A 117,505-nucleotide genomic window follows, 5' to 3' on the forward strand; every position below is an offset into this window, starting at 1 on the left:
CAGCTTCATACACCGCAACACAGACTCGATATATGCAAATTTAGAGAATAAAGCCTCACATCTGAGCGAGGGAATTTGAGTGACACAAAGACAGACTCTGTTCCCTGGTGTGTTGAGCTATAAGCCTACTACGCTAGCACTACCATAAGCAGCTCCGCTGTGCTTAGCACTCTTCAACATTCAGCATTTGTTGTTACTTAACATTTACTGGCTGGTCAAATGAAAACCTAGCTAGTTTATCTTCTGATTATTATTATTATAATGTTGCAGCAAAAACTTATTCATAGACACCCTATTCACCACTTGTAAAAGCCTAACATGGGTAGTGGAGGGAAGGGGTGGGGTTTGGAAACTGGGGGGTAGGGGGGCGTTTACAATTTGCATAGCTGTCTATATTCATAAATCTTTGCATTCATAATGAGTGTTAATATTTAGGGGTGTTTCTATGCCACTTTCAGTAGTTTCCTAATAATAAGGCATAACAACACCACATGAAAATACTTCATTTATTATTGAACATGGATTTTTTATGACTAACAATATGACTCCAACAGCACTTTAATGTAATAGCCAGTGTTGCATGTCATATCTGTCATATCCAAAAATAATAAATGCTATTTCCCTCAATGATGAATCAGTGAAGGTTGTCTTTTAAATCATGACCTTAAAGTGTAGAAATGAAGCGAAGGCACAAACAATAAGTTACAAAAGATGATTCAACAGGAAATGTAACCTGGAACGGTACTGCAGGCACACACACACATAAGCACACACCTAAACTCACACACATACACAAAGACACACATATGCACACAGCAGTTTTGGAAAGAAAGGAGCTGAGGATGAGAGAGAGAAAGAGAGAGAGAGAGAGAGCAACAGAGAAGGAGTGAGTGGAGAGAGGGAGAGAGTGAGGAAAAGGATGACTCACCCTTAGAGAGACCCTCCTGTAACTTCAGGCAAGCACGTCGGACGCATAAATAAATGATGATGCGGGGTCCTGATGTGGGTTTTTATAATGGCAGGATGAGGCATCTCTCTGCCTCTCTATCCCTCAGGGTCAGGGATACTTTTCCCTCCGTTGTGAGCGGCGCAACTGAAGCATCGATTCGCCACACATCATCTGTCTGGAATGAAGTATGATTTGTCTGCACTTTTGGGCTTTTGAACCTGCTAAGCTGCAGATAGAACACAAGTAGGAGTGTGCAGCCAGGCATGCAGGTGCTATATGCCTTCAGCTGATGGTGGAATCTTGCTTTTGTTAACTTACCTGTCATTAAGTAACTACATATCCATTCACCTTACTCATTATATACTGAGGTGCAGTGTATTAGGTACATGTACCTTGTATCTACAATCAGAAACACCCACCATATAGATGCACTTCGTAGGTATACAGTTAGACTGGCTTTACGCAGTGAAACTTTCATGCAACTAGGTGCATATTGTTTGTTGCATGCATCATAATTTCCATGCAACTTGACAGTTACATGAAGCAATTCAAAGTTGCATGCAACACATTTGATTACTTCACTGGTTAGCCAAATTAGCAGCTGGTATTTTTGATACATTTTATCATTGTTGCTATATATAATTAGGTGTTATTTACATATTTGCAGCATCTGTATACATTTTTTGTCTGTCATTGGCATCTCTGTCACCCTTCTGTAATAACTTTCATCTTTAGGATCTCAAAAGAATTTATGCTCTGTGTAAAATTAATGAGCATCAAGAAAAAACTAATATAGCTATATACACCGATCAGGCATAACATTATGATCCTTGTTTCTACGCTCATTGTCCATTTTATCCGCTCCACTTACTATATAGGTGCACTTTGTAGTTCTACAATTACAGACTGTAGTCCATCTGTTTCTCTGCATACTTTGTTACCTTTTACCCTGTTCTTCAGTGGTCACGACCCCCATGGACCCTCACAGAGCAGGTACTATTTGGGTGGTGGATTATTCTCAGCACTGCAGTAACAATGATGTGGTGGTGTGTTAGTGTGTGTTGTGCTGGTACGAGTTGATCAGACGCAGCAGTGCTGCCAACTGTCTATAGCTCATCTGTTGATGCATAGTATCAGCCACTCTGTTCTCCATCCATCAATGGAAAGAGACCACGATAGGACTACCACTGACCAGACATCATTTGAGTTTTGGTTAGAGAGGGCACCAATCAGGTATTGGTATTGATACTATGTATCGGTATAAGGCCAATATCAGCAGAAATGCTGGATTGGATATTGGAGGGTAAAAAAACAAATCTGATTACACCATGTAACAAATCTATCCTGACATAGTGCATACTCACACTGTGTGATGTTGTTAGCTTTGTATTTCTTCCTGTGGGTGGTAGAGTGTTGGAGTATGATAGCCTACGTTTATATCTTAAGTGGAGTACTGCAATTAAAAACAGCTCATTGTAAAGCTTTAAAGAAACAATGTTAGCTCAATATCAGCCGATAATGAAGACTTCAATATCGGTATTGGAAACGATCTTTAGTTGTGGACCATTCTCATCACAGTGGCACCAAGATGTTAGTGGCATGGTAGTGTGCATTGGGCTAGTGCAAGGGTAATCTTGTGGGACCAGATGTAATGTTGTAACAAGAATGCACGTCCAGGGAAAACTCGTTAAAGCTGCACTATGTAAGATTTTCAGGAGAGAAAAACATGGTGAAATATGGTGTGCATGCACTGCTTTGAGTCTCCTTGTTTTTATGTATTAATCAACACATTACTTAGTATTCTATGACGATGACAATAGTAGGTCATTCACTTGCATCCTCAAAAGACATGTCCTTCACCAAGTTTTGACTGAATTCTCTTTGAATGTTTCAACATGGGCGTAATTATCAGATTCATCTGCTTGCAGGGGTCCGAAACACAACCAGTATCACAAAGTGTTCCTCTGCATGTCGCATGCAATTACACAGTTCCACCAGAGAGGTCTCCAAATCCCTAAAATGCACATAGTATCTTTAAAGTAGCTTTAACTTTGGTACTGGAATGTGGCAAAATACACTGCAAACAAGCGTATTCTCCTTCTAAAACAAGCCCCTAAATTCTTGTAGTCTTTGCTCTTGTGGAACAATTGATAACACAAGCAAAACAAGCTAGCTAACAGTACTGTTTTTTTGGAGATTTACATCCACGGGCTAGCAACAGCCTTGCTGTCGGTTGGAGAATGTTGAGAAATGCACCATCACTTTGAGCTTCACCTTCATGAAGTGTTGGGTAGCTTTTTAAGTTTCACCTTATTTCCACCCATATTTAGCTCAAAATATCTAAAGGTTGTCCTCAGACGTTCTCGCTACGAGATCATGTCCGGCCTAATGAGACTAGTACGAGTGTATCACGTGCAGTGCTTCTGGAGTGTTAAAACAACTCAGTGTCACTGGGTTGAGAACTGTCCACTAAAAGCAAAGATATCCAGTCAACAGTGCCAGAAACTGACCACTAATAAAGGACAAGAGGATGACTAACACAAATCGTGCATGGAAAAAGATGAGCTTTATTGTCTATACCTGTACATCAACAAGGCGGGTGTTGCTAATAAAGTTCCCCCATTCCGTAAAGTGTTTTTATTGCTAAATACCAACTAATTTACTAATTTTCAAATAATTTTAAGGTAGCCAACAATGACAAAGCTTCCTTCACCAACTGCAAGCTCTACTGGACTTAAAAAGTGGTATTAGTACAAATGTAAAACATAATTATGCTAGTTGGAAAGTGTATAGTTGAGGACAGACAGCAGTAGAAATAGAAAAATCTGCATGTTCTCAGCGGATGGGCAGCCAAGCCTGATGTTTGTTTGGACAGCTTCCCTGTAATACCAACACACACACAAACTCCCTCACTCTCCCCCTGCCTCTCTGCCTCTCTCTCCCGCCTTCTTCCAGAATACTAATTCGTCTTATCCCACCCCCCCCCACCACAACCCCCCCACCACCACTGTTTCCCTCAGTGCAGTCTGAGACTAAAACAGTGATTCCTCCTCTAGCTTGAGGCAGTGGGCGCGTGCACATTGATGCGGTCAGATCCACACACACGCCTGGGTGCGTTCAAGGTTACGGAGCCGTGCGGACAGACTGGACACCACACACACACACACACACACACACACACACACACACACACACACACACACACACATGCACACAAGACATACAGATGCAGCCACACACACCCCTCACCACCACCTCCAGTGTGACGTGATTGTAATATAAGATAAGATGGAGAGAAAGAGACAGAAGAGAGACAGAAGGAAAAAAACAGAGACAGTTGTTTATATGTGCATGGTCTGCAGAATGTGTCCCGGAAAGCTAAAAGAAAGAAATATGGAAAGAGGGAGGGGCAAAAGGGGGAGGGGCGGGGAGATGATGTACTGCATTGTCAGAGAGAAATGGAGAGTCTTTTGGCTTCTACCATGACTGAGATAACTGTTGGCTCAGGACATCCACATATTCTAGACCAGGGGTTCCCAACGCAGACCGAGCTGCAACCCCGGTGGATATGAATCTGTATTTTTTGTTACCATATTTTCGATTGAATTCTGCTTTTGCTTCTTCTTCTTTTTTCAGCCCTAAGAAACAGTTTGCAAATGTCAGTTTGTTCATTGTTACATTAGACATCAAATGAAAGCAGCCAACAGCAACCTACAAGCACCTGCAAGGCCATACAGGGATGTGATGTTGGCAAACATTTTAATAGAAATACTTAGGCCCATATCACGGAAAACTGCATTTTCCTCATTTTTTTAAATAAACTAGTTTGCTGTGATACATAAACATTGTCACTCTCAAATCTATAAAGTCCATGTATGGAAACTAAGCGACAACCAATCTATTAACATATATCCACGTCTTCACCCTACAGCACTTTAGCCCTGCCCACTCACACTAAACCATAGAACACGGTCATTAACTGGGCTAGAGTGCAATCCTTACTGAGCTGTGGACAGTTCGAGCAAATGGTCATGCACTGACCCCACATGCTGATCACTCCTTACCTGTAGGCTTAGCTCAGGGGTCTCCAACCAAAATGTTAAGAAGAGCCATTTTGTCCTTTCAACAAAAGTGAAACCACCTTTGGAGCCACAACATTTTATGTCTGTTTTGCTGTAAATGGCTGTAAATATGTGTCGGTATGTGCTGATGTGCTAGTACAGGTTAAAAATATAATATGAACGCAAATGCAGACTTACTTTGCTCTGCTTTGTAGCCGCTTTTCTCACATCTCCAGCAGTAAACTTTTCCACGAAAGTAGAGTTTCTTGTAAAATGTCTCTCAACATTCAACTTTTTGCGAGGCTGAAGTCGCTTCTCATTCACTAGCTTCTCGTTCGAATTGTCCTGTTTCACCTTGCCTGAGGCGCCAGAATGTACTGCTGCACCATTTAAGGTGGAACGGGAAAATTCGAACGAGAAGCTGGCGAATGAGAAGCTGGTGAATGAGAAGCTGGTGAATGAGAAGCTGACTTCACGACTTAGTGTTTGACAGTTTCGTGTTGCAGATTAAAGGTATCAGGAAACAAGTCCATTCCTCTCCAAAATTATTTTTCTCTTAGCCATTTCCTTAGCTACGAGCTAGGCGAGACTGTCTGCACTGCTGTGTGATCACTTTTGGAGTTTGGCACGCAGGCTACTTCCCCCTCTGCTTACTGCTGCACTGTTGCATCCCAGTACTAAACAATCCACAATCCCATACCGTTTCACAGCCCAGTGGCTGGCAACCTCTGGCAAAGACTATATGCTATAGCGGCACACTAAATAAGAAAAAACTATCGCTAATCTTCTTTGGCTAATTGGCACTGTCATAGGATACCACCTTTGCCAAATGTTTTTGTAAAATATCTGCCCTGCTAGATCTGCCCGTCAACTGTGAGCACTATTATTGTGAAATAGAAGCATCTAGGAGCATCAATAGTGTAGCCACAAAATGGTTACCACTTGAAGTGCATTGCATGTAAAAATCACCTACCCCATTGCATCATTCACTACAGAGTTTCAAACAGCCTCTGGAAGCAACATCAGCACATGAACTGTGTGTTGGGAGCTCCATGAAATTGGTTTCCATGGTTGAGCAGCACACAAGCCTAAGATCGATAGGAGCAAAGCCAAGTGTCGGCTGTAGTGTGTAAAGCATGCTGCCACTGGACTCTGTAACAGAGGAAATGTGTTCTCTGGAGTGACAAATCACACTGTTATTTGACCATCTGATGGATGAATCTGGGTTTGATGGATGCCAGGACAATACTACCCTCTGGAAGGCATAGTGCCAACAATAAAGTTTGGTGGAGGATAATGGGCTGGGGCTGGCCCTTTCTTGTTCCAGCATGACTGTGCCCCTATGCACAAAGTGAACTCCATAAAGACATGGTTTGACATGGTTGGTGTGGAGGAACTCCAGTGGCCTGCACAGAGCCCTGACCTCAACCCCACTGAACACCTTTGGAATTAATTGGAACATCAATTGTGAGCCAGGCCTTCTTGTCCAACATCAGTGCCTGACCTCACAATGGTCACAAATTCCCACAGACACACTCTAAAATCTTGCGGAATATCAGAATAAGAGTGGAGGCCGTTATTGACACAAAACGGGGCCAACTCCATATTTACACCCATGGTTTGGAATGGAACGTCCAACAAACTCATATAGTTGAGATGGTGAGGAGTCCACACACTATTGGCCATACAATATATTTTATGCAGTGGCCAATCTGTATCAGAACACTTGTATTTCCACACAGTATTTATATGTGCATTTTGCAGTCTATGCTGAATTGGCATGTTATGCTACCTGCTATGATCATAATTGTTTGTCAGTGAAAGTTTATAGGCTTGATTATCTACATGACTGTTTTTTGCTTTGTGTATGAGCGCACACTTTACGTGAATGAACACTTAAACAAAAGGTTTTACAATGGTATTATACAGTTGTTGTTATTATTATTCAAATTATTTGGTGATACATTAAATATACAAACAGTATATGTGCCTGTTTTATAGATACTTTAATAGAAACTATTCTATTAAAAAGTTTTCATTTCTAATGTTATATTCAATGTATGCTGGACGTGAATGTGCAAAATCTATATATTCTAAACCAAAATAAAAACAGCATTGAGTAGGTATTCATGCATATCTGTCTTGTTTGACCCATACATTGGTAAAAAGAAACTAAATGCTATGGAATAGCTAATGTTTGGGTTGAGGATCATCACCTAAAAGGTTCGTTAAATAAAAGGAGGATCCAACCTCTAGTTTAAAAAGAGGCCAAAAACTCCAAGTTCTCAGAGTTTGTTTACAGCTGTCTGTCGTCACACCTAAATAAGATATATCATTTTACCGCCATAGCTGTAATTTTTAAAATGAAGAGTTAGAAAAGAAAATCATCTCAAAGCTCAAACCTACGGAAGTCCGGAGAGGCCATAAGGTAGTTATAATTTTCTAAATTGTTATCTTGAGATATTCCAAGATTGCAAAGTTGTTATCTTGAAATAACGAGTTAGTTATCTTGTTATCTCGAGATAACTAAAGATGTTATCTTGAAACAAGGAGTTAATTACCTTGTGATCTCAAGATAACAGTTGATATCTTGAGATAACAAATTAATTATCTTGTAATCTCAAGATAACAAAGTGATCTCAAGATAACAAAGTTGTTTTCTTGAGATAACAAGTTATTTATTTTGTGATCTCAAAATAACAAAATGATCTCAAGGTAACAAAGTTGTTTTCTTGAGATAACAAGTTAATTATCTTGTGATCTGGATTGTTATCTTCAGATAACAAGATAAGCAACTCGTTATTTCATTATAACAACTTTTGTTATCTCGAGATAACAAGATAATTAACTCATTATCTCAAAATAACAATCCAAAAAATTATAACTACCTCATGGCCTCTCTGGACTTCCGTACTCCGGACTTCCATACAAACCACCATTTTGAAACATAAATGAATGTAACATCATTATGCTAGAAGTTAACTATGCTGCCTGTCACTGCCTAAAAATGATAGAAACACACAGTGAAAACAGAAGTTAGAACACTACTGGGATGATTCCTACAGTATTTAGGAAATTTAGTCTAGTTAGGATACTTCTATAATACTATTTTTCTGGAGTTAGTATAAGATTATGAACTGTTATTCGCTAATAGCTACTGTCCTCACTGAAGCTGTCATGCTGACTAAACAGATAAGATTTCAGAGTTAAGAAGTGTCTTTAATACGGCTCCAGGTCTATAATGCACCCTCTCACATCAGAACACTGTGAAGGACTTGAGAACTGAATTATTTAGAAAGGTGAAAATCGATGGAATTCCCCTTTAATATTATGACGTCAAATTCCTTTAAAGTACAATGGCGTAAAAGACGCCAGTGTTATGGCGTACATGGAATTAGCTTGTGAAAAACGGCGGGAAAAGAAAGACAAGAAAACAAAAAAAAAAAAAGCAAACCTCTCAGACACACTGACTTACTGACTGACTGACTCAAATCTCACAGCATGCCACAGAGCGTGTGTGCTGCACGCGTGTGTGTGTGTGTGTGAGGGAGGGAGGAGAGGATGACGGGGAAGAGAGAGCGAGAGAGGGAGAGAGAGAGAGAGAGAGAGGCGCACACACTCGCAGCCTCGCTGAGAGAGGAGAGGCGAGAAAGAGAGTGAGACGCGAAGAAGAGGACGAAGAGGAGGAGGTGGAGGAGGGAGAGATAGAGAGAGTGAGAAGAAAAAGAGCAATGTCTGCTGAAAAGGCGCCTCTTCGTCTTCCTCGTGCACTGACCGGCCCTCGCTGAGACACCATGGGCTGTATCGGCTCCCGCACTATCAGTAAGAAAAAAAAACGTCTTTTATTTATTTATTTGACCTTATTCCGTCTTTTTTCTGCTAGGCTAAGGACTGGGGGATACTCAGAGACCCCTACCACCTCCCCTCCAGCCTCGCAGGGGAGTGTGTGCGTGTGTGTGTGTGTGTTTCTATGGAAACCCTTTGGGGTAAAAGGCCGTTTAGTCTTCACAGCTTTTAGCCCGTCATGTAGGATGGTGGCTGGCGGGCTGCTGAAGGAAGAAGGGAATGATGGGAGGAAAACGAGGGGATCTGAACTGCCGCAGACTGAGCGAACGGTTAGAGATAGCGGGGGGCTGGGAGGGGAGACACGGATGAAAGCAGAGAGATAGAGTGAAGGGCGGATGAAAGAGCGCTAGAGCTGAGGCGTGCGGTGATCTAGGGGATGGATGAAAGAAGCGAGTGAGAGAAAAGATATATAGGGAAAGAGGTAAAAAGCGCGGGAAAGCTGGGGAGGACGTGAGGAAACGCGCGTGTGGAGTCCCACCAGATGGATAAGTGACGCTAAGGTCAAGAAACGTGCTGTGTTGTGTTTTTTTGGTGAAAATACCAGCCGTTTCGGGATCTGCATTGTGGTGCGTGTGCGCGCGCGCGCCTGTCTGTGTGCGCGCACGTGTGCATGCGTCACAAAGATGCTCAGGCGTGCGCGCGGTGCATTTCAGGTTAAGTGGTAGAAAACGACTGCACGCGAAAAAAAACAGAACATACACACTGCCTCACACACCTGTGATGGGCAGCCCCGCATACACACACACACACACACTCACACGAGCTCAGGTGTGACATAGAGGCAGCCGGCGGATGTGGCTACAGTAGGTCAAATTGTGCTAAGTCAACAGAGCCCGTGGCCACATGAAGCATGACGGCGGTTCCGCCAACATGACACGCGCTCTCGCCAATTCAAACAGCAGCTGTAGTGAAAGCTCCCGCTGGCTGCGTCCAGAACCGCACACTAGCACCCTACATAGTACGCCAAAAATTAGGGATGCACGGAATTTCAAACCGGTGTTAATGTAGTTCAGAAAAAGCACAATGTTTAGGTGATGCTGGACCTAAACATTCTGTTTTTTATGTACACAAAGGCATTCAGGACTGCTGGACTACTTAAATGTCTGCATTTTATTTCTTGTACTGCATTAGGAGTCCTACTGAAATAAATGTTACATTTCTCTGTGATGCTGTTCCAAGTAGATTTCTACATTTCTTCAATTCTATACTATTAATATATCGGATCAAAAATCAAATAATCCTAAATCACATCCCTGTAGAAAACAATACAACCCTATTAGAAGTGCATTCATTAGTACATACTATACTACATACTATATACTATACTATACATAGTATAGTAGTATGCAGTTTTGGACACAGCCATTCATTCTGCTTCATGGAGTAGCAGTTTGCAATGAGAATAGCAATAAATAGAAAATGCAGTGTGTTTTGTGTACATCAGATATAACCTTTTAAAGGTACAAATGCAATACAGGCTACAAGTCTATGTTATAGTCTAATCTGATAGTCACTGCATCAAAACGTAGTTGTTGTGAAAGCTCCCATTGGCTGCGTCCAGAACTGCATACTAGCACACTAAACAGTACGCCAACAATTAGGCAAACTGATGTTGATGTGCTCCAGAAAAGCAGAATAGTAAGCCCACTCACATTAATGTGGGACTTTTTCCATAATCCAAGTAGATTTCTTCCTTTTTAAAAATGTTTATACATCAACATCAGTATGAAAAATATCAGATATTTCCATGTTGCATCCCTATTAAAAATACTTCAACTCTTATTAGAAATGCATATAGTAGTATAGTAGGCAGTTTTGGACACAGCCATTTATTCTGTGTCTAATGGAGTAGTGGTTTGCAATGAGAAGATCTAGTTCAAGGACAGAATGCAAAATGTAGTCCTTTGTGTTTGCATCATATGCAGTCTTTTAAAGGTACAAATGCAGTACAGGCTACAGATGTATGTAATTATCTAAGCTGTCTGTAACTGCATCATTTCTTTGCTTCTTTGGAGCACGTATAGAACAGAATTGTTCTGTGGGGGTATCTCAGTAAAGCAGCATTTGAGTATGTAAACCAGTGCTGATTCGTCAGGAAGGTTTCTGGACTACCACTGAAGCAGTGGGGAGCTACCCGTGAGTGCGGCAGCCTATCAAAACAAAACCCAGGCCGGGAATGAAATAAATAATTGGCGCCGAGTTTGACCTTTGATTGTCATTGAGCCTGCGTGAGAGGCTCAGACAGAGCCGGTGGAGAGAAAGTGGGGGTTTCTTTCTGAGGAGAAAAAAAACAGGACACGTTCAAAACCCTACAGCAGTGAAAGTGGTAAAGTGGGGCAGAAAATTGGGCAAATTAATTTAACGTCCCTTTTTTTTCTGCCCGACAAACCACACTGATTAAAAGTAATGCCTTGAATGTAGCTGAGTCAAACGTCAGCATCATTTTCATGGGAATAAAATATTACATCAATGGCAGTTATTGCCAAAAGTCAAAATTATGTTGATGTAATATGTTTCATTCTTTTGGAAATGAATGATTTTTTTCACTGTCAATTTGTGGGTCCCATTTCCTGTAAAGAAGTGCAGCACGACTGGACTGTGTGAGGGTAGAGGGTAGCTTCCTGTTTGGGTCTGGAATTTGTTTAGGAAATTGGTTTGCTGTAGGAGGAGCCTGGCTGTCATATTTAGCGCAGTTTGCTATAAATAGATTCTGGTTTACCGTGACCGTGGAGAAGAGAGGAGTGGAGATGTGTGCAATATGGGTCAAATTTTTCCCATACAACAGTCCAAACTGTCTCATATGTTGTGAGAGATATTTTTGTTTTTCCATGTAAAATAAAGCACAGTGAGGTCCCCTTAATACTGTATTGTTAATCAAGTTTCATCCACTTTCTTATTAAGCTGTTTATCTACTTCCAAGTAACTGTCTAGAGTTACAGGCCTTATTGTTGGTTGGTTATCTCGATACGTACCACTTTTAAACATGCTATGAGTCTTTTATTAAATAGAATTCAAATATGAAGTTATGAAATAACATGGGATGAGAAGGATAATTCACAAAATTCCCCCTCTACATTCTATGCCTTATAAATCCCCCCCTCTCCTTCAGTTTCCTATGACAAAAAACTTTGCAGATAAAACTGCCACAGTCATCCACATTGTTAATAAGCACACTCTAAATCCCTGACACCCGTTCCGTTTCTCTGCCATCTCACCTGGCATTCAGTTTAGCATCAGTTTGTAATCAGAGCCATACTTATTCCAGGATGTTCAGCTGCTTAGCTGAGACTCTACTGCTTGAAATTTAAGAAATCCAGAGCTTTGGCTTCCCAAGCACACCCAGCACCAGTTCCCCCTTTTAGAATGCAGCATTCTCTGCCTCCCGACAAGGACTCCTTGATCATGCCATCCAATTCATTTGGCGCTGGTCTTCCTAAGGATACTTCATATGCATCCACTCACTCAAGATCTCCAAGAAGCTCATGAGAAGCTGGCATCAGTTTAATCTGGAGTTCTTTTAGGGTCTGGCTTCCGCAATCTCAGCAAGCCGCCCGCCCCAGAACTCCTGCCGAAGCTTCTCAGAGTTCCTTCCTCTGTTCCCAGGTCAGTTTTGGGTACGGTCCAAATGCGCAGAATAAGGTTGAAATGTAAATATAAGGTATTTACATTGTTTCGTGAGACAGGCCCCAGCTCGTGTTTTTGTTGTTGTTGTTGTTTACACACTACTGTTAGAGTGTAGGGGGCCTCCAAAGACTCTTGTGACCTGGGGCTTCACAAGTCCATGATCTATCCCTGCCCTTGAACTTGAATTAAGTTATCCGGCTATTTTCAAAGCACTCCTTTGTGAACTACCCCCTGCTCCTCTTTTCTTTTGTTGTAATGCCACAAAACTGCTTTAGAAGATCTCCCTGCTGCAAATAATGACTCAGTTTCACTTCTATTAGTCATATGACAGATGGCAGTGGAGATGAGCATTGCCAGCCAAAGCCACCAAGTTACAAGAAAACCAGTGTGTACTGTGATATTATGTAACTCAAGCCACTTTCAAACTACTTGTAATTCAGCATCTACTTCATTATAAACACTTGGATTGTGCTTACACATAGGCTTCTAGGTCCACTATATAGGTGTGCAATCACAGACTGTAGCCCATCTGTTGTCATGCGCACTCTCTACCCTGTTCAGCATTGGTCTGACCACAAGATAGCTCTTGTTATTTGGGTGGTAGATCATTCTCAACACAGCAGTGATATTCACATGGTAGTGGCATGGTATTGACGCTGGTATGAATGTATCAGGCACAGCAGCGATGCCAAGGTTTTTTATACATATCTGCTAGGTTGAAAGTGGTCTGACACCCAACATTGTCCAGCTCTGTGGTCATAAACTGACCACTGGATTGATTTACATCGACATAGCTAACAGTTATACAAATACAGGCAATATATTACAATTTAAAAGTTCTGACTCTGTGTAAAAATTTGGAATCATTGTTTTCAATAATATTAATTTAATTTTGTTGCAAATAAAAGTACAAAAATATTCTGATATGTTCCTAGTGCTCTATAACAAAATGAATCATTTGTAGAAAGCTGTAAAAAATGTTTTAGACATTCTTGATGTTTGAAGAACGGTGAGTGGAGCTAGTGATTCTAACATGATTGAGAAAGATGTATAACTGTACAACATTAAGATCACCATTTTGAAATTACAGTAGATAATTACAAACAGCTCTTCATGGCATGGATTCAACAAGGTGCTGGAAACATTCCTGAGATATTTTTGTCCACGCTGACATGATTGCATTGCATAAATGCTGCAGATTTGTCAGCTACACTTTCATGCTGCAAATCTCCTGTTCTACCACATCCAAAAGGTGCTCTACTGGATTCAGATCTGGTAACTGGGGAGGCCATTGAACTCAATGTAATGTTCATAAAACCAGTTTGAGATTTCTTTTGTGACAAGGTGCATCATCATGCTGACAGTAGTTACTAGAATGTGGATAAATTGTAGCCGTCAACATGGTCAGCAGTAGCACTCATATAGGCATTCACACAATGCCCAGTTGGTATTAGAGGGCCCAGTGTGTGAGTACATTCTCCACATCATTATACCACCACCAGCAGCTTGGACTGTTGACACAAGGCAGGTTGTTTCCATGGATTTATGCTGTCTACGGCAAATTCTGACCCTACCGTTTATGTGAGATTGAGATTCAGCAGACTAGGTAACATTTTTTCCAGTCTTGAACTGTCCACTTTCAGTGTGTCTGTGCCCACTGTGGCCTTAGATTCCTGTTTTTGGCTGACAGGAGTGAAACCCAATGGAGTTTTCTGCTGTTGTAGCCCATCCACCACAAGGTTTATTGTGTTGTGTCTACAGAGATGTTTTTCTGCTCACGGCATTTGTAAAGAGTGGTTATTTGAGTTACTGTAACCTTCCTGTCAGCTCAGACAAGCCTGGACGTTCTCCTCTGGCCTTTCTCATCAACAAAGTGTTTCTATTCACAGAACTGCAGTGTAAACTCTAGAGACCGTTGTGCATGAAAATCCAAAGAAATAAGCAGTTTCTGAAATACTCAAACCACCCCACCTGGCACCAACAACCGTGCCGTGGTCAAAGTCACTTAGATCACATTTTTCCCCATTCTGACATTTGCTGAGAACATTAACTGAAGCTCTTGACCTGTATCGGCATGATTTTATGCATTGGGTTACTTTCATATGGCTAATTGGGTGGTTGGATGACTGAGCAGATGTACAGTTTCCTAATAGAGTGACCAGTGAGTCTATTTGCACTTGATTATGTTTCATAGGAGATACCAGTGCTGTGGTCTGGTGTAAAGTAGTGTACACTAGCCTAGCTAGCACAAACCAATATAACTTGACTGCTGAGCTGGCTACATAAGTACCTATCATCCATTGACAATTTGTCCATGGTTTAATGTAGTGTGTTTTCATTTAGCATGTCTCTAATTTTAAGTTTTGCTTGGTTTTCGATAAATATTAATGGGGCAAATTTGATACAACCCATGAGACAATTTAAAACAGCTTTTAAGGGCTAACATGGATATTAGCTCCATTCACATTAGGACCCGTGAGGGACCAACCAAGCTTGTGCACATGGCTGTGATTAGGTGGGGTTCTTTAGGTGTTCGTTGTAATGCCTTTTGACTCACGTTTGTTGTTTTCAGTTTGTTAGCCAGCTTGACAAAGAGTAACCTAGGTTTTATTGGTAAATTTAATATACAGACAGGTCACAAAGGAAACGAACAAAAACAACATAACCTATATTAGTAAAATGCTAGGTAATGTTGATGATTCTTTCCTCTAAGGGGACAAGTTGACCCAAACCATGCCAACAAAATACCTTCTGCTTTGTACCTTTCTCTTGGTGTATGCCAGACATGCACATTGTATCATACAGTACATCTGTCTGTACATCTGCACTCGTTCTGTGCTTTCACTTAATCCTTCACGCAGGCTTCTTCTTTAATTCATCACTTGTCGTCACATACAAAGCAAATACTGACCAAATATGTATCATTGACCATTTTAGAGTGAGTATGCAAGCCCTAGAGGTTTCCGCGTGGGTATAGGACGAATCATGTAGACTACACCTCTGCTTCATACTGTATGTGACTTTTGGTTGCTATGGCAGACATATCGCCCTGGACTGGACACTTGAATGATGACAACATTGACAAGCAAGTAGATCAATTATTTGAGACACATGCACGAATGATAACTGGGGTTACTGTTGGTAAGCACACATACAGCCAGTGGCATAACTACTGGCACATGGGGGGCAGTGGTAATCAGGCCCTGTGAAATATCTGTTGGGCCCCTCATATAGAAACTGTCATAATTGTATTTATAGAGGCCATAATTGTATGTTTGGGAGGGCTTCCATCTTGCTGACTGATATACTAAAAAATGAAAGGATAAGTAATATCATGACTACTACAGGCTATCTAAATTATATAAATTTACAACTGGCTATTTTGTGTGTTGCTGATGATTAGATGCTTGTTTGGGGTTCTAGTAAGTCACAGTTTGAATTACAGATGTACCTTCTCAGCATTCTGGATCCAGTGCTCTGTCTCATGACACGGTATTTCATGTTCTCCTGAGTAACTTTAAACTTATTTGGATCTAACTCTGGTGGCAGTGGCAACAGCATTGCCTTTTAAAATGCTTTGTATTCTTCATATTTAGGTAACATCATTTAGATTTGGATTTCTTTTTCCTTCTTTACCAACTTGTCCTCATATTTGGCTTGATTGGCTGTTTATCATATATGTCATACTTTCATTTGCACAGGCACGAGGATTAATCACAGCCTGAGTATCTAAACCTGGATTAACATGGAAAGTAATTAACCGCTGTTGTAAAATGAGTTTACCGCATCTGTGTTTTTTGAGTGTTGTGAAGCTGAAACTTCAGAATGTCTGTTTAAGCTGAACCTTTTTAAGTAGACAGATCCAGATCCACTGCTTCTACTTTTTTCTCCTCATCTTCTCTTTTTCTTCTTCATTTTTCAGCTTCAACTACATACATTTTTTTGAGACATGATTGATCTGGTGCTTTTTTCCCTCTCACTCGAGCATCATAGATAACATAATAGTACAGTAATAACCCAGAAAGTGTTAGAGATGCAGCTGCTGATGACACTGATTGGTTAGAGCTGGCACTGCTTAACAATATACCTCACCAGCTAACTTTTATCAACACTAACAGACTGCCCTGTAGATTATTTAACTCCCTTTCATAACGCATCTCATACATAGTAACCAATTTCAAACATTTCTTTCACAATCTGCAACACAATATATTCATTATTTATATGTTTTAAAATCTTAAAGCTACAACACAAATGATTTTGTGGTTAAACTTGAAAGAAGTAGCATTACTGAGTCAGGTATGTATGGTGTGCGTGCGCTTTTGTGAGTCACCCTGTAAATCCTGAAATATTAATTTTACAAGTTGGTGGCGGGTCAGTTTTGTGTCATATGTGTTTATGTATTATCTTCATTTGCACAAACTCAAAAAGAACATCCAGTTTGATGTGTAGGTCTCAAATGCAAAATTAACCTTATACTGACGAAGATGTGATGACAATTGTAGATAATTCACTTACATCGACCTGTCATTCACCAAGCTTTAACAGAGTTCTCTTTGAATACTCTTTCAATGCCATCATTAGTTTCACCTCCTCGGGGAGGGGGTCCCAAGGTCAGCCTATGTTTCAAAATGTTCTTCCTCACGTTGCGTTCAAGTGCTCATTTCCACCAGAGACGTCTCCAAATCTCCAAAACTTGCATATTGTAGCTTTAATAAGGTAATCTAATGTAAAGATTTAGGTTAACATTAGATGCTAGTGAGTGGGGTGTCATGTGTTAAGATCATTGACTTGTTTGAGACGTAACAACAGTGAGATAAAAGGCAAATTACATTGTCATTTTTTTATTTATGGAAGTAATTTTTTGTATGGGGGCTCATTAACTTTTTTTGCACTGGGGCCCACAAGATCCCAATTATGCCACTGCATACAGCATTAATTTCTTTTGGAACTGTACCAGGGGGCAGGATGTGTGCCATGATGCTAAAGGGTCGTATGTGTAACTGTGAAGGTGGCCATTTATTCAGTGAGCATGACTACCCTCATGGCATAAATAACAGGCAGTGTTTGGCTAATTGTAATTGCTAAATAACCATCTTTTTATGTATTTATTCATTTATTAAATAACAGGTGAAATACATGACTAATTTAATGTCTCAGAAGGGCTTCAAACTCTGTGCTGTGCAAACTGATGCTGAAAACACTTGCACACGTCATTAGTCAAAGAATGGGAATGAAATATTCTTCAGCTGACTTGTTTTAGTTGTGTTTTGCTCTCAATCAGTAGACGATGAAGACCCATCTTTAAAAGGAGGAGAGCAATATTAGTAAGTTCCATTATGACATGTATGTGGGTTTATGTACCAAAAACATAATTTAACGCATAATTGAACTTACATGATTGTGTTTTAATCTCTCTTACCTTTAAGACTGCGATATGTAAATGAGCTGTTTTGACCACCCTTATTTAAAAAACAGTCCAGGCTAAAACACTCCTTCTAACTTCAGTGGGAAAAGGCAGGGCTAAACTGCTGTAGGCTAAAACAGGTGGATAAACCCCAATGAAGCAAAACATTGTGACAGATGAGGTAAATATCTTTGATTATATTGTTACAAGGTCAAGGAGATAGGAGAAATGGGGAGGCGTGAAGACTACAGCGACTTTGACAAGGGCCAAATCGTCATGATCAGATGACTGGGTCAAATCATCTCTAAAATGGTAAGGCTCATGGGATGCTCCTGGTCAGCAGTGGTGAGTACCTTCTGACAGTGGTCTGACAGTGGCTCACCAATGCACTAAGGCTGTGTGTCCCATCTGTTCTGAAATTTTTAATGATGGTTATGAGGGGAATGTGTCAAAACATACAGCACATCGCGCTCTGCTGTGTGTGGGGCTGTGTAGCCACAGACCTGTCAGAGTGCCCATGCTAACCCCTGACCACTGTCGAAAGCACCTACTATGAGCACATGAGTGTCGGAAATGGACTTTAGAGCAATGGAAGAAGGTTGCCTGGTCTGATGAGTCCTGTTTTCTTTTACACCACACGGAAGGCCAGGTGTGTGTGCCCTGTTTACTTGGTGAAGTGATGTCACCAGGATGCATTGTGGGAAGACGACAAGCCGGTGGAGGGAATGAGATGCTCTGGGCAACTTTTCTGCTGGGAAACCCTGGATGAACGTCCATTTGACACGTGCCACCTATCATTGTCTATGTTTACATGCAAAGATTTTTGCCAATCCGATTGAATACATTCCGATTACAGATTAAAACTGAGGTGTTTATATGCTCACTCTATTCAACAATCTGATGGAAAATCTTCGTTTACATGTGCACTAAAAGTAATCCAATCCAAAATGATGCGCATGCGTGGAGAACCACTTAGAGTAAACAATACCATGACAGCGAACATCACGTGGGGTCCAGTCAGAGTGCAATGAGTTTTCAGTTGGCGCGCTTGTGTTTTTAATAGTTTTAAAATATGTCAGAAAAATGCACCTCACATGTACTTATTAAAGAAGCGGTGAGAGGAAGTTGTCAAGTTCTGAGCTGGACGCCCGTCTCACCGCCGTCTTTTAAAGTTCAAAGCGTAAACTTCGTCTCCTCCGCAGACCATTTTCTGCTCCCGCCATGTTGAACGTTATAAACTTTCGCTATGATGCAAACGCACATACGCAGAACATACTTACACGTTCTGATTGGAAATGTAATCGGATACAGGCATTTACATGGTTATTATTCTTCTATTTAACAGACTAGACTATTCCGATTGAAGTGTATACATGGACGTATTCTATTCCGATTAAGCTATTAGTCGGATTGTTAACGGATTATTAGGCTGCATGTAAACGTGGCTATTGTGGAAAAGGTAGACCCTATTATGGGAATGCTTTTTACAGATGGCAGTGGCAGACATATCTGCATAATAATATATTAATACACACTGCACACATGTTCATGAAAGGTTTGAGGAACATGAAGAAAAGTTCAAGTTGTTGCTCCAGCCTCCAAGTTTCCCAGATTTCAATCCAATCGAATATCTGTGGAATGTGATGGAACAAGGAATCCGATCTGCGTCAGCTCCACCTTGCGGCATAAAGGACTTTAAAGAGCTGCTGCTAACAATTTGGTGCCACAGGGCACCTTCAGAGGTCTTGCAGAGTCTATAACTCAATAGGTGGAACCTGTTTTCATGGCACATTGACAACTAACAGCATATTAGGCAGGTGGTCATAATGCTTTGGCTCATTGGTGTATGTAAATATGTTAGTTTTCGTGACATTGCAGAAACAGTGGGTTTACATTGGGCTGTTTTCCACATATGGGCTGGGGAGTGGATGGTAGGTACTGCAACCCGTGATTTACAATTAATTAGGTAGTTCTGTCTTGTATCTATGTTAATTGGGCGTTTCAGAAACATCTACAACATTGCTGCACTCTGTAGGTTTATAATTACTGACTGTAGCCTATCTGTAAACCGTACGATGTCCATGAGTAAAAAAGGGAGCACCATAGGACCATCACTGACCAGATGTTATTTGGGTGGTGGACCGTACAGTTTGAGGCAATAGCTCTTCTGTTGCTGCACAGTTTATATTAGTCACCCTCTAGTGCTTCATGGTCAGTTAATGGACACAGGATATTAGCTGGATATTTTTGGTTGGTGGAATATTCTCAGTCCAGCAGTAATACCTGTTTAGAAACTCCAGCAGCACTGCTGTACACACACACACACACACACTAACTTGTCAGTGTAACTGCCGTGATACACATATAATATCTGCTCTGAGGTGGTCTTGTAGGGGCCCTGATCATTGACGAATAGGTTAAAGTGGGGCTAGCAAGTTGTGTAAAGAAACAGATGGGACTACAGTCTGTAGTTGTATAACTACAAAGTGCTCCTGTTTGGTAAGTTGACTTATTACAGTGGACAGTAAGTGTAGATACAAGGTAGCTGACCATAATAAAGTGGCAAGTTTTACAAAACAAAGGTCAGACACCACCATTAGTTTATTTAATTTCCACAACCATTAAGAACAAGTTATTCATTTTTCTTCATCAGGAAAGAAGCAGAAAACTTACACGGAAGTCTCAAACAACTAAATATAGTATATTTTTTCAACAGTTTTATGTGTGTCCACTTTGCTTTTATTTCAGCTTCCATCATTGTGAGAAGACACAAAAAAACTGTTAGGATTATTTCCAAAAATTTTTCAAAGTTCATTCTTAGAAGTTGGTTTCATTTCCTGCTTCTCACTATCCAAATAATCCCAGACTTCTTCAGTGATGTTGAGGTCTGCGCTCTGGGGTGTCTTTTTTTGTCTATTTCAGTTTATCAGTAACGTCTTCTTGACAGCTACACATCCTTTCAGACTCATGGTGTTGAGTTGTCTTCTCACAGTGGAAGGATGGACAGAAACACATCTGGATTTTTTCAGGTCTGAAACAAGATTGGAGCCTGATTTTCTCCTCTCTCTCAAAGAAGAAAGCTTTAAGTACTGTTTATCTGATGGTGAGAGTTTTGCAGGTGTACCAGGTCTTGTACAATTATTAGGAGTCTAATTTTCTCTATGTCTTGTAATCATGTTTTGAGCAACAATTTTTTTTTCAATTATTTTTAGTAGAAATTGAATACACGAAGGGTGTTTTTGTACAGCGCTGTATCTATTTAAGAAAATAACGGGAAATTCAACCCGATTTTTCAAAAAAGGCCAGATTTTCTTCACAGTGGTGGTGATAGGAACCAGGGGTCATGATGTCTGTAATGCAAAAGTAGTCATTTTATTTATTATTCAGAACCAACAGTGAACCTAATGAGTTTTCACATGTAATGTTGATGATGGTGAACATAGTGGTAAATCGGAAAAAAAATTTTCTTTGGGGACTGTTTTCTTTGGGGACTGTTTTGCCTTACAACACCCTGCATGTATTCCTCCACCATGAATGGATTTTAAAAAAAGTCATTTTCGGCCAAAACTTTATTTCAGAAGTCCCGTAAACCAATGTCTCAGACACCAGAAAGCCAATTCATAACCATTTCATATAATAACACATTAAACTCTTGAGAGGTCTGGTTCCTGTCACAACCACTGTGAAGAAAATCTGGATTCTGTATGTTTCTGTACAATGAACTATTTTACACCAAACCACTCTGAATGGCTTTGTTTACAGCTCAGCAACTGTATTATGCAGACATTTAGGAAAATCAGTGGAATTCACCTTTAGAAATAAAAAAGGTTTAATGTTAGAGCTCTATATTTCAGAAAGTTCCATTACACATGTAGCCAGACGCTTTCAGTGGACTGAGTTGAACAGCAGTTGGCAGTCCTGCATCGATTAACATGTTGACTCTTGAAGATGATGTAAACAGTGTCCTTCTAGCTGTCTGGCAAATGTATTATCATATTTCCTGAATACAGTGCAAGTGCATGGACGTGTCGGAGCTGAATCTGAATCACTGCACTGCGTTTGTCGTCGTTTTTAGAGCTATTGTATTACACAGGTATGTCCCTCTATTGATCACATTAGACATGCTGATGGACAGACGAGCTGGCAAATATCTCTCTTGTACTTACTCTCTCTTGTTCTATCTCTCTCTCTCTCAGTGCGTGCACACACACATTACCCCTGCTTGTGTGTGTGTGTGTGTGAGGGGGTTGTGATTGTATGATCCAGCACACACTGTGACTGACACGGCCCAAGGTGACTGGTCGATACCATGATTGACGGGCATGCTTCTATTGAGTGCGTGATCCGAAACGAGGAGGGGTAAAAGAAGGCCGAGCAAGCCTGAGAGACAGCAAGAGAGAGAGGGGGGACCGCAAAGAATGAGTCAGAGGAGAGGAGGGAGAGTGGGAGGGATGGGGAGAGATAGAGAGCGATGCAGAAGCAGATAGAGGAAGACAGCATGTTAGAGGAGAGAAATGCATAAGGGAGGAGAGAAAGAATTAGTCGCAAGAAGTAATTCTGAATATTGAATATTGAAGCATAATTATGTAAGCAAGAAACAAGGTTCCATCCTATAAAATTAAAGGGAATTCCACTGATATGCGAAATATGCCATACTCAGAAAACAATGGCATATTTACATTCATATTCATATGCATACAGAGGTGGTGATGATAGACATCCAAAGTGTTAAATGGCTCTTATAGCTACCTCAAAGGAAACTACTACATGGAATGGTTGCGAATACCCTGCCTAATGCCTGAGACATTGTTTTATGATAGTTTTGAGATAAGCTTTTGGCCTAAATAATATTTTTTTAAAACACATTCATGGCGGAGAGATTCATGCAGGGTGCTGTAAAAAAAACCGTCCCCAAAGAAAACTTATTTTTTCAGATTTGCTGTCATTTTACCAACATTACATAAAAAATTTTATCAACATTACAAAATGTCATTTTATCAACATTACATAAAAAACTCAGAACACATGTAGGTTCACTGGTGGTAGGGATGCCAGACACACACGCACATTTTCTAAGCCGCTTGGGCGGAAGGCAGGATGCACCCTGGACAGGTTGCCAGTCCATCGCAGGGCAGGATGCCAGACAAAACCTGTTAATTAATAGTAAAAGTATGTTTTGTCAATGATGGTTAAAAATCTGTAGAATTAACAGTAATTTCTGAGAAATGCTGCATTTTGCTGTGAGTCAGCGGTTTCACTAGTTCAACTAGTTATTCTGACATACAGCATTTTACCATAATAATAACAACGATTAAAACAAACACAAATGTATTGACCATACAATTTTACAGTACCTTGACAGTTAAAAGATTTTTTACAGTGTAGTAAATAAACTGGCTTTGTTTGTATTGTACACGACCACTGGTTCATATCACTAACATTGTAAAGAAATCGAAAAGTTACGCCGCAAAGTTTCTCCAGAATGAACCCTTTTACATCAAACCACTGTGAATAACTTTATGACTTAAATCTCAAAGATTGAATTATACAGAAATGTTTAAAAATCAGTGGAATTACCTTTTAACTGTAATGCTTTGAAATTTAAAGGATATATATTTTTACGTTATAATAAGGTTGTTCACTGTTTGAGGAACACTTCTTACTTCTTACTAATACGTAAAGGGCTAAAACAAACTATTTAACATTTTTGATAATGTCAGCAATAAAAATCAGACAAATATTTGACGTCCAACCCACGTCCAAGTGGGTGAACACTTTAACCTGGAGAGAACTGCAGTTCACTATGTGAGCTTTTGTGAGCAGATAGTGAAAGAAAAAACAATTATGGCTGTTATAAAAGGAAAAGAGAGCATTTTCTTAAAATGAAGGATAAAGTAGTCAAATATGACACAAGCAAGTCTGACAGTGTTACTGTTGACCACCAGAAAAGGAAATGAGATAATGTTACCCTTACAAACATCACTAAAGCCCATCATTTATCAATACTAATGTTAGAACAATATGTTCTTGGCCAGAAGTTATTTGAAATCATCATACACGAAAGCCAAATGTGCGATAGAGTATAGCATTACTGATCATAAATAAACCAAACAACAACAATCCGAACAAAACGATATAAGCTGAATCATGCTAATGGGCAGAAATACCCTCTCATATGAGGTAAGTGCACAGCAAAGTTCTCTAGCAAATCAGCGCTCCAAATATAGATGCTTTGTAGCATAGTAAACTAAGAAAAATGCTATTATGAGGTTGCAAAGTGCACTGCTAGTTCAGCTGCTTGGCTAAATGCTACTACACAGCTACTGCAGCCACTCATGCTACCTGTGTCTTTCTTCGCTACACTGATTGTGCATGTACAGTTCAGTTTTAGCTTATGATGACAACAGAATATTGGTGTGGGAGAGAACACAGAGTCATTCTCAAAAATACACCAGAATAGGCTTTGCAACCACCAAGTTCACCACTCATTTATAACAGCGTAAACTTTTGAGAATAGCATTTACTAGTTATGTATCCTGCCATCTAGAAAAATAATGTATAAATATATTCAAATATTTGTTAAACAACCAAGGGGAAAATCCAAATTTCATTTCTGGTCCCAGTTAGCAGGCCAAGTAGTGTCATATTACAGTTATATTGTTTTGTACTGTGTCAAGTATTTTAATGTTACATTCGTGTTTTCTTTTGATTTGCTCTGTTCTGTGGTATTGTATTGTTTCACTGCATTTCCATCGCCTGTGGATTCCAACATTTTAGTTAATATTAGATCCAAGAGGAAAAATGGGTCACTGTACTTGAACTGTACATGAACTGACCCGTGCTGCCCTACTCAGCAGATGTAGAAACGATGGTTATTTCAAGGGACAAAATGAGAAATGGCATACAATATGAGGATTATATGTTTTACCTTATCTCAATCACATATTTTGACACACAGTGATGGGACTGAGCAGGGATGTTCTGTTCAGAGAGGTAATGCTCTATACAGCTGTTTCAGCTACAGTATATAGCTTATATAAGAAGTTATCGTGGCAGCATTCTCCATTCATCAGCGCTGTCTCAGTGTGCAGCTTACAGTATGAGGATATAGAATAGACAGCTGAATGTGGAAGCAGAGGTAAGACAAGGAAGATTATGGCTATATAACACTGTACTTACAGAGAAGTACACTAATAAATAAACTATCCATTTTTATTCACAATTTGTTGTGCTGCATCAGGCCTACATTTCAGTGAAAAGCCTTTAAACTGGGCTGTTAAGTACAATAGTTTTGCTCGTATTTTCAGTAGTCTCTTCACATTTCTGCGTTTTTTTTTTCTGCTGGACGTACTGATTGCAGGATTACGCTGCTTCTGGAGAACAACAACAATTATAATAATGGCTGAATCCAAGAATAAGAGATTGTAGGTTTTTTTTTTTTACAGTTTTTCTTTACAGATTTTTCAGTCCTGCTCCCACAAGATTTCATCCCCCTTCCACAGAAAATCAGTGCCATTTGTCCCACTTCCACCCACAACCTAAACATTTTATCCCACTCCCACCCACAGTCTCATATAGCTGCATATAGTCACGTATTAAAGTGACTTACTGTGGCTTTATTGTTGTGTATTCACCTTCGTTAAGAGCACCGTCCACGGCTGTGGCCGTCTGACTGTGTGAAGGCTCCGTTGTGTCTGTAGCTTACAAGGACAACACTTTATTTGGATGGTCCACTGTAGATACTTTGCAGTGTATCTTCAACTAAACATCTATTAAATGCAACTGAACCTGAAGATGCATGAAAAAGATTCTATTAAATCTATCCCATAAACCTAACCCTAACCTTAACCTTAGGGCAAACTCTACACCTAAACCTAACCCTAACTGAAAATTTGTTAATAATCAAAGTACCTGTAGATCATCTATAGGGGACCAACAAAATAAAGTGTGACCCAAGAATGCAACTTGCCTGTTCTTCACATGATTGGTTGCTTCTACTGTACAGCTTACTCAAGTGCTTGAGCTTGAAGCAAAAACAACCACAGTTTCATTGGCTTGACAGCTGCTGATGAGCAGAGAACAAATGGGTTTGTGCAATTAAGAGGGATGAAGGAACAAACTTTGCCACATGGAAAGTACCTCCAGCATTTCACCACTGCTGACTAACTTTACACTGACACTGAATTTAGTTCTCGCTTTAAAGTTGGTGCTGTTCCCAGCCATGATAAGTGGAACAGTTTTCATTTTTGAACAATAAATCATCAAATCAACACCTCTGTTTGCTGCTAAGTTTTTCTTTGTGCTGCTGAATTTTTAGCCTGTTAGCATCAGTGTTTGTTAAGAATAAGAACTAGGACGCAATAATACCAGCCTTCTTCATCCATGTGTCTAATCAATTATCTCTTCATTAACTTATGGATATTTGAATATCAAAATCAGTCAGAGTGTACATCCCTAACTTGAACATATGGTTCTTGAGGAAAAAACTCACGTTTACTTTTTTGGGGAGGTTCATTAAAGGGTTTTTTTTCCTAAGAAAGGTTCTTCACAGTCACATGGTTTAAGTAATGTAAGGAGACTATACTCCAGAGCTTGCTTTCTCCTTAAAGAGTAATATAGAGTGAACTAGAAGAAGGCCCTGTGGCAGCACAAAGCATATATTTATTAAATCATCTCAATATTTTAGGCACAAATTGTGCTGGATTAAATTGTACTAGAGACATAGCCTGGATAGACATATCAGTGATGTACAACAGGTGTCACCCTCAGTAATGACAACACGAAACATGGCTGTGTTTTTAGCAGATTTTGTTATTTCTTTACTCTGGGGTCAGTTTGAATGGGACTGCTTTTGCTGAGGGAGTGCCAAATTCAGCAAATTACAGATGGCAATTTTATTGTTTGTTTATTTATTATTTATTTATTTGTTTGTTTGTTTGCTTGTTTGTTCCATTTACAGTACTGTGCAGAAGTCATAGCCTACCCTTCATTTTTTTAACCTTCCAGTCAAAATTGCCATTAAGTAAAAATTACTGATTTTTCAGTGACAGAAAAAGCAGGAAAAATATTTAACAGAAAATTACACAGAAACCTCCAACAACTAAATGCAGTATAACATTGTTCAGTGTTTAATGTGTCCACCCTTTGCCTTTATTACAGCTTCCTTTTTTTAGGAGACTTGTTCAGTTTTTTAAAGAAATCTGCAGGGATATTTTTTACACACCTCCAAAGTTCAGTCTTAGAATTTTGCATTTTCTGCTTCTCATGATCCAAGTAATCCCAAACACATTGAGTCATGTTAAGGTCTGGACTCTGGGGTGGTGAGTCTATTGTTCTAAGAACACCAGCAGCTTCTTTGAGTGATTTGCAAATTTCCTTTTCTCAGTAACAGCTTCTTTACAGCTACACATCCTTTCAGACTCATAGCACTGAGTTGACTTCTGACACTGGAAGGATGGACAGAAACACCTGTGGTTGTTTTTCAGATCTAAAGCAAGAGTGGAGCTTGATTTTCTCCTCTCTCAAAGATGAAGGCTTTAAGTACTGTTTATCTGATGCTGATAGTTTTGGTGGCCTACCATGTCTTACATGGTTCTTAGGAGTCTCATTTTCTCTGTATCTTTTAACCTCTTAAAATCCCAGGCTTATACATACTAAGCCTTATTATTTAGTCCCTACAGGGTCTTCAATGCAAACTGGCTAAGCTATTCTTAGGTTACGGAAGTGTGTAATAAAGGTTTGGGCCCACCAGTGGGCCCTGGCCATTTAAGGAGTTTATCATTTTTTTAACCCCAGTTTTGAAAACTCCTGTTTTGTCACTTATTTTCCTCTCCCTTAAGCAAGTGGGTTATCTTATTTTTTTTTTCTCTTCACAAATATCTCCAAAAAATGAAGAACTTGTACTTGATGGCTGTTTTGACTGGAAAAGAAATAAATGAACGGTACATTTTTGTGTGTAGAAGAACAGAAGGGAGGAATAGTGTTATGTGAAGAGGAAGGTCTTCTGTTGCAATGTGAAAGATGCAATGGAGCAGCAGTCACATACAGACTATGGGGAAAGAGGAAAGCCTAGTATATGATTGTCTGATTTGGAAATTGTTTGCTACCACACGATCTGAGAGAGTGAAGAGGGCTGAAAAGAGGAGAAGCTCAGAATGATAAGTAGGTGAAGGTCCCCTCAGACTAAAAAAAATATGGACACTGCAGATTCATACTGGATTAAAATCACGACTCAGGTTGACAATCACTTAAATTTCAGTATCTGCTCAGGTAAAACTAATCCAGCTCAAATAGAGTTTTAGTTTTCCTGTCCATGTAATTGAGTACCAGATGTGCTGAACACCAGTTTGGCAATGCCCTCCATATCCAAAGGAGAAGGAAAACAATACCAGTGAGCTCAGAGATGGGCAAGGGCACAGCATAGGCTGTTTGAGCACAGTTTGCCTCTGTTAAATTGCTCAGCCCAGCAGGTAAATAACTGTGGTTGCCTCCTCCCACAAGAACCCCCACGGTGGCAAAAAGCAAAACTATCTCTCTTGGTAGAGGAGCTCTGTGAGTATTGGTCTGCAACCTAGTTTTCTGAGCTGGGGGGATAGTCTTTGAGCCCAAGGAAGGACATGAAAAAGTAGAGTCTCTGGATGCTGCTTCACCACTCATTAGACATCATTTGTCAAACAATTGTGGGCTTGAGTTTGGTATGTTTTATATTCAGGTTTTTCATAGCCTCTCTCCTGAGAGATTTTAGCTTACATTTACACCTGCTGTAGTTTTTCCCACTATTTCTATATTTAAGCAATTTTCTGGTAAACAGGAGTTCTGCCAAGGTCTACAAGACCAGCATGAAAACAATGAATTTATGTGAAGTTTATATAGACACCTTTTGGATGTTCTTCGACAGCAGTGATTCAAATAGAATTTAAACTTTTTGAGTAGTTCATAATTGGGCTATTCATTTCTTAAAGTTTCATTCATCTATGATCCGATGGCGGCTGTCATTGTCGCTACTCGGCATCTTGACAAGTGATATTAGGAACATGGAGTTCTTCAGCCTGTGGTTGCTGGTGGTCAGTTCAGACAGAGTTTTGTCAGGCTACAGTTACATTCGCATTTAAAAAATTGGTGCAGTAGATTGGTTGGTTTAGGTTTGTACAGAATGATCTCGAACTATATTGAGATTCGGATCAAAATTTCATACCCAATTAAAGCTCCAGGTAGCTTGCAGAACATAATACAATGTAGGGGTAGTCTTTCTGTGCCAGCCCTGGAACTACTGGAAGCCAAAACTGGTGGCTTTGACCAAGGCCTGGACTTGTTTTCTTGTGATTAGATTTGTAGTGGGGCATGCCTGTCTGAGCAAAGCTGCCAATGGCTCTTCAGCTCCATTTTGACTTTGGAATGGCAGACCACTGAGTTTCCAGGAAGACTGGAGTTTCTCTGAAGGTAAAGTACGTCAACCTTAACATGCTCTGAAATAGATAGCAATTATGCAGCACTCAACATACCCTCCACAAATCTGTCTGCCCAGCTGTCTGCCTAGTCACTTGATTAGAGAGAGCCTTCTTTTTACTTAGGAAGCAGCTTTTTTTCTCAGTTTTTGAGAAATTTTGCATTCAGTGCTTAACAGTTAGTGCTTTAACAGCTAGAGCAACAGATCTTTGTGACAGTCATTCTGTAAAGGGACAACAAGGACAAATTTATTTATTAACAGTAATTCTATAACTTGCATCAAGGACAGTTCCTCAATTTATAGGATTTGCTTTATGTAATATATAAAGGCATAATGGCCATAAAAAAGCTTTTTACCACTGGCAAATTTGTAGTACTGCCAGGTTTTTGTCAAGACCATTTGCTGGCGTTTTAGGTACTTGGACAATTTCACTGTTTTGCCAATTGCTACATGATTGAATGTGGCTTGTGGGATAATTACTGTTGCTTTTATTCTATCATAATTCTAGACAGACAAGGACTCATTGGCATTCGAATGATGAACGACACCTACCGAGGTGTTTTTGCTTCTCCTGTAGTGCCTTATGTTGACTGTGACAGATGGCTTGGTAATGTGTTTAGTGATTAAATGTCAGTGCAAACTGCAAGAATCCACACTAATAAATAATAGTTGTTAAGTGTAACTTGTTATTTGTAAAAGCCAAGGTGTAAAAACTGGTCACGGTGGCACTGAAAGCTATTCTCAAGCTTTCATATCATCTGTAAACAGAATGGCTGCACTTCTGTGAATCTCTATTAAACACTCTTAAAGGTTCCTGTGGTTCTTGGGCTTGGACCTACAGTTCTAGGTAAAACCTTTACATTGTGTGGAGGTTCTTTAAACTTTAAAAAGGCTCTTTATACTCACACAAATCATTTACAAAAGTAGTTCTTCTGTGACATTAAAATGGCATTCTGGCCTAAAACTAGCCATAAACATGTTATTTGTCATGTTATATAAAGAGTCAGTCTCTTTGGCTTAATTCAAGATTTAGTGTACTTTAGTATGTTTTCGTACCTCAGTGTTCTCTCACCACACTACCCAGCATGCATTACGCAAATACATCATAAATCCTTTGCAACCCCTCCCCCCACACCACCACCACCACAGTAATGAAGAAATTGACTGATTTAGAGGCTAATAAATACAGAGATGGTATCTTGCTTTCTTCTGCTTTAGCCTGCTAGCAGGGGAAAAACATCCATCGTGAGTCGACCCTAATATATCTGCACCAAAGCGTCATTTTTCACACGTTCCCGTCCACCTTCAAGATACATCATCAGAAGGGGGTTTTGCCATTCTTTAAACCAGAAAGCCTCGCTCGAGAGACTACCGTGGCATATGTCTGCCACGCTGTATGAGGCGAGTACGCATGTTTACAACGGATGTGTCAATGGTTACCTTTTTCAATTTGGGTGGAGAACCCTTTTAAAGACCACTTTAAAGAACAGTCAAGAAGCGTATTTATCATTGTCAGATGACAGTTGCTGTGACACTGCAACACAAACTACCATGTTGGTGCCACTGCTGTGCTGAGAATGGGACGCCATACTAATAATATCTGGTGGTCCTAATGCAGTCCCTTTCTATTAATCAACAGGTTAGATGGGGGGATGATAAACTGTGAAGTAACAGGTAAGTTGGAAGTAAGTAGGCATGAAAGTAAGTCTACTAAACACTTCTACTGCTAAAGCAACTTCACTTCCACATTTTGCAAAGCTTATTGGTTTGTGTGGGATATTTCTGTGAGTAGATGTCATGTTTTGGCTCCTTATTGACCTCATAATTCAGAAGGTCTGGTGACATTTGGAGAAAAGATGTTCCTATGAAAAAGGTATTAGCTTTAAACATTTACCTTTAACACAGGGAGCAACAGTAGCTCCATTCATTTTTGTCATAGGGAAAACCAATTTAGGCCTGCAGTTGCTAATAAGGTCATGACAGAATGAAGACACGACTTCCGAGGCCCTTTGTCAGCCTACAGAGTGCACCTTTATGTTTATGATAAAATACCAGTGAGTGTAGGTACAAGGTAGGTGCACCTCCTAAACTGGCAACTTCATTTGTATTTACTTGACTTCACCTGTGCAGTTTCTTTCTCATTCCTTCTTTCCTCACTCTTTTCTCTTGTATATCTCACCTCCACTTTAGCATGGTTACAACATTCCTTTTCGTTTGCCTCCGTGTTTGCTGGCTTGCTCTGTGCTGGAGGTGAGTCAGCCTCTTGGACTTCGCCCTTAATCAGAATCACTGTGAGCTCCAGTGTGTGACACACTCCTCCTGTGAGAGACATTCCTCTCTCTCCGTGCTCTGCCGCAGGGCCGCAGCACAAAGGTGGATGATGGCTCCTGTGCATTCTAGGCCACAAGATGTGTCAGGCCCGATTGTCATGTGGCCCATTTGTTCTTCCATGTGGTTCCTGGCAGAGGCACACAGCTATCCTCCATTCTGCTGTGGCATGCAGAGGCGCTGCACAAGCCTCGCAGTGTTACTTCTGTCCACTTTTCTGTTTTTGCCTTCTGTATATTTTTATCTTATTGTTTTTTCCATTCCCTTTGTCTCTCTTGTTCTATTTCTTATTTAGCATTCAGTTACAAATCTCAAAACTTGAGATTCACAGGAAGTCCATTAGGGATGGGCCCTGTAAGGCTATAAATCATACACGTTTTTCAGTGATGCTAAAATTGCTAACGCTAGGGAAGCTCTTGCTAAACACTGTCTAGTGGACTGATTACTTGTTGTCATCGTCCAGGCTTTACTGTTTTATCAACTCAAACTGTAGCATCACAAAGAGACAGTGAATATGGATGGACAGGAGTATAAATCCATATGTCTGTCAGTGATGCTAACGTTGCTAACACTACAGAACCTCTTGCTAACACAAGCTGAGTAACTTCTGCTGTCGTTGTTTGTTGATGTATTAGTTATAAACTCCAACCTCAGTATTATAAAGAGACAGTAAATATGGATGGACCATGTAAGATTATGTTAAACATTTTGTAATGCTAAAGTTGCTAATCCTTGCTAAACACCAAGGATCAGCTTGCATTGTATGCTGGTCTAAGCTGTGCTGGTTTAGCATACCAGCATCAAAATCACAACATATGCTGGTTTTGCTGGTGAGCAGCCATGCTAGTCTGTACTGTTTTTCTAGCAGAGTACTAGGAAACCTCTTGCTAACACAAGCTAGAGAACTAGCGGCTCTCGTTATCTAGGCTTCTGTTTTATTTACTCTAACTTTAGTATCATAAAAAAAGCGTAAATATGGACGGACAAGGTAAGACTATAAGTGTTTCAGTGATGCTAAAGCTGCTAAGGTTAGGGAATCTCTTGCTGGCATGAGTTAGTGAACTAGTTTGGTGTCATTGTCTAAGCTGTATTCTGTTGTGTGAGTTATAAACTCAGACTTTAGCATTATGAGGAGACCATGAATATCAGTATTGGTGGTAATAGGGAAGCACTTGCTAAATGAGCTAGTGAACTACTTGCTGTGATCACTGAGGCTTTATTCGGTTTTGGTTATAAACTCAGAAACGTTAGTATGATAAAGAGACAGTTAATATGGTTCAAGAATGTAAGAGTGTAAATCCATATGTCTTATAATACATATGGGATGCTAATTTTGGTAACCGCTTGCAAGCATGAGCTAGTGAACTACCGATCTGCTGTTATTGTCTAGAACTCATAGACTACTGTAGCAAAAGTAGACAGTAAATATGGATGGAGAATGTAAGAAAAAAAGCACAGATCTGCATGCATTCCGTGCAGGTCTAAACTAGTTTATGCTGGTCTGGTGCTGGTTTAGCTGGTCACCCGGCATGGTCTTGCTGGTTGACCAGTATACCAACACCCAAAACACAACATGTGCTGGTTTTGGTGGTAAGCATTGTAACTTTAATTGCTCCTGACCAGAAACACAATATATCATTGCTGTCCAAAGAAAAACAGTATTTGTTTTCGATTTGTACTAGTCTATATCGTTTGAGCATGGCAGCTGACCTTTACATTATGGGGAAATTTCATGATAAATAGACCAACAGAAATGCTCCAAAATTGTTTGGAATAAAACCTTTTCGCATTAAATTGCATTAAAAGTAAACAAAGTTTTTGCCCTCTCCTGTAAAATGACTATTTCAGAGATTTGTTCTTTTGACTGCGACGATATGCTGGTTTGCTAATGACCAGCCATGCTGCTTTAAGCTGGTCTTTTCTAGCATGGTGGCTAATGCTAGCTGAACTGGTCACTTGCTGTCATTCTCTAGGTTGCTTTCTGTTTGGAGTACTCTCTTTTTGAAATATGAGGCATTTTGACTGCTTTTATTCTAGCCTAATTCTTAATGCTGTATAGCGTTTTTGGTCATTTTAGAACCATCTACAGCCGTGGTCAATATTCTGTAAATACCATTTTTTTGTCTGTTTACTGCTTCCTTGTGTATTTGAAATGTATGAAGTTTCACAGGACTAACATATCTGAATAATTTTATAAATAGGGACAATGATATTGCAATCATATTGGTATTTGCAGATATTTACTTAAAAAAACAACAACACTGGACAGATATTTCAAACTCATAATTGATGAGCAGAATGTTTAGGTGACACTAAGTTACTGTGCTAAAAATATTTGCTTTTTATTCATTTTACAGCATTTTTAATCCTCTACAGATGAATGGTATGGTTTTCGATAATGCTAATGAAGCTGGATCTAGTCTTAATTTCAACATTTTATAAAGGTTTAAGTATTGCCATTGGCAGATTGGCCTACAGTGCCCATATCGGTGCATGCCTGTTTGTAAAATTCACAATTAAGTGCACAAATTAGGTTTATATTCTTGAAAACGTTGATTTCGAAGTTCCAAACTTCAGTATAAAGATGTGAGTCTTATGTAAATGTCAAGACTGTAAATATTCCACCAAGGTCAGGTATCTGACTATGTAATTAAACAGCTTCTAATCAACTACTTACAAACCTATCACAGTCTAAATCCCTATCTGACACTCTCCGGTTCATCCTTCACTTTCTTCTTCATTCCTCTTCTCCTGAGCTCTCCTGCTCTCTCTCCAGGGTGAGAGAAGCTGATTGAGGAAATGGCCCTGAGGCTCAGAGGCTCCACTGTACTTACAGAGAAAGAGCCCAGCAATTAACATACACGCAGACACACACACACACGCACACACACACACACACACACATATACATGCTCAGAGCAGCAATTAAGCATTCTGAGAGGTCCAAATTAGTCTGAGAGAAAGAGAAATTGAGAGGGAGAGATAGAATGAAGAGGATGCAGAGATATTTCCTGTTTTAGTGCACTTACATTCTTCATAACTTGGATTTCTTTCCCTTTTCATGTGAGAAGGTTGCAGTAATCGAGTGAAATGTGAGGGCACTATACTCAGAGGAACACTTTACTGCTCGAAATTGCTCAAATGTTCCTTTTATGGCTCAGGAAAAATGGTGATTCTCATAAAAGTCCTTTGGAGAAACAGCATTAGATGAAAAAGAGACATGAGTTACAGTAGAGATAAAGGAGAGATGAGAGTTTAGTTGAACATGAACATGAGCATTAGTGTCTTGGCAAGTTAGAGCACAATGTCTGACTTTATTGAGATTTCTACTGAAACTCAAGAGGAGACACTTCAGATTACTGAGGTCTTTTTTTCAGGAGAAACATCTGAGCAGCAGGAGACTCTAGCAAAAGTAGGAGAAAATACAGTGATGTTAAGGAGATGTCTTCTTTGATATTTCTTTCCTATGAGTATCAAAAATTTGCATTTAATTTGCATATAATTTCATTTCAAGTTTTAAACATTATTTATGATTGATAACTATACCAGATTATCCCTGATTGATACTCTATAACGGGTTCTTAACCTTTTTCACAGTGTGACCATTTTGGGTTCAAAATATTTCATGACCCCCTCTTTGCTAACCAAGACTCTTCCTTAGTAACAAGCTCACCCAATAGAAATTCGTAATTCACATTAGTCTGTTTTCCATGGCCTGTGTTTAATAAGGTATATGTCTTGTAGCACCACTTTCACAACCCCCTCTGGGACCACACAGCGATCCCCAAGGGGACCCAACCCCTTGGGCTTTAAACAAATATCACTGCTATATTATTTTCCATTATATGTCAGCTGTCCTTCGACTAAATACATGTCAAAGTTTTTACAAATGATTCAATTATGGTGTGACTTTGCAGTAAAACTCAGCACAGCTGTGTCAATATCCAAATAACAGCTTCAATAGAGCGACATAAGCGACGCCTTGTCATGTTTATGTAATGCCGCTAATGGCATGTGGCAGTTTTTTTCCTGTGTATTACTCATAAGTCCTGCTGCCCTCTTTGTCACAAGTCTGTCATTCAAACGTTTTGAATTATGCTGTGTTAATATGTTGCTGTTCGTTAGTCATTATTCAGAGCAACTAATAGTAATACAGTCTTAAAGCTTTACAGTCTGGAGAGGAATTTGTACCAAATTGAAAAGCAGTCACTACAGTGGACAAATGTGAAATGCAATGCACACAACAGTACTTTTTCATGCAGAATACAGGCCGAAATAAAAAGCAAAACCACAATTAGTCTTTACACATCGCCTGAACTCTTATTGTTGAAAAACAATACATGAGGATTTGCATTTAAAAAATGAAACACAGAATTTTGGTTAGAACTGAATACATTCATCTTGAAATGTAATGAAGGCACAGCTATACTGCTTTCCCTCATGCACTACTTCAAACAGATTTGCCTCATTGAAATGCAGTCATAACAGTGAAAACAGTGAAATACAATGCACACGACATTACTTTTCCATAGTAACATGTGGAATACATTCCAAAATGAAAAGCAAAACATCTACTACAATGTTTTCATGTTGCCTGAAATACTTCAAATGTATTTGCCTCACTAAATTGTGACCAAAACAGTGAAATGTCATGCACGTGAAAGATTGCATTTAAACAGCTACAAGCAGAAAACGTCCCAAAATGAAATTTAAAATTCATCACATTGAGTTAATGTTGTAACTGTAAGATAAAGAGGTCAAGCGACATGAAAACAACATAACAGAGGTTTTGCTTTTCATTTAGGCTCATATTCTGCATGCTGCCAAGAAACAGTAGCATCATGTATGCATTGCATTTCACATTTTCCACTGTAATGATTGCTTTTCATTTTGCTGCAGATTCTTCTCTGTATTACAGGGCGGTGAAGTTCTGTCCACTATTATCTTTTTTGATCTCAGAATCAATTTGCTAAGTTCTCACTCAACATCAGTTGGAAGTCTGTCTCCACAAAGCAGGATTTTTGCAAGTATGATTAATCATATAATCATGTCAGGCAGTCTAATTGCCTAATCTTTTCATCATTCCTAGCCTGGTGCGATATTTTACCATGATGTCAGAAACCTCGTTCCTCTCAGGGGACTGGCAGTTTGGCGAAGATAATTAACCTAATTTTAGCTCTTTGTGTGAATGTCAGCAAAAATTGCAGCGAGAGGCTGTCAGCTCAACTTAGCTTGAGTCAGAGAGGTTATGTAAGCTTGTCCTCCTAATTTATCTTCCCTTCCCCCCCTCCTTCTCTTCTAGCGGCAGACGCGGTTCCCGTAAGGAAAGATGGAGAGCAGGTAAGAAATCCTGTTAAACAATTTCCATTCACTTAGCATTTAACCTCCTATACGTTTGGCTCAGGCTGTGGCTGATTTGACAGATTACACTTTGAAGGTAGCCTGTGTTTTAACTCAGAGATGATAATCTTGTTAATAATTACTAAACCCAGCAAGGACTTATTAGCATTGTGTTAGATAATAATGAAAGGTGCCCTCTGAGTTTCATTCACTTGTTGTCGCATTGAGGTATCTGGGGGAAACATACATTTCATGAAGACTTCTTGCTCTAGTGGGTTATGTGATAATGCTAAACTAGGGCAATTTTTAGATTAAACACTTTTAATGAACACTTTTCTCTCCCGTGAGCTGTGCCAGTATGCTTTTTTGGCTGAAATCAGAAACATTATAAAGAAAGAGAAAGGTCACTGGTTGAAATATGAATGGGAAAGCTTGTAATGCTCAACATGGTGTCTGTTATGGAGAAAGTCCCGCCCCTCAAGAAAAAACAACAAGTTATGAGCTGGTTGCACCATGAGCGGCCTCATTGAGCCAAACACCACAAACTATTTATGAGGCTTTAGTCAGATTTTATCAATGATTTCAAATATGTTTTTGAAATGCTAATTTGACCTTCGGTTTCGAGTATTTTGGTCTCTCCCCATTCGAAGAGAGATGAGTCTGGTCTTGTATGGCTGTAAATAACTGCCTAGGAGCGTTACAAAGATGGCTGCCGAGTGAACAGACTTTCCTGTAAGGGCTTCGGTGCCCTTTAATAAATATTGCCTTATGGCTGTACTATGTTATGCTATTATTCTAGTAATAGCGTAATGTGGTGAAATGTTATGCTAAGTTATGCTGTTATGCTAGTAAGATGGCTGCACAAGTAAGTCCATGACTAAAGCCCTATTCGAGCTGGATTAGTATTACCGGAGGGGGTCCGCTAATGTAATTTGTGCCTGTTTTGACTTGGCAAAATAATTTCTGCAAATTACCCCATAGTCCAGATAGTCCAGGTCAAAACTTCACCACATCAACGTTTATGTCAGCAATATGTGACAGGCACCACATTTCCGAATTTTGGTGCATAATCGTAACGTACGGAAGTGAATACACACTCATTGTTGTGGATTTCAGGAATCATGTTGTGAATTTGAGGATTAAGAGATTGGGTCAGAAAGCTCCGTTTAGCCTTGTCTTCAGGTTGCAAAAAAAAGGGTGCCATTTTTTATTACTTGGTTTTGTTATTACATTACGGTGATGTTGATGTGACCAGGACTGCTGTTACTGAGGGAGCTCCGAGTTCATCCAATTATAGAAGGTAATTCATTCTAGAATTATTCCTTAGCAGACTAAAAACTATGGACACTGCAGATTGGTACTAAATCATAAATCACGGATCTTGTCGGTAATCACTCAAATTCTAGCACCTCCCCAGGCAAAACTAATCCAGCTTAAATAGATTTTTTTGCAGGAGAATTCCACTGATTTTCCAAAATGTCTGCTTAATACAGTCGTTGACAGAAACTTACCAACTCAGATTTCTTTACAGTGATGGTGATAGGAACTGGGGTTCTGTGTCTACAACACTATTACGATTTTATTTACAGTGGACCTACACATGTAATTAGAGGCTAAAAACTAATAACAATGGCTGCCACAAACTGTACAAACAATACACATTTATAACTATATATAATTTTACTGTTTAAAATACAGATTAACTTTTTTAGTGCTCTCAGCATTGTAAAATGAGTTAACCGCCCCTGTGTTTGTTAGGTTTTGTGAAGGTGAAACTTAGTCAGAAAGTCTGTCTAAGAACCTGTCTAAGAAGCATGTACCTCTCCTCCATGAATGTATTTCAAAAGTACATTGCAGGCCAAAACCTTCCCTCAAAACTATCGCAAATCAGTGTCTCAGATATCAGGCAGTTTATTCATAACCATTTTATGTAATAACTTTCTCTGTGAGGAAGCTTTAGGAGTAATTATACACTTCAAACGTCTGATTCCCATCACCACTGTTGTAACCAACTCTGACTCAGCCAGGCACATTTCATATCCAACCACTCTGATTGACTTTGTTTACATCTTAACCATTTAATTATGCAGACATCTTGAAAGATTTCTGGAATTCCCTTTTAACTACCATTCTGACTCCAGCTCTTCAATATGTCAATACGCTCGTCAATAACTTAAAGACATCACAGACACCAGTTGAGTCGTGTACCGTCTTTACAAGTGGCCTACATGTGCTAGCCAACGCCCATATAACATAATACTTCTCCAGGGGAGGGAGACTATTGAATTTCTCACCAAGGCCACAGGAGCTGGCCTCCAGAGGCCCTCCATTACAGTACAGTACAGCCATATAAACGGGCTTTCTCTCCTGGGAGACACAAGCCCATCCATCTTCCTGCTCCGCCACCTCTTTACCTTCCCTGCACAAGGGCAGCAGCTCCAGGCTCCATTGGCTCCCTCACACATAGATGAGATTGGCTCAAAATCAGCCATTTTGGAGCCTGATACCCTTCCAAACGGCTGCTGCGAAAGATAAAGTGCCAGCGAGTGATGTCATCCAGGGCTGCTGCTGAGGAGGTACCTTCGTAGCATGCAAAGATGGTGGAGGGGCTTAGATGAGTAATTTGCACGTGCGTGCAGAAGATTGCACAGCCACTGTGGACGCTTAACAAGGTACTCATTCCCAGCTGTTTTACAGCCGATCATTAAGAAATCTCAAGGTCGCGTTGCCTTTCCAGTTAACTAAACCCTAAAAACTGCACCACAATAAATCATTGCCTTTACAGCTCCAAGTGACCACAATTTTTTTTTTCAGCAAAAACATTAATTACCGTATCCGAAGTGTAGGCTGAAAATAACCTGCTGTTGTAAATTTACTCTTGGTTCACTTTTCCCCTGGTGTCAGGCGCCTGCAGTGATTATTAGTCTAGTACTGGGGGGCTGTAATGCCTCAGAGGACTTTTAGGGTTCAAGGCAAATTTATCTGTAACAGGAAAGCAATGTAAGGACTGAAGATGAAAAGTGTCTGATCGATGGAGCCTGAGGATCTGACCAACAAGGTCAGTTGCATGTTTAGAGTAGGCGCCTCACCCACAGCTCTGCTGCTGTGAAGCTGACCTCTGTTTGACCTTTACTATCGATCCATCCTAATTAACACAGAGAGGCTCTTGCTGTTTCTACTGGCAACAGTGTTTCTCTCACTGTCGTAGGTACAATATAAGCAATCGATAGATGCCTGTGTGTTTAGGTTGTCATGTCTTATTGATGCTTAGTTAGGCAGAGCCACTCAGAAGACATTCCAAGCTTGCTGCTGTTGCTTTGATGCTATACAGTATTTGTCCACTTCTTTCCCCATGGACGCCTAGATGTTTGACCTCTGTGAGATCCACAGTACCTGGCCCTGTGGGTCATCCTTAGGTGTTGCCTTAAAGGGGAATTTTAGAGATTTTGCAGCATTTCTACATAATTGACTGGTCAAAATGTAAACAGTTGGAGGTGTCAGAGGTGTTGTGTGGGAAATGGTGCAGCGTAGAGAAATTTACTGACTCTTTGCCTTGGTGAAGATAGCGGTGGGCAGTATGATGATATTTTAATGTTATTATGATACACATGCTTCTCTAAGCATATTGTGGATGTCATCAATATTTAAAGAACACACATGTTGCATTTCATAGAGAACATGATTAGTCCTGATTAACTGGATTAAGTGCAGTGCAGTATGTGAAACATTGAATAAAAAACATTGTATCCAGAGTTTTTGACGGCAGTTGTTTTTAGTTATTGTGATGTGATATTTTTTGCCATATTGCCCACCCCTAGGTTAAGATAGGAACCAGGGCTCATGAAATCTACAACACATTTTATTTACTAGTAAAATTGGGCAGTGAACCTACACATACAAGGGTACCACCCCAGTAATAGTCGAGTACCTTTTTTCTGAGAGTGTGTACCTTCAGAGTGACATTGTTTACATCTTATCCATTTAATCATGCAGAAATTTTGAAAAATATGTGGAATTCCCCTTAAATGTATGTAAGCAGATGTTGCTTCTTCTAACCACAATGCTGTCTTTTCTTGTTTCAGTCTGTTGCTCTCTCTCTTTCTCCCTCCTCTTTACCATTTTTATTCTGCCAACACATTTGGCCTAGAGGTGTCACGTCATGTGAAGTTCACCTGCAGTTTTATTGTTTTTATATCAGCTTTGGTTGTCACTGATATACAGCATGTTTATCAAGATAGAAAAGACTTATTTCCTGGTTTTGATTTGCCAAACTTTGGCAAAGCACACCACTGGCTGTTCAAAACCAAAAAGTAAGCATCCTCTATCGCAGAAAGTATATATCTGTCCAAAGCAGTTTCTGTCAGTGGCGGACATATGAGGCAGATATGACTTTTTCCGGGTGCAACTTCTCTTAAAATATCCTTTATTGTTTTCTCTGTACTAACTGAAATCTCACTCCTTCTATTGTGGTCCTGCGCTTCTGACGTTACCTCTTCCTTCTCCTCTTGTTGCCCACCTTCCTCTCAGCCTGGACGTGCCGAGTTTTCCTGGGAAGGAATCAACGTAAGTGAGGAGTTGACCTCTCCCTCTTCTCCCCCACCTTTTTTCTCTTTTGTTTCCTCACAAGTGATTATAAATGCTTCGTTTATAACTTAAGCATCACTCATTTGTCAGTCAAGGTTCTTCACCAAATGCCAGACTGTGCAATGAAATACAGTAACATGAGTAATGCAAAATAGGCCCATTTTTGTGAATATATATATATTTCAGCTAAAAGTATGTGGACACTTGACTATCACACCAGTATGAGCTTGTTGGACATCCCATTCCAAAACCATGGGCATTAATATGGAGTTGCTGCCTCCCACCCCTCGCCTTTACAGCTATAACAGCCTCTACTCGTCTGTGAGGGCTTTCCACAAGATTTTGGAGGGTGTCTGTGGAGAATTTGTGGTCATTCAGTCAAAAGAGCATTTGTGAGACCTGGCACTGATGTTGGACGAAGGCCTGGTCAGTGTTCATCACTTCAGAGAACACATTTCCACTGCTCAAGAGTCCAGTGGTGGTGTGCTTTACACCACTCAAACTAACCCTTGGCATTGCTCATGTTGTTTCCAGATGAAGTTTGAAACTCTGTAGTAAGTGTTATATCAGAGAATAGGCGATTTTATGCGCTTCAGCACTCGCTGACCTCGGTCCGAGTGTGCATGGTATCCTGCTTTGTGGCTGAACTATTGTTGCTTGTAGATGTTTCCATTTCACAGTAATAGCACTTGACTGGGGTAGCTCTAGCGGGGCAGAAATTTCACACACTGACTTGTGGCAAAGATGGCGCCACGTATAAAGTAATTGAGCTCTTCAGTATGACCCATTCTATTGTCAATGTTTGCCTATGGAGATTGCATGGATATGTGTTTGATTTTAAACACTGCTTAGCAAAGGGTGTGGGTAAAACACTTGAATTCAGGAATTAGGAGTGTCCACATACTTTTGGCCATCAAGTGTATATACAGATATTATGATTATTATTATGCTATTACTGCATACAAAACATGCAAAAACTGATCTATATAGATCTATGTTTCTATTTACTGATCTATAAGGTGAGGATCAGCCTGACTTCTCATTTACTGTTTTAACTAACGGTTTTATGGATAACTTTCTCGAGCCATTTTTAGCTATACAAGCTGTAAGCCATTTCTAGCAATCACTTAGGGCCCCAGAGCCACCAGGGGGCCCCCAAGTATACATATAGTATGTTTAACATGGTTTTGGGCCTCCTAAATCATACACGCAAATTATGAATGCAAACATGTGTACTCATGCATTTTCTGTTTTTTGAGTCACATTAAGTTGCTAACTAGCTAGCTAGTTTACACTCATACATGTTAACAGTAGTCTAATGGTGAGCCAGAAAATAAATTTTAAAGGGCGAATTTAACTTAAATACAAATTAATTTATTTATGTATCTGTGTATACATACTTGCATGCAAAATAATATGATATGCGTGCAGGTGGTTAAAGGGTCCACCAAAAAGGATGTCACTAATGGCTCCCAAATGTTCAGAAATTACCTTTACACACTTACCATGGACCAACATATATGAGCAAAGACACAACAGACCAACATACGGATTTGTAGTCATTTTGGGGATATTCTGAAACCACAGATGAGCAAAGACACAACAGCAAACTGCGGGCAGTTTAAAAGGAATAGCTTGATCAGACATATTCTCATGGCTTACAGTGCACTCACAGTATGAATGAGCATGGTTTAATTTTCATAATGCTAAGAGCTAACAGCTGAAAAAATTATTATACAGTTGTGGAGAGCACTTCTGTGCCAGTAAATGTGGAAAAGAGCTTGTTGTCATGTCGCTCTGAGCTCACCCGTGCTGTTGGCTATGTGTGTTAGCACATTATCAATTTCTTGCTAATTAGCCTTGGCTCCCTTACTCACCTCCTGTTGTCGGTGAGATTAGGGAATACCCCAACTTCATTTGTCTCAAAGATAGATGGAGACCTAATTCAAAATCAGCAATTCATTAGCATACTTAAAACCTAAACTGTTGCTTTTCAGGGAGCTGGACAGGTATCCTTGATTTGTGACCCATTAAAAGAGATACGGATGTGCAGTTTATGTGGCCAGCCTTATCCTAAACCTTACACTTTTAGTATTGAGAATGCTTCTAAGTCAATCAAGCATTCAGTCAAAACCGTTTAGTCAGGATAGAAACCTGCTAACTCAACAGAAACTTACAGAAGTACGTGTAGGGAAAAGCATCAACATTATTTTGCAAAAATAATTTTGAAAAATGACCAAAAGATTAAACTTATATATTATATAGACCAAAGATTTCACACTCTGACATAAAAGTACACTTTCCAATAAATGAACCTGTATTTTTTTAAGTATATTAAACCTGCACAGTGTACGATTTGGGGATTTGGAGACCGCTCTGGAGGAATTGTGTAATTAAAAGCAATATGCGGAAGAACATTTTGTCATGCCAGTTGGGCTTCAGACCGCTTCCCCAAGAGGATGAATCTGATGATTTGGGGGCATTAAAAGAGTATTTAAAGAGAAGTTTTGAGGGTGTAAGTGATGATATACTATTGTCATCATATCTTCATCAGTATGTTAATTTTGCATTTGAGATCTAAACATCAAGCCAGACCTTCTTTTTGAGCCTGTGCGTGTGATGTTAATACATAAAGATATATGACTCATTAATGCTACTTCTTTCAATTTTAACAAAAGAAATCTTACATAGTGCAGCTTTATGTATTCCCTTTAAGAACCATCCACTGGAAGGTTCTTTAGGGAACCAAAAATGTTTCTTCTATGGAGTCACTCTGAAGAACATTTTTGGCTCCTTTATTTTTAAAAGTGTAGTCAGTGGAGGACTTACTGCTCACCTTCTGTAAATCTGTGGAATACCCCATTTGTCCTAAAGAGAGATGTAGGCTCAATCTGAAATCAATCATCAATCGCCATGCTAACAAGCTGAAAAGCTAGCACATGCTTTGTCCGAGCTATGCCATCTTTTTGAAATTGCTGACGTAACAATATTTGGTTTAACCGCTTGAAGGAGAACACTAACTGTTGCCTCAGCTAACAGATGCCTGTATTGGCTAGCATCGTGTTGAGTAACGGTACCATCTACCCATTTACTCAGACTCAAGTAAAGCTCATTCTGACAGCGAATCTATATACACCACACAGTGCTTAACAGTAGACTCTGAAAAGGTTGGGAACCACTGTGTGTGCTGTACTTCATGTACTGAATTGTCTGTTCTGCTATTATGTTGTTATTTTTTGAAGATGACCATGAAGTACAGCAACCTCTGTTTAGGGCTGGCAGGAACATGGGAAGTGGGGCTGCTGAGGCAGCTGTAGCACCTACCAACGTCAGGAGTGCAGCTGCTAAAAGTAATAATAATAAAAAGTTCCGAACTTTATAATAATGATTATAAATTAATAATAGTTTGAGCCCCATTGCAGCCTATTTTAATATTGACTGCAGCGTTTTTAAAATTAAGAAATGTAACTTCAGAATGATCTAACATAATGACATTTATATCAACCATTATATCTTCTGCTCAGTGCGCCCTCCAGTATTAAATCTCACGGCGTGATTCTGGGCGTAACACAATTAGTTACTGCACCACGTATCTGATTGGTTGCCACCCAGTTTATTTGCATAGAATTAGTTCAGAACATAAGAGCAGAGTAAGGACAGCCTTATGTGTCAGTTATATGTATATGTTGCCGTCTCTCGTCTAATAATAGCACGTTATGACGTTCTGTTTGATGTAAATTATAAAAAATCTCTACCGAAAAGGCAAATCATTTTCCTTGTCACCACCAACGCCCTCCTGTGTCCCTGAGCTGGTGATTTACCTCCACAAGGGCGTTTTTACTTGTGTAAGATTTGAAGATGTCACGCTGTCATCATTTGAAGCATTTGAGAAATCCCTGACTTAAATCTCATCATTGACTCCAGGATCCGTTGACACTCTCAGTTTTTTTACTAGCTTTAGAGCAATGCGTCAGCTGCTTCTTAGGAGGCCTTGCTGTGTTATCTGCCATTCTGCTTGTCTGTTTGGCTTTCAGGAAGCACCACAATCGAAATCAAGGATAATACCATGTTGGGCACATAAAAATTGTGACGTCTGCTCAAACACAGAGATAAACAGGAAGAGATAAAGACATATCTGTACGTACAGCATTAGAGGAAAAATGAGTTTTCCGTGTGGATTTATGGTTCAAATGGATACGCTTTATATCTGAATGGTTGCTGATATATGTGTGTTCCTTCAAATACCTCTGTGCTTAAGAACTGCATATACTATGAAACAGATATGCTATGCATAAAAGATGGTTTTGTTGTGTCTCTTAAACAAGGGGATTATTCCATGCCAACTCAATTGCTGGAGCAGTTTAAGTATTAGTTTGCAAATACAGAATTTTATTTTTACTGACCATTATTGTGCTGGTTTGCTTGTTAGCTTGTTTAAACTTATGTTTTAAAAATACTGACCTATGAAGCAGTTATAGCATGCCTGTAATGTTCATATATTAATGATTCAGAACTCTGCTTATTCAATAAATAGTTAGACGGGAATAAGATTATGTGTAACGTGACAGACCCAGTCAGACACTCGTGGTAAAATCCAAGAGATGAGGCCTTAATAGAAAAGAGATGGGCAAGAATCGTAGTCGTGATACATGTGTGGATCAAATCCAAAACAGCAAAACGGCAAAACAGGGCAAACATAACCAGAGGGGCAAAGACAAAAGGCAATGAACAGAAATCCAGAAAAAGAGTCCAATACACAAAAAGGGCAACCAATATCACATTGTAAACGATCAGTAGTTCTACAAGAGAAACACTCACCTCACAGCTATACTAGTCTAAAGCACAGGCTTATATATTAACCTAAGAAAGTCATGACAGGTAACACAGGTGAAACAAATCAGTATTCAGGAGAGTTGGAGCGATGATTAGTTCAACGATGAGGTTGAACAGTCACATTATCTCCCAAGGGATTCTGGGAAATGGAGTCCCTGTGTGAGTAGAGGCCGGCAGGATGTGTGACATTATGTGACAAAATAGAGGGTCAAAAATGCCTCCAAAATGGATATTTGTGTGAAGTCACTCACATTGCAGCTTCAAATATTGCCTGTAGATCTGAATAATGCATAGGGTTTGATAGAAATGTAGGAAAACCGTATAAAACTTACATTTTGTAAAATAAATTTGAAAACAGACTAAAAGATTACATTTAAAAGCGGAAGGATTTCATGCTTTGACATAAAAAGTATGCTGTCCTGTTGTGGGCATTATTAATATGGAAATTGTCAACACTGAATTGGTGATTTTGAATAAAATATTATTTTTAGTGTTGTATTCATACCGAGTATAAAATTCTGTAAGCAGTTAAACTACATAATTTTCACGTACCTCAAGTTTATTCGATCAGCCAAGACATGTTTGGAGTTAAATGTTGCCTTCTTTAGTTTAGCGCTGGAGCTACAGGGCTAAAATTACTAACAAACACTAGAAGTCAGTAGTCACCCGAGTCTTTTCTGTAAATACATCCCCGAAACTTCTCTCAACCAGCTGAAACTGGATCCAGTTCTTCCTTAAGGTCACAAAGGGCCTCTTTACACCTTGTATCATATCATGGGGTGCGCTGGAGCCTATCCCAGCGTTCGCTGGGCGGAAGGTAAGAAACACCCCGGACAGGTAACCAGTCAATCACAGGGCTAAACATTATAACGTTATATAAAATTCAGTTATATGAATTTAGCATGTGCAGCATAATGGTGCCTAGACCAACAAAATAGTGGGGTAAAAACTGGAAGAGCAGCCAGTTTTCTTTATATATATATATATATATATATATATATATATATATATATATATATATATATATATATATATATATATATACCTAAGGGGAAAATTGTGTCAGTTTGATGTTTTTTCATTGTGTCAGTTTGATGTTTTTTACTGTTCATTTCAGATGTTAATTACAACTTACTGGGGCAAACTTTCTCAACTTAAAAAACTCCAAAACTAACTAAAAAATTATTTGTAGCATAGTTTTTAAAATTTGCATGGTTGAGTGCATTAAATTGTAGTTTTTCCTTTGATTTTTTCATAGAAATCCATGACATGACCTTTTGAGCTTTAGGTGAGTTGGTATGGAATAACATTTATTATGGCATAAGAATAACTAACTGTGTTTTCTTCTTTCCTTTCTTTCTTTCTTTCTTTCTTTCTTTCTTTCTTTTTCTTTCTTTCTTTCTTTCTTTCTTTCTTTCTTTTTCTTTCTTTCTTTCTTTCTTCCTTTCCTGTCTGCTATTCCTGTTTTCTCCTCATGACATTTCTGTCTGTCAGCTGTCTATGGAGGACACCACCTCCATCTTGCCTCGTCTGAAGCGGAACTCCAACGCCTATGGGATTGGAGCTCTGGCTAAGTCCTCTCTGTCAGGTGTGTCAGGTGTGTGTCTGTCCCGGTAGCTGGTAACCGCCCCCATGTTGGCTCCAGAGGAGGAGATGGCGAGTGGAGCCAACATGGCCGCCCCTGTGGGTCCCTCCCCCCCTTCTCCCTTTCCAGTTTCACTTCCTGCCACCATTAATTAGTGCCTGTCAATGGCCACTGCTGCCATTGATGAAAGACCAATCAGATCCAACAAGAGCACAAACGATTGTTTGACGTAAGTGCACAACCCATCACCACAGGCTTGCTGCTGGGAACTGTAGTCTTTTGGGTGTTCAGTGGTTATGTGGTGAATAGTGTTATTGTGGTGACGCTGTGGGTTTTGTCCAGTGTGCAGGTGTGAGATCTGCAGTGTTGTGCTCAGTAAATTGTTGGTGAACATTGTGTTGTGTATATGTGCTATGTGTAGTGATTTGTGTGTTTGTGTGTATATATACATATGTACATATGCTGACCGGCCATTTCAATACGTCCACCTCCTTGTATCGACACTCATTGTCCATTTTATGAGCTCCACTTACTATATAGGTCCACTTTGTAATTCTACAATAACAGACTGTGGTCCATCTGTTTCTCTGCATAGTTCGTTAGCCCCCTTTTACCCCACCCCCACCCAACAGAGCAGGTATTATTTGGGTGGTGGATCATTCCCAGCGCTGCAGTGATTCTGATGTGGTCGTGGCGTGTTAGTCTGTGTTGCGCTGGAGTTTTTGAACACCTCACTGTCAAACAGATGGACTACAGTCTATAATAGTACTACACTTTGAACTACAGAGTGCATCTATATGATAGAGAGACTTGATAAAATGGACAAACAGTGTAGATACAAGGTAGGTGCACTTAATGAAGTGGCTGGTTGGTGTATAGATGTATATTATCTGTATATATATACTGTTGTAAGATTTAATATCACTCATTGCCATAACAGGTTGCTCGGAAAAGTAGGTATACATTTTTTGAAGTGTCCTGTTATTTATTTAATTCAGTAGTTTCTTGTTTTCTTTAATTCAGTGACAACACGGTGCATGACTCCACCTTGACTTCCATAGAACAAATTGAATTCATTCATTTTCAGTATCCAAAGCTCCGTCAAATGGAAGGTTGCTTTTGTCATTATTGGGTTTTCAAACAGTTCGTTATAGAAGCGAGGCAAATATTAAGAGCATAAATATGGCAGTATCAACACTCCACACTGATTTATTCTGTTCATGTTCTTTCCAGTTCACATTCTTTTACCCCGTGTTAAGTTTTGGACTAATGAGTGCCCATATTTGCGTACTAAAAAGCCATTTTCATATAAAGAAATGTTTAAACTGTTTTCTCTAAACTCTAATTATCCAAAAACGCATACAGTCTAATGGATGTTGCGTAACTAATTAATCTTGTGAATAATGGGTCTGAATTCTCATGAATAATGTGTCTGAAATCAGTTTATCTCCATTGCTTGTGAGGAAAATTGATCAAGTCAACAAGCTGTGTCAAGAGTCTAGAATCGTCCGGTGTTGCCTTTTCCTAATTCTGTGGCTAGGCGGACTGAGGCAGACTGACTTAGCATTTGCACTTAATTAACGCGCCAGTAACTCGATTAAGGAAAAAAAACTTCATTACCTCTAATGCATTGCCTTGCTACCCTCATTACCTTCCTTTCTGCATCTGCATGCAGAGATACAGGCTGTGTCCGAATTCCCTGCACTACAGTACATCCTACTAGTTGGTTTTTCTCAATAAGTGGGATACAAACATTTCTGCTATGCAGACTTCAGTATGCAATACGGCAAGTGAGAATTATACACTATTAGGAAGCAGTACATAGTAGAAGATTCGGACACAGCCACTGTCTATAACTGTACTGACACCCTGATTGTTTCTTCCTGTAGGTGTGACGAGGTCCATGAAAGACAAGGTAACTAAACCCACTGCTATGGCTCAAGGACGCGTGGCCCATATGATTGAGTGGCAGAGTTGGGGTAAACCATCTGCTGGACCAGTAGGAGGAGCAGGTCACTCCAACCTGCACCGTGAGAGAGAAAGGAGAATGGAGAATGATGCCTACAGTGACCTAAGTGACGGAGAGAAGGAGGCACGAATGGCAGCAGGTACAGTCATTTCACATATAATGACCACTCTACTCTTAAACTGCAGCCTCTATATAAAGAACTACGTAACCCCTTAAAATCCCATTTATTCAGTAAATACAGGGACTTCAATATAAACTGACTGAACTATTCTTAGGTCATAGAAGTGTGTAATACAACTTTAAGCTCACCAGTGGGCCCTGGCCATTTAAAGGGTTAAAAAACAATTAAGACTTTATTTACAAGGATTATGTTAGGATCTATGTAAACCCAAGGCATTCATTGAGATAGTAATAAGCTAAATATGTACAGAACCATAATTTATAGGGTAGTTTCTGTTGGGAGGTTGCTGTTGCAAACCCTAACCCCTACATTTCAACTATAATTCAAAACAATAATTCTATCATTTTTTTTCCCCCAAGCTTTTTATTTAAAAGATCTTTTTGAGTAATATATATACAATTGCTGTCCCGTGTTTTCAAATCACTACCGAGACAAAGAGTTTTAGTCCATAGGCGGAGCCACGCCCCTGCATTTTAGCGCAGGAAGTGAGACTGCATCCCTGTCTCTCATGGCCACATGGTGAGCAGTTAAATCCCAATGTTTTGATGTAAATGTGTCTGAAAATCTGAAAATTGATATGTAATATTAAGAATTGTCACTAATGAAACTTTACCAAATGATGTGTTTCAGTAGTGACAGTTCTTAATATTACACACTCATTTTCAGTGTTATGATTGTTTTGGTAGCGACAAAATGTAATGTTCAATAATTTATTTGAATAAAATAAACATAATAAAGGACAGCCTTAGACCTCCGAGTCAGGACGGCATCATTCCTCAAGCTAAACAACTTCGAGTCTCGAGAAAAACCATCGTCATGACTCAAATCTGGTGAAACTGAATGTCAGAACAAACACCGTCAGACCAAATGGCCTCAGAGAAAAGGTATCAGACATTTCCAGTTTTTTCTGACGGTGTTTGTTCTGACGTTCAGTTTCACCGTCATGATGCCGTCCTGACTCGGTGGTCTAAGGCTGTCCTAAAATGTACCCCGTAGCCCCGCCCAGTGATAATTAACACATATTTGCATGTTGGTCAGTTTGAAAACGAAATCGAAAAGTGGAAAATGTAAAGTAAATGTCCAGCAGGTGGCGCTGATGTTCGTTTGCATTTGCCTTTTTATTCTGACACTTAAAGCGCGTCCACGCCGAAAACCGAATCACAAACCGTCACTTTGCTGTGGATTTATCAGTTTTGCATATTCATTTTCATTTTGTCAGATCTGCAGCCGATTGCTGTGAAAAAGAAATGAGAACGTGAACGCTGCATTTTGATTTTAGTTTTGACATGTATTCTGCATTTCATGAAGAAAAGCCAAAGCCAAAGTGAAGCTTGGATTTTCTTTTCTCTATTAGCTTTTTCATTTTAGATTTGGCCATGAAAAAACAGAATAACGACTAAAATGAAATGACAAATAGCTGTTTTGCATTTATTTATATTTTTGTCACAAATGGCTCGTGCTCATGTGAAAAATAAAATTGCAAATGTAGAAATTTCATTTCATTTTCAATTTTGGCAGGATATCTGCGCAGATGTTTGGAAAAAGAAATGGCAAAAAGAAGTTTTCATTTTTGTTTTATGGTTTTAATTTTAATTTCTTTTTTGGCTGGATTTGCCTCCCATAAGGGTAAGGGTTAGGTTGTTGGTAAGGTTAGGTTTTTGTAATGGAAGTAACATATTAACAGTACATCTACTTAATGTTAGTAACGTATCAGCAGAACATCAACAAGATATTTACTTCAGTGTATTCAGATGCTTCACTACTGCTACTTCAGTGATATGTTGTTGATGTGTTACTGTGTTACTGTTAAGAGTTTATTAATAATCTACAAAGGACCACTCCAAATAAAGTGTTAGCTAGTATTTTTAGGGTAATATGCTTGTGTGGGCCGCAAGTCTAACTTTACATGTTCACTTCACATGAAGAATGTTATTTTTCCTTCTCAAAACCAAATAACTAAATGGCCAAATAACCAAATAACTTCCACAACCCCAATAATCATGTATTTAAAATATTTCCTGTACCTCTATCTTAATATAAATGCATAGATCAGTATAACCCAATGACAAAAAATTAGATCAGCTGACCTTAAAAAGGTTCTGGGGGAATAAATCCCAGGAATGCACTCATTCAGATGAGCACAGCCATTCGGTAAATGTGTTGAGATTCGATTTTGCTCCATCATTTGATCAGGAGAGAAATAACATCTCACCCTGGAGGGCGTCTTCCCTCATTTTACCCTACATTATGGTGTGTCAGAGAAAAAGATCACTCTCCTATTTGCCTTGATTAGGCCATTGCTTCACTTTTTAACAGGAGTGATGCAGCAGTTTGCGATCTCTGAGGCCACACTGCTGGCCTGGAACTCTATGGATGGAGAGAGCCTCTGTGCCGACTCCAACCAGGGCAGCGTGGCCCACCTCAGCGAAGTCAACCAGGAGAGCATCACCAGCAGAGGTAAGCACAACAAGCACCTCCGTCAAATGTCGAGCAAACATGACTGACATTCAGGATTAGTTTCACCTCATTCAGCTCTCACATCAGATTATATGTGAAGAATGAATCATTTGACAGAAAGGCCTGCTACTGAAAAGGATAGCTGGGTTATCTTGCGAACTTTAACCTTATCTCAGGGTTTTATCTGCCATGGTGTGTGGCTCAGGTTCAAGCTAGCTGAATCATTTTTCAATCAGATTTTCAAAAGCACTGCTGTGAAGTGCTGTTTTCAGCTAATGACTACAGTTGCAATATAAAACAGTGGCACCAGAAATATCCATATAGGTATAATGAATAATATCTTACCTAATGTATCACCAAAGATACATTCAGAGGCTTTGGCTTTGTCCCTTAACTGAAATCTGCCCTCAGAGTAGTTGGGACGTGTACATGTGCATAATGGTCATAGTAAAATGTATCAGCATTTGGAATTGGAGGTTTCTGTGTGATACCATGTTTTCTATCACTATTGAAAAGGAGCACAAAGCTGCCTTTATTTACTTTCACTTAGAAAATCAACAAAACATCATATGCAACTTTAGCTTTTGCATACAACTCTACTAGGTCATCTGTTTTGACCATTTGCCCTGTGGACCCTGGTCCTTCACTTCTAACAACCACTTTATCAGTCATAGTACAATGAATCAACATGTGGAACTGACGCTTTCTGTGTGCTACCATGTTTTCTATCACTGTATAAAATAAGCACGATGCTGCTTTTATTGGTGGATGAACTAAGTGAACACATTCAGAACGGAATTCGCATCACTATAGGTTTGTTATTGATTTGTTTCTTCAGAGTAATAATAAAAGGTGGCTGAAGTGTGAAGTATATTGCTGTGCATGTTTGCTTGTTCAAAAAGGTAGTTTTGTGACACAAACAAAATAAAAGTCTATGACATTTTCTTTCACATGGAGTTATGAAGTAACTGAAGTTTGGGAGGAGGATGCCTAAAGCTCCACATCTTTCCAATCTAATGTCCTATAAATTCCTATCTCTACCTTCCATTTCCTGTGACAAAGTTTTCACGCCCTATCACCACCATGAAGGCAGCCCGGTCTTCCAGTTCAAAGCAGGAGGCGCCCAGAACTCCAGCCCAGATTCTCAGAGTTCCCTTCCCTCTTTCAGTCCTACAGTCCCTTCTCATGAAGGCATGGTCCAAACTCGATCCAGATCATAAAGAATAGATTAAAAGGCAGAAATAAAATAAAAGTAAATAATAAAAAGATAATAAGGAATTAGGCCCCTTTTTCTGTATGAACATGCAATAGGAAATAACAGTTTATAATGTTTAGCAGTGTTTTGTCTTGAAAACAATCTCACAGTGCTGTGTCACACTTTCGTGAAGCTTTTTAAAAGAATTAAACATTTTTAGTACTGTATACAGACCATCCATAGTTTTTGGGTCTTTCTTCTCCACCCGTTTCCCATCATAGTACCACAAAATCTCTGGCTTTTAAATCTTGCCTGATTCTCACTTAATGAACTGTGTGGTATCTTGCACTGTCGTGTTGGAATATCTTTCAAACATGACAAATAGTTGCTCAATGTCGCTGTACACATGTGAGCCATTCTTTTTGACTGCCAGTGTAGTTAACTAGCAAATTCATCCTAAGCAGCTGTTGCAGGGCTTTTTGTTGGCACACAACTACGTTTTCAGCAGATGAATCTTCTCTGCCACCAAGAAAGGAATGTTCTGTGCTAAAGCCTGAGCTGGCTTGACTAATTAGTATCTGCCTTCATGACGTTGATTAAGTGTGATGGGGAAATGTGTTATTTAGTGAAGCTAGCTAAGCGTTGTCAGACTCTACGAATGTTGAACTTGCTTTGTGACACAATTTTAAGATTGCCTTAAAGTATATTTCTGGGATAAATTGATTGAATGCAGAGATGTCATTGATCTGTTACCCTTTTATCAGTATAGGGGTTAGTATCAGCAGAAAATACTGGATCGGACATTGGAGAATAAAACTGGGTTGTTTGGTTGTTTGGTAAAACAATAATTTATAAAAAAAATATTCACAAAAATTAAACAAAAACTTTACATGTAAAAAAGTACTGTAAATAAAATAAGAGTGGTAACATGCCATCTCTAAGCTAATGTAGGTCTTCAGATCTTTTAATGAGTAGGAGACCCAAATATAACAAAACTTTGGGAACTAAGAGCCAGAATGGCCGCTCTCCCAGAAATGGATTAAGCCTAGTACTGGATTAAATTGCAGTGCCATTGGTGAATCACCATTGGGAATTCCTTTTTTCTAGGCCAGCGGTCAGCAAGCCAAATGTTAAGAAGAGCCATTTTGTCCTTTCAACAAAAATCAAACCACCTTGGGAACCTTGTTTTATGTCCATTTTTATGCCCATTTTAAGAACCATCTTGGCTGTAAATATGTGACAGTATGTGCTAATGTCCTAGTATAGGCTAACAAATATAAAAAAAAAAACACAGACTTACTTTGCTCTGCTTTAAGCTTTAGCTCAGTTATTGCCGCTTTTCTCACACCTCAAAAGTGGAACAGTTTCTTGTAAAATGTCTCTCAATATTTGACTTTTTATGAGGCTGAAGTCAGCTTTTCATTCGCCAGCTTCTTGTTCAAATTTTCCCGTTCCACCTTAATGGAATGTAACTGCTGCTCCATTTAAGGTGGAACAGGACAGTTCAAACAAGATGCTGGTGAATGAGAAGCTGACTACACCTTTGCAAATTGTTAGTGTTTGACAGTTTCTCATTGCTGATTAAACATATAAGGAGACCAGCTGGAGTGATTATAAATGCAGTCCATTCGTCTCCAAATTATCAATGTTCGTCTTAAATCTTTCTCTTTGCTACTTTTCTTTAGCTACTAGCTCGGCAAAATTGTTGTCTGCATTGCTGTGTGACCAGCAGTCAGCAGGGTAACATTTTGGTGAATTAGCAGATATAGCCTGCATTAACTCCAACGTTTAAGACCATTTATTATTAAAACTGTATGAAAACGATCAGCAGAGCTTTATTTTACTGCAAAGGATGACTATTTTATTTTTTACCTAAAAATCTAATTCTGCTGTGGTCGCAACATGTACCTTCCTGTCTGAACATGTTTGTCAGGCAACAGATAATTCCTGTTTGAAACTCGACAGATAGATAGTTGCTAGTCTTTTAAGTGCATTTTGGCTTTCAAAAATATGTCGACAATGTCCTGACAGAGAACTGGGATTATACTAAACTGGGTGGTATGCTAAAGTCTGGACCAATGACATGTTTTGTTGATTTTGTTAAATGAAAAGTCCACACATCCTCTACAGAGAACACACTTCTGCACATTTTAATGCACAATTACTGTTTATTTGCTGAATTTAACATATTGGAGAAAAAACAAAACATTAAATGTAGCCTGTGCAAAAGTTATGGCACATTTCATAGTGTATGGTGCATTTTCTCAATGTGTTTAACTCAGCAAATGAATAGAAATTGCCTTATTTAGGTTTGTTCCTTGTATAGGATGTTACCCTATTTTCATTTATAAAATCAACAAACTATGTAATCTGACCAATCTGTTCAAGATTTTGCATACGACTGTACTAGGTCATCTTTTTTGACCATTTGTCCTGGTGGTGTCAGCATGAAAGTCTCTGATCTGTAAGCTTTAGTTTAAGAATCGAGAGATTACCTATTATTATCTTCTAAGCAACATTTGAAAATGCATTTTCTCAGTTAGGCCAAAATGTAGTTGTTGCACGGTTTGCCACAAGACACTGTTGCTTCACTTCTAACGATCAAAACTAAAGTCTAAAAATAAGCTTTAGAATATTCCTTTATTTAATAAATCCAGTAATGACCTGGATGATTCAACATGCAAAATATTGATTCAGCTTTGAGAGCCAAAAACCTCATTATGTAGTAAACAAAGCCTCAGACACCATAACTCTGATCAATGCTGGACTCCACTGTCAGCAAACCCATAACAACACTTCCATATTTTACTGCAGTGAGGGGTTTCATATATCTGTCGTGATTTATATTGTTTACGCTGCTTTGACTGATACTGCATCCAGCGTGTTTGACAGGTGTGACACTGTTAGACATGGCTTTATTTAGTGCATGGAAATGTGGCAGAGCCAAAAAGTGGAAAATGGCAGCTGCAGGGCTCAGGGCAGGAGAGCAGAGTGGTGCAGTGTGGAGAGGCGTTCTGAGTCATGGTTCATGCAGAGAGTGTATTGACACTAGAGCTGTCACGATTACTCAGTTAAAAAAAGTCAGCTTAAAATGTACCTTCTTGGTAGATCAGTAGTGATTAGTTGGCAGTTTGCATGATGATGATGCAGAGTTTAAATTCTACTGATGTCTCTCACAGTAAGAAAGTGATAGATGCACCCATTCATATGAAATTTTTCCACAGTATTTATATCTGGATTATTCTACCGAAATGGTTGTGTTAGCGGCAGTAAAGATGCAGTGGCGCTTCACAGGTCTCGGAGGAAGCCTGTGCTAGCTTTCATCCTCCTAGCGCTGGTGGTATTGTGTGACTGGGGGAATCCTAACTAGTGGGTGGAATTGGATACGTCTAAGTTTTACCAAATGTTTTGATAGTAACTGATTTGGTAGTCACAATTTTAGCTAATTTTGAGCATAACTGAAAAACACTAGCCAGTACATGACTAGCAACCACAGCTTTGAACAAATGTACACGCATAAAATAAAAAAAAATTCATTAAAACACAAAACGTTTACGTAAGTGAAGAAAAAAATGTGACAATTCTTAATGTTACGCACTAATCTTTGGATTTGAAACACGTTTACCTCATAACAGTGGGATCTAACTGCTCACCATGTGGCCATGAGGGACAGGGATGCAGTCTCGCTTCCTGCTCTAAAATACAGGGGTGTGGTTAAAACAAGGCTCCGCCTAAGGAGTAAAACAGCACTTTGGACAGTATTTTATTTTTTTTTTCATTTAAAAATTAAATATAAATCTTTTGAATTCACTTTAAAAAAAAATCAAAAACATTTTCTAAATAATAAAAAAATGTAAAACAAATGTAAGTATTATTGTCACAAGTTAAAATGTAGGTGTTAGTGTTTGGGACAGACACTTCCCAATAAAGAGTACTCTATAAATGATGATTTTGTATATATTTAGCTTATTACTATCAGTGAATGCCTTAGGTTTAAGTAGTTCATAACATAATTCCTTGTAAATACATCAAGTCTGAATACTTAATTGTCTTTTTAAATATCTTTTCTACACACTTAAAAAGATATTTCTTCAAGGGTTTGTTAGTAAAGACTGGTTCTATATAGAACCATGCTTAAATGGTTCTTTGTATGGTGAAATGGTTCTTCAGATTGATGGAGAATGTGCTGGGTATGGTTCTAAGTAGAACCTTTTTGCAAATGTTTCTGTATAGCAGTTTGCAAGGCAGCCTGCTGCACCAATTTTTTGAGTTAATTCAGCTTGGTACCATGCTGCCTCATTATCAGCTAAAACTGCACCTGCAGGCTGCCCCCCCCACCGCTTCACACTGTAACCCCAGGCTGGGAGGAGTGCTTAAAACATATCAAAGTGTTTAATGACAATATTAAAAGAAGAAGAAAACACAGACAGCGGTCTTTGGCCATGAAAACCTTTTCATTTTTTCTTGGTTACGAAACATTTAACAATGTTGCTTGGTCATCAGGAGGTCATGAGTTCAAATCTCAGCCACAGCCATTCTTTGTTTGGAGTCTCAAAGGAGGAAACACTCAGCCCTAACTTCTTTCATCTTTACAGCATCTTGCAATACGGAGGTCATAGCCTGCAGGTGCAAGTTAGCAATGACTGAATTGCGACTGTGATGTAAATTGCCACTGTTTTCTGTAAATCAAGGCCTAGACCTTTCTTTGGCAAATAAGACTAGCTTGAGGCTCGAACGCTGATCGTAGTATGCCAGACTGGCAGTTAGCTGTGGTAGTGATGTCAAAGCACATGGGTGTTTGGTTGCTTCTGATTGGTTGAACTCATCTACAGGTTGTTCACAAGCTCTCAGTTCTAAAGTTAAATATCCCCACCTTAAACTTCTTACCTCAATGTTGTAGATAATGCAGGCTATAATTATTCTCAAAATTTGATATAAAGGAATCTTTCAGCTCGTGTCTAGTGTATTGCTGATGGAACCAGAGAGGTTATATATAATAATTCTTTTTTTTTCTGAAAATGAGCCTGACACATTATATATGTACTATGTCATTATAGGGCTAGGCGATAAAACGATAACGATAAGTATCGCGATATAACTTTTCCTCGATAGAGCGATAAGATAGGTTCGAAAAATTTTCGATATAATACACCATTCTCACACTTCCACGTTCCCAGGAAAAAAAGGGTCACCAAATATACTTTAGCAACATCTGAAATGTGGAGTTATACATTCCCTGTTTGAGTGGAGCGATCGGTTCTCCTGTGACCGAGTGTGAGTGACGAGATCAGTGACGTAACTGTACTGTCCTACGGTGAACTCACCTCTTTCCGTGCATCCTAACAACTTTAGCGGTGTTAAATCACGTCTGCAGCGCCAAACCGTCATATTTTAGTATTAGTGCATTCTCGAGCAACGAAAGTGAAAGAAAGAAGTGGGTTAATGTTAGTTACAGCCCTGATTTAAAAGAAAGTAAACTGAGGAAGCTGTGAGGCATTGGGAAGCGGGAGAGCACTATCTTTCCAGGCTAGCTGTTTTTAGCTGCTGGCTAACTTGAAGCAGCGCTCCGGCGCTCTGGCACAACACAGTGAATTGATGATAGTAGATCAAACAAGACACAAAATCACCGCTTTCAGTTTAAACATACCTAAAAGGAGGACTCTGTGACTGATGTGAGAGATTCACACTGCAGATAATGCTTTTACACAGCGAGCGTCAGATATATATTCACCCCTTAAACTACTACGATAGCATAGAGAAACCCAGCCGTCGCTAGCTGGTGTCTGAATACTGTGATCTGTTCCGACATGGATGTGGTAGGAGTGACAGCAGTGACCTACCGAACTGAGTTGACGTTGTTGAGAAACTAAAGAGTTTAGCACTGTTGTTGGCCACTTGTTTAGCATTTGTAATGGGGTAGCCGAGCGCTCGTCACCATACAGCTAAAAATAATTCGTTTTCTTTCTTAAATTATGACTATTACAAAAATTGCAGCTGTGCTTTTCCATCTGATAAAAACAGCTCAGAAACTTTCTCCCACTGTCCCATGACAGATTAGTGAAATGTTCCACTGTTTGCCGAGTGTTTGTCATGATCGGACCATAAGTGATAGTTTAAAACCACAATTAACCACCCAGGAGCAAAATCAGCCTTCAAACGTGAAAGAAATCATGATTTGACATTTATCGCGATATGTATCGATATCGAACGATATGAATTTTGTTTATCGTGATAACGTTATCATATCGCCCAGCTCTATGTCATTATAATTATCACATCATCTACCTTTATCTTATTGTTTCTAATATCTTCTGTACTCATATTTTATTAATATTATATATACAAGTGCAATAAATTAATTATTTTATATATAACAGGTGCAGTAACTGCTTTTGTATCTGTTCACATTTTTGTCTTTTTTATTTTTTTAGATCTTTTGAGACAATGTGCCTACATGCTGTCCACTGAAAAAAATGATGCATTGCATTTCTTTTTTTTCTAAATGTGTCCATAATTTCCCCATAAATATTACACCAACACAGTTATTTAGATTCATGTGGAAATGATGTGCACATTTGAATCAAGTAGATTCAATGCAGCACAACTCTGGAACAAATGGATTTCTGTTTGGGGACCAGTAAATGTTTCATTTTTCCTGTTGCCATCCTTACCCTTTGTTGCTCCTCATTTCTTCTGTGTTCTGTAGATCAGCCAATGCATCACTCTTCTGCAGAAGTCTGGCCTCACACTTGCGTCTCGCAGGGCCTTTACTGCCTCTCCTCCTCCGATGCCTGGGAGCCAATCAGCAACGAGCCTTCAGGCATGGCCTCTCCAGCTGCCGGCTCCTACATTATGGCAGGCGGGGCTTCTGGAGAGGGCTACGATGGCTCCGCCCTCTATCTGTCCCAGCCGCAGCAGCTGACACTGCAGCAGCAGAGCCACTTACAGCAGCTGCAGCAGCTCCAGCAGTACCAGCAGCAGCAACTACTGCAGTACCAACAACAGGTTTGAACAGTTCAATTATTTATTTTGCAGTGCCACCAGCAACAACAGTAAGTAAGTAAGTATGTACATTTGTATTTAAAAAGCACATTTAAAACTACAGTTGACCACAGTGCTGTTCATAAAGAGAAATACACTATATGGCCAAAAGTATGTATTGCTAACAGGTGGACAAAGTTAAGCACATAGCCTTGCGCGCAGAAAAAATCTGCCCTGGGTCTGTTCTCTAAACACCGTGCCGCACCACGCCGCACCGCATCTGGGAGTCTGCCGCTTTGCACGCGCAGCCTGTTTGAAAGCACTGACCACTTAACATGGGCGCCGAAATGAAAAGCAAGACTTTTCGCGTCGCTTACGCCACGTAAACACAGTGAATCGGGCCTTTGAGAATTTGCTTGTTGTTCACGTGATCGGTTGCTCAAGAAAGACTTCATTCATTTGAACTGTTTTACTGTTATATTGTTTACATGTATGATTTAGCAATCGTTCCAGTTTAGGCCAATCATTTATTTTGTGGGATTTCTCTTTATGTGTGCTTCTGCCCGCTCCCGCCTGCAGTGGGCTGGTTTCATGAAATGGCTGAGCAGCTGCACACAGGTCTAAGATCAAAATGCACAATGCCAAGTATCAGATGAAGAGGTAGAAAGCATGCCACCACTGGACTCTGGAGCAGTGGAAACATAAAGTGATGAATCATGCTTCACTATCTGGCAGTCTGGATGGACCGATCTGGGTTTGATAGATTTCAGGGGAATGCTACCTGCAGTAGTGCATAGCAACAGTAAAGTACACAGTGATTCAAAAAGATTCATCTGATTTCAAAATGATTTATTTTACTTGTAAATCATTACAGAACAATGCAGTAAATTGTAAATGGTTTAAGTGAGTAATAAAGATTATTATGTAATTTTACAAGTGCTCCTCCAGCTGTATGGAAAACATCAATGCAACAGTCAAATTCATCCCATACTCAACTGAGCATGGCGGGTGTCACTGTACTCACAGCTCTTTTAGTGCGGAGATTGTCCAGTGTTGTTGGGAGTGGTGGCACATAAACAGAATTCTTAACGTTACCTCACAAAAAAAGTCACATGGCGTGAGATCTGGTGACGCTGGTGACCTTTTTCTTGAAAGTGTTGGTACCAACGACGAATGCTCTGAGCTGTTAGAGGTTCATTGCCATACTGACAGTCAGAAACTCTATTACCCCCTCTTTCAATTGGTATATGATTACTTTCTAGGCACCTCACGGTTGTAAAAATATGGCACTTTGAAATCGGATGAATCTATTTGAATCACCCTGTATAGTGGAGGACAGTCTGGGGCTATTTTTCAGGATTTGGGCTCAGCCTCTTAGTTCTAGTGAAAGGTACTGTTAATGCTACAGCATACAAAGACGTTACACAGTTGTATGCTTGCAACTTTGTGGCAACAGTTTGGAGAAGGCCCTTTTCTGTTCCAGCATGACTGTTCCCCTATGCACAAAGTGAACTCCATAAAAACAAGATTTGATGAGTTTGGTGTGAAACTCCAGTGGCCAGCAAAGAACCCTGACCTCAACCCCACCAAGCACCTTTGGAACGTTGATTGCGAGCCAGGCCTTCTCATTGAACATCATTGTCTGACGTCACAAATGCTTTTTTGACTGAATGGGCTCAAACTCCCACAGACACACTCCAAAATGTTGCAGAAAACCTTCCCAAAAGAGTGGAGGCAGCCATTTTATTCCCCATGGTTTTGGAATGTGATGTCCAGAAAACTCATAGTGGTGTAATTTATTGGTGCCCGCAGGTTTTTTGGCCATGTAGTGTACATAAAATATCAAAATCTAAAAATACCTACTTAAAACAGTGGACAAAGACAGTATGATAGATGGAAACTACTATTTCATTGATTTGCTGTGTAAATTGCATTAAAATAAATGTATGTACCAAAATAGAATTATTGGCAGAAGCACATTTCTATAGAATGGGAAAGTGCCTAATATTAAATAAAAAATTCTGCGTAGGCCATACCACAAAGGAGAGTTGCAAGTCCACCCGCATGATGACAGAAGAATCAAAGCATTTCATGGTGGTGACTTTGGTTTAGCAGCCACACCATTTTTCCCCGAGCCACATAAAGAAGACGATTGTCAGTCCTGTCATTAAATGCACTTGTAAACTCTGGGCAGATTAGGAAAAACGTAAATGAGGTGCTCACACCATTGGTAAAATAGGGGCATCAAACCCTTTGGTGACCTGTGTGAGGAGGATGTGCTTATGACCTTCAAAAAACTACAGCAAAAATTCCTCCTTCTGGCCAAACATTTTGTTAAATACCTGTAGGTGCAACATTTTATCTGTGTGCAGCAAGGTGCACAACTATCATCTTCCTCTAGATGAAATGATAAAAAAGCAGGATTCTCTTATGTCTATCTGATTTTTAAGAGACGCTACCTCCACTGTTAAAGTGGAAAAAGGACTTACAGTGCATAACTGAAGATAATGTGTAGGGAAAAGTTTGTGAGAATGCACAGTATTTCTCCTTTAATAGCTGGCCTGTGTTAATACAGTTTAGCATCATTCATCAGATATGAAGGGTTATATAAAATGAGTAACGATTGCTCAGTGTATTGCCAAATGAAAAGTGGGGATTGGGTCTTTGTTAAATATTCTATGACCTGGAGGGATACTGGAAGGCATTTTTGGAGGTCACCAAGCCTTACCTTTCTAGGAAATGAATCTTTGTCACAAGAACAAATAGGGGCAAATCTTAGATTTATTAAGACAGAACTCATTGTTGCTAAAAAATGTTGTTGGGATTGTTGAAGTTCAAATCGTGCTGATGTTTTACATGTAATCTTGATTTAACGGTGGAAGACTAACAAACATATTGATTAAAAAAAATCTAAAAATACAGTGTACGTTCCATTAAAAAATGACCTAGGAAGACTAAATAATATAAAAAATAATGAAATGTAATAATAATAATAATAATAATAATAAAATGTAAGCATATTAGTAAGATTTCAAAATGCTTGATTTGAAATTGGTGATACATGAGACTCTTCTAATATTTAGACTGTTCCACAGCTTCAGGGCAGCACAGTCCTCCTTAAGCTTCAACCGAGACTGTGGAACAGCCAGAAGTAACCGATCTGAGGACATCAGACCTAGAAGCAGAGTAAGGGTGGAGCAAGTCTGCAATGTAGGAATGGGCCCATTAAGAGCTTTAAAAACTAATAAAAGAGCCTTAAATTGGATCCTGTAATGGACAGGAAGCCAGTCAAAAAAGTAAAAGTTGGATGATGTCCCTTTTCTTGGTAAGCAGTGTAGCAGCTGCATGCTGTACAGCAGGAACACCAGTTTTAGTTAGCACAGGTAAGGATTATTTTATACATTTTTACCCTTCATACACTACTGCTTTTCTGTTGTGCACCCATTTCTGTGCTTCTTCAACAACTCCCGACCCTTAGAAGTGGAGTTAATCATTGCATTTTGCTATACTACTTAAGTGCAATTACACAGTTATATAATTAATTACACAGTTACCTGCAGAGCTTGCAGAGCATTTATGATTATATTAGCCTTTTGTACTGACAGGTTTGGGACTGCACTTCTGATTTCTCAAGAAATTACAGACTTATTGCAAAAATGTAAAGGATCTTGTTTTCATTCTACAAAGCATATCTTCAAATTCATCGTAATCATAACACATCATAATAAAATGTCTCCTCTTCAACTTACAAACTCAAATATATCGACTAAAGGTGTATAATGTGCTGTTCTGACAGAATTTCTCCCTTGTTTCGCTGAGCTAGAAATAATGAGAGAAATAATGAGAAATAGTGTGGAAAAATTGCCCCATGCCATCGTCATTGCCCCTGATATTAGTGATTCTAAGGGTTAAATATTAAAATAGCATTTTGATTATTTGGAAATAATCATTTTTCTATCTTTACACTGTGTTTCTTCAAGTCGCTGGAACATCGACTACACAGCGCCTCCCATTCCTTGCAAGCCACGCCCAACAGCACCATTCACAGCCTGGGACCGCCCACTCACCCGCGATTGGCCGATTTGTGGGCAGCGGCTCAGGTGGAGCCCCATCAGATGGAGATGATGGGACACATGGGTGTAACCCTGGCAGAAATGGGCTTGCCTGAATCCTATATGGACGAGTTAGTTACAGAAAATGAATGCATCCTAGAGCAACAGGAGGAGGAGGAAGCCAGGGTGAGTTTGTAGCATTTTAAATGCCAGTGCTGAATCAGTTTAATTAGCCTGTTTGAAGTAGCGCATAAACGTTCAGAGTATAAATCCTATTTAGCTTGGGCCTAGAAACTAGGGATGCACCATTCATCAATTTTTATGGCTGTCAATTTCTTTACGGCCAATTTGGACAATTTTGTGACCAAATTTTATTAGCCTTTGAACTTGAAGACCACACTGTCTGGGCAAAATGAACACATGAAACATTTTCAGTACTTTGTATTAGCCAAAGTTGCATCTGCATAACCTTATTTGCTTTTTAATGGGCCAAACTGCCATTTTACTTAAAATCAGTACTAAATAAATATGAAAAAATCAGTCAAAAAACTTCTTTAAATGACGTTATTAACATAAACTAAGTAAGAGGCAGCTGGCAGTTTTGCATGATGATTCATGTATAATTATGCTCCAATTACGATCCTGCACCTTACTAAAAATCTGTTAAATTGTTAAAAAAAACAATGATTTAGCCAAAAAGTCAAATTAAGTAATTATCCCTCTAAATGTTGTTGATCAGCCAAGACACGTCCATAAAATCAGACAAAAGTACTGACAAAAGGCAGCCTTCAACTGCTACTACTGTTTTATCTACATTTTAACAGATAACAGTATGTCATATAGCATCCCACAGGTCTGCCTTCTACAGCACTAGCTGTACATCTAGGGTGAAAGCTGAAGACTGAGCTTTTCTCTTAGTAGCATTAAACTGTCTCAGCTTTACTGCTTACCTAACTTGCTATAGCCAGGTAAGTAGTAGCCTATGTTAGGAACTAGCGTAGCTCAGCAGTGTTCCCTCTGTTCCCACCACCGGGAACCGTCAAGCAGACTAATATTTACATATTGCCATTAAAAAAGGGTGTCGCTCCATGCCTTATGGCAGAGTTGGTTAAAATTGTGACATTACCAATGGCAGCATGCAGCCTTATAAACGTTGCCATGGTGATAATGGATGCTAAAATTCGGTGATGATCTAAGGAGAGCTTTGCTGGTCACTTCTATTAGTTTAAGGTATAATTTAAGGAGAAGGATGCAAGAACTCAGCATCCTTTATTAGAGTTCAAGACAAATTACATTCTGTATCATTTTCATCATGAGAGGACTTTTTTTTCTTTTGAGCAGTCAGAAATCTGTGGCCTTCCAAGTGAGGGGGTGTAGGCCATCTCCAGGCCCCCCCGTTGCTACGTCCTTCACATAAGCCTTGTAGCTCCAGTGCAGTTCTTGGTGCAAAACCAAGAAATAAACTTGGGACCACAAACATTCTTGGCTGATGGATTGTATTTGAGGTAAAAGGCGAATGTAAATAAGATAAATGACATTTTTGGCCTAACCATCTTTTTAATAACGTCACTTGTTTGTTCTCTTCTTCAAGGAGGATGACATCACATTAACGCTTGAACCCGAGCCAATGTCCGTAACCCCGGTTCTGACCCCTCCGCCTCCGAGAGAGGACCCCACACCACCTGGCGGCACGAGTCCAGCACAGGCACCAGCAGAGCCAACGGCTGAGCACATGACCTTCGAGGTCACATCCTGCGTCGTCCAATCGCTGGAGGAGAAGGAAGAGGAGGTGGTGGAGGATGGGACCGTGGTTGTAGTGGCAACCAATTGACAGCAAGTTTTGCCGAAATGAAAAGTCTCGAACAAAAACGCAACTGTCTTTACCGAAATAATCAACTAATTAAGCTAATGTATACCCAACCCCCCGTCCCAAGGTGTATTCATTCTCTTTTTGTCCCAACAAACACGGTGAAGGACTTTGGTGGCGAGAGATGCACTGACTTATACATTATTAAAGAGTGATGGAGGACATAATATTAGAATTGGCTGCAATGAACTGGAGATGATTCCCGACGCCTTTTCAGAGAAGACTGGAGTTTTATGGCCGACGAGAGAGAGATGGAAAAAAGACTGAGGACACTTACTTACAAAAAGAAAATAACGAGTGCAATACCAAGATACCAAGACAACCAAAAGAACGTGCATGCATTTTGAATATTTAAGTGACTGAATTACCAGTAATCCATATAGTAATAAGAAATACATTGATTTTTGTAATAAAACTAAAAGCCAATAAAATGATATGTATTTGTATGTACGTACAATATGTATGTATGTTTGTATGTATGTATGTATGTGTGTCTGAATGTATGAATGTATGTAAGTATGTATGTATAAAGGTATATTCTGGAAAAAACAACAACAAAAAAAAAAACTATTATCAATTCGCCATTTGGCAATAATGTTGTGTGAAGTGTCTCCTATGTATTTTACCTCCAGCATCCACAAACTCACACACACACACACTCACACACACACACACTCACACACACACAACAAATCTATTTTTCTTTATATAACCAAGCACAATACTGCCCAACTGGAAACAGTGCTGCCCTGTTCAACATCCATACTGAACTGCTATTTATAAGACTTATGCACTATTATGGACATAAAAGAATGTACTGTCTTTTGAGTGATGATTCCATTTCTTGTTCCATCAACTCTTTTCCCCAATTCGTCTTTGTATTTGTTTACTTTTGGGCTTTTTTTTGCTTCACCATCCTACGGAGTATTGATTTTCACAGAACAGCAAAAGGAAAGGAGTTTTGAGGCATTTCTCATAATTCTCAAGTTATCAATATAACACTTATATGATGAGAGGATGAGATGACAAACATAAAAATATGCACTATAGCTTACATACAACATCTAATAATTAAGCAGAGCATGGTGTGCATGTGTATCACAGCAAACTCAATGGTCTTCAAGCCTAATTGACTCAATCGCACTGAGAAAATATAGGTATTTCTAATCATTTGAAAACACCAGGCTAATCATAGTACCGAGTTTTGATCACTGTATCATATATTTTCTATCATGTTGTCATGACAGACCGCATGACTGTGGACATGAAGGCTGAAATAGGAGAAACGAAGGTGCTTGATATGTTGATTGCTGGCTTTCATCTAATTATTTTGAAAAGCTGCTGTTTCCTAGTTGACAAGAGAAGATATGAAGCTAGTAATGTGTGAAAAACGTTTTGTTAAATTAATGCTTTTGGCTTAATGCAGAGTGAACGCCTTGTTTAAAGATTGTTGCAATTATTTGACTTTGCAAAATGATTTCCTCCAATGATTTTATGGAGAATGGGTGAGTTTAATTTCTAGTGCTGAAACCCATTATGCAACTGGAGCAACATTTATTTTTGTATAACTAATATATACTATGATATGTAAATGTTTAAAAAGGTGGAGAAAGGTCTTATGGGCATGCCATTACTGTGAAAGGAAAGAGACGTTTTCACTGTTCTAGTGATTTAAGAAAACTCATTAAGAAGTTGTTATTCATCTTCTTAGGGTGTTTTTTTTAAACACTTCTCTAGATGAAATTTTTTTATATACGTTAACATGATTGGATGGCAGTGTCATATAGTCATTACCACATCTACATTACATTATGGTAGTATTATAGGTACTGCTTGGTCTGGAGAGCTAAACAATGATGTTATGAAAAAAGACTAATAACTCCACATTACAGTTCTGCTTCAGTATCAAGGTTAAATTTGACCATTGATAAGGTGCAAAAGGAATTTGCAGTCAAAAGAACAAGGAATATGGGTTGAGCTGTTATGCTAAGTTGTAGCCTCATATCCAGTATGTGTGTATTTTCATGTGTTATGTGTAAATAAAACTCTTACTGTGAGGACGGTCCCTGCATGGTTGGAAGTCTTCAAGCCAGTCTAAGGACGTTACAGAAGAAACCTGTCTGAACACACAAACACAAATGGTTAATTACTATAAATTTGCATGCATTGCAGTTTGTCACAGTGTCGCATGTTCATTGATTTGAAACTCGACTCGGACTCATCCTTAACTGACTGACTGACAGTTTGACTCAGACTCATTTCTGAATGACTAAGACTCGGCCTTAACCGACGGACAACTCCGATTCGTCCTGAACTCACAGATGACTTGACTCAGACTTGTCCTAAACTGACTCACGACTCAACTTGGACTCTGCCTTGACTAATGACTCAACTTGGACTTGTCCTTAACTGACTCATGTCTTGACTCGGACTCGGTCTTAATTGAAAACAGACTCAACTCAGACCCGTCCTTAACTGACTCATGTCTCAACTGAGACTCGTCCTGAACTGACTCGCGACTCAATTCGGACTCATCCTTTACTGACTCATGACTCGACCTGGACTCCTCTTTGACGGCTCAGACTTGTCCTTAACTGACTCGCTACACTCTGACTTTTCCTTAACTGACTGACCACTCTACTCGTACTCTTCCTTAACTGACGACTCAGACTCGGACTCACCCTTAACTGACTGACAATTCCTCAAAATTACTGACAACTTAGAATTGAGACCCCTGAAATTTCAGCCTGAGAAAAAAAGAAAAATAAAGTTGATTAAATTAGGACCCCCAGCCTTAAGGCAGTAAATTAATAAACCCCTTGGGCCCCTCACACTTCATATTAACATCCATCTCAAGTGATCACGAGTGGCCAGCGAGACATGTAGCTGTTTACTCCTGGCATTTCTGTGTGTCTGAAAGCGTCTCCTGTGTTTGGATTTGAGATTGGAGGCAGGGTACCACCAACATTTACTACGTCAGTCTCTCGCTGCATTTGTCATCAGACAGGAGTCTATGGTGATGCCAATAAAAGGGCCACATGAACTGCTAATTTGACTTGTAAACAAACAGTAGAGGCTACACAGCTGCTTTCGTCACTGCTGTGATGACACAGCAGATAAAGTCTGTCTATTTCCACTGTCAAAGATTCAACAGGACTCTTGAGCGTTCACACTGTAAATGTTATGTGGTTGTATGCAATCACCTCTGAAGGTGGTTTGAGTGATCTGATCACAATGTGTCTCCAAGTGTGAACTTAAGAAAGGGTTGTTATTTGAAACCAGACAGGTTTTTAGTAGGTGTTTACGTTTGTACAGTGCACTACTTGCAGCTAATAATGAGGCTAATGTAATTCCCTACTAAAGACTTGAGACTCAACTTGCACTCTCACCATAGAAACTTAAGACTCATCTCAGATTCGCACAAATGCATCTGATGCATTGTAACAGGGTTCCAGCACTTTCAGTGCTTGGGCCCCTTACAAACTCCAGAGCCAGGCTCAACAGTTGCGATTTATTGCATAGTTATTACTTCCTCAACAAATCTTCACAGTCTAAATAATGTGAATCCATGACAGCAAATTCTAATGATCACTTTGATTACTACTATCTACTACAAAAATAAACTACATACCTACAAAACAATAATTACTAAACCTGGATTGTACATTACACAATCTCACCACACTGAGAGCAGAGAAAACAGACCAATTAATAAATAAATAAATACAGAATAGACAGCAAAAATTAACAGAAAAAAACAAGTGCTTGTTTGTTTATTCATGTTTACTCCTGCCCCCCTTAAAAATACACCCTTCAGCTATTACATAGCAAAAAATGAAAACATTTAAACAGCACATATAATACATACAGACCATGTTCATTATTGCTTAGAGTCCTTGATTTAAAGACATGAGAGCAACCTGAGAGACTGAGAGATGAAGATGGAGGGATGAAACAAAGGATGTGGTAGGGGGAGAATGTGTAAATATGAGGAATTCATACGTTTCAAAGTAAGTCTTAATGATAATAGGATCATCACAGGAAAAGACAAAGTGAAGAGGCAGTAAAAACTATGGCAGAATGCAAATGCAGATTTCATCCAGTTCTGCACAGAAGCGCTGCTTGCCATGTAAATATTAGCAAAAGATGCTGCATGCATATTATATGAAAACTGCAGGCTCTGCAGTGCATCTGCAGCACTTGAACACACCCTAAATTTAAACTAAAGTTTCAGTGCTGAATAGTTCATAGGGCACCACCTGCTGGCTGAATGTCAACAATTTGGAAGCTTTAGGCTCCACAAACAGGGCTGAAAAGAAAAGGATACAACACTTTGACTGGTCCTAAAAAGGAACTTGTGACACACTAAAATGTATGACATTGCTATGTTTTAAGAGCTGCTCATGCCATGCCTGTGACAACACACAGTCCTGCAAGTTAACCAATTAATGTATAACTGAATATGATACTAAATGCTGCTGTGTTATATTTCTACACTAAATTAATGATTCAGATTCATGATTCTGTCGAAATACTAAGATCTTCTTGTGGATTTATTTATTTTATTTGACTTTGCAAATGATTTAAAGACTTTGTAGAGAAATGGATGAATTACATTTTTAATGCTAAAACTCAAGCAGTATTTAATTTTGCAACTCAAGCAAAATTTAATTTCATAAATGTAACTAATATGGTATGTAAAATTCTCTACCTAAAAAGACGGGGAATAAGTGCCTATTTTTTTAATTACCTACTTTAACAGGAAGACGAACAAAAAGTCCTCATTTTTGTCAGTGCTTTTGGAAACATTCAGTGAAAAAAAAAAGTTAAGAAAGTGAAAGACAGTAACAGAGTGATCTTACCATTATTGCTTCTTGAACCAAGAACATTACGCAGAATTAATCAAAATAATGTTTTACAGATTCACAGATGCCCAGAAAAAGGCAGTCTAAATAAATAACAGACATCACTCTTTCAGAAACAGCATTAAAAAAACAACAGAAAATATATATAAAAATAAGATCACTTTTCACAGCTCCTAAACAGGTTCCTCGTCATCGCTCTCTTCCGTGCTGTCTCCTGTGTTCTCAGGGGCAGGCTGCAGGGTGGAGAGAGGGATGGAAGGAGGAGACGAAGAGGGCATGGGCGGGGTGCTGTTGGGACTTGCCTCACTGCTGCTACTTCCTGTGGTGGAACTGCTGGTGTTCTCTACCACCACCTCCCGTGTTACTCCTTCAATCCACACCTCCATCTCCTCCTGCTGTCGGGCTGGGGCTGGGGCTGGGGGGACAGGGGTAGGGACTTGGGGTGTAACCGCTGGGGTCATGATAGGAGAAGAGGGGGAAGATGGAGAGCCCGGAGGAGAGACGGGGGAAGACGGAGCTGGCGAAGTCTGCGACGGCTTCGAGGACTTGCGTCTGGTGTCGCGAAAGCTGGCCAGAGGAGGCCGCAAGCGGACACCGCTCCGCGTAGAGCCCTCAATGGCTTTCTGAAGCTGAGTAGAGAACAAGACATTTGAAAAAAGAATTGGAAAATAAATGAACATAGTTACTGCATTACAGACTGTGTATATGATAAACAAAATAGCGCATGCCTGTTCAAGTCATTGGGACAAAAAGTGTTCCTATCTGTATAAGTGGGCATGGTGCCTCGCATTACCCACTTCACCCATGCACTCCAGGGGCAACAACAGGAGTCTGGCAGCACCCCAAATAATTACGAGATGAAAGTTAATAATTACAAAATGTTTCTTCTTAAAATTGTCTCATCAAAAAATGCTGATTTAGGCTCAAAGTAGTCACAACAACTTAGAAATCACAAAAATTGCCACAAGTTTGCTGTAATCACTGGAGGCGGGGACGGATTTAGGGATTCTAGAGCTTTAGGCAAAAGACAGGAGTGGGGCCCAATGGATGCACATTTTTAAATTAGCTTAGCCAGGCTCTAGGTTCCTAAGCATTGTGCATCTTATGACAAGTGAAATTGTTTAAAATCTAGTCTACATTGCTAATATTTCTCATTCGAGTTTGTAGAATATTACAAAATAATTTATTTCTAGACATTTTTTAATAATTATATTAATTATTTTAAGTGAAAGTAATTATATTAAGTGAAATTATCTCACTACATTGGCAGATCAGCTTATTTTTAAGAAACAGGTTTGAAACAAGCAAAGGTATTTGCCAATACAGTGAGATAATTTGGTACAGAGCAATATAGAAGCAAAGTGATGAGTAATGAGATTACCTTTTCCAGGAAGCAATAAGCAACGTGATCCTATTACGAGTGATTAGCAACTGGTAATTATATTTTTTAATTACTCCAACACTGGAGCTATCAACACTAACATTAATGCCAGCATTATGTACAGTCTGCTGAGTCTGTGCAGCACTCTGTTCTGACTGAAAAAGTTAGGTTTAGGAGTGCAGAGACAGACTTCTTGCTGTGCTCCTTCCTTTTCATTTCTTTTCTGCACTTGGATAACTTCATTTGATTTTCACTCATCACACTCAAAAAATCACACTGAAGAACCTTCTCTCCAAAATACAGATTACTTCTTCATTGCCTTGTTCATACCAGTCTGTCTTCATTTAGTTGTGTCCTCACATAACAACATGGAAATGTATTTAAACTTTGACCAGTGGGTGAGGCTGAAACTACTGATAATAATCACTATAATCGCAAATAATGGCTATTTTTAAAGTTTATATATTTTGGAATAGGTTATTTAACGCATACAGTGTGTCTTATTTGTATGTTCATGGGGTCCTAGGCAGCTGCCTACCTTTGCTTGTGAGACTGCCCCTGACTGGAGGGTAATTGGTTGAAAAGTGTTCTACCTGTATCTGTTTTTTTCACTGTACCTGCTGATCACCGATTGCTATATACAAACTGACAAACATTGTTATAAGTACTTTTGCTGGTAAAGGCAACTGGCAACATTAAAAACATATTTGAAAAATGTTTTTATCTTTTACCCTGTTCTTTACTTTTCAAAACTGCTTTATAAAAGCAATACAACACTCATCATAACACACTCCCTTCTCGTGTTCTATGGCTTAAATGTGGTATAAATACTGGACTGCACTGACGTCCCAAAAGTCATGGGACAGGAACTAGTATTGTGTAGGACCCCCTCTAGCCCGCCGTAGTGCAGCAACTCGAAGCGGCATCAATTCCACAAGTGGACAGAAGATGTCTGGAGGATGTTGAGGATGTGAATGGACCTCTCTACCACATTCCATAAATGCTCGATTAGGCTCATGTCAGGCGAACATGCAGGTCACATAATTTGTCGGAATGCTGTTGACAACTGGGGTCCATGGCTTCATGGGGTTTTACACCACACACAAACCCTACCATCAGCCCGAAACAACCGGTACCGTGACTCATTGAACCACACCACATGTTGCCAGTCCTCTAGAGTCCAATAAGCAACTTCACAAACCCAGGTGAGGCGCTGTGTCCAGTGTCGCGGTGTTAACAGAAGCACTCTGGTGGGTCTTCTGCTCCGATATCCCATGGAAGCTGAAGAACGCTGCACTGACCTGCAGTGAATATGCGTGTGGGGCCTCCTGCATTGAATGTGGATGTGGTTTCTGCCAGAGTCGCATGTCAGTTTGCAAGGACAGTTCTAGCTGAATGCCGCTGGTCAGGATCATTAAGCACCTATGCACAGCCACTGCGCTGTCCACTGTGGGTGGTTATGCCTTCTATGACATATGTAGTATCTGGCACCCACTATCTTGCTTCGTTCGAACTCTGATAATTCACATCGCCTTGAGCACGCTGGCCAGTGTTCAGCCTCAAGATAATGCCTCACAACTTACACAGGTGTGGGCGTTTCAAAGCCATGAGGAAATGGCACTTCATAATCAGTTTACATACTGCTCTCCAATGACTTTTGGCACATCAGTGTACATGCGCATTCAAATGCAAAAATGAGGGCACCTTGGTCAAATTTCATTTTGTTGATTTAACACATTGAAAAAAATCACAAAACACACATAAAATGTGGTCTGTGCAAAAGTTATGGCACATTTTATATTTTGTTTTATTTTTTCCGGCAAATAAATAGAAATTGTGCAATAAAACGTGCAAAAAAGGCCACATTTATAGTCCCTGTAGAGGATGTGTTAACTTACTTTCACTTACAAAAATCAACAAGACCTGTAATTTGACCAGGGGTGTTCAAACTGTTTCATGCAACTGTATATGATATGAAAGGATTCATAAATGTATGAATGGATGCATGTGTGTTCCTCTACCTCCTTCAGTGCCACAACTCCAACCAGCTTGCCTATGCTGGTTACATAGGCATGACTGAGACCCAGTAAGGAGAACAATGTATGAGTCTATGGATAAAAAAGAGGTCAATGGTCATCACTGTTTAAAAAAGATACAGTCAAGGACATACTATCTGATCCAAATGCACCACTGTGAATTTCTTTTCCGCTGGAAAAGCAAAGCCAGGGTAGGTGCAGGGTACAACAGCTGTACCATGAAAGGCACTGTACTTCTAAATGTACAATTCTGCCTTACTTAGGCAGAATGATATGGGCAAGACACTAGTATCACAATTACATTACTACATATTACGATTGCAGTACACCTTGCAATATATTAACATGAACTAGTGAATCGGTCAGGGTGACATCATTAGCCTGCAGTATTTTGGCCAAAATAATTTATTTTTGTTGAATTACATGAATTACAAAAACACCTCAGTTCATGAAAACACGCACATATCCTAAACTGTGATTGGTCAGGGTGTCCACAACAAGAGAGGTCATTTGCATATAGCAACCTTTTGCATTTTCATTATTTCCTAATAAATATTTGCAAGGCCAAAATTAAGATGCCTATGGGGTCTTGAGCTTGACATATTTACATCAACACCAGCCTGTGATCCCAGCAGGTAGAACCATGACACAAACCAATTTTGAAAGCATCACTTTGTTTACTCTTGTTAACTCTGCTTGCCAGACTTGAAAGTTTCTCTTGAATCTGGCAAATGTCAGTCAGTCTGTGACAGGGTGGGTAATTATTCTGAACTGACAGAAAAAACACCAGTGGCATACTGCTCTGAAAATTGAGCAAAGAAATACAACATTTGGTACGTGTCGCAACAATTTGAAAGCTCCAGCTGCCCTTTACATTGTGTCAAAACTTCATGATGAATGAACCAAAAGAAATGGTCCAAAATTACTTGGAAAAAATCTTGTTACATAAACTTCCATTAAAAGTTAAGAAGGTTTTTTCTTTCTCCTACAAAGTTACCATTTTTGCACTAATTTACTTCTTAGCTTGATTATGGCTTCCTTGAGGCCTCCATGCAGAGATTAGTTTCACAGAATTCAGAAGACTGTTAATGTAACAGTCATGACATTCACTGAAACTGAAAAATGTACAGCATAACAGCAACAGTGAGAAACCCAGATTACAGCTTACCTTGTGTAGTGACGTTCTCTCCACTAGCTGGAAAGGGGAGGGATCTATCCGTATCTGGTCGAGCTCTAGTGGCTTATCCATCTCTGACTCCTCCCATGCTTTTATCTGTTTCAAACGGTACTAGATGAGCTCACTGCAACCAAACATGTTAAATCAATTTATTTTCAAAGTATTCTAAATTCTAGAAACCATAGGACCATAACAACTATTTCACTCTGACCAAAGCTATTAAGTTCAGCCATGAGGTAAAATCAGCTGAATTCAAAATCATATATCAAAAAGAGTCACACCTCTTCAGGTGTCATTGTATCAGTGAGGGGTGGAGGAGTCGGCTCCTGGGGAGAAAGAGAGACTTATATACACTACTGTTCAAATGTTTAAAATCACTTAGCATATTAATACTATTTATTTTATATGCAACAATAATTTCTACAACACAACATTTTACGCACTTGTGTAGAAGTGCTTCTTTCAGGGTTCTTTAATAAATGCAATGATTGTATATAGAATCATGACACCTCAAAGAACCATCTGACTGCATATTTCTCGCTGTCTACTACAGCACATTTGACTTGAAATTAAATAAATATGAGCTCAAAATGCAGACTTTTAGTTCTAAATTGAAGGTATTTACATCCAAATAGACCCTCCCCCAGATGTAAATCAAAAGTAATTGGACAATCTAACTTATTCATACATAAAATTTTCATTTTTAATACTTGGCTGCAAAACCTTTGCAGGCAATGACTGCCTAAAATATGGAACCCACGGACAACAGCATGCGCTGGGTTTCTTCCCTGGTGATGCTCTATCAGGCCTTTCTTTTACTTTCAGTTTTGTCTTCAGTCAAATACATGTCAATACATGCTCGATTGGATTTGTCTTAAAAAGTCTTGGGTTGCTTTCACAGTATGCTTTGGGTCATTGTCCATCTGCACTGTGAAGCGCCGTCCAAAATCGAGTTTCGAAGCATTTAGCGGAATCTGAGCCGATAAAATAGACCTACACACTTCAGAATTCACCCTGCTACTTTTGTCAGTCGCCACATCATCAATAAAGCAAGAGAACCAGTTCCACCGGCAGTCATACATGCTTAGGCCATAACACAACCTCCACCATGCTTGACAGGTGAGGTGGTATGCTTTAGATCATAGCAGATTCTTTCCTTCTCCATACTCTTCCTTTCCAAAAATTCTCTCACAAGTTGATCTGGTTCCTCTGTCCATAAGATGGTATTCCAGAACTTTCCCCTGTTTTTGAGGCCTACCGATGGTTTACATTTTGTAATAAACGCTCTGTATTAATTCTTGATTGTTGATTTTTACACAGATAAGCCTGCCTCCTGGAGGGTGTTCTTGATCTGGCTAACTGTTGTTGAAGAGGTTTTCTTCACCAGGGAAAGAGTGCGTTCTTTTTTAACAAGGTGCCAAACAGTTGATTTGGCCACAGCTAATGTTTTTGCTCCCTCTCTGATGGGTTTATTTTAATTTTTTAGCCTAATGATGGCTTGCTTTACTGGTAGTTCACTTCTTACTGAAAGTTAACACCACAATGCAAAAGCCACACTTGAAATGAACTCTAGACTTTTTATGTAAACCTTTTAGGCATTTATTTTTTGGTTTTAATACTCATCTTAAATAAATAGGTTTTAATATAAGTTTGTAATTTCATGTATTTTGGGGACATTAAGATTTTATTAAATTATAATTTCATGTATTTTAGGGACAATAAGATCATAAAAATCATAAATAATATACTGCAATTATCTATTTACTTTTATTATAGCTTCATTCTTGAAATATCTAAAGTTTCCTCACTTCTTATGAACTATATGAAACCTGTGAAGTTGAACAGAACTAGCACGAGAATCATTTTTCACATTTATCTGCAAAATGGTGATTGTCTTTTGAATGCTAAAGTGTATGTGAATCAGACAAAATCAATAATGAAACACAGAAAACAACTTCAGTGCTATAATAAGGTTACACCAACAATCTGTAGTGTGCTTGAGTTTTTGGGTTTCAGCAATTTACAGCATATTTCACAAGACTTCTTGACAACTGAAGTATACTAGTATGCACCTGTGTCTGACCCTCTGCCTGTCTTTCTGAAGAGGAAGAAAAGAGATTATGTAAAGTTCTCCTGAAAGACTGAAGGGGGCCTTTATCTGGAAAAAAAAGTGAGAGAGACAAAAAGAACGCTCAAGTTGCGGTGTTGATAGTACAGAAACAGTAACGTAACTGACAATCATGGAATCTGATGCTAAATTTACTTCTCCTCTGTTGATGGATGGAAAGACGTCTAAGGGAGGACTCTGAACAATATGGCATCACCACTCTTTGCCTCTGATCATCTCTCAACAATAATCTTGATTTACCTGAGGTGGTGTGATTTGTGGAAGGTTCTGGAGGTTTGGATGAAGGTAAAGGGCCATTTCTTTCCTCTTGTATGGGCGTACTCTGAAATGTTGATAGAGAGCAGTGGGTTAACCTGTTGATGCCATGGTAAGAAAAGCAGCTATTTCTGCTTAATCTACTTGCATTCTTTAATAATTTTATTTCTCAACTCTTTTGTCTATTTTCATATATCAAACAATATCTAACAAAGCCAAATAATTAGATTTAAATGAGAGTGTGTAGGCTAGCTAGCTGTCAAGAGCTGCAGGAAAATTATTCAGACTGCAACGAGCGATAAAGCCCATGTGGCTGAGTTCGAGTATAAAGTGGATTTGAGCGGCTTAAAAACCTCCTCCCCCATGCGCTGATAGACACAGACCAAAAAGTTGTTTTCATTTTTAAGACGATGGTTAAAAAGACTGTTTCCTCTGCCCTCCTGCACTGCTCACTGCTGTTCAAACAGAGCCAGATCAGGGTTGCCAGACTGGGCAGGAACCCTGGATTTGCATTTTAATGCAACTTGCTATAAAATATTTTTTTATCAGTAATGTTTTTTTCATTAACTTGTAGTATTTCAATTAGGTTTCATTAAAAAAGCAAAATAAAGAAATAGAATTTATATAATAATAATAATAATAATAATAATAAAATCTGAAAAAACAGAATAATCACTCTTCTTTTGACATACCTTATCACCTGCACTTTCCTCTCCTTCTTCATCCACAAAGGCAAAAGATTCCCAGCTGACCTTGGCACATGGCCCTTGACCTTGCCACCCCTGTCCTTGCATCAGGAGCCGCCTCTCTGCTGACAGCCACCAATCACAGAGTGCAAGTAGCTCAGACCGATCAATGCTGCCCAAAAGGATCATTGATTCTAAGGTTGAGAGACAGGTAGAAAAGTGTCAGCATTTATTGCTTGTTTTGTCAGTCTGGAATCAGTTTGAGGCAAACTCTCTACTAGCCAGAGTATGTATTCCATGCTCTACAGCATTTTGAAATCAACAAATCATTTAGAAATATGAGTATTCAACAGTGTACAGTTTAACAGGTACAATGGCGTCAGTGTTGCTATTTGGAAACCAGACCCAGGTTAATCAATAAATACATTATGCACACCAAATAAAAGCAGAGAAGCTGCTGAAGTAGACCATAAGGGTGGCTAAATTTGCTAGTCAGGTTGGCTCATTTAGTGAGTTATCCAGTAAAAACTGTAAATGAACACAGGTTCAACTGCGTGGTTAACATATGACCAGCACAATAAAAATGAAAAAAAAAAATGAGTGACCAGGTAGGAGATAAAAGTTTTCAAATCATTGTCTGGGCTAAACCTGTCCTTAAGACAAGTCAGCTTGGAATGGTGATGGTTTGCACAATAGTGATGTCATCCCTGTAGCTTATTTTTGATTTCTGATTGCTCAGACAGCCTGCTCTGTGTTATAACCTTGTCAGTTTCCTCTAGTGTGGATACACATATTCTTGATTCTACAGAAATCTAATTAAACATTACATAGATTGGTTGGGTTCAGATAAATAAAAATCTTCAAAAATAACTTTTTTCTATGCCTGCTGCACCACCCTCGAAGAAATAAAAGGCCCTGAAAATCACAACTTCAGAAAAAAAGCCCAGTCATTTGAGCCTGGATATGTGCATAGCATAAGTCTTACCCCTTTCTTTACACTTTACTCTGAGAGGATGCACACAGATGCTCATTTTGATCACTGGCAGTCAAAAAAACGGCAGATAAGAGACTGTCATAAGAGACTAAGGGGTATGTCAGTGATGCAGTTTTGCAACACTGCTTCAAATTTAATATTTTGGTAGTGTATTGAAGCTACACCCCTAGAAAATATATATATATATATATATATATATATATATTTTGCCACAAGTCAGTTTGTAAAATTTCTGTCCTGCTAGATCTGCCCCAGTCAACTGTAAGTCCTATAATTGTGAAAGGGAAGCACCTAGGAACAACTACAGTTCAGCTACGAAGCAGTAGACCACTCAAACTCACAGAGTGGTGCTGCCGAGTCCTGAAGCGCACAGTGTCTATCCTCTGTTGAATCGCTCACTAAAGAGTTCCAAATCGCTTCTGGAAGCAACATCAGCAAAAGAACCGCACATTATAAGCTTCATATTATGGGTTTCTATGGCCGAGCAGCTACACACAAGCCTAGGAATAAAACGCACAATGCCAATGGCAGTCTGATGGACAAGTCTGGGTTTGGCAAATGCCAGGAAAACATTACCTGCCAGACTGCATTCTGTCACATGTTAAGTTTGGTGGAGGAGGGATAATACTATGGGGTTTTTCAGGGATTGGCCTAGGCCCCTTAGTTCCAGTAAAGGGAAATCTTCATGCTTCAGCATACCAAGACATCTTGGACAACTGTATCCTTCTAACTTTGTGGGAACAGTTTGGGGAAGGCCCTTTTCAGTTCCAGTATGACTGTGCCCCAGTGCACAAAGCAAGGTTGGGTTGCTTTGGTTGGGTGAGTTTTGTGTGGACGAACTTGACTGGCCCTCACAGAGCCCTGCCCTTAACCCGATCAAACCCCTTTGGGATAAACTAGAACAGAGATTTTAAGCCAGGCCCTCTCACCCAACATCAGTGTCTGAGCTCACAAATGCTCTTCTGGATGAATGGGCAAAAAATCCCATAAACACACACCAAAATCATGTGGAAAGCTTCCTAGAAGAGTGGAAGCTGTTATAGCTGTAAAGGGGGGACCAACTCCATATTAATGCCCACGGATGGATGGGACATTATAAAAGCTCCTGTAGGTGTAATGTGTAGGTGTCCCAATACTTTTGTCCATATAGTGTATGTATATATATATATATATATATATATATATATATATATATATATATATATATATATATATATATGTGCAATATCTTACCTTTTGAATCCACCAGAGGGATTGTCTTGAGGGAGGTAGAGTCTAGCAGATACAGCAGTTCTCTGTATGTGGACTGTGAGCACAGAAACTTCACTTTTCTTACCATGATGTCTTCAACAAAGATATTATACTGACTGTGAAAGAGGAGAGAACAAACAGTACTTCTGATCAATTTTTTTTTCCAGTGAGACTGTTAGGCACAAGTTGCAAATAACTTCCTCTTTACACTGTAACTATTTGCATTCACAGAATTTAAATAACATCGGAAGCAGGAACATTTTTTTACACAAAGCAATCTGGTTATTTGGAACACAGAAAACACCAAGTGTATATGTGCATAGGCCACTATATGTAAAGACATATAAACAAATAAACAGCATAAAATATTATCAATCAAAAACAACCTAGCTATGTCAATTCATTATGTCCAAGTTACCAGTCTATATATAGCAGATTAAAAATAGCCCACGTTGGTCCGAGTGCATAATTATTAGAACGCTGCTGTGAGGATTTGATTGTATTCAGCCACATGAGCATTAGTGAGATCAGGTACTGATGTCTTATGATTAGTTCAGGATCACAAACGTCACTCCAACTCATCCCTGGAGCTCCATCACTCCAGAGAGCACAGTTCCACTACTCCACAGCCCAATGCTGGGGGCTTTACACCCCTCTAGCCAGTGCATGGCATTGAGCATGGTGACCTCAGAGAATCCAATTCTGTTGGCAATGATTTCTATGGAGATAATGCAAGCTGTGTGTGTGCAATGGATTGCCTGCAATGAGTTCACCTTGAAGTAGCTGAATTCACTAATTAAAATAATTTGACAAAAATTAGTTAAAGTACAGAACAAACATCATGCCTACTTTATTACCTAAATGCTACTAACGGCATACAAAAGCCTTCTTTAAGGTCAGGGGTAGCAATAAAAACAATAACAAACCAGCAAAGCTACTGTGTGCACAGCCACTCAGTGCTCGCTGGCAAGGCTCCAAGGACACACATTGTTATGTCCCGATGACAAGTCTAAGCCCTAGTAGTGTGGAACACTGATAATGAATCACAGGCACTCTGTAACACTCTCAGCAGGCTATGCTCACTGCACTTTTGCTCCATTCAAGTTACGAGCCTTTTTGCTCAATTCCGTTTTTTTGCCCACAATGCCCACAACCAAATCAATAACATCAAATGATCTATATGCATCACAAACAACAAAAGTAAATTACTGAAATGGAGGTAACCACCAAATTGCCAACACTGGCATCTCTACAGGGAACAAAACATTGTTCTGCAAATTTTAGAGCATTTATCTACAAATTGTAGTGCAGAATTTCTATTTCTTTGCTGAGTTTAACACATTAGAAAAAACTAAATCCTAAAATTCACAGGCCATGAATATATATATATATATATATATATATATATATATATATATATATATATATATATATAATTTTTATATTTTTTTCCCAATATATTAAATTTAGCAAATAAACAGTAAGTGCGCATAAAATTGTTTAGAATGTGTTCTCTGTAGAGGATGTGTGAATTAGTTTTGACTTCGAAAATCAACAAAACATGTAATTTGACCAAGGGAACTTAAACTTTTGCATATGACATGAAAAAATGTTGGATATCTGTGTTGGCCCAGAATTCCCATATTGGTCTATCCCAGTTTTTATGACATGTCTAACAGTCATATATTGGATACATATATTGGATATGCACCTAAATTAGCATTTACAAACAATAAAATAAGTATGATAAAATTGGGTCTGTATCACATTAAGGGAAACAGCTGGATTTGTGCCATTTCAACCTGGTACTGTAAACATAATCTTACTGCATACGTGATGTTTCTGCTTGTTAGATGTACAGCCTTGTGTTTATTTGTGTACCATGGTGTCATCTCACCTTATATGTCCGAAGCCCAACTCAGGCAGGTAGGGCAGCTTCTTGACCTGGATGATGGAGTCATACAGTGAAGGCTGAAGCCCCTGGGCTACCATATTGGCCAGGATAACTGCTACCATCATTGGGAGAATGTGAGAGATCTGACCAGTCAGCTCAAAACATATCACTGCCGTGGAGACCGTGTGAGTGACCGCCCCTGTCAATGCTGCCGCACCTGCAAGAAAACACAAGATAAATGAGAGATCATTAGAGAGAACAATAAAAGAAAAAAAAATGACTGAGAAAAAGACAGAAGAGGAAAAAAGTAAAAAATATATAAGTATATTTTTCAACTTGAGATCAAAGAATGTACAACCTCATTTTTAAAAAAGTTGGGACACTGCAAAATGCAAATAAAAACAAAATGCAATGATGTGCAAATCATTTAAACCCCATATTTAATTGAAAATAGTACAAAGGCAACATATCAGAAGTTGAAACTGAGAAATTTTATTTTTGTTTTTTGATGCCAACAACACATTCCAAAAAAAGTTGGGACGAGGGCAATAAAAGACTGGTAAAGTTGTGTAATGCTAAAAAACCACCTGGAGGGTAACTGGCAACAGGTCAGAAACATGATTGTGTATAAAAAGAGCCTCTCAGAGAGGCTGAGTCTTTCAGAAGTAAAGATGAGGAGGGGTTCACCACTCTGTGAAAGACTGCACAATCAAATAGTGCAACAATTCAAGAATAATGTTTCTGAACGTAAAATAACTTTTGCTTTTCATCATCTATGGTACATAATAACATTAAAAGATTCAGAGTATCCGGAGAAATCTCTGTATTTAAGGGACAAGGCCAAAAACCAGTATTTGCTTGCCATGATCTTTGGGCCCTCAGGTGGCACTGCATTAAAAACAGATACGACTCTGCAGTGGAAATCACTGCATGGGCTCAGAAACACTTCTGAAAACCAGTGTCTGTGAAAACAGTTCATAAAACGTAAACACAAAGAAGAAACTGTACATAAACAGGATCCAGAAATGCTGCCACCTTCTCTGGGCCTGAGCTCATTTAAAATGGACTGAGGGGAAGTGGAAAAGTGTCCTGCTTGTTATCAGTGCACAGTTCAAAAGCCAGTATTCATGATGGTATGGGGTGCATCAGTGCACATGGCATGGGTGCTGTGCACATTTGTGAAGGCACCATTAATGCAACATGCCACCATTCAGATGACGTCTTTTTCAGTTTATTTCAGCAAGACAATGCAAAACCACATCCTGCACGTATTACAACAGCATTGCTCTGTATTAAAAGACTCTGGGTGTTAAACTGGCCTGCCTGCAGTGCAGACCTGTCACCACTGAAAACATTTGGCACATTAAATGAAAAAATATGACAAAGGAGACCCCGAACTGTTGAGCAGCTGAAATGCTGTATCAGACAAGAATGGGAAAACATTTCACTTTCAAAACTACAGAAATTGGTATCCTCAGTTCCCAAATGCTTACAGAGTGTTACTAAAACAAGAGGTGATGAAACACAGTGGTAAACATGCCCCCGTCCCAACTTCTTTGGAACATGTTGTTGTTATTAAATCAAAATGGACATATATTTTTCAAAAAACAATAAAATTTCTCATTTTCAACATTTGATATGCTGTCTTTGTGGTATTTTCCTTTAAAAATATGGTTTACATGATTTGCCTATCATTGCATTCTATTTTTATTTACATTTTGTAAAGCGTCCCAACTTTTTTGGAAATGGGGTTGTACATCCTGTCTGGCGTTTTAAATGAATTTGAATTGCAGAGTGGCATAGTACACTTACTCCTTGCAATGCAATGCATGAGCTCTTAAAAATGATATATCAAAACAAGCAACACTCGAAAGAAATGAAGGCAACCCATGTCTACTCTGAAATTGCAAACATAGTTCTTTACCATTACAAGGGTGGGCTGTACATAAATATTTTGAGCAGGTAGCACTGGTCCTTGAAAAGTTACAAGTGTTGTAACAAAAATATTGTAGCATTGATATTAAAGCATCATTAATGTGTAGCATCGCTCTAATGAAGCACCAAAAGCTACTTGAGTGCTAATATGGCCCCCTTCCCATGAAATAAATCAATAAAAAATTGCAGCAATATTGTGTTGCCTTGCAGTACTTTTGCATTCTCTCACAAAAATCATTGCGAAGGAAAGCCGTTCGTTTTTTTTTATTACCACAGCCACTTAGGGTCTATGTACCATATGGACATCACAGGCCTAAATTAAACAACTTTTGGGCATTTTTTTTATTTTCGTGGTCTTTAATTCTCTTGTGGCTGTAATTCACAAAATATGGAAAAAAAAAATGTTCTATCTATCTGATGGACCACCATAAACACGCAAACACAATCTGCTTCGCAGTTTGCTCAAGTAAGTACGAGGAGATAGCTTGGGCAGTTGGTAAATGTTCCAAAATCGTCCAATCACAGCCATCTGCAAAACTCAGGGGCGTAGCTGAGTTTGCAATCATTAACAAACTATTAGATTTAGTTGCTTTTTGTTAGTGGCTGTTATTAAAAAGACTTGTTTTATGCAACTGGTTTTAAACTAAAATATTAATGTGTTTATGAGTTCACAAGAGCCATATGAACACACCAGGACTTAAGCTTAATGAAACATCATTGAATGAAATAGCATAACGGAAATATGGTTCAGTTCAGTTCAGTTACATAACAGCGTGTACTGTTCTTTCTTTGGCACTGCATTACCAGATCAGAGTGGTTTATATCTTGAGCCTTGTTACTACTGACCAAGCTACAGGGATTAAGTAATTATTTTCATTTTACAAGTTTTTAAGTATATTTTCGGTCGTAAAGCGTTAACAAGAAAAGCAAGAAGTAGGAGGGACGACTAACCAATGACAGCATACCCTCCAGGGATGATGCGGTAGAGTATCCCATCAAACAAAATGCCATGAGGGAAGAGAGCAGCCATGATCTCGCCCACCAGACGACCAAATGATGCACCTATGAAAGCAAAAGCACAACAGAGAGAGTATGATATATAAAGGGAAAACCAATTCACTACAGACGGCCTATAAAATGTTTGTGCACTTGATAAGAACTGTCATTGTTTTGCTATGAAAAGTAAATGTTAACCCCTTTTCGTAGTAGTCACAAAATGTCATTTTCCACCTGTTTTGGAAGTCCCAGAGTTTGTACACTATACATTTTTTTCCTCAGTAATGTTGATGAAATATGTTTTCATGGAAATTTGTATGATTTACAAAACTGAGAGCAAGCTAGAATTTCATCTTAGCAAGTGAGCAAGCAAGTCAACACTTGTAAAATTGTTTTTTGTAGCATAATTTCAGATATGAAGAAAGTTGCAGTTATATCTCGGCATAGTTGTCTTTGTGAAAAGGTGTTAACTGTTTTGACAGCTGGGGTTATAACCCTCCTCTTTCACCCCTTATTGCTCACTAGCAGCTAAACAAAGAGTCACAATATTTCACACAGAGAAAGTGTCCTAGTTAATCTGATAACGGGGACAAATAGTGTATTTAATCATATTTAAAATATCTGAGTCAATTTCCAGTCTGTCAGCAACATAGCCACTATTGAGCCTGCAGAAAGGGGTTAAGATCTGATTCCTAATCGTCATTTAGTAACGTTAACTAAAGTACTTTCAAACCACAACTACACTAGTAAATCAAAATCATTTCAATCAGCAGACAGTCCCTAAAGGGGAAATCCAATTTAAAAGAATAAATAAATTTATGTATAATCATTTATAATTTTAGTTATGATGTAAACAAAGTAATTCAGAGTGTTTTGATGTGAAACAGTTCATTGTCAAGAAAATCTGAACACTGTTGTGGTTCTTATCACCACTACTATTCAGACTCTTTAAGTTGCAATTCACATCAAATCACTCTATATGATTTTGTTTACATCGTAAAGACAAAATTATGGAGAAATTTTGAAAAATCAGCGGAAACTTCCTTTAAGTACACAAGCAAATGTTGAAGTAAACTGTCAGTTAACAGTGTACTCAGTGACTAATTGCTAAGTACTTAATCTTTTATTTATTAATAACTAATACTTAATGATTAGTTGAGTCACATAATAATGATAGGTAACCACTGACTTATTGCTATTATATATTATTAATGTAAAGTGTACCAATTTTACTACAGCAGGGCTAAATTGACAAATTCCATTATTGGTAAATGCCCAACTTTTTATTAAAAGTAAAATACTTCAGCCTAAGACTATGTTGTTGTTATTATTATTATTATTATTATTTACAATAAGAATGAGAAAAACAAGAAGAACAAGAAGAAAAAAATGATGATAGATCAGCTACAAACACACCAAGTACAAACACTGGCATGAAGGCTCCAGAAGGGATGGGCATTGTAGTTGAAACAACTGACATCCAGAACTGTAAAATGAGAGAGACGAAATCAGATTAATTTTCCCCAAAACATCTAAAAGCAAATTATTAAAAATCCCAAATGTCTTAACATTTGCTTTCTCTGTCAGTGTTAGTGTCCGTGTCTGATTTCTAAAGCTGCTAACTGATATTTTTTATACGCTGTAGCATAAACAGTCTGATGTGGTAGAATGGCTCATGTGACAGAACAGCTCACTGTGGCTGCTCCCAGTCACTTACGAAGGGCAACAGCTACTGCATACTGTAATCCTCTAAGTGCAAGTCTCAGCAAGTCTCCTGAAGCATGATATCTGCTGTGTGCCCGGGATCATATAATCCTTCACTAGCTCTCTCAGCATAGGACTGTGTCTGTCAAACACTGCCATTTTAACCTGTTATTATTTGAGCTGAATCAGGAGGAACAGGCTAGGCTTTGCAGGAAAGAGGGACAGACAAAACTGTGTTTGCAGAAGATTACAGAAACAAAAGGCAAAAATTAGCAAAAAAAATATCTTCATGTATCATATTTTTATCATCATCACGATCATGCTGGTCTACAAATAGTGCCAATGCAGCAAGCAAGGTGAAAATATAACTGGAAAGGACAGGGATGGAAAACTGAACATAAACAAAGAGGTTTACCTTCATGATGAAGAAAAGAAGGAGTATGATGAAGACATTGACATCAGGATGAAACCAGGCAGAAGATCGTCCCAGACCAGGTGGGGTGGGGGACCCCCAAATCTTAGTCCAGGTGAAGTTATCAAACAGAGAATTGATGGCCTCTCGGGGCATTAGCTGTGTTATGAGGGAAATAGTAATTGTACACTACTGTCCAAAGGAAACTTGGATTCAAAAGTTAGAATCAATATTTTTGATAGGACAAACCAATTTGTTAGCAGATAAATGTATAAAATGATTCGTATATGCTAGTCCTGTGCCACTTCACAGGTTTCAAATAATTAGTAGAAAGTTAGGAAGCTGTGGAAAAAAAGGAAAGGAAAGAAAAAAAAAAAAGATTTATATCTAGAATGCCTCATATTTCAAAAGACATGACCAAATCTCGAGGCAGATAACATTATACTTAAATCATACTGCTATTAATTATACTGCTGCTATTGCATAGAAAATAGCAAAAATTTCAATATGAAAAGTGATTCCAAACTTTTAAACAGTAGCCTAGTACTAACACAATTAAGAAAGAAAAAAAAGGCCAGCCATTTGTTTCAAAGGTAAACTAACGACACCATGTAGAAATAAATTTGTTAGGTCTAGCAAATATAAACACAAGATTAGACCAGATTGCCATGCCAACTAGACATAATTGCTATGTGGTCTATGTCTAACCTCTCCTGCCATGAACTGTCCAAATCCTGGAGGGAATGTCAACGTTGTGACCAAAAAAGTAACAACTCCTGGAAAAATCAGCCGGCTGTGGAAACAAATATTACTCAGTCATCATTTCCTAAAAACTGATTTCAGTATTTAGAATTATATTCACTAAAGCAGTTCTAAAACCCAGTCCTTTTATATTATGTTGGACTACTGTGAATGAAAGCCGTTTAGTGTTATGTCCACTTCTCTCTTACTGTTTGGTAAGGAAGCGTGTAAGGGTATTGGGTCTTCTCATGAACAGGACAACCTGCCGGTTCAAGTAGACGAAGAAAGCTCCAAGAAAACCACAAGAAATGCTGTGTGGGTGAGTGACAAAAACAAGCATTTGATCAGGTGACCTACTGTACCTCATGGTCAAGTCTAAATAAATTACAAATAATGTATAAATAGTATGGACCATAAAATGAGAGGCAAATATGATGCTAATGCTAATGTTGCTAACAACAAAATAGAATAGCCACCAATTAACATTGTGCTACTTAATGCTGCTACCAGCTTCACTTTACTCTTAGCAACATCAGCATTCTGACTGCACCAAGTCAAATGTTTGCGATCCAGTCATTCCATATTAGTTGGCCTACGTTTAGTTCAGAACACATCTAGGACAGGCAATAAATGCTTTAAAGCTACTGATTCCTTGTCTGGTTTGTTTGTTGACTGCAATAAAACTTATCATCCCCCTAACATGGTAACACAAAAAAAGGCTAATAGTGAAAGCTAACATAGACCGGTTAGCATGTTGCCTAGTCCTTGTAATGCTAACAGGCCATATTAACTTTCACTACGACCAATACTACCATTTTAGGCAAAGCATTACTTCTATCAACAATTGCAAACAAGTTGAAACAGTATGTGTGAAATAAGCTGACTTTCAGAATGCATAACAAACAGTTAACCTCCTTGTCAGTTTCCCCATGAGTTTCTACAGATAGTATTCGATTGACACTACACTGATGCTGGCATATTGTTGACATACCACCGCTGAAGGCGGCGATGACAGTGGCCAGCGTTTGTACACTGTTAGTTAATAATGCATCATGACAGATAATATATAGCCATTGTGTGGTTTGTGATTCAAGGTTGTAACGTTATATTATCCCGGCTGTCTGATGTCATGAGAGAAAAGAGACTGAAGAGCTGAACCAGCAAAGGAGAAATCTTTGGACTTTGAGAATAAACAGGGAAAAAACTTTCAGCCATCTCCCTATACCAAAGTTTGCTCTCTTCATTTTGTCACAGACAGACAGTGGTGAAGGATGCAATCTGTAGTTTTGCTCATTTTTGGGTGGCACTGATTGATGAATGACTTTTGCAATCTAACTATTTATGTCTACAGCTCTTATATGGAGCTATTACTCACTGATGCAGTACTTACAAGGAAATTATAGACAGCTAGACATGTTATCCCAGGCAATAGCGCATAATCAGGACTCAAAGATAACCTATTGATCCATTACGGATCAACATTTCTGATCAAACTGACTTTTCTCTTTATATCTTATTTCTGAAACAGCAGCTCGCATCGACTGCTCATACACCCTGTGCTGGTGGACTGCCAACAATATGGCCCCGGGACACTTTTTCTGGGTTTTGCCAATACTATCTAGAGTGAGGCACTATTTTTAGCATAGAGGTGTTAATGTCACACCAAATGAATGAACAGACATGCAAGGCAAACATATTAATGATAAATTAAAAACAATTAAAATATTTAAAATCAGTGGAGGTTTATGTGATGAAACTGGGCCTTCAACTGACAAAAATGATGAAGTTATGGTGCACAAGAACCGTGCTGTGTGCTTTGAAAAAGGGGTTTGTGGTATTGTGATAGGGGGTTACACTATAGCACACATAGCTCCAGGACTGTACCCTCACCACGAACGGCACGCTCTTGCCCCGCGCTCTCACCCAATGACGGCGAACGCTGGCAGCTCCTGCAGGTCGAAGGGGAAGTCCATGCGGAACTTGGTACGAAAGAGAGCAGTGATGGTGACTGGAAGAGGAAGGGGTAGGAAGAAAGGGACATTAAGACAGCAGGCTTGCTCAGTTCATATAAAACAAGAATTTGGGTACAAGGACATGGAAAGAATACACACATTTTCAAAGGAGCAGAAACTGTGGTATGATCTCACCAGTATCTTTATTAAACACTGAAAGCACCCTGAATATGAAGGCACTGAATGTGGCAGCAAAGTAGCCCCTCCAATAGTTTCTCACTGCAAAGTAGGTTGATGTAACCTCAATGCTGAACAACACTCCTAGAGAAGAAAGAATTAAACAAAAGGTCAGGGATATTTATAACAAGAAGCTCAGTGTGAAATAAAAGTGTCTACTTCTTTCATTTACAGTCCAGCGGGCTGTTATTGCAACCTGTTGCCATGGCAGCGTCATTAAATAAACAAAAGTGCTCATGCTGAAAAAATACAGCATTGAATTTACTTGATTCAATTGTGTGCATTTCTATATGAATAAAATACATAAAGGATATAAAAAATATGAAGAACAACTATGTGAATGTAAAAATTATGTAATGATGTGTACATTTTAATCTTTTAAATTCACTGAGTTTTTGCTCTGTAAAAGATGAGAAAACAGAAGAATGAATCTAGCTAGTTTTATGTATGATATTCATAAATAAACTTTCAAAGTCTACCTCCAAGAGGGGTGCCAAAACAGCAGCCTACCCCCACTGCACAACCGACTGTGAGGATGTCTGTGTAGCAGTATGGGCTCTACTGGCACAGAAGGGCAGAAAGAGAGGGTGGGTCGAACAGATAAAGCAGAGATACAGAAAGCTGAAGAAATATTAAATGGAAATGAAAGGGAAATCACTGAATGCATTTAATGTCTCTGTGATGAAAACTTCTACCAGTTTGATTTCTAAATTATTATTTCTAAATAATGATATTACTGATATAACAATGACCCACTGTGAATTACCACACCTGTATGACATTTAAAATCTGCATAAAGATCCTAAGGAGCTGAGTGGAATTGGCTTGTATGGGAGCACACACTCCTACACTGAGTATCTTAACTGAGTATACTTTTTTCAATTTGTCAGTGCACAGATTTGTCAGAACAAAAAAGCAACAAAAACAAAACATATCTATTAAATACCTGCATTATTTATTTTCCACCAGATTGCACTTTAATGTTTAATGTTGTTACGGAAGGTGGGGGGAGGAAAAAACATCAGGCCAAGAGAAACACCTTGGCCGTTTTCCCCTGATCAGGAGTGGAACATGAGAGTCGACCTCGACAGGCAGCTTCGTTTCCTGGTTGAGATCACTGCTACATCTCTCCGCCCTGACATAGTGGTATGGTCCACCAAGGCAAAGTCCGTGCTCCTCATTGAGCTCACAATCCCAGCGGAGGAGGGGATGGAGGCTGCCTACGAACGCAAGAAGGCCAAGTACTCAGAACTGGCTGCTGAGTGCCGGGAGGCTGGCTGGAGACTACCATCTATCCAGTGGAGGTTGGATGCTGAGGCTATGTGGGGCTATCAACCACACGCCTTTTGTGGGACTAGAGGGAACCTAAAGAAGGCAACCAAAGAGCTAGCGGAGGTGGCTGGGGGGTGGGGGAGCTTTTGGTTCTGGCTGAGGAGGAGAGACAAGTGCTGGGGAAAGAACAACTAACCCCGACAACAGGGTAACACCTATCAGCTGTAGGGGGTGACAGGGAGACGTCCCTGTCACAGCTCCGCCACCAGGAGACATTCCAGGATCAAAGGAGTGAAACGTTAATGAATGGTGGTTCCTGGCTGATGACCCTGCAGCTGACCCGTGGGCACCGGAGGAAGTGCGACTGGCAGCAATGCCTAGCAGGTGTTCCATCTTCCAGTACATTTACTGAATGGCATCATTATTGGTGGCTCACTGCTCTGAACATTTTGGTGTTTTCCCTGCTACCAACATGCCTGATTCAATTAATTAATAACCCCTTAATAACAAGTGAGCTGAATTTGGTGGGTTAAAGCCAGGAAAGCACTAAAATGGGCAGTGAGCCTCCAGGACCAGTGTTGGGAAATACAGCCATGGAGCACTGCAACCCCCGCGTTGACCCATATGACTTTACTGAAACATGTGCAGTTACAATTAGCCGTGCACTCACTATACTAAAAGTACTTTGTAATAAGTACACCAAGCTTTTCATACTCAGTGGGCCCTATGCACAAAGCCTTTTGTAACCCTTTCAGGTGTAAATCACATGCATTCTCCCATGTGCATGGTAAAATGCACCCTCATACATGTGTACTTGCAGAAGGGCCATGAAAAACATAGGACGGCTGCAAAAAAAGCAGGGGGAGATATTACCTGTGCGGCTGACATATTCAGTGGCATTCACTAAAGGAACCTGCGGTGGTTGTTTTTCAAAACCAGGCACACATTTGCATTAGGGTCTAAAAAATGTGTTGTTGGGAGACTTTCTATGGCACACGCAGTGGTTACATGGAGACACTAGCCTCGAACATGTGCTGAAAGATGTTGGCAAATAAACATGTTTAGCAACAGAATATCACAGTTTAATCTGTGCAGAGTTCATTTTATTGTTTCACAAACTCTATTTTCTTAGCCAGAGTAAAATAACAATCTGTAGAATATTCTGGTGGGAAAGAACTTCATTTATTAACACTGTTATCTCTTCATTACTGATTTTCTTATTTTCTGTTTTGCCTCAAGCTTGTTGATGACTCCACTATTTCACTGCCTCTTTTAAGCGCTGCGCCTCACAAGTGAGCAGTTAGTGGGTGGTGTTATGCGCCGACTGCATGATAAGCTGCAGTCTTAGTAGACTTAATACTGAATTCAAGAGCACTGTGGTGACAGAGATTTTGTAATCAAACAGAATAGATATTGTAATCAATAACCAAATGGGTAGAATTGGCTAACAGAGAATATTAATTCTCATAAAGGGTAGGCCTTAGTCTGTCTGCATAGGAGATTCTATACCGTGGAAAGCCCCTGAGTTCACAGAGAGGCCTGTATGTACTTACTGACCCAGTGAAGTGAGGGCCGAGTTGCTTTCCTTTTTGACATCTTTTGAGAACTTAGACTTACAACAGTTATTAGTGAAAGTGTTTGGCCAATATTAAAATATTTCTGCTTTATTCATAATATTATGTTGGAGGCCTGGGGTTTAAGTGGATAGCCCTTGGTCCCGACAGTGGGGTCACATCAAGGCACATTTTGCGCTGCTCTGGTGCTCTGAACATGTCTCGAACACTCTACTCTAGTGGTGAGGAGTAATGAAATAGAACTGTTTCAGATCAAAAGAAAACAAACTGTTTAAAACTCCTGAATTCTAACTATATTTATCTTTCCACAAAGCCCTCAGAATACATTTATAGCATTACTTAAATAAGAAAAATTCTGAAACACAAAAGTTACAATTAACCTTCGTTGACTTCTGCTTACCTGATAGACTCCAGAGAAGAAGGACATAAACTTGCTGAGCGAAGCGGCACAGATACTGGCTATGTGTACAAAAGGACCCTGAGCACATAAAGACAAATGACTGACAAGTTACAGCCTATCAGGTACTTGAAGCAGTACGAGATAAGGTTAGAGAACGTGTAGTGGAAAGCTTTACCTCCTTGCCTACTGGCATTCCGCTACCTAGTCCAGCAGTAAGTCCGACCACTTTGGCAGCAAAAGCCCTAAGTGTGAGATATTCTTTCAGCACAACCCCTCTGAGGATGGTCTTTAGCTCAGGGATACCAGAACCTAAAGGAGAACAAGAGAAAGATGAAGGGGGAGGGATGTGTGTGGAGGGAAAAGTGACAGTCCAGACCCAATGACAAATGATAAACAATGAACAAGTTTCCCTTCAGGTTTAGGATTACACAGCTGAAACAAAAGAACCAAAAGATCTAAATATGAATGCAAAATTATTTAAAATAGTGCCAAGTGCATGTAAGTTAAGAGGCTTTTGATTTTTATAAATATTTACAGAGTGTTTACATGGACTAATACAGAAAAATGTGTTGAAGGGCCTCTAGCCCTTTAGGATCAGTATGGAACCACTTCACTAGACGCTGCTGTACAAAAAATGGTACAAAGGACGACTGCACTATATGGAAAAAATACTAGTAGTGCAACTACATTGCTACATATTACAACTGTGATAGACCTTGCAGTAATATGTCTTGCAGTATACTGAAATATTTTCTTTCATCTTGCTCTATAAGCAGCCTTATTTAGATATTGTTTACTGCTCCAGTTGATAACAGCCACCAAGCATGTATGTAACAAATCATTGCACTGGAATGTAAACAAAAAAATGTTATGTATTGATTGCCATTTTAAGAATTCTTACTCTATAAACAGTGTGCCAAGTTAATGTCAGGTAGCTCAGAGGCTATAATGCTCGTACTATTAACATACATACTAGCATCTAGAGAATGAGTTGCTTCTCTTGGTCATATTTTTACACTATTAATTTTGCTTGACTCATGTGACTCATTGACGTGTGATTTAGGGCAACTGTAGACATATGCGTAAGTGTGTGCAAGCAGAAATCTTACTATGCTAATAACTGTCTGTCATTATAATTTAGACCTAGCTAGACAGCTAGCTAAATGTGTCTTCATGGATTTATTCATGAAATAGCAGTAGACACACCACGTCAGAATTGTAAAATGAATTTTCAAACTAATCCATGGAGAACCCAGAGGTATCCGCTACTGCTCCTTGGCCAGCACTAGATGATGATACTGTAATGTCGATGCTTCAATTTTAACACCACTGTTAATATAATAAGAATACTATATAATCGCGCTGTTTAATGAAGTTAACTGTATTTACTTAAATTCTAAGTGAACATTCTATCTATTATTATTATTTTTTTAAATCATTAATAGTAGTAGCAGCAGTGGTAGAAGTAGTAGTATTAGTACAAGTATTAGTAGTAGTAGTAGTAGTAGTGGTAGCAGTAAAATTTGGGCTTCCACCAGACACTGCAGGTAGATGAATTAAAACATTTCTTTGCCACAGAGTACATAATAGTTAAAGATAATGCAAATGTGCAAATGATAATTAGAGCAGGGCATTAGAGCAATGTAACATAAAAGCAGGCAAGGATGGGGAAGCATTTGAAAGTTGGAAAGTTTATTAATATAGAGCTGGCAGGTGCAGATTGCATATGAGCATTCATGAAACAAACTGGAGTAAAGAAGACATGACAGGGAACAAACTAAAATGAAGAGCAAACTACCAAATACACACAAACTCCATGACAAGGAACATGAGCCAAGACAGGCGTATAAATGCACAAAACACTAATTAATCTACAAGCTCTAACAACCTTTCACTTCCTAACTGGGTTCCATCAAGTAGTGTTTTGGCTCAAGGTTCCTGAAGAAACCCTAAGTACCTTTGTGGGTTCCTAGAAGAATTTATAAAAAACTTAACAGGGGTTTTTAAGAACCCTAGACCCTATACAGGACAGGACCAGGAGACAGCATCGGACTTGAAACAGGAGACTGGACAAGCACAGAGACGGGGTGGACAGGAGACTGGACAGGCAAAGAGACAAGAGGTGGACAGGAGAATGGACAGGCACAGAGACATAAGACTGGACAGGAGATCTATTTACATCTATTTACAACTGATCAAAGCATACTCTGGGTGGATGTGTGTATTAGCACCTCCACAATTCAAATTAGCCTGTCTGTGCTTATTATTTAAATGGTAGGTAGATTTATAGCAAAACTACAGCCAGCTGTGCTCGCTAAGTGGAATTATGAAATAAGTTTGGGATAGGAACCATGCACAAAACTCCTCTTCCTCCATCACACATCTTATAAATTCTCCCCTACCCTCCCAGTTTCTTGTGACAGAAACTTTGCAACCCACCACCACCCAGTCTCCTCCTACTCTTCCACAGCCACTCTCTCTTTCTGAGCGACAGAGGGGGTCCGGCTTCCTCGACCACAGCAAAGCCACCAAGAACTCCTGCCCAAGTTTCTCATAGTTCCCCTCCTCTGTCTCAAGCTCAGTTTAGGGCGTGGTCCAGAATTTTACCAGTCCACAGTGCCATTATGGGAGCAGCACAGCAAGCAGTGGAAGCAGTGAGGAGTACCAAATGTTAAAACTGGCATGTTTTGTCTATTATTAAAGACAGTTAATGAAACAAAGTAAGTTACAATGAAGATGCTGCACAAAAAGCACAGGGCATGTACACAGTAATGGCTTAGGGAAGAGCACAGGGTACACACCGATGGCCTGAGGAGCAATCAGGTGGCAGAAGAAGGAGGCGAACATGATGAGCACCATTGGATAGGAGACCCAGACCAAGTACTGCAAAGGCACATTTCCACTCAGCTCCCCATACACCCACTTATAAGCTTAGAGAGAGGTCATGGTAGCAACGGAGGAGATAAGTGGTAACAGAAGAAGGGAAAAGAAAGCAAAGTGGAGAGAAGCAAGGGAGTTGGAGCAGCGTTAAAATGTTGTAAACAAATTTAAGCTCGGAAAAGTAGAAGAAAACAGAATGGATAGTTAACCAAATTAAGCAAATGAAGATAACTTAAACCACCTATATACACAATTCCCAACTATCAGTGGAGCAGGTCAGCAGTCACATGTTGCAGAAAGTTGTATCTGAGTTCAGAGTTTACTTGTTTACTTAACATGGGAGTGTTGGCCAACACACCTGTTACATTAAACCTGTTCTACAGCACTGCACTGCTGAAACTGACTCCAAAGCAAGAGCAGGGAACTCCAGAGATAAGAGACGCTGTTGTACCTTGGAGGCTTTTGGCACTGGCATAGTCCATACTCCAACTGACTAATGCCATGGAAATACCCAGGAACACTAGGAAGATCCAATCTTCTCCTAATTTATTTACTAGAAACTTCTGTACTCGAGCCACACAGTCTGCATGAAGAAAATGATTGAGTTAAAAGACAATAATAAGTTAAACAGAGCTATTTGCTAACATGATAATTAAGAACTACCATGATAATTATTTTGAATAAAATGCATTATATTTACAATTAATCATAGGCTATACTAAGGTCATTTATTTCTTATGTGAGCCTTGACAACATACAAACCTCAATTCCCAAAAAATTGGGAGGGGAATGCTAATATATACAAAAGGCTGCAATTAATAATATCTGTCTGAGTCGTATTAAATTGAAAACAGTACAAAAACACAATACTGGATGTTTTTCCCAATGAACTTTAGTGTCGCTTGTAAATAAACACTCATTACAAAATTGATGCCTGCAACACAATCCACAAAAGTTTGGACAGAAGCATGTTTGCCACTTAATACATCTGGGTAATGAAGTCACAAACTGATAGAGAAACTGTTTTGTTTTTCTTAAGTTATACAAGTCTTCAAAGGTGCAACAATAAAGGGACTTCATTTGCACTTTGTTTGTTTCTTTTTGCACTTTATACTGCGGCACATGTTTTTAACAGGAGACAGGTCAGGACTGCAGGCAGGCCAGTCTAGCACCCGCTCTCCTTGATTACGTAGCCATGATGTAAAACGTGCAGAATACTGCTTAAACAAGAAGCCATATGAGAACCAGAAACAGACACAGATGAGGCAACAACGAAATTAAACATTTAATTAATATTAAATAATTGGATAGCACATACCCTGTAAATTTCCATAGACCTACTACTTTAGGACATTCCCAGATCATGTGCATAAATGTACCAGATGTGGTGTTAAAAATACTGTAGTTTTAGTTGGAAATTTTTGGTTTCTTCTGTTATGAGCTGTTTTATAGTGGCTAAACCTCAAAGTTTGAGATTAGAATAAACAGTATCCTAATTTAAAAAAAGGTCAGTGGAAGAAAGCTCTTGCTCCCAAAGTTTAAAGTGATTTTTGTCAATGTTCTGTTAAGCTCGTCCAAGTCCAAGTAGACAGAGCATTTTTTTTTTTTAATTCCTCTTTTGAAAAGAGACCTAAATTGTAACTAAAACAAGAAAAGTATACTTATTAAGGATACTTAATATACTCAAACCTTTGCATTTGGAGTAGGAGCGTCGTGTCTTTATGGAAGATGTATGGGTCTCCTCAGGTTTTTGTCCATCACGAAAGCTTCCTTTCTCCAGCTCCAGGTGATGGCGGCTGCGGTGGCGGCTGTGGCTCCGGCCGTGGTGACCGTGGTGCCCATGGTGATGGTGTCCATGATGATGGTGATGGGCACCATGCTTCTTCAGCTGCCTCTCTGTCAGCAGACGGGTAGCCTCTCGCCGACGGGACCCTCCTGGGTGCTCTCTGTACTCTCCATACAGCTACACAAAGATAAGAATGGAATAGAGAAGCGCATGAGTAGGAAGACAGCATTAACATCCATCTGATTTTAGCAAGACTTATCAGCTCCTTGAATTTTAGTCTTATTCATGTTCCACCAATTAAAAAAATCTTCATAATTAAGTTATTCAGAGTGGTTTGACATCAAATGCTCCATTATAGAGAAATTTACAGAGTCAGAATTGTTTACAGTGGTGGTGATAGGAACCAGACACTTGAAATATTTAATGCCTCCACAACCTAACTCATGAAATGATTACAAATATGCTGCCTGATGCCTGTCGCATTGTTTAACGATAGTTTTGAGATAAGGTTTTGGCCTAAAAGGAATTTTCTCCTTTCATGGCGGAAAACTACATGGAGGGCGTCATAAGTCAAAACAGTACCCAGATTTACAGATATTCAGATGTAATATATAGTTATATATGTATTATAAAGTGAGGAACTGCAGTGTGGGTCCTTATGCAGGTCCTCAGGGTTTAATGTATTTAACTGCTTGTCATGGCTGTTAACAATTTATGAGAAAGGTTTTAATAGAAGAGGACATTGTGGTTGTCAGTTAACAATACATTTCACAATAACTTAACATGTTAAAAGTTTATATCTTAATACATATTTTTGCAAAACTAAAGGGAATGTCACATCCCATCTTGGGAATAATGCCATACCCCTTACCCCTTTTGTGTTGTGATGTCAGCATTTATCAGCACTCAAACAGCCTTTCAGATGTTTAAACTACATTTTCAATACATGCTTTCAACAACAATTTGGAAAAGAAAACTCTTAAATTACTACTTAGGCAAAAACTGTTCTACATGCAAAATTTGAAAAGTAACGGTGGAAATCAAACATTACTGGTAAAATTTAAAGAAAAGGTGTCCCTTGACTTTTGATGTGCACTGTACATCGATGAATACTGCACTGTTTTATTATTAATATTTTACAAACATTGTGAAGTTTTGTGTTTCAAAGCTATGGGTGGTAAAGGGGTAAGTGATATTACCAAAAATAGAATAAAACATGTTTGAAAATGTGTACAGAGCGGAAGAGTGCTCAGTCTGCATTTAGATTTATAAGCTTCTGGACCAGACTCAGACATGTGGGAAACAGATACCCTCTCACTTCACACTGACTTTTCTCACACCCTAACATGCCCAACAGCCCACAAACACATCACACACACTTATCTTAAACCCAAGCCAAATGTTTTTGACTTTTAGTTTTTAAAAACTTGAACGTCTGAAACTTTTTTTTTCAGAGTCAATGCTGATGGGAACAAAATGACAGAAAGCACTTTATTACTCTTGGTAAAAAGTATGACATTCTTATAGGTGTTCCACAGGGATCCATTCTTGATTCCCTTCTTCTCTCTCTATATATATTGCCACTTGGTAAAATAATACATATGGCATCAGTGAAGTTTTCCAGATGAAACTCACCTTTACATACACTAAAAGCATTCTACTTAGTGAATTCAGCTACTTTAAGTTGCATCCACCACTAACACAGGTGTTCAGTTGTGCACATACCAAGTCACCATGCCAAGTGCCAGCTAGAGGGGTACAAAAGGCTTCAACATTAGACTATGGAGCAGTGGAACTGTGTTCTCTGGAGTGACAGAGCACCTCCAAATACCTTTGGTATGAGCTGAACTGGCATTAGTCATCCCAAACTAATCATCCAACTAACAAACATTAGTACCTAACCAACACCAGCACTTGTAAAAAACAACTCCAGCATCTGACCTTACTAATGCTCTAAATCCACACATACTCACAGCAACGTTCTAAAATCTAGTGTAAGGTCCAGAGGAATAGGCTGGAACTGCAGCAAAGGAGGAACAACCAGCCTATGAATAGTTATGATCTATTTATTTATGTATGTATGTACGTATATATGAATGTAGGTATGTATGTATGTATTTACTTAGCAACCATTTTTACAACATGTGTTGTCACAAAGCAGCTTTCCAGAAAATCTGGGTCCAAGCTCCAAATGAGCAAGCGACAGTGGCAAGGAAAAACTCCGTAAAAGCAAGAGGAAGAAACCTTGAGAGGAACCAAAACCCAAAAGGGGAACCCTTCCTCCTCTGGTCAACACTAGATAGCAAAACAATAATACAACAAGAGTAATATGAATAAAGCATAAGATTTTCCAAAAAAATACATATTAAATATAGAAAAAAAGAAAGAAATCATCATTGGACAGAAGCATTTAGATTAACCAGTGAAAAGCAATAACCACTGTTAGAGGCCTTTCAGAGAAACAGGTCTATGAAAATCAGTGAAAACCAGTGACTACTGTTAGGAGCGAATCACAGTGAAAACCATTAGTGCCATAGAAGCCTATGATGATGATCTGTTAGTACGAATATGTGAAGAGCTCAGTGTATTGTGAGGTAGGTGAGGCAATGTCTATAATTAAATCGTTAATATCTTCAAAAAGAAACACTGGATGAGCAGGTGTCTACAAACTTTTGGACAATTTATGTCCTGATCGTGCTATGGCCTTAAATGCCCTGACAGGCTGCATACAGAGTACTGTTTACTGTATGAATAGAAAATTCCTTAAGATTAATGCAGACAAAACAGAAAATCTTGTTGGGACCAGTACTAGTAGAAAAAGAATAATGGGAAATCTAGCCACACAGGTAAAACTGGTAGAGAGGAATTTGGGTGTATTTTGGGTTCTGAATTACAGGCAGAAGACAAATTCAAGGAACATCCAGAATAAATGAGTGAATTAACACAACAAGCGCAGATGTTTTCAGACAGGTGTACTAATAACTCAATTAAACAATTGTATAAAAATCCTAAGAATGTCCAGTTGACCACAATCTTGGATGAAGAGTAAAAGATCTAAGTGACTTTGAAAGATGGCAGGAGCTTCAACAACAGACTCCTCAACTGGCCATTGTTTCAAGAGGAACAGTAACTAAACTGGCATATATACATTTAGAGCTATGGAAACGAGAATATCTAGAGAATAGCACAGGCCTAAATGCTTGTCCCCCTACACTGAGGGTGTCTGGTGGCTCTTCTCTGCCGTGAGGGGCATTTTGTTGGCATGATTTGGGTCTGCTTGTCCTTTTGCAGGAAGGGTCACTGCAAACCAGTACAAACTTATTATGACTAATTATCCACTATACGGACAAAAGTATTGGGACACACCTCTTAAACCTTGAATTCAGTTGTTTCCTTCAGTCCCACTGCCACAGGTGTATAAAATCAAGCACCTAGCCATGCAGTCTGCTTTTACAAACACTTGTGAAAGAATGGGTCCTTCTAAAGTGCTCACTAAATTCAAGCATGGTACTGTAACAGGATGTCACGTTGTAACAAGTCAGTTCACAAAATTTCTTCCTTCCTAGATATTCCACCATCAACTGTGGTATTTCTGAAAAGTGGAAGCGTTTAGAAACCACAGTAACTCGTAAAGTTACAGAGCGGGGTGCACCGAGAGCTTCATGACATGGGTTTCTATGGCCGAGCAGCTGCATGCAAGCCTTACATCACCAAGCACAATGCCAAGCATCAGATGGAGTGGTGTAAAGCACACTGCCACTGGACTCTGGAGCAGTGGAAACGTATTCTGTGGAGTGATGAATCATGCTTCTCTACCTGGCAGCCTAATGGACGAGTCTGGGTTTGGCGAATGCCAGGAGAAATGTTACCTGCCTGACTACATTATACCAACTGTAAAGTTTGGTGGAGGAGGCATAATGCTATGGGGTTGTTTTTCAGGGGTTGGCCTAGGACCCTTGGTTCCAGTGAAGGGAAATCTTAATGCTGCAGCATAACAAGACATTTTGGACAATTGTAGGCTTCCATGTTCTAGTGGCTTTTGGTGGCCCAACACTTGACTAAGACACTTTATGTTGGTTTTTCTTTTGTCACATCTGTAAGTTTTTAACTCCATGAACCTGACAAGCCCCGTTCACAAGCCCGGGATTTTAAGGGGTTACGTACAACTTTAATATTCCATAAATTTAAAAGGCCAACAAACTAAAATCTAAATTTATAAACACAGTTCATAAAAATATACATTTATGTGAACACTAGGACCACTGCTAACTGACATGAACAGATTTACAACACTGATAACTAAGCAGTAGCCTATTGCTAAAAAGTCAACCAATACTGCAGAAACATTTAAGGAAATGTAGTTAGCAAAGAAAGTAGCAGGGCGATTACAGCATCATGACATATATTATTAAACACAGTGATGTCCAAAAGTCTGAGACCACATTATAAATCTGAATTTTCTTCCGTTTAAACCTGGAAATAAACAATAGAACATTTTAGAATTTCGATAATAAAGACAAGATATTCAAGATTCTGGACTATTTCTAGGTCACTAGTCAAATGTTACCAAATTTGTCAACATTGACCATGTCATGACCTTAAAAAAGGTCAATTTTTTATCTTATTCCATCCATGGAAGCTTGTGTTCAGATAACTCTCAGGTGGATTTAATCTACTCTTCAGAGGCTTTAGCACAATGTTTTGGGGTCCATGTCAGCTTGAGTGCACACAGTCATTAAAGCAAAAAGGAGAGATACATGTAAACATTTCAAAAATTGTACTCAAATTGTTATGCTAATAAAATCATTTGAAAGAAAAACTTTGTACTAAATTAGAAAAGAATGCCAAATAGAAGAATTTTAATCCTTGGTTTCAGAATGTTGGATTCCACTGTATTTACGTATGGTTTATGTTTTGTCATATGTAATGTAAAATAAAGGCATAGATCTAATAAAGACATTTAAATAGAATAACAGGCAAAGACAAAATGCACATGCAAGAGAGTATTCACACATATACTCATCCTGCTTGGATCAAATTCTGGGGTTTCAGAAATTAAACTTACAGACAACCTTTTAGAGAAAGAAAAGTCAGTAATTGGCCACTCAGCACTGATAGTTTCACACAGTTGAAAAACAATGCCAAGCTAGTTTGTGTTTAATGTGAGACCAAATATTCTCTACAAGGTTTAAATTAGGCCAAAACCATCCATATTTTGGGCTCGGCCCTTTTTTGAGGCCCAGAGTCTATAAATACCTCAGTTTTGTATTGTATTCTTGCAGTGTAGGCAATGGCCTCACATGGCGGAGTCACTGCTCTTTCATTAGATGGTGATTATGTTCACATTATGTGGCTGATTCCATAAGCTGTACTATGCCAGGCAAGGCTAAATATGAACATCACCAAGGAGATACATACACTGTGAAAGCACCTCTAAGTTAGCTTGCATTACTGGGTATATCCTGGAAAAATATTGCTTTCTACATGTCAGTGTTTTCATAATACATAATATAATATATAAATAATAAAATGCAATGCATGCATAAATTACATATGTTACATTTCTAAGATATATATATATATATATATATATATATATATATATATATATATATATATATATATATATATAGAGAGAGAGAGAGAGAGAGAGAGATAGATAGATAGATAGATATTAGAAATGTTACATAAATGTTATATATATATATATATATATATAACAAGTATATATCTTTAGTCAGACCTATTAATATGCTAATATTTATCAACATTTGCAATTTTATATCTCATTGGATTAAGATGCTCAGTTTTCATCTCTGGAATTGTAACTGGGCCACTGATAGGTTTATCGTGTATCTCTGTTACTCATAACACATTTCTCCCTCTCCATTCCTTCAGTTGATCCTCTTACTTTCACCCGTTCCCACAGTACATTTAATCCCTATCTTTCTCCATATTTCACCCCCGCCTCTCTCCTCTTTCCCGTCTGCCCCTAAACCTCCATCCGGACACCCCCCCCCCTTCCCCCCTTGGAGCTACCCCTTTACTCTCTCCCTCTGTAACACAACCCACTGGCCTATTTTTAGACTGTGTGTGACCCAACGTTCACTTCCCCACCTATCACCCCGCCCCTGTCCGTCTTTCACCCTCTCTTTCTCTATGTAGTGATCTCTCTATCTCTTTTATAATTGCTTTTCTTGATCATTTATTAAGGACGTCATTCCTTCTTTTTATGTACTGCCTGAATATATTAAATGTCTTATTGCTTAGTTACTACTGTGAACTGTAATTACTTTAAATGACTTCTGTTACTTTGTAGGGCTGGTTTGAATAACTTTCATAATCACATGTTCATTTGTTGCATTTGTATTTGCTTCTTTATTTAGTATTCAGAAGCTTTATCTTTTTTCTAAGCAGAAAAAGGACTTTAGATAGAACAGTTATTGTTAATATACAGAAAATGTTATACACGAAAAATAATTACGACTTGTTTAGTTGTTTGGAATGAATTATAATTTCAACAAACTGCACCACCTTCCACCAAAGAAGCTAAAAAAAGATTCCTAAAAAATGATATGCAGGAGCTTTTTAAATAAAAACTCAAAACTAAATTTGCAATATGAGGTTGCTACACAAGAGAGGCAAGACAAATGCTTGGTAGCCTAGCTTTAAGCCACAGCTGATTTCAATTCATTTGCACTCTCACCGGTATACACTGTTATATCGTAGCCACCTACTTCTTATATTTTGAACTGCAGAAACCAAAATACTTAAAATTATGCTTATTTATGAAACATAAATACAGGGTGATTCAAAAAGATTCATCCGATTTCAAAGCGCCATATTTTTACAACTGTGAGGCGCCTAAGAACCAATCACATACCAATTGAAAGAGGGGTCATAGAGTTTCTGACTGTCACTGGAAGATGACTCCCTTCAGTCTGCGAGGAGATAGCGACCCCTGAGCAGAAAGCGTTTCGCGTTCTCCACTTCAATAAGAGTGAATCCATCATAACTGTGCAATGTAATTTTCATTGGCAGTGAACCTCCAAAAGCTCAGAGCGTTCATCATTGGTTCCACAACACTGGATGATCTCCAGAATTGCATTGAAAGAGCTGTGAGTACAGTGACACCCGACATGCTCAATCGAGTATGGGATGAATTTGACTATCGTTTTGATGTTGTCCGTACAGCTGGAGAAAGTCATATTATGCACTTGTAAAATTACAACTTTATGTAAAATTAACTTTATGCTCACTTAAACCATTTACAATTTACTGCACTGTTTTGTAGTGATTTACAAGTGAAATAAATCATTTTAAAATCGGATGAATCTTTTTAAATCACCCTGTATTTTTATGACTTTTAAAATTCTTTGAAAGTATAAAGCTTTACATATAAAGCTCTAAACAGCCTCGCCTCTCAGTACCTGAGTGAACTTATCTCTTATCATGAACCATCACGCCTACTTAGATCACAAGGTGCTGGCTTACTATTAATACTTAGAATTAATAAAGTTACTTCAGGGGGGTAGAGCCTTTTCATATAAAGCCCCCCAGCTTTGGAATAATGTTTCAGTCAGTGTTCGTAACTCAGACACAGCCTCTGTCTTTAAGTCTAGGCTTAAAACCTACTTGTTTAGTCGAGCCTTTAGATACAAGGTGCAGATCTGGGGGTTCACAGAAACAGAGTATTACGGTAAACTGGGAGTGTTGGTGCTGTCGTCCTGTTGCTCTTACGCACTTACTCAAGTTTGTTGGCGGCGGAGCAGAGGGGTGGTGACATCTCAGCCCTTGTGTCTCTGTTACCTTCTGGCTCTCCCTTTTAGTTAGGCTGTAATAGCTACACCTGCCAGAGTCACTGCGTACTGTAATCAGTCACTCTTTACAGAACTAACTAACTGCGTTTTTCTTTGCCGAGCTGAACAACTGCCCATCCTGTGCAGTCTGATGCTGTTGCTTCTTCTGCCTTGATTGGATGCCCACTGCTCACCCACCCTCTGGACCAGTTTGACCACTGTGGAGCTTCCTGCTGTACAATGCTGTGCAAACCTCACCTGCACGGCACTGACCATCCCAATGATACTGCTGCATGCACTCAGACTACATAATCATAGCAATTGCTTCACCGGCTTTTCATCTTTTCTGGATTGTTATATTTTATACAAATGGTAAAACCTTGTTCTATGTTTCTATCTGATGTCGACCAGAGAAGGATGGGTTCCAATTTTTAGTTGTCTCAAGTTTTCTTCCTCTTGCTCTTAGGGAGTTTTTTTTCTTGCCACTGTTGCCTTTGGCTTGCTCATGGGGGTCTGGACCCTGTAAAGTTGTTTTTGGTCTGTTTCTGTAAGATTGCTTTGTGACAACGCCTGTTGTACAAAGCACCACATAGATAAACTTTGACTTGACTTGATTTTACTTTAAATGTGCTGTTGAGAACAAGTATACAGATACTCAGTTGGAAACACTGATAAATATCTGAAGTCTGTAAAATGCTGTTCAGGCTAGCCCTACAAAATTATTAAAAGTCAATGTGAATTGGAAATCAGAATGCATTTTTCTTCCTTAGAAATGAAGAACAAAGGGTGGGAAATAGTTGTGGGCAGGATATGATTTTATTTTTCAGGACTTGTTTGGATCATGAAAGCACGCATGACTCTGACAGTCAGCAGAATCTATTTGTTTTGCAGAAAAGCCAAAGGAAAAAAAAAAAGATTTTGTCAAAAAATGAAGTACTTTAGATTTTTAATTGCGTGTCTTATGTAGTTTCTGAGACACAATTCATTATTAGTTGAAAGCTTGATTTATTTTTCTTCATAAGATGTAAATGAGCTGAAGCGCTGGTTAGCAGGCTTAGTATCCGTGTTGCTTCTGCTTTTCTTACACTTTCACGGCAAAAGCAAGAGACGACTTCATGTTATTGAAAAAGAAGTCAGGTTATTGTTAAAATAAATCCATGTACAAATGTAACTTCCTAACATAGGTGTGGGGAAGTGGTGGACACAATAGAATAGCACCTCACAACACTTCAGAAAACAGCGCCAGTACTGCCAGATTTCGGAACTACCTCACTTGAGTTACCAGCATGAATGAACTGAAATGACTCATAAGTGATTATCTGGCAACTGGTTTAAAAGGTCTGAAAGGTAAAGTGAGAGAGTAAAGCGAGGAGAAGAAGGAGGTTGTCTGCTGACACACATGCACATGTAGTCGGTAGCAGAAGTGATGATGGGTGTTCTTGCTCGATAATTGGGCAGGGTGTCGGGAGGGGGAGGGAAACCATGCTAAGATGTTACTATCAGTTACTATCATTGCTTTGACGGAATCAAATGTCAGAAGGCAGTTAGAGGCAGGCAAAAGTCACTACACTTGTATCAAAGATTACGGACAGACTAGAACTTTATATTTTGAATGATATGACACAACTTTGCTTAACATGATCAAGGTAAAAAAAAAATGTCCATCTTGATTTCAAGTTGACTTTAAGAAACTTCTATGAAACATAAATCATGTAGTAAATAGGAACTGTATGAACTGATGTGTGTGGGCCCACATACATACCGTTACAGTCTAAGCAGAATTAAAGCTCAACGTAAACATACACAACATTAACTGATCCATCACATGAAGTACAAATTTTCCCCGGCAGTCATGACAGTAGTATGTCAGTATGTGAACAGAGCGGACACAAACAACAACACTGGAATCTCTATTGCATGTCACTGCTGATGGGAATAGGCTAAATGAAGAACAGCCCGACAAACCCACTGTCATCACATGATGTCATGTAAAGTCAAATGTGATTCTCTTGAAGGTCTTCTAAAATAGATATTCCTTTGAAGCTATTTACTCTTCTGGTGATGACCGCACTTGTCACTGTATCCTTGCGTGGCTGTCCATTCAACCTGGCTCTTTCCTAAAAATCCCTGACACAAATTCACTACATACACTACATTTACTGCCTTGCAGCATTCAGCATTTCATTATATGTACTGCCCTAACTTTCACTGTTCTGCCATTTAGTATTTGTCTACCCAGCAGTTCTCAAACATATAGACCCCTTTTATGGAGAGTATATGCCCCCACCAAGGACCTTGCCTTAGCAGAAAATTAGCCATTTTGCCTGGTTTCTCTGCAGCTAAAGGTGACCTGCACATATAAGAGACATGGCCCTGTTCTAGTGCTGAAAACTGTGATTGGTTGGCAAATTATTTATTATATTATATTTATATATTTATTATTATTATAATAAGATTTTATAAAGTCTACCATTTTCAAACAAGGACCTCTTTTTTCAAAACATAATGCAGATTTAATAAACTTACAAAATTAAAAATTACTAAGTACAACTTCTGAGATTTTTCCAAAGGCCCCCACCCTCAGCACCGCCCTGTGGCCCCCAGTTTCAGAACCGCTGGTGAATACTGTTCTTGAACATTGTATTGCTGAACTGCAGTAACGCAGGACACCTCATTCTTGCTGCACCAGTGAGAACAAAAATCTGTTACACTGTTCTGGTATAACCATGCAAATAAAATAAGGTAAACTAAGGTAGGTTTTTTCCTTCTCCTGTAAAGTTATCATTTTGGAGATATGAGGTTTTCTTCTGACAACAGCGATATACCATTTAAAATATACAGTACTGAACGTAAGTCAGAGATCACTTTTTTGTTTGTTTAATTTCCATTTCCCCATGGGTTCACCCCAACACCACATGTGTAATATAAATGTGTAGGGGGTGTACAGTGTGAAGTCATTGAAAATGTGTTATTTTATATATTGTTCACAGTAAATGAGCAAAGGCCAAGGAATCTGAGGTTGAAATAATAATATATTGCATAATTTTTTCTTTTGGTAAACACTGAGAATGGGTCCCACAGACCCCAACACCACAAAAGGGTTAACTCTTCCATTCTTCCAATCTTAAAACCAACCAGTTACACGTTATGTTCCCCTTCAAAAAGACGCTAACATTCGCACAAGCAACTACCCAAACACACCTTAGATGTCTTCAACTTTCTTTCTCTTGTGCATCTTAAATGGCTAAAGGAGATTTCTGAGGACATTAGATATGAAATAATCCCTTTGCATAAGGAAGGGGAAAATCAAAGGAAAATAAAAAAAAAGAAGGCTCCAAAAATGATGGAGAAAAAGATGGTAAAATGGGGCTCCTAACAACTAAGCAAGACCTGGTAGATCACCAAATCAGTCATTATCAGATAAACAGTACTAAAAGCTTTTAACTTTGAAAGAGAGGAGAAAATAAAGCTCAATTCTTCCTTCAGATCTGTCCTTCCTTCCACTGTGAGAAGACAACTCAATGCTATGCATCTGAAAGGATGTGTAGCTGTCAAGAAGCTGCTACTGAGAAAAGGAAATAGACAAAAAAGAACAAAATTAGCACTAGAACACCAAAAATGGAAATCTGAGATGTAGAAAAAGACAATAGACTGAGTCTAAATTTGTAATTGGGATTACTGTAATGAGAAGCAGAAAATGCAACCAACTTCTAAGACTAAACTTGGCAAGTGTAGAAAAAATCCCTGCAGATTTGTTTGAAAAACGTAAAGTCTCCCAGAAATAATGGAAGATGTAATAAAAGTGTGGACAGTAGAAATACTGAAAGAAATTGTATATTTTGTTGTTGAAATTTTTGTGCAATTCTCTGTTAATTATATGTTTTGAAAAATTAATAACTTTCACTTAAATGGCCATTTTGCTTGCACTTTAAATAAATTAAATTGTAGTCTCTAACTTCTGCATGACACTGTTTTGCAATACATTACACATATTTCAGAATATACTAATATTGTTTAACAATATATATCCATCAACAGGAATAAAGACAATAAATTTGAACAGCTTTGAAATGAACTGAATATGACACCCCCACAAGTGGAGGCTGGAAGTGACCTGAGTGCAGAACCGTGGAAGGAAAACCACGTGTGGAATAAAACTGACACATTTGAGTTTAGCCTCTGCTTCCACAGTGACAACATAAACACTGTTCACTGTGACCAGTGGCACCAAAACATTGCAAATGTATGCAAATCTCTTTTGCTAAAGAAACTCAGACATACACATACACACAACGTCAGGATGTGGGGTTTCGAAATTAGAGAAGTTTAGAAGTAGAAATGGTGTGCAGAAAATTGCCATATTTAAGTATACACACACACAGATTTCAGGACAAACTTGTGTTCATCTAAAAACCTTTTTAAAAAGAAAAAAAAACTTTTTATGGAATTTATGTTTTTATAAAGTAGTATTTATTCTAATATTACACGGCAGTTCTATTGGCAAAAACACATTACAGCTCAGATATTATACACAATTGTCTTGGGTGCCTATGACTTTTGCACAGTACTGTACATTTAAACCTTCCCATTCTCTTGGGAGACTTGCTTACAGTTTTCCACAAATAAAAACTACACTGTTCAGTATTAGAAGTTGGTAGCATTTTCTGCAACTTCTTAGTCTGACAAATCCATCTGGTTTATCTCAGCAGTGTGCTTGGGGTTGTTATACTGCTGTGGAAACTTCTTCCCAATCAAATGTTTTCGAGAGCACTACATGTTGTGTTAAAATATGTTTGTACTTATCAACATTCATGTTGCCTTTAAAAAAAAACAAATCACCAACTTCAGATGTTGTTATACATCCCTCAACTTTCACTAAGTCTCCACCATTCTTGGTTGATAGTTGTAGACATGATTTGAGGAGTCTTTTATTGCTTCAGCATAACTACTGCCTTCTATTACTTCCAAAGATCTCAAATTTAGACTTGTCAGGCCATAAAACGCCCCCATCTTCAACCTCCAGATGTCCAACATTGATGGTGTAGTGCCAATGTTCCTATTTTTTGTTTATTTCCTCTTCTCAGTAACGGCTTATTGACAGCTACATATCCTTTCAGACCAATAGGTTTGTCTTCTCACAGTTTTGGTGTTCTACAAGGTCTTGCATGGTTGTTACTCTCATTTTTGGAATGTCTGTTTTTTCCCCTTATTTTCTTTTGACCTTCCCCTTCCTTGTGCAAGTGGAAGTGCAACTGTATATCCAGTCTCCTCAGAAATGTCTCCTTTGGCCATTTGAGAAGCCCCTCATTAAAGGGGAACATAATGTCAGTAACACCTTTGGGAACACCTTTTGTTGGGAGAACACAGCTGTAACTCATTGGTTTTAAGACTGGAAGGATGACAGAGTCAAAGTGGCAGTAGGGTGCACAAAAGTAAACAAATTAAATATTGACAGATTTGAAATTCTACACATTGTTGGACGCTTTGTGTAATTTTCTGCTAAACATTTGTGTCCCAGCTAAAATTCAGTAACTGAAAGGGTAATCTCTGACTTTTGCATAGTACTGTATATAAAACCATCCTTTTACCTACACATTACACACTCGCATATAAAACGTCAGAACAAACGCACACCCTTTCCAGATGTTGTGGAGCATTCAGGGCCAGGATGATCCCCCATGTGACCACCAGAGATTAAAAAATATATTTGAAATGCACGATCGGGTTTCCCCCTTCACACATCGATGTATGTTTATATTTATCTTTGCGTATAAAGTGGCGCTCCTCTGTAGACAGTCAGGACAAATAAACCTCCAATTATCAGAAGCACACATATAGTTCAAAATTAAACATTAGACTGCGAAGCAGTTGAAACAAGTATGACGCATTTAAAAAAAATTAACTAAGTCAGTTGTTTTGAAAGAACTATTGCATTTTATGTTAAGGCAACAGTCTGTATATGCTAACTCTATTTTGCTGAATGGTAATATCTGGCATAGTTAAACTAGGTTAATACAACTATTTATTCGTTTGATTAAGTTCAAGAAGAATATATGACACTGCTGTAAAATTTTGGTTTAGAGTGTAGAATAAATTCAACTCATGGACACAAACAAGTTCTCTCTGTTTTACACTGTCCAGACACAATATGACTACTGCCATCTCTGTTTTTTCTTATGTAGCTCCTAAACTCCTAAACAAAAATCTAATAATTTGAGAGAATACTATAAATACAAGCTTGACAGTTGTTATTAAAACCACATTAAAAATATACATTTGTTTAAGGGTAGAATTGTGGCTCATTTCCTCCTATTGCTTGTAATTGTGCTGTTGTTCAATTTAGACTGAAGTATTTTGTCTTGTCAAGGTTTTTACTCATCTTCCTGTGTAAAGCACTTTGAGATTTAGTAACAAAAATGCTTTATAAATAGACTATAAAGTCTGTAAATACTGTTCTGTTATCATCAGCTTTACTAACATTATCCTTGGCGTCAATTTGACCCCAGCAAATTAACGGATCATAATTAAAATTGTTACCCACGTTTATGTGTTAGGTACTTTGTTTCTTTGTGAAAAATGATGTCAATCATTTATTTAGAGATGTTAAACATTGAATGGGGTCAAACTGATCCCAAGAATAATAGGAAAGTTAAAAGTAACCAGGCTGCCTTTTGAGCAAACCAAACTTCTAATATTAACTTAACAGAACAAAAATCAGTTTGATGTTCTGTTAACTTACTATTTGAAATTCATTACTTTAAGACACCAATTTATTTGCCTTCCAAAGCCAGAGATTAAATCAAACATCTAAAAGAGCCACACAGTCTAAGAGTGCATGCAATCAAACATCATCTTATTCTAATGAGCCTCAAGTTTCCAACAAAATAAATTTCACAAATGAGTAATGTGCAAAAAAAAATGTCTCGCATCCCCAATCTTACACTAGCAAGAAGTTGTGCAAAACACAGGCACCTGAACGCAGCGTCAGCAGTAAGCTTTCCCACGCTGCGTTCAGCTCTCAACTTACTGGCCCTGTCGTGGTCTCACTGCAGTTTGAGAAATGCGCATGTCATGCAGAGATTGTGCAAGATAGGGTAAGGGAAAAGCAAGGTGTAAAAAGAGTGGAGTGAGACAGCAAAACCACAACATGAGTTGAGTGAAGTAGAAGATATGAAAGCAGAGCAGTAAAAGTGAGCATGGTGAAGGCGTGAGAGGCCGGACGAATGAAGAAAGGACAGAGAGAGAGAGAGAGAAATCAGGACTAACCAGGGTCTGTTGATATCTCAGAGCCTTCCTTTGCGACGCATCTGCGGCCATTGACACACTGTCACTGACCCAAAAATAAACTGCATGTCTGCCTCAGCATTCTCACCCTGGGGTGGCGCAGACTAGGGGTGAGAGAGAGAGCACACACATGCAAACAGACACCATTGGACACAGCCATCCAACTCTTCAATATACAACAGGGTGTGTTGGGGGAGTATGAGTACAAAACAGTGCTGAATACAATTATTATAAGACACTACAGAAACCCCTCCAGCAGCCTACCTGGTCAGCCTTGGCAACACACTGAGATGTTGATCACCTGATCATTTGGAGGGGTGCAGGAATGACTGTAGGCGCTCCACGTCTGAGAAGCGTGTGAATCTGTCGAGGTGGATGAGAGAGCCCCAGCCACAACACTGTTACTAGAGAAAAGTCAAATTACTTCACTCTTATTTGCATAGCTGAAAACCACACTCAAGTAAGAGAAGGGGTTCATTGCTAAGGGAATTCTCGGCTGATGAAAATATCTGACATGGTTCATGTTCATTCAGTTGGTCCAAAAGTCTGAAAATCTGAACTTTCTTCATTTGAACTTGCCACTACGCAAAAAAGGGGTTTAAAGTTGTAAAAAAAATAAAGAACAGCTTTTGAATTCATTGTTTCTGTGATGTTATGGAAACCAACACATTTACCCATATCTGCCTATTCAGCTTAAAGTGATTTAGCCCCTTTTCAAACTGAAGTTATAAGGGTGTTAAAATGAAGCTGGAGCATGTAAGAAGTCATGTAAAAATTCATTACCACGCTAATGTTATTGGTGGACCTCAGAAAAAAAAAATTGCAGGAAAAATGTAGGTTTTGTTCTCCATCAACAGGCTAAATCAGACATGTCTAACTGGTGACTTTCTGGGTCAAAGTCTCTGCAGAGATTAGCGTTTACCCTCATCTAATGTTATTACTTCAGTTCATGAAGGGCTTGCTAATTAGCTGATGAGCTGAATCAGGTGTGTTTAATGAGGCACTGTGCTGAAATCTGCAGTGTTTTTGCCCATGAGGACTGGACCCTGACACATGTGGGCTAAACGGTCAAGTCCACAGTTGGCACCTCTGCATTTAGAGCATCATCATATTTTTTGTAAGAGAACAACCTGGCCTGAATAATCTGACTAAGCTGATGTTTTTTTCTACTTTCAAAAATCTGTGTTGTTAATAATATGAAATGTACTGCTGCTTAAGTGTTGCTACTCTTGTACACAGGAATGCTGCTCTGCCTTGCTACGCACTTTTCCAACAGCTTGTACTGTTAACTCTATTACTTCTGTTTACAGACTATGTTCAGTGTTGCATGCCTGTTGTGTGCCTTTACCGCAAAAAAAAAAAAATATCGCACCTTGGCAAGTGAAATTACCTTAAATCTAGTCAATATATCTAATATTACAAGCTTGTTGTAAGATTACTTAACTTATTTCTAGGCATGTTTTACTTGTTTTAAGTCATTTTATCAAGTAAAACAATCTCACTACAAAGGCAGATATTTTTGCTTGTTTTAAGTAATATGCTGGAAACAAGCCTAATTACCTGCCAATACAGTGAAATAATTTTACTTCATATAATTATTTAAAATGAGTAAAAAATGTCTTGAAATAATTTGTAATAAGATTGAAAACATCTTAACATGCAAAATATTTGATACATTAACTAAATTTGAGGTCATTTTATTAGCCAAGATCCCATTTGTTTTGCAGTGTTCATGAACCTGTTTCTACACTGTAGATCAGGGGTGTCAAACTCAACCACTAAAGGGGTCGTATTAAAAAATCTCAACAAATCCAAGGGCCAGAGATAAAAAAAAATACTTTTATTTCATTTTTAATTAACCTTGTGCTATAACCCGAACTGGCCATTGTTTATTCAAAATACACAAAAACTTCAGCAGTAAAATATAGGCACTTGTAGTAGACCTTAAAATACTAAATTAATACTTGAAATATATAAATTTAAATGTCCCCAGCAGCTCAGTCTTTTAAACCTACCTATTTGCTTAAACTAGACACATGGCATCCTTTCTTTGCTGTAAGTTCATTAATACTTCGGCTCAGTTTCGCTAACATTAGGTGGTTATATTGGTTGAACTGCACCTGAAATGCAGCTAGTGTGTTTGGTGATATGACTGGCGTAGAACTGTGTAGAATTAGGGTGCAACTGCTGTCCCATAGCTTGTTGTTGGGGTAGGAAAGTCAGAGAGCACATTACGTTGCAGTGCATGCTGGGGACTCTAGTGCAGCGCATTTTGAAACTGGCTAATAATAATAGAAAATTAAAATACTTTTTACGACACAATCCTATCCAGCCCGCGGGCTTTGTCTCACATGGGCTGTAGATGAACAAGAGTCCAACAACTACAACACTACTGCTACAGTTACAGTAATGACAATTACGATGAATTATTAGTTCAAAATAAACAATAGTTAAGCCAAATATGTATAAACGCCTAGAACAAATTCCTATGTAAAGAAAGGCTGGAGTGTGCATGTTAAAAAGCATTAGAACGCCAAGTAAGAAATGTAAGAAAAGCATGTAAAAAGTGCTTTTTGAAACTATTACAATGAAAATCAGAATGTAATACCCATTCTGATTCACATTTAAAGCACAACTCTACAAATAATCAGCGTGTCAGTGAGGAATTATGAAACACTCCCAACTTGCCCTCAGGCTGGAGTAAAAGTTTGTGGAACAACTGAACATGGCAGAGTATGTATTCAGCAACCTATATAGCAAACACCTGCGTGACACAGCATTTAAACACACAGTTCTGCTACAGACTGACAGTCATGCATGACCCTTGTTTTTATAACCATCCATGACTGAAACTTTCTCACTAGTGATAAGAGTTTCAGTGAGTGAGATTTAGCCCTGTTATTCCGTATTTTACTGCAGGTCCTACATATTCAACGGGCTGTAAAAGGAGTGCTGAAAGCATCAAGTTCACAAGAAAATATATTTCCTTTTTACACACAGTAAAGGATCAGTGTATTTCACATGCTAAAACTAACAACCAAGCATGACCTGGGTGGATCTGACAGGGTTTATTTCAGACCAATATGTATTCAACACTTTCAGTAAAAACAGAGGGGGTTTGGGATCCCAGTGTTTCTTTCATTTCATCTTGACAGTTCCAG

The 117,505-nt window shown here is 38.9% G+C and overlaps 2 protein-coding genes across 3 annotated transcripts; one reads left to right on the forward strand and one right to left on the reverse strand.

The window, feature by feature from the left end:
• Positions 1-8,610: 8,610 nt before the first annotated feature.
• Positions 8,611-67,151, forward strand: fam131ba (family with sequence similarity 131 member Ba). 2 transcript variants are annotated; one of them, XM_036567230.1, is made up of 9 exons: positions 8,611-8,832; positions 36,964-37,001; positions 41,529-41,564; positions 47,913-48,015; positions 49,893-50,111; positions 52,470-52,610; positions 60,512-60,810; positions 64,767-65,024; positions 66,430-67,151. In XM_036567230.1, the coding sequence occupies exons 1-9, from the start codon at positions 8,805-8,807 to the stop codon at positions 66,667-66,669; spliced, it is 1,362 nt and encodes a 453-aa protein (XP_036423123.1). In that variant the 5' UTR covers positions 8,611-8,804; the 3' UTR covers positions 66,670-67,151. The 2 variants fall into 2 exon arrangements, with proteins under 2 accessions (XP_036423123.1, XP_036423124.1); XM_036567231.1 differs by having other exon boundaries at positions 47,913-48,006.
• Positions 67,152-70,686: 3,535 nt separating this feature from the next.
• On the reverse strand, positions 70,687-114,662 carry clcn1a (chloride channel, voltage-sensitive 1a). The gene is made up of 24 exons (XM_036567232.1): positions 114,609-114,662; positions 114,327-114,448; positions 99,165-99,438; positions 97,927-98,058; positions 97,397-97,525; positions 94,771-94,904; positions 94,596-94,673; positions 91,829-91,907; positions 91,308-91,433; positions 91,084-91,168; positions 89,370-89,471; positions 89,128-89,212; positions 88,423-88,578; positions 87,720-87,789; positions 86,259-86,369; positions 83,376-83,589; positions 81,461-81,594; positions 79,240-79,427; positions 78,533-78,614; positions 78,237-78,322; positions 76,446-76,490; positions 76,156-76,260; positions 74,973-75,059; positions 70,687-72,199 (listed from the first exon to the last, which is right to left on the reverse strand). Exons 2-24 carry the CDS (start codon positions 114,375-114,377, stop codon positions 71,744-71,746), a joined length of 3,009 nt encoding a protein of 1,002 aa, XP_036423125.1. The 5' UTR covers positions 114,378-114,448; positions 114,609-114,662; the 3' UTR covers positions 70,687-71,743.
• Positions 114,663-117,505: the final 2,843 nt, after the last annotated feature.

This window comes from Colossoma macropomum, unplaced genomic scaffold (assembly GCF_904425465.1).
Source record: "Colossoma macropomum unplaced genomic scaffold, Colossoma_macropomum, whole genome shotgun sequence".
In the NCBI taxonomy this organism is placed as follows: domain Eukaryota; kingdom Metazoa; phylum Chordata; class Actinopteri; order Characiformes; family Serrasalmidae; genus Colossoma; species Colossoma macropomum.

What these genes read in the sequence shown, in the direction of transcription:
- fam131ba (XM_036567230.1), top strand. Translation starts at nt 8,805, where the DNA reads ATGGGCTGTATCGGCTCCCGCACTATCA. An exon ending in CTCTCTGTCAGGTGTGTCAG is followed by an intron (nt 48,016 to 49,892) that starts GTGTGTGTCTGT and finishes TTCTTCCTGTAG; the next exon opens with GTGTGACGAGGTCCATGAAA. An exon ending in AGGAGGAGGAGGAAGCCAGG is followed by an intron (nt 65,025 to 66,429) that starts GTGAGTTTGTAG and finishes CTCTTCTTCAAG; the next exon opens with GAGGATGACATCACATTAAC.
- clcn1a (XM_036567232.1), bottom strand. Translation starts at nt 114,377, where the DNA reads ATGGCCGCAGATGCGTCGCAAAGGAAGGCTCTGAGATATCAACAGACC. An exon ending in CCAGCGTTCGCCGTCATTGG is followed by an intron (nt 89,472 to 91,083) that starts GTGAGAGCGCGG and finishes TCACCCACACAG; the next exon opens with CATTTCTTGTGGTTTTCTTG. An exon ending in AGAGAACGTCACTACACAAG is followed by an intron (nt 75,060 to 76,155) that starts GTAAGCTGTAAT and finishes TTTTATCCATAG; the next exon opens with ACTCATACATTGTTCTCCTT.